Source organism: Peromyscus californicus, unplaced genomic scaffold, assembly GCF_007827085.1.
Source record: "Peromyscus californicus insignis strain IS unplaced genomic scaffold, ASM782708v3 Scaffold_19__1_contigs__length_69161282, whole genome shotgun sequence".
In the NCBI taxonomy this organism is placed as follows: domain Eukaryota; kingdom Metazoa; phylum Chordata; class Mammalia; order Rodentia; family Cricetidae; genus Peromyscus; species Peromyscus californicus.
This window is the reverse complement of record NW_026294491.1, coordinates 18,461,138-18,605,316: the sequence shown is the minus strand read 5'-3', so window position 1 is coordinate 18,605,316 and position 144,179 is coordinate 18,461,138. Positions and strand designations below refer to the sequence as shown.

General features: G+C 42.3%; 1 protein-coding gene and 1 long non-coding RNA gene across 10 annotated transcripts; one reads left to right on the top strand and one right to left on the bottom strand.

Moving 5' to 3' along the window:
- Positions 1 to 27,268: 27,268 nt before the first annotated feature.
- On the bottom strand, positions 27,269 to 132,463 carry Cabcoco1 (ciliary associated calcium binding coiled-coil 1). 8 transcript variants are annotated; one of them, XM_052744787.1, is made up of 8 exons: positions 132,332 to 132,463; positions 123,892 to 123,998; positions 115,277 to 115,446; positions 110,486 to 110,630; positions 104,591 to 104,663; positions 35,048 to 35,170; positions 34,496 to 34,636; positions 27,269 to 29,539 (listed from the first exon to the last, which is right to left on the bottom strand). In XM_052744787.1, the coding sequence occupies exons 1-8, from the start codon at positions 132,395 to 132,397 to the stop codon at positions 29,465 to 29,467; spliced, it is 900 nt and encodes a 299-aa protein (XP_052600747.1). In that variant the 5' UTR covers positions 132,398 to 132,463; the 3' UTR covers positions 27,269 to 29,464. The 8 variants fall into 8 exon arrangements, with proteins under 8 accessions (XP_052600747.1, XP_052600748.1, XP_052600749.1 ...); XM_052744788.1 differs by lacking the exon at positions 132,332 to 132,463 and adding an exon at positions 125,290 to 126,464; XM_052744789.1 differs by lacking the exon at positions 132,332 to 132,463 and adding an exon at positions 125,290 to 126,458 and having other exon boundaries at positions 123,675 to 123,998.
- Positions 61,881 to 109,656, top strand: LOC128114629 (uncharacterized). 2 transcript variants are annotated; one of them, XR_008219839.1, is made up of 7 exons: positions 61,881 to 62,255; positions 89,575 to 89,644; positions 90,583 to 95,220; positions 96,876 to 97,106; positions 97,698 to 97,821; positions 98,851 to 98,916; positions 106,231 to 109,656. It is a non-coding gene; the product is annotated as an uncharacterized LOC128114629 (long non-coding RNA). The 2 variants fall into 2 exon arrangements; XR_008219840.1 differs by lacking the exon at positions 96,876 to 97,106 and having other exon boundaries at positions 61,883 to 62,255; positions 90,583 to 94,501.
- Positions 132,464 to 144,179: the final 11,716 nt, after the last annotated feature.

The following is a 144,179-nucleotide window of genomic DNA, read 5'->3' as shown; positions in this document are numbered from 1 at the left end:
AGTACACAGAATTAAGAAGTAAGAGAAATCCAGGTTTTCCCACCCTAGCCTCTTTCTAGGTTCCCCCAGGGATGCAACTACTTATAGCTCCTTAGTTTTCCCATCTGGTAAGTGGGAAAAATAAACGTGGGGATTCATGGCTCCCCATGGGACACAATTACATGTTACTTTAGTGCAAAGACTTGTACAAATGCAGACTTAGTTAGTTCCCCCACCCCCACCCCAATAACGACAAAAAGCCTTTCTGTACAGGACCAACAAACTTGCATTTTCTAGGTATTAGAAAGCCATGGTTTTGGGTCTGAGATATTCACTCATTTATGATCTGAGATTATTCTAGAAAGGCTTGGCAGCTTTGTCTAATTGGGTAATTGGGATGTTGCCAGATGAAATTCAACTTGTATTTTTTTTTTTTTAAGGCTTTGAAGAACTGGTTGCCATGGTAGTGTGCTGCAGACAAGATCCCTCACTGGCTGCCACAAAGCAGCAATAATGGGCTTCTGTTATTGTGAGTTTCAGGTTACCCCACCTGAATACCCTTCAGGGAGGAAGCAGGGTGTGGGAACCCTTAGGAATTAACGAAGGCCTGCCTCAGCTGTCCAGGGGATTTGGCTTAGCCAATAGGGTGATTTATCACTGAAAGGGTGGGAGGGCTTAGGCCTTGCAGAAGCCCAGCTGCTCAGAGAGGACTTCCCAGAACACTTCACTCCTAGCAGCTCGGAGTTGAGGAAGAAATCAGTGCGTGCCCACGGCGATATAAACTTGGTAGCTGCTTGAGGATGTGAATATGAGTCTTTTTATATCTGTGGGAACATAGGTGTCGGACTGGGAGAACTGACTCTAGGAAGTAATGTGGTCCTAAAAGTTAATACTGAATGTGACAGTATTACTGTTGTACATTTGAGCTGGCCTTTGTTCTAAATTGATTTTCCAGTACACACGATCCTTCCCATCATCCTTCAACCTCATGTACTCGAGTGTTTATTATAAGAATATGAAACATCTCCCCCAGATTCAGTGTTTTGGCTTCATTAAAAGTTCTTCTGGTCGCTCTTCAGTCATGTCAATATTTACCTTGGACAATGCTTTGTATCCTTTTATTTATAATTCCAGAATTCTCCAAGACAAACTGATTATTCGTGACTTGCTGGCCTCAGTTACAATTTAAACATACCTCAGGTTGACTCTGAAGAGCACAGGCCTCTCAAACTACTTCCTCTGAGTCTCTTCACAGGTCTCCAGTCTGTATAGTTCTACAATTTTTTCACACCCCATGTTCTTTCTCATCCCTCATCTTCCAAGAAGGTCTTTTTCCCTCTAGAATCTTCTCTTGCAAACATTTTCTTTTAAAATCCCAGGATCCCTTTTTTTTCTCTCACTGAAGATGCTCCCCACCCCCCCACCCCCAGCTGAGGACCGAACCCAGGGCCTTGTGCTTGCTAGGCAAGCGCTCTACCACTGAGCTAATTCCCTGAGGATGCTTTTAACTCAGTGTGTTGTGCCCACACTCTGTACCCTTCTACTGGTTCCCTATTGTGCACAGTCTCTCTGTGATGGTTATCTTTAATGGTCAAATTGACACCACCTAGAGTCTCAGTGAGGGATTGTCTACACTGGGTTGGCCCATGGTCATGTTTGTGGGAGGTAGTCTTACTTGAGTTACTTGATGTGGGAAGACCGAGCCCCCTGTGGGCTGCCCTATTCCCTAGGCAGTGGTACCGAACTGCGTAAGAGCAGAGAGATTGAGCTGAGCAAGCAAGCATGTCTTCATTCTCACTCTCTGCTCTTGATTGTGGATGTGGTGTGACTAGCTGCCTTGAGTTTCTGCTCTAACTTCCCCTCAGGGATGGACTGTAACCTGAAATGATGATGTAAAATAGACCTTCTATCCTGTAATTTTTTTTTATCCAAATATTTTAATCACATCAACAGAAACAACACCGAGACACTCCCTCAGTGACAATCTCATCACTGGTTCAAAAGACAGGTGGCTCCTGTACCTGCTACTGGAAGACAGAGCTTAACCCTCCTGGCGAGTAGGAGGCCTTAGACGCCAAACAGACATGAGACATCAAGTGTGTCTCTCCTGAGTGGCCCATTCAGAGCCAGGCATCCTTCCTTAACCAGACAGGGTTTTACAAACTGGTGTCCCGATTTCCCTTCCCTCTCTGTGCCTCAAGGTTACAAATTGTTTGGCAATCTCTACATAATTCACATACATTATTACATTTGTTGTTTACAACAGCATTGTTTGGGAGACCCAGGGGATTCAAGTGACCACTTTAAGATCAAGAGGCGAGTTCCATAAGAAGGATTTATACCCCCGAGTTATTTATAATAGTAAATGACCAGGATTTGTGCAAGTCTTTCTGTTTCTCTAAGACTCTGTACTTCTCAATTTGAGGACACTGCCTGAGCTTTTTCCTTTGTGTAAACTGCTCAGCCTCCCCTTTGGACCAATCCATCTTTAAAACATCTCTTGTTCACTTAAAAACAAAGCAAGCAAACAAACAAAATTCCAGATTCAGTTTGACTTTTTGTAAAAATTGTCTGTGGTTTCCAGAACTCTGGATGAGGACTTCTTTCTTTCTGTTCTGTAATACCCTTAAAATGACATATTAAAAAAATAGGTTTATTACAGTGTCTATCTCTAATGGCACTTTGTTATGTGTTAGGAAATTTGTTATGTCATTCTTGATTTTATCTCTTCCTACCCTGCATGTCTATGTAATATATGATACATTATGATACTAATATATATGCTATATATCACATATCATGTCGTGCATTCTTGTGTGTGTGTGTGTGTGTGTGTGTGTGTGTGTGTGTTAGATTTCTGGCCTTGTATCCTTGGTATCTGACTCTGGAAAGATGTACCCACTGTGTGATACTCATTACATTTCCCAGTTTAAGAACTGAAGCACCCTTTGTGGTTATGACCGGTTTGAGTCACATTTCTATCAGTTACTAACTTCAACAGTGCTCTGAGGAGCTCAACAGGGAACTACAAGTGTGACGTTTTTATGATTGGCATTACGTTGTTTCTTTATGGCTTTGCTTTCCTTTCCAATTCTTCATACATGTTGGCATCCTTGCAATTAGTCATGGGTAGTTAATCAGGAGTGGAGTAAATAAGCATGTGTTTGATTTATTTTTCACAAGTTCAATGTCATACAACAGGCTCACTGATGTGTCCCACTTTGTATCTGGGGTGATCACATGTCTGGAACTCTTCTGTGAAGGCTGATGGGTTCCCTAGATTTTTCCATCCACATATCTGTCCCCTACCTGCTGGTCTCATAGGGTGAATTGTGATAGGAGAGATGTGCTGGGCTTGGGAAAGATCCCCATGATCTCATATAATTTAAAAAGTCTCCTCAACCTGTAAACTCAGACCTCAAGATGAACCTGATTGTGCTTGTGCTAAGACCTGTAAGTCGAGGCCTTCAGATTCTCATTGCAGACAGCTGTCTGTCCCAGTAGTGGACTGAGAAACCAAAAGAAGTCATATACATCTTTTATTTTTTTTTTTTTTTTGAGGTTAGTGGACCCTTGTCTGTAAGGGATGGTGACTCCATGTAGGCACATTTTTGCCCTGAACTATGAAAACCTGTCTTTCTTAGAAGTCCATACAAAGGGCCAATGAATCTCCCAATTGTGGTTGCTTATCAGTCTATAAAGACAAGCATTTTATGTACCTCCATTGATTAATTTATATGGGGAGACTGAAGCTTCTTTCATAGAGATTCTGCTCTGCTTTTGCCAAAATATATTTTGGGGAGGTTTCTGAGTGCATTTCTGCACAGGAGACAACACATTCCCACTCAGTGTTGTATTTGGGAGTTAAGTTCCCACACAAAACTACAGTTTCGGAATATCATAGATGGCCTTCACTGTCACCAAATCTAAGACACAAAGTTCAAAAATCTTAAGAGAATGTGATTAGTATCTAGTTACTATTAATTTACAAAAGTATAAATTGACAAGTTTAAATGCAAATATGTATCCCATACTCATTGCTTCCAAGTGCCTCAGTCATATATGGAGAATCTACATATCACACAATAGATAGGGCTATTACCATGTTAACAAAAAGAGCAATGTGCTGGGTATAAAAGACATTTTTTTTTTCAGAATTAAATTCCATTTGCCTTTGACAGTGAAGGTTTTTAGAATGGTTTTGATCTTGTGAAGCTGCCCCTGAATGAGTTTCTGTATCAGTTCTTCTCCTGTTGCTGTGATAAAACACTTGACAGCAGCACTTAAGGGAAACAGGGTTTATTTTTGGGCCTAGGGTGGAAGGTAGAGTCTATCATGGTGGGGTCATCATGGTGACAAAAGCATGATGCAAATGGTCCCAGTGCATCTAAGGTCAGGAAGTAGAGAGAGATGAAGGCCACTGCTAAGCCTGCTTTCCTCCTTTATATTCAGTCTGGGATGTTAGCCCAGGGAATCATGGGTCTTTCAACCTCAGGTCATCTAGATACTCTTCTACAGTCACGCCTAGAGGTTCATCTCCTAGGTGACACTGCATCTTGTAAAGTAGACCATCAATATTAACCATCACTCATTTGCTTTTCCATTCCTCTGTGTTGTGTGCTTACATGTTACACAACCAACCATACAGGAAAATACTTGTCCGTGATGATGCTCATCATGGTGATTGTGACATCCCTACTCCTGACACTTCATCAAGACATACAGGAGTGACAGACAAATTGCCGTTACCACCTAGAAAGATTTAGTTAATGAAGACATGAAACTACCTATGAAGTGACGCCCTACTTTTTCTGTAAATGATATTTCCAATTAGTAGATAAAATCTGGGCTGTGAATGCAGCTCAGTATCAAGTACCTGGCGAGAGCATCTGAGGCCGGAGATTTGATGTTGGGCACTGGGAGGAGACACGGAAGCAATCTACTCACCCCTCTCTGGGCTGAAGTAGGCTAACTCTCACATGAGACATTAAGTAAAGCTATCATTCTCTCTTGTCATGATTGAGGTCTGATGTTCTGTTCTCATGATGTGCTAATCATAAAACTTGAATTTAGTAGCCTGGCCTGGGCAGATAGAAAACCCAGAACTCCTTAACCAAGCCTGATGGAGAGGTCTACCTGAGAGTTCAGAACACAGGGGAAGCTGATAATGAGACAGCTTATTTTCTTAGTCAGAATTTGTTTTGCACATCAATTCCTAAGGAAGTACCCATACACGATGGTTGTATGGGCCACCACCAGGCCACCATCATTGTTATTCATCAGCACCTTGCACTGATTCCTACCACATCTGAAAAAAGACAGTTTTCTGTCTAGCTTCCAGCTAACCTGAAAATTCAATTATCTAGCATCCTCCCGACACCACAGTCCATTGATGTCCAACTATGCACGTTCTGGGAAAGGCCAACCTGGATGAAACTAATGTTTTGAGAGTCGTATTTTGCATAGAAATGGAAATTGAAATAGGAATGTCCCTTTTGGCTTGCCTGTTTTGATAGCACTTTCCTGATAGGGAAGTTGGGGAAGATGAAAGGGGACAATTAAGTTTATTATCAGTGAGAAGTCCCCCAACCTCCATTGCTCCATTCATAAACGTACTCCATGAAATTAGGGACTTGCCTTGACTTTTTGTGGCTACTTCCTGTCTTGTTTCTCAAATGATCTTCGGGTAGTTAAAGGTTAGAGCCACTGAGACTATGGTTGACTTTGGCATTCAAGGGTTTCTCTTAACTCAGTTGCCGAGTTAATGAGCACAGCAAACAGACGGATGTGCTGAGAGCCCCAGTCTGCTCGGCCACAACCTTAACAGTGTACCTGGAGGAGGGTAAGCCTTGCCCAGGGCTGTGGCGGGGTCAGAGAAAGACCCTTTGTTACACCGGCTTTCTTCCAGTGTTGTCCTCAAAATCTCAGGTGAGGCAGGATGCTACTCTCTGCCATTTTATGTTACTACTTGGACATGCATCTTCTATGCCAATATTTTACATTCTCGACACTTAAAGCATCACACACTCTACCGTTGCTGAGTCTCGGGGGGCTAGTAGTCCTTAGAAAACAAGTAAATAAACAAGCAAACAACAATAGCAACAACAAGACCCCACAGCTTGTTTCGGTCTCCTGATGAAATTACAACTAGAAAAAGATCAAACTAGATGAAAGAAGACAAGATACACTGAAGGGCAAATGTCACAGGAGTGTTGATCAAACCCACATTAGGCTAAACAGCTATAGCATACCTCTTTCAAGACTTGTGTGGTGTTGTCTTTGCTGTTTTTTTTCTTTGCTCCTTCTTGAGTGACATTACCTTCTGCATGTCTTACCTTTCTCTAGGAACACGTTCCCTTACGTTCCAGGTCTTGAGGGATATATATATATATAATGAACAATAGATTTGTGAGAGTCTAGAAAGGCAGATATTGGTTTTTGTTTGTTTCAAATGGTCTTGAAGGGAAGAAAAAGAAGTCTCCATTTGTTTTGGAGCTACAAAAGAATAGTTCTTTTCCCAAAGGTCTCCTGCCGTGCTCTGCTCTGAGCCCTAGAGACGGAGATGGGATGTGTGAGCACACTCTGTCCTTCCAGCTGGGAGCTATGTCCTTGAGGTGCTGAGCGTTCAGTGATAAGAGTTGTTTTGTGGATTTTAGCAGCTGTCCTTTTTAAAGTTTTGGATTTATTCAATGAAGAAGAGAGACAGAGAGAGATGGAGATAGAGAGAGACACACACAAAGAAGAGAGACAGAGACAGAGAGAGGCTTGTATGTGTGTAGTTGTTTGTATGTGTACGTGTGTGAGTGTACACATGCACGTGTGTAGAATGTTGTGGTGTCTAGCTCTCCATCTCGGGTGTGTCTTCTCAGATGTTGGGTCAATTACTCTTCAGTTGCTGTGATAAAACACCACGACCCGAAATGACTTACAGAAGGAGGCATTTATTTGGGTTTATGGTTCCAGAGGGATAAGAACCTACCATGGCAGGAAAGCATGGGAACAAGAAGCAAGAGCAGGAAGCTGAGGAGTTATGACTTTACCACCAGTGTGAAGCAGAGAGTGACCTAGAAATCAGATGCGTCTATGCAATCTAACCCCGCCCCCCTGCCCCCGGGGTGGACTTCCTCCAGTAAGGCCACACTTCCTAAACCTCCCCCATCCACAGGGACCAAGTGTGTGGGAGGCATTCCTCATTCAAACCACCATGCTATCTACTTGTTTTCTCTGGCTTGGGTCAGGTGGGTTGGCAGCCAGGTATGCCCAGGGATGTATTTGTCTCGACCTCCCCACTCTGAGTGTATACCACCACTCCCAGTGTTTTTATGTGGGCTGTGCAGACAGAATTCAGGTTATTATGCTCTGCCATGGCGCAAACGCTTTACCGACTGAACTGTCTTCCCAGCCTGCAAGAGAGGCTTTCTTAAATTGAGGTTGTTTTTGAAGGTTTCAGGATGGGAAAGGACTTTTTAATCAAGGGGCTCCTCGAAGATGTTGAAGCCAATTTTGTCTGTAGTTTCTGAAAATGTTGTTAGAAAGTCCTTACTTGCAGCAGAGGAGTTAGCTCTCAGCTTCCAGGCTGGGAATCCTGGGTTTTATGGACTTGGAGTATGTGATGCTACAGGTACCTTCCAGGTCCAACATTATGTAGAATCATTGATTCTACAACTCCCTTTTCATGTGTAAGGTATCCAATTTTGGCCTAAGATATTTCCATGTTAGGGAACTCACTACACTAGCAGCGTACATCATTTGGGATTTCTACTATTGTATATATTAACCTCCTGCCCCCAGGCAAATACCTCTCCCACCCTATAACTTCCCTGGAGCTCTTCTTCACATGATGGACATTTAATGTGTAATGTTTCTAGGTATATTTTTTTTACATTTATCATTTATTTGTGTGTATATATCTTGAAGCATACACATGTCATGCCACAGGGTGTGAGTGGAGGTCAGACTACAGCATGCATGGGTTATTTCTTTCCATCATATGAGTTCTGGATCATCAGGCCCAGTGGCTTTTTTGCCTGCTCATATGTTTTCCTCTCTGGGACTTCTTATCCTTAGGTGTTCAGTGCTATGAAGACTCTACCATCTTGACCATCTGTACAAGATGCTACTGGTGTGTGAGGGCATCTATATGTTAGAAGGCACCATGATAATCTGACAGTGCTCAGGTCCAGGCTCCGGGTGGGATGGTACCTTAGATGTTGTAACCAGGGCAGAGCAGACAAGGGCTAAAGAAATACTTCCTAGAACTTTCTCACGTTCATAGTTATTGGAGAAAATCCTCTCTATGAATACCAAAGTGACCTAAAGTCTGCGGCAATGTCTATGACTTCATAGTTTTACTTAGATATCCAAAGGCTCTTAGGAAGTTGGATTTCCAAAATCCAAGCCATGGTCTCTGATCTGATGCCATAATCGTGTCTTTGTTATTTTGAAGGTGAGATCTACCTCTTCCACCTCTGATGACATCTTTTCGTTGGCCTCCTTTTCCCAAGAGGTTCTCATTTCTCCTCCATTGGCTACCCTGCTCTTCTGTCCCAGTTCCTTTTCTCAGTTCCAAACTAGACCTCAGCTCATTCAACAGAGTATACATAATGAAGGCCTTTCCCTTAAAACCGTAGAAATCCGCATCTCTCCATAGGTCACGTCTAGGAGGGCTTGCTACCTACCAACTGGATCTTTGACAATATGAATCTTCCTGTTCCTAAAACATGTACACAGCTGGGAAAACGTTCACACAGCAGAGAGAAAACGGAAGATGGAGTTATCCGTTTCCTAAAGGGCTCAATGTTGAAAGGGCCGGGAGAGGAACATGTTCTCAAACTGAGCAGTATCTACATATGGTTAAAAGGAAAAAATGCTCCTGGGCCACAGGCCATGGTTGCACTAGGGGACTGAGGCAGAAGTTCTGATTGAGAACTTTGATTTCCCACAGACTGTTGGAGTCTTAAGTGAAATTTGGAAAGGGGCCCTGACATCAAAGGCTGTTCCTTTTGGCTAATCGATTGAATATGTTGTGCCCATCCTCCCTTGAGTCTTTCCCCCTCCCCAACTCGAACATATGTCAGATTCTTTCATTGCCAGTAATTTGGAAGCTTGGGACAATAAACGTCCTTTTTGTTTTTTTTCTAAGTACCAGGAAGGGTGGTCCTGGGGAATGTTAGTGTAGCAGAGAACAGCAATGATTTACTCTTCTCTGAAAAAATATACAAAGCCGAATCAGTCCTTCCCTATCTAAATATTATCTCCATAATTTGAAAATAACTGACAGAAAGGAACAGGCCCCACCTCATGCCTCTGCTCACATTCGTATCTGCAACAGCTGCCTGGGCCTCTCGGAGTGGATTTTGTTCCGTTCTGCAGGGCTGATTTGAAACCCAGGCAGAAAATGAAAGTGAGCAAATTTACCCCTGGCATTCAAAGAAATGCTTTTGGTCAAAGTGTTTCTGACCATGACTCATTTTCAAAAGAAGCATTGAATTCACTTTGTCATCTCTGCCTGGATCGGGCTCAATCGGCCCTTTTATGATTTTTAAAATATCCTATATAGCTAGGACGGCATTTATTAGGCTCTGGCTATTCAATATTGCATTTCAATGTATAAAAGTCAGTGTTCAATTGAATATTGAGTTTTCTAAGGAAATAAACCTACAGAAAAGAAATTTGCAAGAATCTAAAATAAATGAGTTTGAGGGAGATCAAACTGCCCCTTTGGCTGTTTCAAAGATCAAACGATCTCTCCTTTACAGAAATCAGGAGCAGTTTGAATAGCTTCTCTCCTCCATTGCAAAGCCCCATTTTTTTGTCCCTGTCATTGATAGCTTGGGATCTCACCATAATGGTATGAAAGGCCATGGAGTAGAGAGAAGTTGGTTTCATTCTCCAGGACTTTTGCACCTGAAATAACAAGCGTTTTAATTAATTTAGTCTGAATCTCAGCAGAAGGAGTGCTAATAATATGTCCTGGGCTCCTTCAGGAAGGAATCAGGATGGCCATGTAGGACTCCAGAGGATCTCTTGGGAATTATTTTTCAAAGGCTCCACCCACAGGGGAGGTTAGATTGTAAGTAAGAACACTGTCTTTGGTCACACCTCCCAGAACCCTGGGAAGGAAGTTACCCAGCCTCACCCCCATTGCATTGGGTAGCAATGGAGACAGCGGTAGGTACCTCCTGGGCTTAGTTCCTTCCAACTTGGGTCACTGTTTACTCCTAACATCACCTGTTTCTTCAACTGAGTGAGGAAATAGGAAACCAATGTTACACATCAGTGTCTTCCAGGGAAAACAAGAACAAAATGTTAAGTGACTGGCGCCCATCATATCCAGCACACTGTTAGTGATGAGGAAAGAGCAGTTCTTCCTCTCCCATTGTCCTGTGATCTCTCAGGAGTTGGGATGAGTTGATGTGTAGATAGGCCTTGCCAATCATCATTCTGTATCTGATGGCTCTCTCCCCCTGATTTTTTCATCTCCAAGGGCGTCAGGTAAACACTCTCACTTTCTGCCTGCTGAGGCTGTTCTCTTTTGGGGGAAGATTGTCGTGGTTCTGGAGAAGCCCTGGTTACAGGTTAGGAGATGTTAGGGAGCTGGAGTTAGCTGCCGAGCCTTGCACATTAGGATGGTTCTCTCCCGCCTTGAACATCAGCAATGTGGCTACCATTATGAACTGCAAACAGCTTCCTTAGGGTTGAAAAACCCAAACTGTTGTCTTCCCGTCTGAGAAGAAAGTCTCCATCAACATCAGAGGCCATTCTTGCCTGAATACCCACCATTGCAATCTGTCTGCTTGGAATTGGGCATTAGGAAGAAGTTCTTTGTAGCTACTAGAAACTTACGAAGTAGTTTAACAACCCATTATATCTGAGAAGATGGCGGCCCAGATATCAGGGCATCTGGTGGCTTAAGTGGAAGGAAGGATTTCGGCGAGTTTCATTTAGAATTTACCCAGGCTGTCTTTAGCAAAAGAAGCTTTCAAAAGTCTAGCCTGGAAAGGCTAGAACAGTGGGCTACAGGCAGACATTCCAGGAAGAACCCCTCCGACTTGGCTGGCTGACAGACGTCATGCCTCTGCCATTATTAAGCTAGAGAACAAGAGGTGGTCTTCAAACTGCTACTCTTGAACACTGTCCTAACCTGCAATGGTAAAACTCAGGCAGATGCAGGTAAGCAGGTGCCTTTTGCTCCTGTGGTGGGCTCTTAACCCTGGGCCCTCTCTCTGGTTAGCTCCTTCATCCCCACGCTGTGCTGGGGATGGGGAGGAGAGGAATGCTGCTGTGGAACCTAAGCTGCAGGGAATTCTGGGAAATGAGGCCATTTGTGTGTGTGTGTGTGTGTGTGTGTGTGTGTGTGTGTGTGTGTGTGTGTGTATGTGTGTGTGTGTGTGTGTGTGTTTTCCACTCTATGAGGAGCCTGGCATGGACCAGTAAGGATCACTTACAGATTCTGCCACATAAGCAGGGCAGTCAGGAGAACAGGCTTGTGGGAGAAATAGACAAGAAAAGGACTGATTGAAAGCTACCTTTACTAGCTTCTCAGTGTTGCTTAAAGCGGTTTCTTAAGGCAAAGCACTTCAGGAATTCCGCACGAGATAGACATTACAGTTTCTTTTTGGGTAGTTGATCGTGAGGTCTGCATGGCCACTGGCGTAAGAACTCTCCTCTGCCTCTTGTGTCTTGGCATCGGTGCTGGATGCTTTGGATGGGCCCTGGGTACACGCACCATTCTTATCCACTAGGTGACTATTTCCTTGATGCAGAGAACCCACGGGAGCCTGAAGTTGCTGGATTTCGGTGCATCCTGGGAGCCTCTGTGTGGTTTGGAAGCTGGGAGTCAGTGACGCTCTGCCTCCACCATCCTCGTCTTTTTAACATTCAGTTCAGCAAAACACCTTAAGCTTTAATAAACACCTTCTCCTTTAATAGTGTTGACTCCAAGCTAATAAGGCAATGGGCGAATCAACTGAAGGTAAATTTCTCATTAACAATTTATTTAACTTTGTTGGAGAGAGCAATTCCAACTTCTGCTAATTGAATTTGTAGCAAAAACGAGGATCCATTTTACTCCCACCCTCAGGACCTTAATCAAACACTAAGAAAGGTAAAGTCACTCTCATTAGCCGATGAAGAGCTAAAAATCCAGGATGGGACAGAAGGTACCAGAACATTGTTAAATTCCAGAAACTTTAAGAGGATTGTCAAGCTGAGACAGAGATGGGCAATCTGCGGTGTTTTGAATTTTATTTGATAATAGACGAAATCCTTAAGACATGGAGCTGAGGCTGGACACATGTCGGCCTTTGAAGATGCTGGCTGGAGTATTTGTGTGGTATGTTTAATTCCTCCCCCGATTCATTTAAGATCTCCCTGTGAAACCTGGAAGAGGCTGCTGGACAGACGGGTGAGAGGGCTTTTTCAGAAAGTCCAAAGCCTTGTCCTGAGCTCCAGAGGTGGCCATATTGGAGTTTGGTGAGGAAGTGCTGAACAGGACTGCCCAAAGTGACAACTGCTTGGGTAAAGGACGTGTGGCATGTCTGGTGTAGAGTGGGGATTGAATTCGAAGGGATTTAATAATTCTTCCAATTTTTTTTCTGTTTTTTTTTCCTTCAGACTTTCCTCTCTGGAAGCCTGGTTAAATGCGTATTATTTCTTCTTAAGTGATTTTTCAGGTCGTTTATTTTGGATTTATGAGCATCAACACATTTTAGAAGGTATTAGGGAGCTGTTCTGCTGGGAGCTTGGTCTCTAAATCATTTACTCTCTCAAATAACTCCCTTTCCATGCCACTTTTATATAGGAAACAAGAATTTGAAAGCACCGACTATGTGCTAAGCATGGTTCTAGAGTCTAGAAATACCCCTGGTAAATGAGTCAGGCTTTTTACCTGTCCCCCTCTGTGTTGTGGAAATGTAAAATAATTAGCTTGGTTTATTATCTGCATTATTATAAAGCTATGAGGAATGGATTAGAATTTGGATTAATCCTCCTTGACCATTCAAGTCTACCTGCTAAGTTAGAGAAGAGAGGCCTGGGAATAGCTCAGGTGTGGTGTGTATGTGCGTGCGTGCGTACGTGCATGCGTGCGTGCGTGCGTGCGTGCGTGCGTGCGTGTGTGTGTGTGTGTGTGTGTGTGTGTGTGTGTGTGTAGTATCCACACTCACATGTGCTCACATGGAAACCAGAGGATGAGTATTTTCCCTTAGGTACTGTCTACCTTTTTCTTTGAGTCAGGGTCTCTCCTTGGTTTGGAACTGGTTAAGTAAGCTAGGCTGGCTGCCAGTGAATCACAGGGATCCACCTCTTCCCATATAATTAGTATATTATATACCTAATGTACTTCCCAGTACTGGGAGTACAAGCATATGCCGCCATATGCTTTTTTAGAAATTTGGGTTCTGGAAGTTGAACTCAGGTCCTTGTGCCTGCAAAGCAAACACTTTATCAACTGAGGCATCTCTCCAGCCCCTCCTGAGTTTTTGACTGCTGCTGGTGTGTGGTACCATTTACGGTAAATGTGAAGGTGAGGGATGGCAAAAGTACCTTATCTTTTCCTATCCTTATCACCTTCTCCCAGGATAAATAGCTCATCAAATTAGGAATTTCTTAGTTGCTCCAGGTCTTTAGCTCCAAAAGAGAAAAGGGTCTCAGTGCTATGGAAGTCCTTTGATTGCTTGGTTGAGAGGCACATCTGTAGTTTTATTTTTTCTCTTACTGTGACAAAATACCATAGCAAAAGAAGCTGAAGGAAGGAACAACCGATTTGGACCTATAGTTTGAGCATATAGTTAATCATAGTGGGAAATCCCAGCAGTGGGAGCTTGAAGCAGCTGGCCACAGTGCCTCCATAGTCAAGTAGAGATCCTTGATTCTCTGTGCTCAGCTCACTTTCTCCTCACTGACACAATTTAGGTCCCAGCCTAGGGAATAGAGACACCCACAGCAGACAGGTCTCCCTACCTCAAATAACCTAACTAAGATAGTTCTCTGCATGAATGCCCAGGTGACCCTAGATCTCATCAAGTTGACAACTGAGATAAAGCAGTGTCCTTCTAAGTACATGTGAAGTGCTTTCTGTCTATGCTTCATTCTCAAGTCTGGGAAACAGGGAGAGGAAGCAAAGAAAGCATCGGTAAGTGAATCCTTTGACTCACGATGGAGATGATAACAAAAAAGTTTAAAATGGAGTCCTGGAACCACTTGTTAAGCCAGAAATGAACAAAAAGGATGGCCAAAATGTCAGGGTCCAGGTGGTCCAGGTGAGCTGTTCAGAAAGGAGGCTGTGGGGAATGCTGTGAGTAGGTAAGTGGGTATCTGTGCATTTGTCCAAGTGTAAGCACATCCAGTCTGTAATCCATGTAGGCTCCTATGGAGGAGTATAGTGTTGAACACACACACACACACACACACACACACACACACACACACACACATATATATATATATATATATATATATTTGTGACTTGATTGCACATTTCTCTGGCATCAACTTTGTAGATGACAGCACCATGCTGCAAAATCAAAACGTGGGCTATATGTGAGAGCCATGTCTCTAAGTGTGATGAGTCCTCAAATGTCAGCTGAAGACTTCTTGACAGGCTTCATATCTGAAGTGGTATGAACTACAGGTATGCCCCTTAGAACAACTTATCCACTCTACTCATGGCTCGGGGAAGCCCGGAATAAAATGTGTAGGAGGGGAGCCAAGGTGCCGTCTCCTCTCAGAGGGAGCTATAGTTAATCCAGCAGCTCAGCTGCAGCTGCAGCTATTAGGAAGTCCCTTCCACCCTTTGCATTGTCCCTTCATCAAGCCCCAGCATCCAGAGACTGTGATGATTCTTGTTGGCTAGTAACTTAGCAGAATCTAGAGTTGCCTGGGTGTCAAGCTTCTGGGCATTCCCCTGTGAGTGATGGTTAGGTTAATCGAGGTGGGAAAGCCCATCCTCAAGTTTGTAGTGCCATTCCCTCAGGTCCTGGACTGCGAAAGAGGGAGGAAAGGAGGGGAGCCCCAGAACTCTGCACTCTGCTTCTTGACTGTGGATTGTCATGTGACCGACTGCCTGAAGCCATGAGCCAAAATACACTCTTCTTTCCCTAAGATGACGTTGTCACAGTAACAGGAGAGATAAGACTGAGGGGAGCGAAAGAGTAAATAGTTCTTCCTCACCTGACAGGTTGAACTAGAAACCAGCACAGTAAGCAAGGTCATGTGACCAGGCAGACTCAGCCTTGAGGTTGAATCTAAGTCTTCTCATTGTATTTGTACCTCCTTTCCCATTACAACTTATTAATATTCTAATGATGTGCAAATATAAGCAAGTGATGAAACAGAGCACTGCAAAGACATGGACCCATTGTAGCCACCTCCCTGGGATTTCTTTGTAGGAGGTGGCAGCTTCCCCTGGCCATCTCTCCGTTTGCTTTCTGGCCCTTACGCCACACAGGCATCTCTTTGCACTCACCAACTTATTTTCTCTGCCCACAGTAAGATCTCACCATCATCAACGTAATTAAAATGGCAGGAATCAGGAAACACTCTCAGTGGTAGGATTTCACTCATCTGCTTAGGCAACTGGTGAACTGTCTTCCAGACATAAATCAGAAGGTCATATCCTTCTATTTACCTGTCTTAGTTGGGAAATTCGTTTAATTCACCACTCAATTCCTAATTAAAACTTGGTACCTATGGTGGTTTCAGTGAAAATGACCCCCACAGGCTAATATATTTGCATGTTTATTCCCCAGTTGATGAATTATTTGGGAAGGATTAGGAGGTGTGGCCTTGTAGGAGGAGGTGTGGCCTTGTAGGAGGAGGTGTGACCTTGTAGGAGGAGGTGTGGCTTTGTTGAGGAGATGTGCCACTGGGAGTGGGCTTTAAGGTTTCAAAAGCCTGTACCACACCCAGTGTCTCTCTGTCTGCCTGCTTCCTGTGGATCAGGATGTGAGACACTCAACCATTGCTCTAGATCCATGCCTGTCTGCTTCCTACCATGTTGATAATAAGCTAACCCTTTGCAACTGTAAGCAAGCCACCAATTAATTGCTTTCCTTTTCTTTTATATAAAAAAGTATGTGTGTGTGTGTGTGTGTGTGTGTGTGTGTGTGTGTGTGTGTGTGTGTCGCATTCTCAGCAATAGAATAGCAATTAAGACAGTACATTTCAAGATTTTCACACACACACACACACACACACACACATACACAGATGTTCTATGGAAGACAGCTTTAAGAAGATATGGTTCATATATGATTTACTTGAGAACAAGAAGGGCTAAAATACACACACACATACACACACACACACACACACACACACACACACACACACACACACACGCAAGGAGAGAGAGGGGAAGGGAGAGGGCCCTGTTCATTTTTGCTTACTTAACAAAGCAAAACAACAACAATAAAAACCAACTTGAAACATCTCAAACTGTAGATTAATGCATTTTCCAATGCTAGATGTTATGCATTAAGATTCTGTACAAGGGGAATTGGAGAAGGAGCATTTGCATCAGACCACTTCAGTGGATTAAATCTGCAACTCAGCACATTAACCTAAAAGTGGTCAAGACACTTTGAGGGCCTGGTCTCCTTTTGTACGCATGGCCACTATTTGAGGGAAATTTAAGGATGGTTGGATTCCAGCTACTGTCTTTAAGGAGAAAAAGAAATTAAGAAAGGATTTTGTCTTTCCACTTATCTTAGAAATGACCACAACTGTTGAAGAACATGGAGGATGGTCCATCTAAGCAGTTCTTCAGGGTCTAATGTCCTTTTAGGAAAAGCTGCCACCATCTGAGACAGAAGGACCCCGAGGAGACTTCCCTAAGGGAGCCCACCTACGCAGCTCCCTCCCACATCAAACTTACCCAGCTTCAGTTCAGCACTCCATTCCCACCACATAGAACATCTGGATGGAAAGCTCAGCACCTATAATCCAGATGTTGTCACAGAGGAGGGGAGGCCAGACAGCATGGACAGCACAACTGGATACTTGCAAGACCAAGACAATGTCACATGTCTTTTCTGGTACCTCACTACTGAATTCTTAGGGATCTTGCTAGCTTTTTCCTCACACACGAGAGTCCAGGTACCACTGGAGGAACTTGCCTTGGAGTAGTTGGGTTGGGTCTGATGCACGGAGAAAGCCCATGTTGTCAACTATTATATGTGGGGGTTGTGGATTGACAGGCAGAGTCTGACGCTTGAGGAGCCATGACTGCCATAAGCCACAGGGTATCCCAACAGTCTAGAGGACATCTGAAAGTGTGCATTGTAACTTCTAGCTTCTCAAATGCTGGAAAGTTCCTGGTGATGTGGCGGTTGTCGGGGCTACGGCCTTTGCGTTGACAGCTCTGGTCCTTTCCTGGCAGCTGGAGATCTGCACAGTGACCAATGAGAGAAGAGCATCCTGCTTTGAATTTCCCATTAGGCTGGTGATTCATTTGGAAACCCATATTTTATGGAGGCTGTGAATTCGATGCAGTGTGGTTGTTGAGGTGTCTACATTCAAATTGGATTCCATTAACTTTATGGTGTGATTAAGTGCCTGAATCATCAGACTAGGGACCAAATTTATGTGCTTTCTGAAAGCTCTTTTGAAGACTGGAAGCTTTGATGAGTATAATTTGATTCAGGAAATTGGGAGAGCAACCTAAAGAGATATCACCTCATATGTAACAAGGATCTGAGAACAGAGCTCTGGGAGTGGAGGTGGGTGGTCACTTGTATATACAGTGGAGCTGCTATTCTGTGCCCATATTTTTTCCCTCTAGAGTGTGTGATTTTTACAGAAAGATTTAGTGGTCTGCCATGACACTGGTTTTAAAACACTAAACCACCTAACTATTAATTTGGGTTCTTGTTTTAAATGCCAATTTAGGGTACTAGAGAGAGAGAGAGAGAGAGATCAATTGGTAAAATGCTTCCCTCGCAAGCACAAACCCTGAGTGTGACTCTTAGAACTCACGGTATAAAACGTCACCTGAGGTGGCATACACTTGTAATCCCCACAGTGGGAGGCAGGTGCCTGGAACTCACCCAGTTTTGCCTACTTGGAAAGTTCCAGGCCAGTGGGAGACTCTGTCCCCACAATAGAAAAGGTAAATGGTGCCTGAAGAACAACACTGGCCTCCATGTGAGTATGCACTCATAATGGAACATACACACACACACACACACACACACACACACACACACACACACACACCAATTTAATTGACTCCACCTTGTGCTTTCAAAAAGGGTGGGGTGCAGGCTTCACAGGTTTTGCTAGAAACAACTGCCATGCAGTTGCTATGTATGTAGAGAATGCATGGATGGGACCCAGATCTAGACCGCTGCATATTTTTGCTCAGCAATTGTCCCATCATCCACTTCATTTATGCTCATCCGGATGGATATTTATGACATGGAAATTATCAGTGGTGTGAAAGTCACACATGCCATGTTGGAAAAGAGGAATGTGGGCTGGCAGAAAGAATGAGTGGCATATTGCAATTTACCAAAAATGAGCCCTGACATCTCGCCTGAAATTTAAAACACTCTTTTAACACAGAGGGGTTAAATGGGAAAGACATAGTTCTTCCATGTCTGAGACAGTCTTAGGTCCTGGAGGGCAGTGGACACCTAATTTTTATCTCTGCTTCTCTTTTTTAAGGATTTCTTTGCATGTAAGTGATTTAAATTGTAGTGCATGTAGATTAAAAAAATTGTTAAAATGAAATACCATGCTGTTGTTGATAATTTAGACTTACTAATTTGTGAATTATTTAGTCATAGCCTTAGCAACTTTCTGTTGAGTTATTGACATCTTGTGTGTTGTTTTGAAAGAGTTGTTTCTATATTAAAAGCATTTTTTTTTGCCACAAGGTGTGTTTTATTTTCATCAATCACACAAATAATTTTCTATAATATCCCAAGGCAAATTGGTGAAATTTGGCAGTCTGATTAGTGTTGGGGCGGTCCCCCTTCAGAGACCCTCGGGCCAGTGGCATCAGCTTGGAGTGCTCAGGTTCACAGTGCAGCTTGTGAGTCCATCTTGTAGGTGGCTCTTCCTCCACATCAGGAGGGGCTCTCTGAGATAACAGGATAGGGTGGGCTGGGGAAATCCTCCAGTCTAGGCTTCTAGGGAATTTCACCCCTCTTTTCCTGTCCAATGGTCTCTTTGGCTGGCAGGTTCTTCTCCCGCACCTTGGATTTCTTCAGCTTGGCCTTATGGAAGCTGGTGATTTCACTCATGTCCCCAGCCTGTCCTCCTTTTTCTTACAACCTGTGGAGTCTCGTTCTGAGCTCGCCCTCCAGGTGCTCCCACTCACTTTGCTGTAGCAAGAGACCTAAAATCATTCATTTTAATGCTGGAGGTATCTCCTTCAGTCTTCTTCTTTTATGTTTACAGTGAATTTTCATCCTTTCCCTTGGAAAGGTTTAAAAGTCTTCCATACAGACATTGAAGTTTCTTTTCAGTGGCTGGAGAGATGTCTCAGAAGTTAAAGGTATATTTATTTATTTTTATTTTTGAGTGTGTGCTTAAGGCTCTGTGAATTTATGTGCATCACACACATGCAGAAGCCCGTGGAGGTCAGTAGAGGACATCAGATCTGGTGGAGCTACAATTACAGGCAATTGTGAACTGCCTGATGTGGGTGCTGGGAACCATCACATTTGGGACCTTGTTGCTCTTAACCTCCAGAGCCATGGTGGCTGGAGAGATGGTTTGGGAGTTATGAGAACTTCCTACTCTTGAAGAATACCTGGGTTCTGTTCCCAGCATGCATGGCTCAGCAGTTAAGAGCACAGAGGGCTGGAGTTGGATGGTTTCTAGCACCCATGTTCTGGAGTTCACAATGACCTGTAACTTTAGTTCTATGGGATCTGATGCCCTCCACTGGCCTCCTTGGGTACCTACACATATGTACACACACACACACACACACACACACACACACACACACACACACACACACACACTCTTAATAAAATAAAACAAATCTTAAGAAATTATCTTTTTTCTTGTTCTTTGTGATATTATTGCACTAGTTTTATTACAGAGGCACTTGGATTTTCTTATGGCTATTTTGTAGTTTTATAAATTCTGTAAATTTTCACACACGTAACACAAATGTAAACATTTTCCCCCAGATAATAAGGTGTTCTAATATCATTCCCTATGGGATATATTCCCATCGATTTGTCGTTAACTGTCATTAGATGGATTAAGTTGCGTGTTCGCTAATAGGCTGAGACGTTAGGTCAAATCTCTCCATGGAATGGCTCCAAAATTATAGACTTTTCTTCCCAAATAAACTCTATCACAAAATAAATCCTTAAGCCTTGGCCATTTCGAAGCCCTCCACTGTGACATGGTAACTTGGTTCCCATTTCTGTGCGATACGCTTCTAAGAATTTGAGTTTGATAATGTTCTCCGTACTGAAACAAAACCCCACCCCTTGTGGCTGGCGAGCTTTCTCATCTCTCCCTCCACTGCTTCATCCTTCACACCAACCTCACACCAGCGTCAGCAGAGACAAAAACACTGCCCTAGACTTTTCCATGCAACTGCCTTTAAAACTTGGCCTCTTTGCTATATTTAAACATTGTGCTTCGCAGAACGTCCCTCTGAAGAACGTTGTTATACTTACCTTCAGACAGGTTATTTTTCTTGTTGCCACCTCAGAATATCATTTGTAGGGGATTTTTTCCTACCCCACTATGTTCCTCGCCATTATTAATTTATATAAAAATGTAAAATATTTATGGTATCATCCTACGTCTTCTGATGTTGTTAGAGTAGTTTTCCTCACGGGTTTTCAGTTAAGTAATCTTATTATTTACACATAATAATGATTTCAGCTGTGGGTTAATTACAGTTCTAATCTCTACATGTTGTCTTATTGCAGTCGTAAGAAAAAGCAAAATAGTGGTGCTGGGAATAGACAACCAGCCAGCGAGTCTGTCTACCATCTGCTGCTGCTTCTACAAAATATTCATGAAGTACCAGCTCTACACCAGGCACTGTGCTCACCCTGGAGATAGGGCATCAAGCAAGAAGGGATCAGTGCCCAGTCTTCTAGAGCTGTGGTTCTCAACCTGTAGATCGAACCCCCTACGGAGGGGTTAAGCAAACCTTTCTCAGGGATCACATATCAGATATCCTGCATGTTAGATACTTACATGACAGTTGATAACAGTAACAAAATTACAGTTAGGAAGAAGCAATGGAAATAATTTTATAGTTGGGGGAGTTAACCACAACATGAGGACCTGTTTTAAGCGTCACATCACTAGGAAGGCTGAGAACCACTGAGTTAGAGCATAAGGTGTATTAGAAGCAGGCACTAAACATGATCATACAGTTAACTCATGCCACAGCCCTTATCTCAGTCTCTACTAGAATATACCTGCTGTTCAAATTTTAAGCCATTTTGAGATATTCTTTGTGGCATGCTTTTCTATGGCACTTCTCCATGATGCTCATGTGACATGCTTCTGGCTAATGGGGTACAGGAAGCTCTGGGAAATGTTATTTTTTGTTCTTAAAAAGATGCACAAGGGGCTGGAGAAATAGCTCAGCACTTAAGAGGATGTACTGTTCTTCTAGAGGACCAGAGTCTGGCTCCCAGCACCCAGGCCAGGTTCACAACCACCTGTAACTCCAGTACTAGGGGATCCACTGTCCTTTTCTGGATCCTCAGCATCCCCCCACCCCAGTGACACACTTGTGAATACACACATACACATACACACACACACACACACACACACACACACACACACACACACACACAAATAAAATAAGAGTTAAAAAAGAAAAGAGACATAGTTGGGGTAATTTTTTCATTTCCATTTTTGTTAACTATTAAATTTGCTCTTTAGAATTTTTACATGTATAAATGCATTATATATTAATATTATGGTTTTAACTTTGTACTATTGTCTCATAAGATATAATTAGATATAATTATAAGATATAATATTACTTTTTTTATAATTACATATGATTATAATTATTTCAAAATAAAAAATTATATTAAGGAGAGAGGCCAAAGAAATCATTTATTTGAGTATACAAGGATGTTATTGCCATCCTTGAATTACAAGAGAAAAGTCCTGATGATAAACACCAGGATGCTGAGCTGTGTGCACCAAAGCAAAGGGAATTGATGTTGCCAAGGGTACCCCTGGAGCTTCCTGTATTTGAGTTTCTTTCTTCTGGTTATGCAATATGGCATACATGGGTTGATGTTTATGCCATTTTGAGATTACATTTCAATTCTAGAAATACTCTATGTGGCTTCAGAACAATAGGTGGCAACTGGTTATTGGGTATGTTTGAGGGAGGAAACAGCAATTCTATTTCCAGCTCTGGACATGCTGCCCTTTCCTTTAAGCCACAGCTGCTGACTTGCAAGGAAGAATGATGCTCCAGAAGTGTGTGCCATTCTTCTGAGCTGGATATAATTAATATCCATGGCAGCCAATATATCCATGTTTACTTTAGTAAAAGCCTTACTCAGAGTCCCAGAGTAGCTCTTTAATACATAATTTTTAGTGAATTAACTGAAGAAATGTCCTTCTCCAGAGAGAAAGAATGTCCACAAAATGGGTAATTAAGGATCTTAGTTATATTTTTGTTATACTAGAGAAACACTCACTCAACTATAACATTGATAAACTTACTAGTGCTGTGGAATAATCCTCTTGTACACTGTAAAGATTTGTCAATTGGATTGGTTTAATAAAACACTGATTGGCCAGTATCCAGGCAGGAAGTATAGGTGGTGTGACCAAACTAAGGATGATGGGAAGGAGAAGGGCAGAGTCAGGAGGTGCCAGCCAGATGCAGAGGGAGCAGGAACTGAATGTGCCATGCTAATAAACGTACCACCACATAGCAGAGTGTAAATAAGGAATATGGGTTAACTTAAAATGTAAGAGCTAGTTAGTAATAAGCCTGAGCTATTGGCCTAGCATTTAAAATTCATATAAGCTTCTGTGTGTTTATTTGGGACTGGGCAGTCAGGACAGGAAACATCCATTTACATATGGCATCCAACATGGAGTGCCAGATGAAACATAAATCTAATTAATCTTATCAATAAAAACCAGGAGTCAGATATCAGGGTTAAAACCCCCCAAAAATTAGAAAAACAGCAGAGCAGCCACAGTCTCTTCCTACCTTTCCATTCCAATCAAAAGGGCCAAGATCCTGTCTCGGCCACACTTTACCACTTCCTGTTCCTTTCTCTAGAGTCCCCCAAACCTCTATGGTTAACTAGCGGCTAGCTCTGCCCTCTGACTCCAAGCAAGCTTTATTTGTCAGAATACAAACAAAATATCACAACAACATGCTAGCCTTGCTTGTAGGAGAATGGGGTAAAAGGTGGGTCCCAGTCAGAAAACCCCAGACGTGAAACCAGTCATGCTTGCGAGATTGCCGATTATGTCATAGACTGCCGTCTTAGGAGAGAAGCTCAGGCTTACATGAGTGAAGAGGCAGTTTAATCACTCAATACAAGGATGTACATGCCTCTAGTTAATGAGCTGGTCAGTTGTCACACCTCACTGACAGTGATCAGTAGGAGACACACTATGAAAGTATACACAGAGATGGGTACACTGAGCCAGTTCAGGCGGGTTAGACAGAGGCAACAATAACCCACAGGTAGGTACCTCTAGGAACAACCACACTACTCTGCATGGTGTGCATGGCAGTTTTGCTTTTCTGGACCTTGGTTTCTTCATCATGGCAGGGTGACATTTGGGACTATTTTGGACTGGGTTTCTAGAAGAACAAAATGGAAAGTGTGTGTGTGTGTGTGTGTGTGTGTGTGTGTGTGTGTGTGTGTGTGTGTATGAAGGGATTCCATTGAATGATTTACAACTGAGAGGGCCTGATAGGCCAATGGTCTGTGCAATGGAGAGCCTGAGATACTCATCCAGCTGCTCAGGGGACAAAGCTGGCTTCCTTAGCAGTTCCAATCTGGCGCTCAATGCCCGGAAGATTCTTGGAGAGTCTCAGGTCTTCAGTCTCTATTACATTGAAATGCCAAGAGGCTGGATACTGATGTCACTGACAGATTGCATCATCATCATCGTCATCAGCATCAGCAGCAGTAGCATCATCATCATCATCATCATCAGCAGCAGCAGCAACAGCAGCAGGAGGGAGAGACATACTCAACAGCACGGGCCAAGGTAGAAAGGCGATGAGTACGCCATTTTTCCTAGAAATGCCTTCCTAGACCCACCTAGAGGTATGTCTGAGTGAACCACAGATCTTGCCGAGTTGATGGTCAAGAATCAAGATCGGCCTCCACAAAGACTTAGCTCCCTGCAAACTCATGCTCCTTCTTGTTGCCCTGTGGACCACATTTATGGACTCATTGTAGCCAGCTCTGCTTCCTTAGCAGATAGAAGGAGCTCTGAGTCTGACAAAGTAGAGTGAGAACTCTTCCTCTTCATGAATCTTCAGTATTGTAAATTTACTGTGACCTATTTACTTTATCCTAACCCTAAGGTCTAATTACAGCTACAAAGGGGACTGAGGGGAGTTAAGGAAAAATAACAACACAAATTATAACATCAGAAAAGACAAGGAAAGGAGGTCATTGCTGTCACCAGGAGCAGTTGGGAGACTGGGACCACTTGATGGAAGGGTAGTCATTCAAGATCAGCTGATTGGCTGTATTAAGACACTATCTGTAGAAATTTCAGTTTGTTTCAATACTCATTATTTTTATTTATGTGTATTTGTGTGTGTTTGTATGTGTTTATGTACACCAAGTGTGTGCAGGAGCCTGCAGAGGCCAGAAGAGGGCATCAGATCTCCCGGAAGTGGAATTACAGGTGGGTTGTGAGGTGCCTGATGTGGATGCTGGAAACCAAGCTTGGGTCCTTGGCAAGAGTGTTAAATGCTCTTAACTACTGTGCCATTTCTCCAGCCCTGAGACTTCAGTTCTAAAATAACTCACTATAGTCTCTATTTATAAAGTGAGTATATTTCCAGAAAGTTTTGAGCTCTTCCACAGAACTGAGAAGGATGTGGGGAGATCCAGGAGCTAGACTTCTACCCACCACCCAAAGGTAGGCTACCTCATCACTGTCTCCCTCATGAGCATTTACTCTTTAGTTTGCAAGAGGAGTATCTTTGATTTTTTTTCTTGTGCCATTTAGAAGGCAGAGTCATTTTATTAATGACAAAATGTGGTCTGGATCATTTTTCTTCCTAATTACTTTGTTTTATTCTGTTCAATATTCCCTTTTAAATTAATTAATAGATCTTATTTTTGTAGAACCACTTTAGTTTGTAGACAAACTGGGCAGGTGTCACAGACTCACATGGTCTCCCCCATCCCTCCCTCCAAGTTACTACTAATTATTAGCATTGTCACTAACCTTACATTAGTATGATGCATTTGCCTAAATTAATTAACTGATATTGAAGGATTTTTGTGCAAATCCATTATTTATTCATAGCTTTTGCAGTTCCTCTGTGTTCTGTAATCCTATCCAGCTACCAAAGTACGTTAGGCCATCGTGTCTCCTCAAATTCTTTTTGGAGGTGATATTTTCTCATCCCCCCCATCCCATTTCTGATCACCTTTGAGAGCATTGGGCAGCATCATTGAGGCATAGCAGTTCTCCCCACTGGGATTTTCTTAGTATTTCCTCATGCTGTTTCCCCTTACTTGGGGAGGGAGATGATGGAGGTGGAAAACTATTTTCATGATTTGTGACGACTATAATGGACTGGACTACCCAGTGGAGACAGTATTGATTAGGGATGTCCACTGTGAGGGTCTGATTCCTACCTCTTCCTTTCCCGCATCTTATTCTCTGGAAGCAAGTCGCTCTGTTCTTCCTCACACAGGTGGGACTAATATGGCTCCATCTTTAGAGTAGCATGTCTACATAATTTATGTGTAATTCTTCTACATGGGAAATTTCCTCAAAGATTTTATAAGCAGAGGGGCTGATTTCACTTCCTGGGTCATAAAATTTGTGGCTACACATTTGGATTTTTTTTTTTTTTTTAAGTAGGGTCACCATGCAGACTAGATGTACTAGAAAGAGCACTGAATTAAGAGGGGTAAGGTTTGAGATTGAAAACCATCACAGTTATTTTCTCAGGGACATGACCCTGTAAATACCCCTTTCCCTCAGAGCTTCATTGTTGTAGAATAGTATTTTAAGGTGTGTTACCTTTGTTTATGCTCTGGAACATTTGTTTAATGATGCAAAGATGTGTTGCATTCTTTTATGCTGCATTTGTTTAACTCTGTGAAGCTGTGTTATTTTGCCTGTCTAAAACACCTGATGGTCTAATAAATAGCAGGAGAAAGGACAGGTGGGGCTGTCAAGCAGAGTGAATAAATAGAAGGAAGAATATGGGAGAAAAAGAAGAAAGAGAAAGAAAACAAGGAGAGGAGGATGCTAGGGGCCAGTCACCCAACCAGTGATGGAGTAAGAGTAAGATTTACAGAAGTAAGAAAAGGAAAAATTCCAGAGGCAAAAGATAGATGGGGATAATTTAAGTTAAGAAAAGCTGGCAAGAAATAAGCCAAGCTAAGGCCGGGCATTTATAATTAAGAATAAGCCTCCTTGTAATTTATTTGGAAGCTGGGTGGCAAGCCCCCCCCCAAAAAAAAAGCAAAACCAACCAACAACACTATATGGAATGACCAGAGTTTCTACTTGGCAATGCAAGAGAAAGGTCACTTCACTTGCATCCTTGATGCCTGGAACAAGTATTCCTAAGCATGGATTTTGTTTGACTTCTCTTTCTTTTCTTCCTCCTCTTAGCTCAGCTCTAAGATCACCTCTTCCAAACCATCCTCAGAGCATCCTAGGCTGAGCAGACTCAAATTTCTCTCCCCTTTCCCCGCACCTGGAGTGCATCTTCCTGTACCTTCCATCGAGTGACCCCTCATTCTCCCAGGTGCACTGCAAGTGCCTGTATGGTACTCTTGCATGGATAACCCCTCCCTGACCTCTCAGGCTACACCAGGATGCTTTGCTAAGTTTGCCCCTAACTCCTTGAAACTTATTTTTGCCATAGTGTCCACTGTGACAGATAGTTAAGATAGAGGCAAATTTTGTCTTTGGATAACCAGCCAATGTCCAGTCACATAGGCCATGCTCAGCTGAATATACCACTGAGGACTGGGTAGATGGATCTGAGTTAGACATCTGGTCCTATGATCCTCTTTTGAATTTCCTAAATGCTGGATGTGCTGGTCATGTAAGTAGGTATTCCATGATCACACACAGACAAAAAACATCAGTTTTTACTTTAGTTCATCTTCACTATGAGATGGATGAAGACAAAGATTGAGTATATCAGCTTTGATTATTTGACTCCAGGTTCAAAACCCAATTCTACCAATTACCAGATGTGCAATGATGGGAAAATTACTGTAAAATTTCTCTACATTCCACCTTTATCCTCTACAAATTATGTACAACTGGATTTAAAGCTGTGGTCCACTAATCCTTTTTTAAATATTTGTTTGATTTTTATTTTTGTCTGTGAGTGTTTTGCCTGCATCTATGTATTTGAACTGCCTGCCTGACTAGTGCCTATAGAGACCAGGAGAGTGTGCTGGGTCCCCTGGAAATGGAATTATGGGAAGTTATGAGCCATCATATGGGTGCTGAGAACCAAATCTGGGTCTCCTCCAGGAGCAGCATGTTCTCTTAACTTCTGAGCCAACTCTCTAGTCCCTGATCCATTAATTCTGAATTGTAATTTGCTTTAAATTATCTTCATGAATTAGGCTCCATCCAACACTATTAAATAAGGCTCATAGTACCTACCAGTTTCTCATGGTTACAAAGAAGATTACATGATGTGTCTATCGTCCATCTATCTGTCCTTCCGTCCATCCATCCATCCATCTATCCATCCATCCATCTTTCTATCTATCTATTATCTATCTATCTATCTATTATCTATCTATCTATCTATCTATCTATCTATCTATCTATCTATCTATCTATCTATCTATCTAACCATCTATCTTTCTATTATCTCCCTCAAGGACACTTTTTTTTAGGTCCACTATATGTCATTGATGGGTCATTCGGACTAAACTTTGCTTGATCATTTCTAGAAGCTTCTTTATTACCTGTCCTTGGTTTCTTCAGAGCCACTGCTGTCTCCCAAAAGACAGCTAAGGAAATGCAGACCAAGAGCCTTCCTGGTGGTCTCCTACAGCCTTTCACACTTCCTGCAGGAAGAGGATCTGGGGAAGGGGAGGCAGCCCCATATCTCTTGCATGAGAAGCAAGCATGCCTTAATCTTAAGAATTCCTCTGGAGTTGGGAGATGTAGCCATGCTTCACCTCTGTCCCAGAAGAACACATTCTGGATGGTTCCTTGGATCCTGACTGAAAGAGTAAGGCCATCACCCATATCCAACCAAGTGCCACCCAGAATCAAAAGTTCATGAGAGATTCCTCTCCCTTCAGCAATGTTATGTCCACATTCTAGAATATTCCTAAGTCAAGGAACATAGGAAAGGGCCTAGGTGCCCATTAATTAATCTTTCTAACTAGGGACAAACCGTTGTCACGTACCTATTTTCATCTTCAAATTGTATTTTCATGAGGGTATTTAAAGGCTTGAGGGTTTTTTTTTCCCCGTGAGTCTCTCCACACACCTTCCCCCCCCCCCATCATTCCTATGCAGTATAATGGTTAATTTTAGGAACTCTGAGTTTGATTTGTATTTAAGATTTTTACAATCTATATATAGGTTGGCCTTTAATAATCATTTATACATTGCTTCTTTTTATATAGGTCATGAGTTCTCCTGGGAGGGTAACAAGATTAGAAACAGCAAATACAGTGCAGAATAAATTAAAATGCTTCAGACTGCATTATATAATTTCAGAAAATTGGTTTCACATGGAAAGGTTTAAATAAGAAAACCAAAATGAGTTAAATAAGGAAACAACAACAACAACAACAAACAACACAAAAACAACAACCCTGTCGTTCATGCCAGGGTGGCTGTTGGGTTGGCAAGTTTGCCCTTGTAGTAAGGTATGGCGTCTCCTCACAGTGCTACGCCAGTGTGACAGCCCATCCAGCTCCCAGGGATAAAACTTAACTATTTTTCTACAATTTTTTTTGTTGATTATTTCAAAAGGCTGGTTTCATTCCCGACGACGAGGAGTAGTATTTATTAGTCAAAATGACATGGAGCCATCCTAACGGTCCTTGTATTTTCATACGGAACGCTCCAAACTCTTGCACACAAGTGCTGTTGTTGCCCTTGGCACGGCGAACTCAGAGGTGGGTGTGGGACAGGGGAGGCAGGACAAGGCGTGGCTCATCGGTCAGGATAAAGGAAAGAGGGCTTTCCTTTCACAGATGCATGGAGGCACCACAACACTCCAGAGAGTCTTATTATTCCGGCCGGGTTTGTCTGTTTCTCTGAAGTTCGGCATCCCTTCACTCGTACGGAGGAGTCCTCAGGCCTTTTTCAATTTCTCTATTCGTGCACTGAAGGCCTCTTCCTGTACTTGCAGTTTTTCGTTTATCTCCTTCTGTGGAGACAATCATAAAAAAAAAAAAAGTGGTTATGATGGAGCTATCTTTGACTGCACGTTGTCTTTGTGGTTTTAACATACTATAGTGCCGAAAGACAGACATTATCCTTCACACACCTTCCTGTTTTGCAGACAGAGCTGTGTTCCAGCCTGTGGTGATGCGATAACACTTTATCGTATTTCTCTGCACATTCCCAATGTATAGCATGCCTACCACGGACAGGAAGTGGTGTTTGGACAGCCATTTTTCACACAGCCTCGTGTTGGAACATAGGATAACTGACCTGCGTCTCCAGACAGATTTGCCAATAAGGGCTGAATCGGAATGACTACTTCGGGCTCTGTTGGTGCAGTTCCGTGGGCCCCTCCACCCTTCCTTTTGGGCTTTCCTCTAATGCATTCTAAATGGGATTCCTGGAAGCTTCCGTGTGTGAAATAATAACACAAATAATCTCATAATTAGGACAGCTCTCATAATTAAGAATATTCATCATACATTACAATTCTTGCTCGCATGCCACTTTGTAATATATTTTTGGTACACACAGAAGAAAGAGAGGGAACTCATAAGCAATTGGTGACAGGCTTTAGCGAGCATGGCAGCTGTGATGGCATTAAGCCTCTGATACTGACAGTCTGAACACTAACATTGCTACCTGTGCCATTCCAGAAATGCACCTCATTGTGTGTGCAAATCTCAACACTGTGGGAACGTAGGAAATGCCTTTCTTCCACCAGGATAGATAACACAGTTGCATACAGAGACAAGGGCAGTTGGGATGCTTGTTGTTTTTGTTTGTGTGGCCGGAGGACATCTACACATGTATAGAGAGTACCTTTTACTCCTGTGTGTTCATGAGTCAAAGTGTAGAGTATTTAATAGTTAACATAATTTGAAATCTTCGTGGTAACTGTATTTCTGAGGAACTTTTATTATTTCATTTAAATAGAAAAAAAATAAAAACCATCACTGTTTTGTGACCAGATATGATTAAAAATATTTTTATGTATTTATGTAATTTTTTAAGAAGGTAAATATAATGGGTGATTTTGAAATGTTTCCCCTTTTCCTCTGATTACCATTTTAATGAGATTTGGTTTTTACCATCATAGAAAGAGTTGATATTTCTGACAGGTCACATTGGCGTCAACAATTCTAGATTCACGATTTGTATGAGTAAGAAATGGTGCAGGGCTTTTAAGTTTTGTTTTTGTTTTTTTTTTCCCCTGAGATCAACTTTTGACTTCTGGTGTCTTCATTTTTTTCTCTTTGTTATTGGTGAGTGGATGAGGCAAGCGAAGGGATGAAATGGTCCTCTGGTTACCCTTTTCACTGATACCCCCATGCAGTACTTTTTAGCAGAACTAGAAGGAACATGGTTTATGTACTACCAACTAATCTATGGTCTAGTTAGGCTAGGCCACTTTAGACAAGTCACTTAATCACTTTGCCTAGTCTTTATCTGGAAAATGAAGTAGGGAATAGGGGTTAGTTAACATGGCACTTCAGCTTTGCATTCATAATCCCAACTCCTGATTTCACAATATACTTTACTAATGGCATAGTTCACTAATATATTATCATGAAATATTAAAAACAAATTGTTACACCTTATGAGTTAACATCCATTTATGATAGATTGCACCAGCTAGGTGTTGAAATGGTCTGAGAACATCATTTTGACACAGGCTTGAGAGGACTTGCTCTAGGCAGACGCTGGGTTTCTCCATTCACCAATGCTCTTCTGTGTCCACCTGTCACCTCACGTTTTCCAGAAAAGAATGGCCGGACTGTGTCGTCTACCGTTTCCTCTCTGGAGCCTCACTAGGGTTTTCACAAGAATCTGGGGGTTCTCCTTGTGTCTCCCAGAGACAGACTTTACTACACTGCATGTGGGCTTTGGAGAGGAGGTTCATGAAAGTAGCAAGAGCACAGTCCTGACAGGAGAGGAAACTTCCTGACCACCGGACCTCGGTGATTGGCACGTTAGTTTAGGTACAACCAGCGGAGACTGAGCGAAAGGACCCTGTGTCTACTCACTGGACCTGCTGGTTTGCTGTCATCCTTGTTACACCTCAGAATGCTGCTGAGAAGACACATTACCTTCAGCTTGGGCTGGGTCTGATTCTTATCTCTTTTAGGAACTATTCTAAAGTCCCTGCACTGTGTTCAGTAGCTGTCACCAACTGCTACCTCGGATGACTTTTCTAACCCGGACAATTCGAAGTTGACCTGAGACATCGAAAATGGCAGGATGGCAAATTCTGTTCACTTTTTCTGACATTATTTTATTCCTTTGCTGTGTCAAGGCCAACAGCCAACAATTAACGCAAGAGTCCGGCATTATCATTCCAATTTCTCTAGAATATCATTCTTTAAATACATTAAAGTTTGTTCCTTTGGGTGTTATTTTTATTATGCAACTCACAGCAGAACTAACTTCATTCTGAATGTATCTTTAAAATGAAAATACCTAAACTATATTGGCTTAAAATGTTTGGTCTATTTCCTGTGATTTGAATTGACGTCTGAGGGCCAAGGTAACTTCATTCTTAATAAATCTCTCAACTACAAAGTGAATCATGGAAAAATAAGTAGATGGACATAAAATATTAAGGGTTTACACTCCATTTCAGGAGGTTCTGTATTAGAGAAGTTGATATTGGCTTGGAATTACAATAGAGAAAAAACTCCTAGACAATGTGCTGAAATATGAACTCTCTATTGACAGTTTTTTTTGTTTTGTTTTTTGTTTTTTGCTTTTTGCAAAAACTCCAGTGACAGTGCGACTTTTAAAAAGAGGAAAAACCAAACAAACTAAGGAGCACTCACAAACACTGACAGCAAAATGCGTTAAGTGCATACGGCAGGTACGGGTATCCAGTGTCAAGTGCACACGGTTTTGAAAAGGGGTGTGGCAGTTTTTAGAACTAGGATCGTTTAGAAGTGGAAAGTAACTTAGCCTGTCTGACACCAAGGGAAAAACTGAAGCAAGGCTCAGGGCAGTGGCCCAGCTTGGAATTTGTCCAAGAGGAAGGTAGACACCGGAAAGTAGGAAGCCACAGGTGTATGAACAGTCAAAGGAGCCTGGGCCTCTTGTTAGATGTGTGGCTTCCTTGGCTGGTGCTGGAGTTGCAAGTGGGACCAGGCTCACAGCCCCTGCTGAGCCTGCTGAGCCTGGGAACCGTAGACAAACAGTAATCTGTCTGGGTCCTGCTTGTCACCAGAAAAGCCCTCTTCACTTGCATGGAGGTTAGTAGGATTACAGAGAGAAAATACACAGGGTGGTTGGCTATCTTCAGACACTGCAGAAAGCTACATCATCTTGCCATTTCGTTGAAAAGTCAGCAGTAATTTTGCTCAAGCTGATTAGATCCATCCAGTACAGAGACAATTACAGTACCTACAAAGTCTAGGTATCTCCACTCTGGTCCATGTTCTCTCTGTGCATAATTGCACTTAGGTATACAAGCTACTGAACTTCCAGATGGCTTCATGTTAATGGGAAGACAACAAGCCCATATATCAACCCTATTCTTTCTGTCAAAGAAGAGAGGTGCCAATGTTGCAGACTCTGGTCCTCTAAAAGAAAATCATCAGTGAATAGTTAGAAACATGCAGTTCCCTTCATGGAACACGGCCTTGGTAAAGATGTTTTCAATTGTGGGTCCCGCGAACAATTCTCTTGCTTGGCTAGTAGTTCCTCGGCAATAATTTCAGAGCTGTGGGATTGCAAAGGAGCCCTGGGCAATGATTATACATAAACTATATTTAGAGGAAATGTTATCAAATCTAAAAAGGAGGTATGTTCTGAACTCAGCTTAATTCACTACACTCTGCCCTTCTACACAGTAACCAGTTATTACATTCACAGGGCTGTTAACAATAGTCCTTTGTGTAAAACGTGTTCTTCCACTATTTCTGGTAAACACTAAACACCCCTTATTAAGCTGGGGGACTTTGCCTGACTCTGTTGGCACCGGATCATTAAATGTTTGTGTAAATATTGCAATAACATTTGATGATTAAACGGGCAGCAAGGTATGCTTAGGACAACCTAAGTTTATACTCTTCCCAAATTAGTTATTAATACAGTGCGCTTTTTATACATGGTCCCAAGTTCAGATAACAACGAAAGCTTCCCCTTAGATGCGTAAGTGTTGTGGTGATTTATGGTCATTTCTCAAAACAACAGTGCGCTTTTTATACATGGTCCCAAGTTCAGATAACAACGAAAGCTTCCCCTTAGATGCGTAAGTGTTGTGGTGATTTATGGTCATTTCTCAAAACATGCAATTCACTTTATGTAAGCATTTGGCTTAGAAAATCATGTGGATTCCTCTAAGTCTTTACGTGGAGGTAGTAGTAGTTGTTTCTTGGACAGAATGGGGAAGAAGTAGTAAACACAAGTAACCCTTTGAGACATGACGGGCAGCTGCCCAGAGGTGGTGCCTGCTACCCACTCTTTGGGCACTGTTGGTGCAAATGGCGTAGCAATTAGTGATTTGTGAAGATGAGGAAGTGCTTGAGAAGAATTTCATGCCTGAAACTGGGTGAGGTGACTTAGCTAAACATGATGGTCAATCGGCAGCGATCGGCAGCGATCGGCAGTGTTCGGTCTTCAGAAGCCTGTGTCATTTACTCTTGCATAAGGCCTGTTTACAGTGTAATGTGGCTCAAAGTCTTCCCCATGCTGCTTTTCTGGGGTTTCAGTGTTGAAAGATTTTGCAAGCTGATAACACACAGCACACGAGGCGCTGCTGGCAAATCTGGTTTGTGATCTTACTGAATTCAGAAGACTCAGCTGAGGATTATGTAGCCTTGTAAGATAAAGTGTGCAAACCGTAAACCTTGCTCTTGCTTGGCCAGAGCAGACAGTGTTTACAGATGTCGAGGCTGGCGCTGGCTAATGCACCAAGCATAAAGGGGAGTTCGTTGCCTGCGCTCAGTACCTGAATGTTCAACAAAACCTCATCCGTCACACGAGCCAATGTTGATTTTACGTCATCAATGGTGAAGCCAACTAAAGGATCCACCTCTGCCATTTCGGTCTCTGGCTGGGGCTCCTGAGGGCTCTGCTCATGATCCGGCACCTAAGACATGGGAAATAAACACATGTAGATATTGAAAGAAAACAACATTCAAGTGAGCACTGGAGTGCTCAGCGATTTCTAGGCAACCTCACACTTCTGCTCTGTATGGCCCTACCAGGAGCGGTGGTGAACTGGAAGGGGACTTGGATTTTATGTTACCACATATCTCGGGGATTACAAGAGACTTTGGGGACTGTGAAGGTAGAGCCTGGGTAGGACAGGGGATGGGGGAGAGGAGTTAAAAACTCCTGGCCACCATCAGCTGGCCTATGTGTGAATCAACTCTGAAGAGAATATTTTTACTGGCCAGGAAAAAAGTCAGCGGCAAAGACAATGGGAGAACGTGAGGTTCTTTCCACCTTGGGCCGGTGTAATGCTTAGCAGGGGGAGGAAAGGCAAACTCAAGCCTACCTTCTGTTCAGTCTCTGGTGTTGGCGATCGATCTATGAAGGCCGAATAGATGTCCAAAGAGATTCCTTCCTCCAGCGGGGCTGGGAAAGGGTAGTCTGCAGGCTTGACAGCTTCTATGGTTTGCTGGAAAAGAAGAGCTTTGGTTGAGTGGTACTGTCTCAGCCGGTTCCCTCACAGGACTGGGGCATTTCCACATCAGGTGTCTTCTTCAAGTACCATCTGCTTCAACTCTCTGATACCACTGCCCGCTTCGTTGCCCGGTGCTTTCCAAGTACCATCTCTCGCTCGTAGTTAACACTTTCATCTTACTGTTTCTGTACTCTGTGGTTGAAGGTTCATTCACTTGCATTGTTCCCTGCCCCATGCCCCATGCCCCTGTGTATCAGCTTGTTGTAGGGAGAGAGCCAAGCTTCAGACCCCTGGTGCATCTGTCTTCTCCATTTCTGGCAGAGGGTACGGTGCATTCTATACCCGATAACAGTCTGGTGCTGACTGACATGACTTAGCAGGATCCCAGGGTTCTTGTGGTGCAGTAGAGCAGCTATCAACAACCCAGTAGTGGGGTTGGTCTTGCCAAGGACCTGAGTTTAATCCCCAGGACCCACATTAAAAAAAAAAAAAGCCAAGCATGGCGGCATGCATTTGTAATCTCAGTGCTTCATAAGAGACGGGGGTGGGAGGTGGGGGTGGGTCCCTGAGGATCATTGGGAGGCTCCTTTGTCTCCCCCCTCCAAAAAAAAAAGTGGACAGTGCAACACGCAAAGGTGACCTGTGGCTTCCACATGCAGGTGGCTACACGTGTGTGTACACACACCACACACTCAGGCATACACACACACATACAAAGAACATGGCAGTGGAACACAATAGAATCTTTGAAGTATAATGTGTGTATAAAACCAGAGCAGTGTGAATCATCAGAGGGACTCACTGAAAACTCACAGCCGAGCAGGACTTCACTGTGAGCAGTCGACATGTCTTTGCCAAGAGGGTGTAAGTGCAGTGGAGGGAGACTGTCACCAATGACGGCAGCGAAGCACAAGGAGAGCCATGGGTGCCAATGTTGGCAGGGTCCATCCCGCCACCACCAGGTAGATTGAAAGAGGAGAAGAGAGCAAGCACTAACAGCATTAAACCTCTGAATCACTTAATTAGTTCCTCTTGTTCTAATTCCATGTTTAACAAGCAATGTTTTTGACTATAATTTAATTTCCCATCTCAGTTGATCTGTAAAGACATGCCTACTTGAGTGTTCTGGTTTTTATGTCTTTTACATACCCCACTATAAATCAATAACGTGTTCCAATTTACATAGTAAACTCTCATGGGCTTGTTAGCGGAGCTCTGAGATGAAGTCACTCACTGGTGTACTGACAGAGTTGGACCTGAGCATACAAATTGGAAGACAGAACTTTGGAAAAGCATACCCCACCCCTATTACCATCTTAGGATGCCTGTGGGGGAAAAAAAATCACGAAAGAATCATACAGTCATTTCTAAGTTCTCCGTGTTACATCCCATCTTTTATTTTATTTTGGTTTTGGTTTTTCCAAGACAGGGTTTCTCTGTGTAGTTTTGGTGCCTGTCCTGGATCTCGTTCTGTAGACCAGGTTGACCTTGAACTCACAGAGATCCGCCTGGCTCTGCCTCCTGAGTGCTGGGATTAAAGGCATGCGCCACCGCCGCCTGGCACATCCCATCCTTTAAATATTAATGGTTTTCATTTATAGGCTTTGGATAGTGCTGGAGGTAGATTTGTTCCCTGGTTTTACCAATGTGTATGCATTTGAGCTGAATTTATATTATTAATTTTTTTTGTTGTTGTTGACCATATAGGTAGTTGCTGTTTAGTTGTAGATATACGGTAGCAAGAATGTCTGGCAATGGAGTGGTGAAATGATTGGTCTGGGATCAAATAATTACGTAGTGACATCCATGGCATTAAAGCCTGGGGCAGTGAGGTCTTCACTTTTGCTATTTTCAGTAAACTGTAATATGTCATCAAGTGGCCATCCTGGGAAGTTATTGATATTGCTGAGCTTTGATTTTTATTCTGTTTGATGACATCATTCCTGCTGTTTATCTTGAGTAGATTCAGTGTTCATCAGAATATTGAGGAGACATCTTCCCGTCACATTCATAAGCTGTTGCCTTTTGGCGAGTGAGGGCAGAGAGAGTTATAAAGGAACCCCATCTTCTCGCGGTTATGTGCCACCCCACACCCACGCCGGGCTTACAAACTCCCATATTGCTCTTCATTTTCCCCGGGGCAAGAAAGGGGCTAACCAGGCCTCAGGGTCCTCCGAACCTTACAGGTTAAACGAAGAAGCTGCCCGTGGGAATCAGAGCCGTGGGGGAATGGGGCTGTTTGCGCGTAGGAAGTGTGTGTTTGGGAGCGACGGTGACGAGGGAGACTGTGAAGAGAAGAAAGAGTGCCAGCTGACTGGATTGGCTGCGGGCATCAAGCATGTGCTGAAGGGCGGGGGCTGGGGGACACACACACACTTTTCTTTTCAATCGGGTAGAATGTTGTGTCGTCCACTGTCACCCACACTGCTCTGGGCACACGGGCTGAGGCTCTCGGCCTGTTCATCTTCACGGCCTGACATTCTTTTCAGAGAGCCTCTCCACTTGGTGAAGCGGAGCCCACGATCGGATTGGCCCTCCGGTGCCCTAGTCCTCAGCAGATTCGACACTTAAATGCAAACCGATGTTCGTATTCAAGTCTTACGTTTTCTCCCCGCCCCATATACCTCTGGGGTCTGGATTGATTGACTGATTTCCTTTTAAAGGATATGTATGTATGTATGTATGTATGTATGTATGTATGTATGTATGTATGTATGTATTGGGGTGTCTGGGATGCCAGAAGAGTGCGTCAGATCCCCATAGAGCTGTAGTTACAGGGAATTTTGAGGTGCCTAACATGGGTGCTTGGAACTGAACTCAAGTCCTCTAGAGTCTTAACCACTTAGCCATCGGTCCCCTTCCCTCCCTTTTGTCTTCTTTTTTTTTTGCTTTCTTTTTCTCTCTGTATGTGTGTATGCATGTGAGAGTGTGTCTATGTGTATGAGTGTATGTATGTATGTATTCGTGCACATATGTGTCTCTGTAAATGTGTAACTGTATGTGTGTCTATGTGTATGTGTATACATGCACATGAGTGTATGTATGTGTGTACATATGTATGTATATCTGTGCATCTATGTGTATGTATATATGATGTGCATGTTTTTATGAATGTAGATGTGTATGTGAATGTATCTCGTATGTGTGTCTATGTATATGTATGTGAATGAATGTATTAATGTGCATGTATATGCACACGCATGCACACATGTGCCCTAACACACATGTGGAGACTTGGATCTCTCTGGCTCCCTACTTCCTTTCTTTGGTAGGCTGAAGTTTGCATTTCTTCCCAGAAGCTGAAATTATGGCTGACAGTTGAGGTTTTCTTTCTCTTGATTTTTTTTTTTTTTTGTAATGTGTGTAGTTCATATAACTATTAAATTGATTCAATTCATGCACAGGAGTGGGGGTGAGAGTTTCTTTTCTTTGCATGCTCTGCATACTGTTAATGAACCGAACCACAGCTGTTTCTGTCCTTCACGAAGAATTAAATTTAGCTGTGTTAGGCAGTAGACGAAGGTGCCGTTTTAAATACAGAGTTCGAAATAAACAAAAGGCTCCCAAGTAGCACAGTGAGTTCTCCTCCATGGAAAGTGATCGCCTTCCTTAAAAAACAAGTCCGAGGGAAATTAGAATCAATAATTGTGGTGAGCACGCGGAGCCAGCAAACACGCTTAAATGAAACCGTCTGATGCAATACTTTCTTTAAAAAATACAATTAGGCCTTTGTATTTTTTTTTTTAACAAAACCTCATGTTTTACAACATCACTGGCTCTGTAATAAAATCTATTTAAAACAGAGAGACATGGTCAGCTTTATTGAGTTAGATTTTCTGAGAGAACATTATAATTTCCTCAAGTCTACGAATAGTTGAAGCAAATTAAATAAAGCCAGTTTTATAACTATTTTTATACATTCCTGTAGGATGGCAATTGTCTCATATTTTTTTACCCCTCAAAAGTCTAATATGTTACCTTTTAAATCTGGAAAAATAAAAGCAGGAAAATGATAAAGAAGCATATTAAAAATATATATACAAATAACAAACAAAAAAACCCTAAACAACCTATTTGGTCTGAATTTAGTCACCCCCCGCCAGCAGAAGACTAGCACCCATGACATTCAGACCAAGAACCAAAGGGAAATGCTTGGAGTGACTTGCCTCAGGCCTAACGCTGAGCTTAAAAGGTGAGGTAGGGCTTTCTGATATATACACACATCCATTTGGCCAAATAACTGGTTTTGCCTGACTTTCAAATACCCCTAAGTATTACTTTGGATGTGCAGCAATCAGTGTGTTTCTCTTGCTGTTTCTGAATGCTTGCACACAAACGGATATAATAAAAACAGCCACGTTGCTGCTTCACATGAATGCCACTTATACTTTTTTTTTTTCTGATTATGAGCAGGCCATTGGATCCAAGGTGAGTACATTAAAAGCTCTAATAAAGAAGAGAAGAGAGTTCTAAACAGAATAATGGACTGTTAAGTGAACATGCAATAAATAACGTCCACAGATGTGGTCACTTGCAAATTAGTTTTGCATAACTTACTTTCTGCATTTCCCCCAGATGTTATCTGTTACATGGAAATTACCTGAAGCTGGCTACATTGTTCTTTGTGTGTGCATTGCAGTTGTGTTATTTAAGGTGGTTTGTAATCCATGCTTTACTTGACTTGTGCTACGGTATTTAAGGACTAGCAAACGACTGGCTTTTGGCATAACTTAATACTCATCAGTACAAAACTCCACCATCAAATACTATGTCTTTTTTTTTTTTTTTAATGTAAGCCCTTTACTTGCGAGCCAAATGAAATCACTAGAAATCTTTTGAAATGTGTGTTTCCAATATGAATTGGATATCTACCATGGGAATAAATGCTAGGAATTTTGACCTCTTCTGGAGGGTCAGTTTGGCTCTGAAAACATGCTTATAGGAAATCAGACTCCGTCTCCAGATCTTAGTGTGTCTGAGAAGTCATGTGAAGATGTCACGTGGTCCATGCTGTGGTACTTCACTCTGTCTTCCAGACTTTCTGAACTAACCTTTCCAAAAGCATTGATCTCCTACCCACCGCTTCTCTTTAGTCATCTTTGGAGAATGGGTAACCCACAAGTGGTTTGTGGGTTATGTTTGTACCATTAGAAAATCCTTAAGGTGGCAAATTTGCAGTTATTAAAATCTGTTATTAGATGATTTGTAACGTTAAAGAATCTACTGAGGTTACAACTTTCCACTCTTTTGAGTGGTCGAAAAGCAAAAAAAAAAAAAACAAAACAAAACTCTGCTCAGTTCTGTTGTGAGCCAAAGGCAGAAAGTAGGCTTGCTTTGAAAAGACATTTGTTTGGAATTGTTGGAGGATGACTTCATATGTAAATCAGAACTTTCTAAAATATGTCAAAGTTTCAAAAAGCGAACTTGATTGCCAACTTTCCCCACCATTAACTGAAGGGAAAAGGCACAAAACAATTCTTGTAAAGTTTTAACTGTCCTCTCCCTCCCCCCCTCCACCCCCCCCCCCCCCCGGAAAGTCATGACTCATTTGCAAGTCTAATGAAGAAGCTCTTGTGTGCTTCTGGAAAAAAAAAAATTTAACAACAACAACAAACAGTGCCCTGTTGCCCACAATCCACTGCATCTAAAGTAGTGGCATATGAATGGCACCTGCAAGGTCGCAAGGAAGCCATTAACTTAAATTGAAAAGAGGAAATTCAAAAGTGGAGATGATCAGAGAGACTAATCTACTTCTACAGTGCTTTTCTTTTTGTGTTCCGGCCCTTACAAACTTATTATACCCATTGCTGCAGATTCCAGTTCTGTTAGAAGTGCCCTTCTTTTCCTCCTCCTCCTCCTCCTCCTCCCCCTCCTCCATCTTCCTCCTCCTCCTCCTCTTCCTCCTCGTCCTTTGGATTTTTGACTTGGAAATGATTTTGCAGAAGCAGCACATTAATTTTTCTCTCCTATGCTTAATGTGCAGTATTTACATTTTGAAAAGGTTCAAAACGTTGCCAGGCTCCTGCAGGCTATGAATTGACATCTAATAACGAGTGCTATTTTTACCCACAGCACACTGGTAGTTTGAACATTTATAACTTAAGAGAGCTTCGGGACCAGCAGATCCACACACATACTAATCACCTAAACAGGGACCGGTAACACAGCACAACAAGTCAGGACAGGAAATGAAGACGCCCCACTCCAGCTGAAGCTGCAGGAAGAATTTAAATTGGCAAGCCCCAGAAAACCAATTTGCAATCTGGCTAGGGTACACCAGTTAACACTTTGGGCCCATTTTTATGAATGTATCTTGACTTGCTCTTGTTTGAAATGTGTGTGTGTGTGTGTGTGTGTGTGTGTGTGTGTGTGTGTGTGTGTGTAAAAAGTTGGATAATTAAACTGATTCTAGAGTCTTTTAGAGACTTGAGATTTGCAAGTGTTCTTCTGTCGGGGGCCAGTGATATCATTTGATAGAACCTGGGAGTGTCTCTCATCATGACTGCAGATAGCCAGACCCTTGCTAATGAATCAGAAAAGGTCTACCTTCTCTATTCTAAATGCAATTTAGAAGCAAAAGATGTTTTGGTCTGGCTCCAGTACAAACATTTTCTAAGGGACAGAACTGTTCTTCAGATGCCCAGATACTTTTTGAGGACACAATAATCTGGAAGATGGAGAGAGCTGAATTATAGACTCTGGGCTTGGCTCTGTTCCTAATTGTGTGATGTGAAGAAAATCCCTAGGCCTCAGTTTATTTATCTATAAAGCAAGGGTAATGATAATTGCTACCTGGCTACTACATTGAATTGTTTCAAGCACAAATTAGATAATGCGGATAAAAACGCTGGGCGTTCTTCAAAGGGGGGGGTATTATTAAACCGTATTATTATTTATAATTACTGTTATTATTCAAAGGATCATCTTGCTGATGGGGTCACTGGAAGACAGACTACAGCAGCCATATTTGATGACATGGGTCCACGCTATCTGTATTTGTTAATGTTGCGCAGGCAACCTGATGAGCTCGGCAGGATGCGCTACCACAGTGCTTCCTTCAGTGACAGTCTCCCAAATATCAAACACATCCAATGCCACCTCACTGGATGAGTTCCCCTGACCCAAGAACATTCTCTTTGGTGTTATTAGGCATTTCATGACTGTGCCACATTATTAGAACTTAAGCAAATCATTCACTTAGTAGATAAAGGGGATTTTACTCTTTTCCTTGCCTAATTTATCCGTCTATCTTTTGTTTTTCTGTGTCAAATGTGGCCTGTGGTGGCCTAGATCTCACTTGTTCCCTTTAACACATTTTTTTATCAAAAGTAAAGAATCAGGGCCTTACAGGGTGGGCATGTTGTTTCTTGTGAAAATGAAGTATCAGTGATCTTGAAAGTACTAAATTTGGCTTTGTACTTTTGATTCTTAGACTGACTATCTGGCAACTTCCTCAGGGGGAGAGTTGAAAACATGGTTATAAATAGCTGGGAAACACCGAATGATTTTTCAGAATATTTTTTTAGGCCACCTGCAGTATGGTTGTTTACCAGACAATGTTACCCTCGACGATAGGGACCTGAAGACAATCTGAAGTATTTCACAAACACTGTAGTCATCCATGCATTGTTGTTTGCTTTCATTTAGGCTGCTGTATTATTTCTGAGTATTTTAGTATTAAAAAAGGATGTCAGATAATCTCTTTTTGAAGGATTTGGAATTAAACAGCGCTGTCAGTTGGTGATTCAGAGAGATGAGCTAAGCGATTATCTTAGTAGAAGGCCTGCTTTGAATTGTCAGTTAGAAACTTAAAATCTAGATTTTTACACTCTTTTCTTTTGCATTTCCATTGGCCCTGCTGAGGGCTTAGATACAGATGAAGCGATTTCATGGTTTTCAAATTTTAGGCTATTCTCTCCTTTCTTGAACAGCCAACTACCTGTAATTTGTAGAAACTATTGCAGACAATAAATTATAATGGTTAGAAAAGAAACTGCAATGGAAAATACTAAATTTTTTTTGGTTCTAGTCTTTGTGGGGGTGGGGAGGGGGTTCGGAGTGCTCTCTGTTATTTTGACAGTTTAAAATCCCTGAGCAAGAGGAGGCTGAGTCTATTTGGATGAAGCGTTGACAGAGTTCACTAAACTTCAAAGGGTTTTGATTGAACTCCAGTCCTAGAGTTCTCGGGAAAATTGGGAAGAGGAGAAAAAAAAAAAAACCCAAACAAAAACAACTTCTTGAAACCACAGCAAAATGAATATCATTTAGAAATATAACGTTTGGGAGTGAAATGAATTTAATTTATAAATACAACGTTGGGGAGGCTCGGCGCTTAGGATGTTTTGCAAAGTGCTACAGAACTTTTAGAGAAGTCAATGGATGTTATTGTTCCTGACTGCGAAGACCCGACGCATCTATTTTAAGTAATCTGACATTAAAAAATGCGCTGACAAATATAGATTTGAAAAACAACACGGGAAGTTGTAAATCAGCCGGTAACCCTTCGCATCAAGGAAACAAGAGACCACGGAAATGCAGCCATTTGCTTTAGTCAACCTCCTTCATTTTTAACTAAAGAAAGTTTGCCGAGGGCATGATGTTTACATTTTGGATTTCTTTTTTAATGCGTAGATTGCGTGCTTCCCTCTTCTCCGATAGGCTCATAAATTATTATTAGGAAACATGTTGTCTTAGCTATAAATATTTCCCTCTCTGCTTAGGTCTCCTCGGTTCTCCTACTCCCTCTTTTAATTTCCGGCTAGCTGATTCTTTAATTGTATTGGGTGCTTGTCCCCAGGCTGGCAGAAAAAGGTCTTCCTGGGTTGGAGGTATCACTACGTGGGTCACCTTTTGAAGCCTGTTACTGTAAAGGTAGACTCGCTTAGGGGGAACCCTGACCCTCCCTCTTCCATGGTCAGCTCTTTATTCTATATAGAGGGTATGTCTGCATGGCAAGCATCTGGGGAAATCAGAGATTGCAGAGAACAGGCTTGAAGGAACTCTAAGGTTCTGGAGTTTTCCATCAGATGAGAAATCTTAGTAATTACATCTAAGGCTTTGTGGACAATGTTGTTCATACATAAAGTTCTCAAAAAAGACCTTTAGTAAATTATGCCAGTTTAGTCTTAATGCACCTGTGAAATATTTAGGTGATATCTTGATTCTAGGCTGGAATGTTCTAGAAATCTGGGCTCCCTCCCTCAATGTCTGTTGCTCCCATTGTGTCTGAGCTGTTTCTTTGTGAAGTCCTTCTGAGTCTCGTTAGGTCGTCTGTGTTCCAGTTACAGGAGTTACATGCCATGTTACTGAATTTCATGTGGCCTTTGCTCTGTTTACACAAGTCAGAAGTTGCCCAGACCCAGTGTTTTTCTGTAGTGATGTAGAGTATCTCAACTCTACATTCGCTGCTTACTGGAGCTTGACACAGGCCTGGGCTTGCTACGTTCTCTGTTTTCTTGTCTTCCCAAGCCTCCTCCTCCCATCCTCTCTATTTTAGTGATGTCGGTAGATGCACAATTACTGGCTGCGAAGCACAATGGTTATTCCCTCTGCCTTGCTAGACAGCAAATCAGCCACTAAACTCTTTGAGGGACACCTCCAGGATGTCCGTGATGTCTGCCATACTCCTTGTTTTCCTGGACCATGCTTATTTGCATCTTTGAAGTCTAAGTTCTTGCCTTCACAGACCTTGGGGCTCCAGCCGTAAGGGATTACTAACTTTTTCTAACTGTTTTCCAACGTGCGAAGTCCCTAAAACACGGTGGGTGCTCCACAAATATTTATTGGATAAAGGAAGTTTAAAGAAGGACAGAAGGACTGTGAGATGGCTCAGCAGATCATGGTGCCCATTATGAAAGCCTGGCCTCTCGACTTCAGTCCCCAGAACCCGTGTAAACAGAGACAACTACTGCCGCAGAGCTGTCCTCTGACCTCTGCATGTGTCCCATGGTGGGAGGGTCCACACACAAACACACACACTCACACACGAGCCATCACCACCACTACCAACAAAAGACTAAAGAAAGGAAGGAAGGAAGGAAAGAAAGAAAATGCAGAGATGTGTGTTTTTCACCTCCGTCTTCCCAGACTGCACCCTCTGAGGGATGCCTTTCCCCTGCATCCCACCAGCATCATTCCCTCTGGTCTTCTGAACCCATTCATTCCCTGCGGTTTGGTTTGATAAAGGTGTGATGAGAAATGGTCCCATTTGGAAGCTGGCTGCATCACAGGGAGGCAGTACCCGCATAGTACACAACTGAGTGACACAAGACAGACAATCTGATTCGCACTGATCTGTCTGCCCTCCATAGTGTTTTTAACTGACAGTTAAGCTTTCGTATGAATTGACTAATGGTGATGTTTTTGCTTGTTGCCCGTGTTATGCGTATAGGATATGAGCATATGTGTTTGCACGTGAGTGGACAGGCAGGTGTGTGTATGTGAATATGCATGTGTGTATATGTTAGTGAACATGCCTGCAGAGGCCTGAGACATTGGACATCTTCTTTGATCACAGTCTACCTGATGCAGGGTCTCTCTCTTGAACCCAGAGCTCACAGATTCTGTTATTCTAGATAGCTAGCCTGTTTCAGGGATTCCCTTGGCTCCATCCTCCAGGCACTGGAGTTAGAGGTGGGCCACCATGTCCACCAGGCTGCTAAACATCTGAATTCTGGTCCTCACATTTACATGGCAAGGGCTTTACTACTTAGCCATCTCCCAAGGCCGTGATGGACGTTAATCTAAACACAGTGTATTTTCACAGTCTGGAGAGCCCTCACTCCTTCATCTAGAGTTCAAGGGCGACACCATGGACCTTCCTCATGGCAGTGGAGATGCCGTACTCCAGGACCAAGATTCACAGATTTAGCATTGTGTTTCCATTTCTTATCTTGGGCTGCACCCGGCTCACAGGACCCTGAGGAAGGTGGGTGGTGGAGCGGTGGGTGGTGGAGCAGTGGGTGCAGTGGATGAGCCAGCCCCAAATCAGAAAAAGATATGCTGAGGAGGTTTATGTTTAGGAGACATGGGCTGGGGCAGGTTTACAAAGCACATTACAAGCATTTCTTGTACAATGACGTACGCTCCATTGTGAAGAGAGGTTTATTGACATCATGACATCTAAAACCCAAAGATGTTAAATGACTGAGCCAAGGTGACACAAAATGGTGAATTCCACTCAGAACTTGAATCCACCCCCACCCGTGGCTGACAGGAAACCCGGTATTACCTTATCCTGGGGGAGGGGGTAATTCCAACACTACAGCGGTTCTTGATTGGCTGAAATATTTATCTGTAGTTTATGGGTGAGAAAATGGAAGCTCAGAAGAATTAAAAAAAAAAGGACTGGGGATCTGAGAAGGAAAGTTCTCGATCAATTAAATTCAGAAAGAGAACTTGTCCCCAAATGAAGGCCTGCACTTAAGGTATGGGGGATTGAATTTTCTTTTAAACATGGCGCTCTATAAAAAGCATCACTCGGGGTGACAGTGAAGTGTGAGAACGTGACTCATTTGTGTTGTAGTAGAAGAGTGTCAGCGTCAGTGGTGACGGAAGTCCATGCTTTGCTCAGCGAGCTATTCGTTCCATTGGCTGTCAGTATAATTACTGTTTTCACCAGGATCACAGACTTCTCTAGGAAGAAGAACGTGGAAAACTAATAACCCAGACAGTTAAAAAAAAAAAAAAAAGTTTTTAGGGGTGGGCATTGTTGTGTGAGCCGACCTCTCACACCCTGCCCTGTGATATGCTTGAAATCCATTTCCATATTTTTAATTAACACTTAGTTTCAAAAAAAAAAACTTTCTGGAGGCCATTTAAATCACAAACTGTGGTGGGAGGGAGTAAATTTACTTTATCAGAAAATTGACTACGGACTATTTTTTTTGTGGCTTTTATTATTTTTACATATTAATGATTAAAATTAAATATGGCCCGATGACTCAGGACGGAAGACAGTGGGGAAATAATTTTTCATGGCTGATATGATTTTCAAGTCAAAGCTGGGTGAATGAGATATTAGTTCTGTTGTGGGTTAGGTTTCCTTGTCCACCTGGCCCCTAATTCCAGATCTGATTCATGACTTTTATGGAAGGAGTTCAGGATGGTACCACATGACCCTCCTGAGACCTTTGGGGTGTCTCAGCTGTCCCATGGGGACTGTGGTACTGATTCTGTCCTGTGTGTTTTCGACTCCCATTTTCACTTTTCAAATCATTCCTCTCTTTGAGTAGGAAAGAGAGGAGAGCAGTTAGTAATGCTCCGCAGACTGTATTTAACAATCCAACACTATAGACAATGTCACCTGCTGTGTTGACACAGGGTCACTGCCATGAGTAAGGGACAAACAGCAGCTGGAGTGCCTGCTCATCCCTGGTCCCAAGGTCAGGGCAGTCTCTAAGATGGAGACGCAATGGCTATCCAGCACATGGGTTTTAAGTGAGGTTTAAGTCAGTGTGTGGAAAGTACCTGTACTATGTCTGGTGTATAGAAATATTTTAAAGTATGCATGTGTTTGTGTGTACATGTGTGCACATGTGTATGTGTGGGTGGCTGGTAGTGGGACAGTAATGGTATGTATGCAATAATTAAAGGTAAGAACATAGTGTGTGGCCAATAAGTCTCCACTGCATGACTTCCCTGATAGCCATAAAAGACCAGAGTTTTAAGATTCTCCTCCTGTAAGGTGTTCACATACTGAACTCAGACTGCTCCTTATTGGAGTATTCAGTGGTGTGGTAACTCATTTTTAAAAATTCTTCTTCTCATGTTTAGATTCTTCTAAAGGATGTCTATGCTGTATGGAGTTATATAACATGAAGATAGGCTGGCAGGAGCCTGAGACTTCAGGATAATGGAGCCTGCTCCCCACTGAGGGACTTACAGGTCTGGAAGACCCTTGAAGGGTCTTTCTGGTTTTCACTCTTATGTGAGCACGATGGAGGTATGGAGGGTTGCTATCACAGCAGTGGAAACTGGTCCATGCTAATTTACTCCATTCAAGGAAACTGCTGGAACTGATAAATGAACTCTGTGCATTAGACACTTACGTAAGAACACCAGAAAACAGCGTATCTTGTAATATGATGCTGCCACGCATCGCCCTATCAATCTGGAAAAAGCTAACATTGCTGCAGTAATTAAAACCAAGCAAGGACAAAGCAACTGTTTCAAGATTCCCCTGCTAGAAATAAGAAACCGGGACGAAAAACCATTCAAATAATAAAGGTGCATTGTGAAACCGAGCTATCTCATTAATTGGGTTAATCTAATTATACAGTCTGCAATTAAGCCTTAACATATCTCTGATTGTGACTCTTGTTGTAAACACTAACCATCTGATCGTCGTCACTGCCTGGGGAGGAGAGGAAGGCTTTACCTTTGTTGGAGCTGGTGTTTAAGACGTGTTTGGGAGAGCAGGGAGACTATCAAAATGTTATGAAAAGATACACTCCATTTCTTTAGCTTCTGCGTGTAGTGGAAGTCTTTATTCTCATTGGGCTTGATGGTGATGTGTAAATACGGACGTCTGGGAAGATAATATTCCGCATTCCTAAATCACCACTGTTCTGACAGTCTATTTTGCAATAATTGGTTCATCCGGTTGCTTATTGGTGAATAATTTTCCTTTGGTCTCAGACACGAAAGTGTAACAGTGTAAACCGGCCCATTCTTTTAGCACAGCCGTTTTTCCATCGCTACGTAAGATGCTTTATTATTTTAACAAGAATTTTCTAAGGTGTCTGCTGGTGCGCCACGGAACGTCACCATTCCCCCAGCATCTGTCAGATTTAATCACCTCCGGAGGTACCTTGTACGGATTACCTTCTCTGAAGTGCCATCTTGCGAGTTTAGGTGTGAGATTACAAAGAAAAGCTGACTGCACCAACAAATGCCGTGATAATTTATTGTAAATTATGGTTTTTGTTGTTGTTGTTGTTGTTTGTAGAGAGATAAAACATGGGAAGTGTTTCTATTTAAATTCATTTCCTATTATTTCAACACAAATACCAAACAGCTACACACACACACACACACACACACACACACACACACACACACACATACAGACAATCCCTTAAATAGGTTCCAGTTACAGGGAAATTTATTTTTCAAGCCATGGGCCGCAGTAATGTCATACTGTTCTAGGGGCTGCACCATACAGCACAATTAATACAAAACCTAGGTGCTTTGTGTGCTTCGTGGAAGTTTCTGGTTGCTGGAGACCAAGGCTGATTTATAGGACATGAATGGGAAATAATTGTGTAGCAAGCTGGTCTACAACAAAGCTTTAATTCACCGGGCTGACATTTTACACTCGTAATCCATGGACCCGGTACCAGCCATGATAGATTACGGTTGTTCCCCACACAGAAAGCACATCCTTTTCACAGATAGTCTGGGAACTGGGAGTCCAGATGACCCCAGGAAGAAGCAGTGGCAAAGGTTTACCCAAGTTGCTTCTCTAAGAAATGTAAAACTCAGGAGTCATGTTATTAAAATCCAGAACTAGATGGCAATGAATCACACAAAGTTATCACTTTTAAACCACCCGAGAGAGTGCACGTCAAGCCCCTATCAGGCTTCACTGGCCTCAGTGCGCTAACAAGAGAAACCTCTCATACAAGCAAGGCTTTATGATTATGTTTGCTGTTATGGTTACTGAAGGAGAGTGAAATGTAGGGCTGACAAAAGTGAAGGGCTGATGCTGCAGGCTTGAACTGGGGAGCACAGGCCTGGACTCTGTAGACTTCTCCCTGCAGCTTTGCCAGGGTATTATGGCCGGTTTTTGTTCTCATGGCGCCTGAAATGGGACTTGAGTGGTCTTTAAGATATTCATTAATGGACAATGCTCACAGCTCTCTCGTTTTTATTTTTTAAGACTGATTTTTATTTATGTTTGTATATGTGAGCATCTCTCTGTGTGTATGAGCACATGTGAGTGCAATACCCAAAGAAGCCAGAAGAGGGTATCAGATCCCTGGCAGGTGGAGTTTCAGGAATTTATGAGTTGTGTACTGTGGGTTCTGAGATCCAAATTCAAGTCCTTATGATTGACCAGCAAGCACTCCTACCATTGAGCCATCTCTCCAGCCCCTGCTGTATCCCTTTAAACTATTTCCTACTTCTGCTTTATTTTTATTTTTATTTTTTTTTGGTTTTTTTTTTGAGACAGGGTTTCTCTGTGTAGCTTTGCGCCTTTCCTGGAACTCGCTTTGGAGACCAGGCTGGCCTCGAACTCACAGAGATCCACCTGGCTCTGCCTCCCGAGTGCTGGGATTAAAGGCGTGCGCCACCACCGCCCGGCTACTTCTTTATTATTATTTTTCTTTATTATATTTTTCTTTATTATTTTTTCTTTTGGTGTGTGTGTGTGTGTGTGTGTGTGTGTGTGTGTGTGTGTGTGTATGTGTGCAATGCACATGTGCATTCATGTCAAATGAAAACTGTTCCTTAGTCCCTTGTGACTCTGCTAGCAAATTCCATACTGCACCATATACAATTTTGCCTCTTGTGTACTTAGATTCACTCAATTGATCTGGGCATCTGTCATGTATTAGAGATGATATAAGCAAGATTTCTCTCCTCACAGGGGATGTAGTGGAGAGATTTAGAGATGTTAGAAAACTGGAGAAACAAACATGTGTACAATCAACTATAATACTGTGAAAAAAATGGCTGCAGTTGAGGGATACTGGGTTATTAACTCTTTATGTAGGTGACACGGGAGTAACACGCCAGTCAGGGACAGCCATAGAGAGGAATGAGGGAGGGCAGGGCATGATAGGGGCTGGGGGACACCTTTGTCAGCAAGATTTTATCACAATCTGACCCAAAGCCTAAGAAATGAATGGTAATAAACAACTTAGAAAGCAAAAACATGTCAAAATAGATTTGGCTCTTGGGGAATTTGTGTATAACTTAATTTTTGATATATATATTTCTTTGATATATATATATATAAATATTATACATATTTCTTTGCTTATAGGAGAAATACTGTGTTGGTCAATGGTTACTTTTATTTAAAATGTTTACACTTAGCGGGACCTGTGATAGATTATGGAAAGCACATTTGATAGCTAAATATAAAAATAATTCAAGCACTGCTAACTCCTGACACGTATGTAGAGAGCCCTTTCCAAAACAGCTCCTGACAACATTGCTGACTGTGTGTATACACACAAGAATAGCACTGAAAGGCTGCTACCCTTTCAAAGGACTGTGCATTAACCCCAGAAAGAGTCCCAAACAGGTAATCTACTTAAGATGTAAGTTCACGGAATGAAGGTAAGCAACTTGGATGAAAACTAACACCTGCTTCACCTCCTGCTCAAAGTACTTCTCGTGTTTTTTTGAGATATTCATCTCACCTGCCTCTGCTGTTGTCTTCCTGAGACTTATGCTGTGTGTACAAGTTTTTCTTTTTTTTTAAAATGAGCTCCAAGGTGATCAAGGGTTGCTGTCTAGGCCTGGTAAAGAAAGGTGATGGTGCCTCCTTTTGAAGACAGTGACTCTGGCTCCTTAGCACCTCCTAGTGTGAGAAAGGCTGATTTGCAGGTATAGCACAGGCCTACCATCTGCAGAAGACTCATTCTATCTAATTCAATTTCATCTTGGGTTTTATTTTTGTTAGTTTTTTTCCCTTTGTTTTTTTGAGACAGGGTTTCTCTGTGTAACAGCCCTGGTTATCCTGGAACTCTCTCTGTAGAACAGGCTGGCCTCAAACTCACAGATAGAGATCCTCCTGCCTCTGCCTCCAGACTACTGGTGTTAGGGTGTGCACCACTGTGCCTGGCTTCATCTTGAAGTAAGGATGCTTGTGGTTATCTGAGAAACAATAACTGTCTTGGACCAGTTTTGTTCATAAAATATTTGACCAATGAAATTGCTTCTGAGTGGCTTCATGACACTACAAAGGCGATGCTCTTTTTCTCAGGTTTGGTTAGACACTATGTAAATAATACGGCGACAATAATTTTTTTGTTTTGTTTTGTGTTTTCAAGACAGGGTTTCTCTGTGTAGTTTTGGTGTCTGTCCTGGATCTTGCTCTGTAGACCAGTCTGGCCTCGAACTCACAGTGATCTGCCTGGCTCTGCCTCCCGAGTGCTGGGATTAAAGGCATGTGCTACCATGGCCTGGCGACAATAATTTTTAAAGGCTGAAAAATAGAAAATGTTTAATGTATACACTTATGGTCCTTACTGTAAAATTTTTTATTGCATTCTCAAAATGTGGCTGTCAATGACAGAAATATATATAAAAAAAGATTTTAAAAAGTATTTCCTGTAATGATGTTAAAATTTGAGCATTTCAATTCAGTGCTTATTCCAAACAACTGGCTTTAAATTTTACCTTTTCCCTTGCCCACCTCTGTAAGTTCCATATGTCTTCAAAGGTCAAGTCTAACTCTTAGCATTTCCTTAAGCCTTTCATATATGTGTGTATATATATATATATATATATATATATATATATATATATATATATATATGTATGTATATTCTCCTTTTGCAAAAAAAAAGTGGTCCATATTTTTAAAATTCATTTATGGCCAGATGCATCAGCGTATACCTATAATGCCAGCATTGGGGAGTGAGTCTGAGACAGGAGGATTGTAAGTCAAAGGCTAGCTATATAGCAAGGTCATCTATCAAACCAACCAAGTTTCTCATTTATTCTGTTATTTCCCAGGTGTCTTTACTGGCCATGCCCTATCGGTCTGGGACTCGGCAATGAACAATCTCGTCCTTACTTCCAAACAGGTCATAGTTCAGTATGCAGTGAGGTAAGGAGGACAAGAGAAATACTTATTCAAAGTGTATGCAGAGTATTCTAGAAACACAGCTAACAGGCAGCCTATTCATTGGCAGGGGAGGGAGGAAAGCCGAAGAGTCAGGGATGCTTGGTGAGCAGATAATGCCCAAATTAAGTCAGGTGAGAAGCAGTGTCCAGTCAGGGTTGAGTAGGGTGGAAGACAGACAGACCAACACGGCAAGTCACAACACGTATTAAAGAACAGACACAGAAGAAGAACATTCCAGAGCGAAAGACTGACATGGAGTTTGCAAAGAGATGAAGCCAACAGGCCTGGGTCCAGGCCCAGCCTTGACATTTACTAATCACATGACCTTTGGGCAAACTCATTTGATCTCCCATAAGCCTTAGGTGTTTTTCACTCCTTACGTAGGTAAGCAGTCTTCTGGTTGATAGTCACGCAATCAGCAGAGCCGATTTTCTTGGAAATAGATAAAAAATTCCAAAATTGGAACAATGCAAAAAAAAAAAAGTGCTATTAAAGTTTAATGACAACAAAGTAATTTAGTCTAGTCAAGGCCTGCTAACATTTAAAAACATGAAAATGTAAATGTTTTAAATGTTTCGAATGTGACTTACAGTCATGTCTAGAAGTCAGTGTGTGTTCGTCTTTTGTTATGGCTACAACGAATAGATAAAGGCAAAAAAAAAAAAAAAACCAGAAGAAAAAATAAATCAAGGGGCCTATTTTCCATAGGTCTGAATAATATTCAGCAATTTTTAGAAATGAATTCAGCAAAAGTTCCAACAATGCCTTTCCCTCATCATTTGCTGAGAGGAAGCCTCTTGATTAATGTAATTAAAGGGTTGCTTGTAACTCAAGACTCAATTAAGAAAATAAATTTGGCCTTATTACTTTACTTCCAACGGGTGGTTTTCCTAGTGTGATTTTTGAGCTAAAATCTGCGGCTGCTTTGTTCCTGACACATGAATTGTTTTAGCGCATCCTTTCCCCTGCTGTGCATATGATTAAGGAAGCAGAGGTTAAACAGTGCAGTAAAGAATTGGGTAAATTTGTTCTATTTTTGCCCACAGTGCCTTTTAGTCCTCCCCCGTCTCCCCTTAGGACTGCAAGAGTGAAGAAACCTATTATCTTGTCCTGAAATTATTTAAGATATGTTCTTATGCTCAAAATATGACTTCTCTCGCTTCACATTTTCCACTACACTGATTTTGTGGTATCCGTGCTGAAGGTATTATCTGTACTAGAAAGAGAACCACAGGCAAGCACATCCTAACGTTTATTAAGTGTTGATGCATGCTGGACGCCATGATCAGAATTTTGCATACATTGTTTTACTTTTGACCTTGTTATAATCCTAGGCAGATATTCATTCTCATCTTTGGATGAGGAATGAGAGGCTGGAAGAAGTTATGCTGCTCTTCCAAGACTCCCAGACAACAAGGGACAGACCTGAAGTGCTAATTCTGACGTCTTTACCCTCAATCTTGGCTCTTACCCATTTTAATTATTTTATTAAAGAGATTTGAGTCTAGTTTTAGTAGAACATCTGGTATGGACACAATACATGGGTTAAATTTCAACTGGAAAGAAATCTTCCATTCAGTAAGGGCAAAGCAGTCAATTCCTGCCTTCATTGTGTTTGGAATCTAAGGCAGCAGGACTCTAGTAGATCATAGCCAAGAACTGTGGGAAGTGAGGCAAGGCAGAGGGGAAGACATGATACCCTTGACAAGCCCCAAATGAAACAAGTCACTTTGCTTCCCTTATGGCCCTGCCATTATTCCGGGTCACAGTGTTGATGTCCATCCAGCTGTCAAACTGAGCCCTGGGAGGTGTGCCCCAGCTGACCAATAAGCCCTTGTAGGACTGCTTTGGACTACATCCCCAGTAACTTCTTACGACCTTTCATGCCTCTACGCTGTTTCCAGACACCTAGATCACAGCTGTCACCTTCCACTTGTTCTTCCTCTTTACCTCACTCAACCATGGGCAAGAACACCCAGAGCAGACTGTGCCAGGCTCGCAACAAGATTGGCATCAAATTATACACCAAAGTGAGGGGTGTGTGTGTGTGTGTGTGTGTGTGTGTGTGTGTGTGTGTGTGCACGTGAACATACTAGCTTTGCATCATTCCAGCGAAGTCTCTGAGGTAACAGAGAAAAGGTTTATTTCAGCTCACAGCTGGGAAGGTTCTGGCCTGTGATTGAACAGTGGTGCCACCACTTCAGGCCTGAAATAAAGTGAGTAGGCACATCATGGTGGAGGAGATTTGTTCATCTCTTGGCAAACACGGAAAGACAAAGGAATCAGTCTTCTTCAAGAGAATCCTTCACTGACTGAAGGATCTCCCACAAGATCCCCTCTCTGCTCAAGAATCTTTTATAGACTCCTCTTCCTGAAGGCTTCACCAAATCCCAGTCACAGCATTCCAGGGACCGATACTTGGGCACTTAGACCCTTGGAGGACCCTTATGCAAGCCACAGTATGTAGAATTCACAAGTGTGAGTACACAGAATCATAAAAGGATTAATGAGTAACATTTGTTACAAAGCTAACACATTTTAAAATACAATGCTGTGACTATCCATATCCGGTACTAACTACATCTTTGTAGTTTTTGAGCTTCACTCTGACAAGCTCTTCAGAATCAGCAACATTGTAATATTTTCCACAGAAGAAATCTTCAATCTTTCCTTGGTTAATAGAAGTGCTTTTAATCACTGACAGTTTAGGACCATTTCACCCCCAGAACTCCTCATTGGTAATTATCAGTAAATTTTAGGATTGGCACAAAGTATCAGCAGACAGTAGTAAGTTTCTTTCAGATGTGGGCCACAGATGTAAAGTTCTGATCAGTTTCTTTTTATGTAAGGGATGATTTCAGATGCTCTTTATTCTTGAGTGAATGACAGTCATTATCCAATTTTGTGCTGATGCCCTCCTTGTAAAGGCACATCATGCATGTCAAGTGATCATAACCGATAGTCGGATTCTTTTCACTAAAATGTAAGAAATTTAAATGACTTCCCCAGCGCGGCCACGTGAGTTGCTCTTCTCGGTTAATGACATTGAACAGTCCAGGAGGCTGCCCAGTGCTTCTCTTCTGAGCATCTCCTACAGACTTGCTCCTTCTCCCATGATCTGAATTTTGGGGAGTCGCATTTTATTTTTCAATGTCAGAACAACTTTTGATGATTTATATTACTCTTGCTTCATCTTTCATTATATGTTGATTTTTCTTCTCATTTTTTTTTTTTAATAAATCAATTTTCGGATGACACAAAAGATGCCTTGCATGGAGATCCAAGTCAGAAGACATCATTTCTCACTTGTTGAACTAAAACATTCCAAAAGTCTGTCCAAATTACAGTTAAAATGGTATATTCAAAATGTATTGAATCAAATGTTTGCATTTCATTTGCACTTTGGTTTTTATTCCAAGGCTTCAAAAATATATTCTAGAGTTCTTAAAATGTCATTTAACTCATGACAAGACTTGACTAGCTTTTCACACAACCGATGCTTAGGAGAATTTTTCCATAGTCTAGCTTCTCGTTTCGTGTATTTTGAAGCTAGTTTCTCTTCCACTCTTCATGCCCATCCAGAGCCTGGCCACAAAGGATACATTCACACTGCAGTATGACCTTGAATCTGGCACCTTTGTACACCGATGTCACAGAGAATGATAGAAGCCTGCCCAGAGACGCCTGAACAGACTTGATTGTGCAGGTGTTCTGCCCAGTGGATCAATAGCCTTTCTACTATGTTTCTCTAGTCCTGTATCACTAATTGTTTGTAGGATACTATGTTGATGTGCTACAGTCTCCATATATTGATCTTAATGTAGCTAACACTAAACCCATAATTGCAACTTTTCTCAGAATTATGAGAAAAGTAGTTTTGCTAGTTATGCTGTTGCTACAATCACTCTTTCATGTAATTACTCTTTCGGACTCTTCCTCAGAACTCTGCTGATTTTGGTTCCTCCTAATGCCCTAGAGTTTCATATCCAAGTGGTCATTAACTTTGGCATCAAACTTTCTTTACAATATAATAGTTTCCCCCGTTTCCCATTGTTATCACCATACCCTAGCCATGTTTTGTAATTCCTAGTTTTCTTATCTTCCTAATTAGTCTCTCTGTCCCTAATCTCTTTCACTTCAAAATGTTGTGTGCACCAGAGCCAAGTTACTTTCCTCAAAAGTCTGCTTTTATCTTAACAGTCTCACGCTCAAAATCTAAATTGCTGTCAGTTACATGTAGATCAGTGCTCTTACCATCGACAGAATTTTAAAATGGAAGCTACTTCCATACTTACCAAACAGATTAATTTAGATGAATTGGCCGGAAAGCCAGTTGCAATTTGATGGCAGTCTGAACTGTAGGATATTTTCTAAACAGGCAACATACATTTTTAAGAAAGATGGTCCTCAGCCTCAAGCAAGATTTGCGAAACCAAAGGTACCCACTGCTTGTCATGAATTAACTTTTCTTACACCCATCTGCCATCTATTTATATATGCTATTCTTCAAAGAATTCAAAATTGTTATGGTTTTCTGTAGGACTCCATTTCTCCTGGAACCTCTGGCGAAAAAGATTGCTAGAGTAAATGTAATTACTAATAAAGTGTTACAAGTAGTGATTCTGGGGCTAGCGTAATGGCTGGAAAAAACAAAACGAGACAGACCAGAAACAAGCACCATTTATAATTAGCAGTGGCCATTTGCATATAAACAGCAAATGTTGCCAAATTCAAATTCCATCTTATGAAGAGAGTAAGAGCAATTATAAATGGGCAACCAGAACACAGAGGTCTTGGGGCATCTATGTGTATGCATGCATGCGTGTGTGTGTGTGTGTGTGTGTGTGTGTGTGTGTGTGTGTGTGTTACATATGATGCAGTTTGCTTTTCCATACCCCTGAAACTAAACTGCCTCTATGTAATGGTATCTAAATTGTGTCTTTATTGTTTTATAGACTAGAGTTGATTATCTTTGTAGTCAGACTGATTTCCTGAAATTGAAAATGATTTGGATTTAAATTAATAGAGTTTTGCTGTACATAACTTGTAAGGAGGTTTAAACTACTACATAATTTATTTTCCTATATAGCTGTTAAGATATAATATAGCATATATTAGAATAATTTTTTTGATAGGGTAATATAAAAACTTCTCTGGCCGGGCAGTGGTGGCGCATGCTTTTAATCTCAGTACTCAGGAAGCAGAGCCAGGCAGATCTCTGTGAGTTCCAGACCAGCCTGGTCTACAGAGTGAGATCCAGGACAGGCACCAAAACTACACAGAGAAACCCTGGCTCGAAAAACACCCCCCCCAAAAAAAAAACAAAAACCAAAAAACTTCTCCTTTTGGTGTATATGGGGGTAGGGGGCTGCTGGAGATCAGAGCCCTCTCTGCCATGGAGCTACACCAAAAATTCAGGAAAAAATATTTTGAGGGAGGAGAAAATATAATTGACGATTTAATTCTGACACTCTAACCAAAATTTAAAAATATTAAAATATCAAAAGCTATGGAGACAGGAGAAACAGCTCAGAAGGTAAGAACACTTACTGTGTCATCATGAGGATCTGAGTTCGGATCCTGCACTCCCTTAAATCCCAGGAAAGGCCTCATGTATCCGTAACCACAACAGTGTGAGTGTTGAGACAGGAGAGTTACTGGGGTTTGCTGGAGACTCTGTCTCAAGGGTATAAGGCCAGGAGTCATAGACCGGAACATATGATGTCCTTCTCTGGCCTCCATAAGCACACAGAACATCATCTGTGCACAGATATGCATATAGAACACACAAACACACATAGTGGGGGTGGCCGGTGGCGGTCTGTGTCTGTTAATGGCGTAGTGATATTGGTGTATTTAGATAGTATGCGGTTCCTAAAGTGTCAGAAAATCCTGATGTTCAGTAGACTTTAAGCAACCAACAAATTTATCTTGTCTTTAAAACTGCAGGAGGAAAATCATTCAAAGCCACCAATGTGGTTCAGCTTTGGGGGACCGAGTCTCCTTCAGGGTGCTCCTCTGCACTGCCAGCCTCCATTTCAAAGATCACCAGATGGTCCCAAACGACTGCTCTACTAGCAGGCATCTCTTTCACATTCTTGCCAGAAAAATAGACAAATAAAAATAAACCAATACAAAAGCTATTCCCACAAATCCCCCCCCCCCCCCCCCCCCCCCCCCGCAAACCACCAATAACAAGCCACATCAAAGTTTTACTGCCAAAACTATTAGGTCACGTGGCCTCTGTTTCATTCACTTTCTACCTGGTTAACAGTCTTTCATGACCAAGAAAGTAATAAACCATAGCTCCCATAGTCCCACATCACCCGAGAAGGAGATGTTAGGAGGACTTATTTTAGCCAATCATATCCAGTTACAGCAAGTTACAATTTAAATGCAGTTAATTGACTGTTGGTTTTTTAAAGCCAGAATCTAAAGATACTACACTAGCTAGTGCCGACCTGAGTGTTGCAATGTGTGTCAATATTTGTTTTCATCGTTTTCCACCTGGTTCATGACAATGCCCCCCCACCCCACCCCCACCCCCACCCCGTAGGACTTCAAACCCCAAAGCCCTTCAGGAGACAAGTCCGAGTCCTGCCTCCCCACACCTTCCCTCCTCCCTCTTGCTTTCCTAACTTGCTTTTGCGGTAGCTCATGTGACAGGAAAAGCAGAGAGGAAAAGTACTTTAGGAATAAACAAACTTAACCCCAAAGGGACTTTGGTGATAAACAACGTTAACATTCCCAGCTGAATCTTGTGCTGCGGAAGAAAGATCTTCAGGTTGTGAAGGGGACCTCTCTGGGACAGTGGGTTCCCCGGGAAGGTGGGAGTGGAGACTAAGCACTATTGGGGTCAGGTAGCTGCTGAGACTGGCTGGCTTAGGGTCTCTTGGTGCCAAAGGCAGACTCAGTATTTAAGGATCACAGTTACCCGCTCTTCGATAATCTTCACTTCTGCGACATTGTCCAAACTGATTGACAGAAGATTGCTTTATTATCTTGGGGTCTAGGAAGGTCACGTCTCTCTGGTGCTATTTCATTGTCTGGAGAGGGCATGTCCTGAAGTATGGGATGCCATGAGGTTCATCATGAATCCATTTGAGGGACATCATCTAGCCGTGGCCCAATTTTATCTTATTTGTTTTAGTCTGATCTGTTAAGTAAGGGCCTTGGATATCACCCTTGATTGTTGATGGAACTTCATATATTCCTGGCCTTGGCAACTCTCATTTTCCTAGAAATTTTTTTTAAACCCAGAATACAAAAGATGCCCAGCACTAAAATTACTTCACTTTAATTTTTGTTGTTATTTATTTATTTTAATTCTCATCATATATATTCAATATATACAGCACTGTGTTATACAACAATATTTTCATACAAGTGTGTATTCTACATTGAACATATCCACCCCCCTCCCCCATAACTTCCTAATGTCCTTTTTTCTGAGATTTTTAGATGACTCTTTGGGCAGGTTGAATTTCTCAGTTATGCTTCTAATCTAATCTGGTCCTGCTAATGAAGCCATTTTTACTAAAGGAAATTGACACCGTCTCCCGCTCCACTGTGCATTTTCTCATGCTATTTCTGTTTTGAAGATTGTGTCCTCCACTTCTAGTGCAGAAATGCTTACTCATAATCTCTTGATCGCAGCTTCGGCTTCAGACAGAGCTGAGTTCTTTTCTCAAGTTATGAGCTCTGCAGTTACCTAATAGTCTGTAATTACAGACATTTAGACTTTGAAAATCCAGTGTTTTCCCATTTCCATTTGAAGGAGGCAGATTTAAAGAGATTTACATGAAGAGACAAAAAAAAAAATCCGTTGTATTTTTAAGTCAAAACCTGCAGAAAGCAGCCTCGTTTTCTTCTGAGATCTCTGGTCGCCCCCTCTACTTCCTGAAGAGAGTCTTCATTAGGGGCCAGTGCACTAGTTCTTAACCTATGGGTCACGACCCCTTTGTGGGTCGAAGGACCCTTTCACAGGGGTCGCCTAAGACTGTCAGAAAGCACAGATGTCTACATTATGATTCATAACAGTAGCAAAATGACAGTTATAAAGTAGCAATGAAAATAATTGTATGGTTGGGGGTCACCACAGCATGAGGAACTGTATTAAAGGGTCCCAGCATTAGGAAGGGTAAGAACCACTCACTGGTCTAGTGGTTCTTAACACCCATTTAATTTGCCACTAGAGGAGAAGGGTGGGCTTCGAGTTTTGAGTAGTTCGTAGGGGGTCTTCAGCATTTAATGAATTCAAAAGGCTGCATAGGGAAGCCATGTGTTGGGGCAGGAAAAGAGGAAACATAACAGGAAATATAGGGCATCTGAGTCCACCAATTGGAGGACTTTGGATATGTTGCAATCTACTTAGAAATTCTGATGAAGAGGAAAAGATACTGGGTATATGTGAGTGTGTGTCTATGTGTGTGTGTATCTGTCTCATATAGCAGAGACCATATTTCCATTTCCAGAAAACCGAGCATAAAAGGAGGGTCAGTGCTGGGAGAGAAACATAAACAAACCATTTTTTTGGGGACACACACCAAATAAGTGAATGGATTGATCCTAGGTGAAAAAGGTATCTCTTCAAGTGGGACTAAAAGTTTAGCGGTTTGAAAAAGTCACCTTTTCCATACATCTAATGAGTGTAAATGAGTACATCGTCTAATTAAATTAAACTTGGTTGCAATTTGTTTTTGTCGTCGTTACAGATCTATAATCTTCATGTTTCTAACATGAAAACGGTTTTCACTGAACAAATCTGAAAAATGTCTTCACTGAAGAATTTATTTTCCTTCTCCAGGGTCAGAGTTTTCTGTTTTCCCTTTTAATACTTAATTATTTAAGTTAAAAATCAAGGGAAAAGCTACTTCAATGAAATAATTAAGATATAAAGAGGCAAAGCTGGTCTTCCTTTCATGCATGTTGATCTGCAAATCCTATGAACTGTAAATGCCTTTTGGATTTGAAAAGTAGCCTTATGTCTAGTTACAAATTGAAGAAGTGGACTCAACTGGATAGAATTTCCATAATTCTGAATGCCTTGATTTTTTTTTACCACTGCCGGTGGAAAAATCTTCCTTAAGGGCAGGCAAAGGAAGCTGTTAGCAAACCTCCACAGGAGGGCACTCTAGTGTGATTGGTTCAAGCTGCGGCAGCTGAGGCCCATTCTGTCCTTATCCGGGTTTTAATGAAGTATCTCAAATAGACTGTGCGTTTCCTGAACTGGAAAAATTCGATGTTGCCCAAACTCGGGATGGTAGGTTTCACGTGAGTTTGTGTTTCTCTTTGGGTTCAAAACGACTGTAAGTAATTGAATCTTCCTTTGGAGGCATGTAGTCGCTGTAAACTTTATCTTAAAACACGGTAAAATGGGTAGGATGCATGCTTTGAATGAAGCAAAAGCTAAGCAGGTCAAAATTACAGCCGGCTTTAAAAATGGCTGGGATATTTTAGAACTGGCAAGCTAATCAATCGGAACTGAAGGCATTACCACAGAGGGCACTTATTACTTGTAATTGGGATGTGTTTGTAAGTTGTTTGCATAGACCACATTATTTTCAAATGATATATATTACTTATAATGACATGTTTAGCTAACTAGACGGGAGATAGATAAATCAATCTTAGCAAACAGAAACAGAATCAAAATATAAATTCTAGAGTGGATCTTTTTATTGTCATAAAGTCTAGGGAACATCGTCCTCTACAGTGTTTATGGTGAATATTTGGTCCAAATGTAGATTTTTTTTTTAAAAAAAGTCCCTTTTCCTAACTCACGATTTCAGTAGTATGTTTTCAAACCATTCTCCGAGAGATAAGAAATGTTAACATTTTACTAGATTTAAATCAATATAAAAGTAATTATGATCTTGGCAGTTGCCATGCGTCTTTGTGAGCCTGGCCTTGTTATTCTGAAGACTAACAGACCCTTGTAAGATCAAGCCAGCTGCACTGAATGGACAGTTTCATTAAATTTGAAAAGTAACAGGCCTGGTGGATATCGATATAGATTATGTGGTTCCAATAACTGTTTATATAACATACATATTTCCAGTAAGAAAGCTATTCATCTCATTATAGTTTTTACTCAAAAATGTCATGTGGGCTAATCCTAACAATGGAAGGGGGGGAGGGCTTGGGTATTTTGAGAACCCCTGTAGAGGGACAAACTGACTTATAGTAACATGTTGGTAGCTTTGATAGTCTAGGAATTTGTAGTTGAAACAAAATAATGTAAGTGCAGTATAAATCCGACAGCTTTTGAGCCTGCATTCCAAATTAGAAACTGATGATATCAAGATTTCATACAAATGAGCCTGGAGAAATGTCTCAGTGAGTAAAAGCACTTACCATCTACAACCTGAGTTCAACCCTAAAACACATGGTAGACAGAACTGGCCAAAAATTGTCCTCTGCCCTGCGTGCACGTGCACACACACACACACACACACACACACACACACACACACACACACACACAAACAGACATCACACATACAATAAATAATTTTTTTAAATTAAAATACCGTACAAATGAAAACACTTGCTTAAGTAGAGGTGTTGGTTAAGTTTTGATGGTTCACACCTGGTTTGGATAATTGGTTAGTAATTAAAATGTTAGTTCATTGCTTTCCCAGGGAATCTAGACACACTGTCTAAATTTAAATATCTTTTTTTTAGCTCCCACTGGCAGAACTTTCTGTCAATAAATAATTCAGAAGGTGGATTTAAAAATACAAAAAGACTTGGATATATGCTTATACATAATATTATTTAAAAATATTGTCATGTAAATTGGCAACTTTTATATAGTCAGATACATAAACAATAGAATCACACTTAACATGTTTTCTTTGGTTTTTTATTTATTTTAGAGGCTGATTCTATTTTATATCTTGTAATATTTTATTATTATGCAATGATAAGGATTTAACCCAGGCTGATTTATGCCTTCAATCTCTTCATCCAGAATCCAATTAAGTAGAACCTTTATGTTATGAGACACTTTATTGCTTCAAAATCTTAAGAGATTCATTGTTATGAAATGCCTTGATATCAGGAAGTTAAACTAACCAAACTTTTGATACAGATTCTTCTAGATTTTATAGCACTGTGAGATAACAAAATATTGCTTGCACACAAAAATGCTTTATTGATGAAGCTTTATTTTGCTTTGCTTTTTCCTCTCTTTTATCCTTTTTAAAATTTTTATCATTGTTTTGTGTGTGTGTGTGTGTGTGTGTGTGTGTGTGTGTGTGTGTGTGTGTTGAGAGTAGCACTAAGCCAGAGAGCGACACTAACCTATGAATATAAGCATAAATACTTAGAAGGCAGTTTGACAACACATCCATTTGACACACAGAGAGAAATAGCATCCTTCCTTCCTAGGCCTGTGATCTTCTAAACATGGAGTTTAGATTATGCTTACAGGACCAGGTGTGAATTCTCTTCTGTCAAGCAGAGCTCAAAGCCAACCCCATAGTGGTAGGTTACCCACTAACATCCATGCCACTATCGAACACATCTTGCTTGGCACATCTTGCTTGGCAGGTCAGTGTTGTAGCATTCAGGGTTCACTGCTAGCAATGCCATCAATAATTTTTCTCTCCTGTATTTTCCTTATTTTAAAACTTGCATATATTCATTATACATAGTAATGCCCTTCATAAGGACATTTCACACAAATATATGATATAGTGTGACCATATCCCTTATCTCCTTCATTCCCCCAACCTATGGGCCGTGACTTCTTTGTGGGGGGGGGGGTCGAACGACTCTTTCACAGGGGCCACCTAAGACCATTGAAAAACACAGATATTTATATTGCAATTCATAACAGTAGCAAAATTACAGTTATGAAGTAGCAACAAAAATAACTTTATGGTTGGGGGGTCACCACAACATGAAGAACTGTATTAAGGGTCACAGCATTAGGAAGGTTGACCTAAACAGTTTCCCATCTCTTGTTATCTCATATATACATATATTATTTATGAATCAATGTAAAATCTAGGACCCATAAAGAGAAAACATATTTGTCTTCTTGAGTCTGACTTAACTCCCTCAATAGGACAATGCTAAGTCCATCTCCACTCCATCCATCTTTCTGCAACAGATACAATTCTATTTTTTCTTACGGTGAATGAAGTTCCATGGTGTATACACAGCTCAGCTTCTTTATCCCCTTTACTGAGCACCTGAGTTGGTTCCACACCTTAGCAACTGTGACCATTGCTTGATTGAACAGCCCTGTGCAGATATTTGTGACACACAGACAAACAGTCCTCTGGGCTTTCTTCCTCCTTTTTTCCAAAGTAAGGGAGATTTTTTTTTCCGGAAAAAAAAAATGTCAGAATGAAGCAAATTGTGGTGAAAGCCAACGTTCCATTTCTTGAGCACTAATTAGAACTTTGCTGGGAAAAAACATTTAATTTCTAAGTTTGACTTATCATCTAAAACAATCAGTATTTCTGAGGGTCAGTTATTATTTTTCCCTTAAGATGAGAAAAATCAGAAAATCAGATACGAGGTTAGGCGAGTCTTCAGACTCTCCACGATGCAGGGTAGGATGAAGGGGTCAGGAAGTTCATAGTCCTGGCTTGTACCTTGGCTCCCTCCTCAGGGTAAGGAAATGGTGCCATCATGCCTTTGTAGCTAGGATGCACCACCCGATGCCCTCAATGGTTGATGTGAACTACCCCACGTAACCATGATGCTGACCTTTTGGTCAACATTTTGCATTCCTTTTACTTTTTTCTTTCTGGGTAATTTTAACTTGCCAAAATAATAGATAGTGTTCCTGAACAACCACTGAGGAGGAACTTCCTTGCTGTCCCTCTGGGTTCAAGTCTCAAAGGGCAGTGTTATTTGTATCGTTTGTTTTTGTCAATTGGAGAAGAGGTGATACTGGTTGCCTTCTTCTGGCATTTAGAAATCAAGAGCTAGGTGCTAAACACGCTTATGTTACTGTGGCAATGTCTTAGTTACTCTCCCGTCCTTGCGATTAAAAAAAAGAAGAAAAGAGGAAGGAAACGGAACTCAGCATCTCAGACTCCGGCCTTGGGAGTCCCAGGACTACCGCTGAGGGTTCAGATGGCTGAGTGCTGGCCAGGGCTGGGCAAGCCATGGTGCTCCAAGGCCCCTGACAGCTGTGAAGATGAAACAGTCTGGGAAACCCACTTTCTAAAGCACACTTCTTGGATCTTTTAAAAGTAATTGACATCATAAGGTTAACTGTATAAACACAAAATACGAACCCGGCAGTGACCCAATCCATCCCTCTCCATATAATCTTTAGGGCTCAAAACTTGTTTGTTTTTTTTCTTTAAAAAATGTGATATGAATATGGAGATATTATTTGCTTTCATGAGTTGGCAAGGGCATTGCAAATGGCCTTCCTTATGCTATGGCTATGGCTTCCTATTGCTATGGCTTTCCCCAGAGACCTGCCATTGCCTGGTGACACGTGACTCTACTTTGTAACTCTGACAGGGCAACTGTGGCACTGTCCATTTGTCCATGTTCAGGAAAGAGATTTTTATTGTCAAACATCTGAAAATTGACATGCCAAGTATTAAAGACATGTACAAAAACACAGGTAAGAACGAACATTGTATAAGACCAACAAGAAAAATAGAAAAGACAATAACAGCCTAAAAGCCTTCTAGTGCATAAAGGAGCTAAGGATGCCACAAGGAAAGACTTTCAAGTAATCAGAAAGGTAAACCCATGCCCCCCATATTTTTAGAGATACACAAAATGGTCTTGAAACCAAGGGAGATTCAAAACTGTGTTTAGTCCTAGGACTATAGACTCTAAAAACACTGATGATGGTGATTTTCAGGCTTTAGCAATAAAATTTGGAAGTGTCTGTAACAGATACCAATGTAAATGATGCATACAGACATTGATAAAACACTCTGCCGACCTGCTATTAATGTTTTCCATGATTACACAGTGACTTAAAATACAGAGAGACGAATGTAGAGCAGAGAGAACTGTTCCTGCATCAGCACCCAGAGTTCAGACACAGAATTGTTTCATCCCTGAGGGTGTTTTAAAATACCACTGGTTAGGAACTCAAAATTATTTTAGATTTTCTTTCCTTTAAATTAAGTCATTCTGAGCATCTGAAAAAAATCAGAAAATGTTCTTGTTTAACAAAGAGGCATGTTGCAGAAGACAGACAACGAAGACAGAATGGAAATGACCAAGAAGAAATTCTTATTTGGCTTGCATTTTAGACCCATGGAACAAAATCATTTTAAAAACAACCACTGCTGTTTGAAGAGAGTCATGGAAGCACACATATCTAATTACTATTATTTTGACTGGAGAGATGCTCTGTGCAAGGGTTTAGACTGTACCTTCCCTGAGCTCTAGAACTTTCTGAGCTATGTGGTAATTAACCTGAAACAATTTAAATAGCTTTCTTCAGTATTCCGAGAACATCACTGAAAATCTCACTATTGTAAAAATTGTTCTCGAGATTTATGTAGCAGAAAATTTATGACTCTTCTTCACTGCAACTGAAGAGCTTTGAAATTTTAAAGTGTTTATAAATTCCAGTTGCATTCACGTAGATATTAAAATGATGATATTGCCGTCAGTTTCACAAATGCAATTGGTTTGCCTCAATAAATGTTTAATGAGTATTTTCCTATGTTTAGATCTGCAGAAGTGTCAAATAAATAATAAATAGGCCTACCTTTAGGAAGCTTATCATCTAATTGAAGGCAATGAGTCAAAGATCATGCTTTGTTATTTATGTAAGTGCTGTTCTCTGTGCATAGATTGCTTTTCTCTGGTGGTGTTTGTTTAGATCCACTCTTTGGCTACAGAGTGGCCCCAGAGAACCCAAATGCTTTCAAGCTGCTCCTGTTGTGTTGATTCTGTACACATGTTTTTCATTCCTAATTGTAATCAGTGTTGTCAGATGGTATTTTATGTACTATGGATTATATAGAAATTTCTTGGGGATCATTTTGTGAACAAGAAATAGAACATTTAAAGAACTCCTACAACTATTGCAATAATGTCTTTTCTTTAGGCCAGTAGATAAACATAAAGGTGGTTTATGTATGTGTGTGTCTCCCACATAAAGGCCACCAGAGACCATTCACTGCCAAAGAACAGCAAAGTGGACAAAATGGCCCCACCAGTTGACACTAATGAGCCTTCTCAATCAGCTTTCTTGTGGCTTGTGTGGTGGGCACACGAGTGACCATTTGTGCCCTATGTGGTCACTCTGAGGATAACTATTCCTCCAATGATGCTCTGCGGACAGATTTCAGTTTGTAGTTCATCGTCATTATGTGTCAGGTGTTTTTCCTCTGTCCAATCCAGCTTCTTCCCCTTTCCCTCCAGAGTTATCGATTCCAAACTCCATCTTGACATCTGGTTATGGGAAACCAAGCTCGCGACATGGAATATTGGTTGGATTTTGTCAACAAGAAGGGGATTTGTTATCGACAATTCAGGGATAAGCAAGAGAAAGGCTTCTTCAGATTTTGAAGTTGCTTCCTGTTGTCTGAACAGCTGGATACCAACTTAACTATGACATTCTAGAGACAAATCTGTTCTAGAATTTGCTTGATATTTTCCTACCAATTTATTACATTCGAAGATGCTACTTAAAATTCTGACGCCATTGGATTCCCCCTGCATTCTCCCTCGCTCTCACCTCTCTCCTTTCTTCCCTTCCCCCCTCCTCTTCCTCCTTCTGTCCTCTTCTTTTGGCTGTGGATCCTTTCGCAATGGGTGCTTTCCCACTGAAACCCAGTATCTTTACTAGACTATGTCTTGGACTTGGTCATTCTTTGCCCTTTTCTGGAATGAGCGTTCCCTTTGCTCTTTAAAGGTTATCTCCTGGCACTTTGTGAACAGGATTTCAAGATCATGTTTGGGTGGATTGTCACGGTCCTCCCTTCCCAGCTTCTGGAGATAGTGGGCCTCTGTGTGTTATACCTCCATAAAAGACCTGGGACCCTTGTCTGTCTTACCCTTCTCATTTATTGTGTGGTTTTCTGGAACTTGTTCTGTGCATCACAGGTTGGTTTCCCTGTACTGTTGTTTTAAACTCTGTATTATTTTAGATATTTTTAAATCTTTTAATGTCACCATTTACCCTTCTCTTTGTGACACGGTTTCCCTTTCCACTACATTGTGTTTTTATGTCATATATGTTCCCCTTAATTTATTTGGGTGTTCAAATCACATACATGTTAAAATTCTTCCTTTAGAGTAAAGCTTCATCTATCTCTGCTGACTCTGTTTTTCCCCTCTCTTCTCCCTCTGCCCTCTGCCCCTACCCACCTCTCCCTCCACTTCCTCTTCCTTTGTTCCTTTCTCTCTTCTTGTCCATTTTACATTTATCTTTTATTCCTTTCTCCCTTCAATCATTTCTTTCTTTCTGACTTTGATTCTGCTATTACATCTAATTTAGCAACCACTACTTATTTTTAATGAAGTTACCCCACCTACTGCTCTGTGGCCACCACTTACATCCTACATGAAGAAACTCAGGGCCATGCCATGAACAAGAACACATTCTTTAGCCTCTACCTTTTGGAGTTTTGCAAGAGCTGGAGAAAAAGGCAGAAGGAAGGCTCTCTCACCTAAGTTACTGTGATCTTGATGGGACGCTGCTCTCAGTGGAAAGGCCTGGCCAGAAAAAGCAGGCCCTATTTAGAGAAGTCACACCCAACTACCTGCCAGTCTTGTTATTAGGAGTAGAAGAGTGACCTTTTCCAAGTTCGTCCAGGAGAGGCACCCCATGGATTTTCTGTTGTGTTCCTTGTGACCTCATGCTGTATTCACATCTGGAGAGTTTAAGCTTGGTTCTTAGCTCCCTCCCTCAACATTGTCTAAACAGCTTGGTGTCTGGTACCCGTTCTTTGGAATTACATCATAGGCTTTACCTTCCTCAGTGTAAGTTGGGAATCAAACACTGTCATTGTGTAAACACACCCTCACATCATTACTATCCCAAGAAGATGACTGTAACTGTCAGAAGTCATCATTCTGAGATGCGGGAAAGCAATGATGAAATTCGGTGTCTGGTCCCTTTTGCAGAAAATCAGAGTGACGGTGATGCTTCCTCAGACTATGTACTGGAATAATTTCTTCCATCAGTGAGTGTTCCAAAAGGGGGCTTCTTTATCCTGGTGGCTTGCTCTAAAACTGTTTCTGAAACACTTCAGTGAAATGGAAATTCATCCCTGAGCCTTTTGCCTGCCTGTTGTGCTCAACTTTGTGTTAGGATTTGGAAATCAATTGCTAAGCACCTAAGAGGCCTGGGCAGAAGTGAACACGTGTTCGTGACAACTATGTCCCAGAAGTTTAATCAAACATAGTTGTGTGTGACAAAGTTCCCACTTGATGAATGTGGAGAAAGAGTCTTGAGACTTTGATGAGAGGCATTATGACTTTTCATAATTAGTTGGTAAGTGTTTCATCTTAAACACAGTTGCCTGAACTTTTTCTAGTGACTTTTCCTTGAGAACTGGAATAACTATTGGGTGATTGTCTTGACTCTGTTGTCAGAATCTGCCTTCTGACCTCCATTTGTTGAAGTAACACACACACACACACACACACACACACACACACACACACACACACACATACACACACACACACACACACACACACTTACATAAGCCTAGCCTCTGTTTCTTTCTTTTAAAAAATATTGTGTTTAATTATGCATATGGGTATGTGTCTAAGTGGTGCTATGTGCACGTGAGTGCAGTTGCCTGCAGAGGCCAGAAGAGGACATCAGATCCCCTGGAGGGGTAGTTAGAGGTGGTTGTGAGCCACCTGATCTGAGTGCTGAGAATAGAACTCTGGTCCCCCCACCCAGCAGTAAATGATCTTAATTGCTGAATCATCCCCCGCCAAGCTCCTGACCATTGATTCTATTTAAAGAATAGTTTCTTCATGGAAAACTATTTACTTTTCACAAATAATTCATAACTTACTTTAAATGTAGTTGAGCAAACATTTTCCCAGTGAACTATGTATTTTTACTTTTGTACTGAAGTGGGCAGCTTGACTGGTTGCCATACTTGTATATTGCTATAACCTGCCTTCTGACCCTGACCTTGGAAATTAAAACACATACGCAAATCATCATGTTGTGGATGCAAACACACACCCAGATTCTAACCTTTGCTTCATGTCAAAAATAATACTCTCTTTATGGAAAATCATGCTGATTTCATGGAAACCAAATAGGGAGATTTTATTCAGCCACACTTTGGGAAGAACTTTCCGATGCTGAAACTTAGGAAAAAGAGGCCATGAATTTGAAGCGGGTGGAGGGTCGTATGTGGGAGGGCTTGGAGCGAGGAAAGAGAAGGGAGAAATGTAATTAAAATACAATCTCAAAAATAAACAACAACAACAGAGATCACTCAAAATATTAGCTGGGCAGTGGTGGCACACACCTTTAATCCCAGCACTCGGGAGGCAGAGGTAGGTGGATCTCTGTGAGTTTGAGGCCAGCCTGGTTTACAGAGCGAGTTCCAGGACAGCCAAGGCTACACAGAGAAACCCTGCCTTGAGAAACCAAGAAACAAAACAAAATATTGAAACAAATAAACCTCAGTAGAGTTCCCTTAGCATCATCTCTGTTCTCACAGTCAAGTGTGAAAGGGCTTTGGGCTGTTCACTGTGCTCAGCTGAGCCTTGCTGAGGAGCACAGCTAGCTTGCCCTGCCTGGTGGGTCCTAGACTGGAATTTCCAGTTTCTCAAAGACAGACGTGATGAACATGCTGGATCTCTTCCCTATGCCGAGGTGAAAGGTCACCGCTCCCTTCTGGCCTCCAGCTCTTTGCTTATGATGTCACAGATCTCCACTGTCTCCAAACTGAATCTGAAAAGTTCTGGGGTGACCTGTCTAAATGCTGTCCTTGAAAGGCTGCCTCCACTCCCAACTCCTGTAACAAAATTTTACTGTGCCGTGGTGCATGGATTCATCCCTTTCCTAACCTTTTAGCTTTGTTTTATGGACTTAAGTTAGGCTGTTAATCCCCTAAATATTTGAGTTTATTTTTTTTCAAACAAGTCAGAGTTCTCTCATGCCAAGTTCCACGGAATGTCATTCACCTCCCTCCAACCCCTTTTTACCGTTTCAACAGTCATGAGGTATGGCAGGGAACACACGATAGCATAGGTTTAGTTGCTAAGTGAAAGCATCAGAAATTGGATTCATTTTCTCTAATAATAGTGTACAATCGCCTCTATATAGAACACATTTTTTTTTTTTCAAGTCAAGTTACCATTTGGCTTTCTTTCCCTGAATGGGTGTTTAAAGATTTTAACATTATGAAAATGAAAGTAAATTGAATCCTGCAAAGTTCTAATAGGCATAAAATTGATGTGTTTTTCAAAAAAATTGAATCCATGATCTAGATGGTTCCGTGGGTAATGTGGAAAGGGTCGATTCTAGCTCAGAGGGAAGGCAGCGCTGTCTTCTGAAGCCCTACCTGTGTGTGGTCCTGGGGCCTGGGTTTCCTCCCCATGGAGCCGGCACACATCAAAATGTCCTGTCTTGGGGCTGTTCAGAGTCTACAGGACATTTTTTTTTTTTCTTGCTCTTTTGTTGTCTTTGGCTTTGATTCCTTGGTTATTTTCTTTCCCTTCCAAACCTCACAGGCAGGTAAGTGCTCTAACTGAGCCTGGCCATAGTTAAGAGTTCAGCAAGTGGCTGCATTGTGCTCTTTTCCTTATTAAGTATGGCTTTTTTCCTCCAGTATGTACCGGGAAAATACTTAGCATTGTTTTGTGTATCAATAGCTAACAAATATGGTTGAGGGTAAAGGAGATGCCAGTGAGCTAAATAACCTCGAGAGAAGCCATGTTTTGACCTATTAGAAAGTTTGGGTTTTGGTAAACATCCTGTGTGCAGAGCTGCCATGTACCAGCCCTAAACTAATTCCTCTTGAGTCTGCAACTGGAACTTAGGTGGCTAACTTGAAGTTGAGGTTGCTTAAAAATAGAGGAGATGATGAACACACATAATTTAAGGTTGAAAGTCATAAGGGTCCCAAAAAACATAGAGACAAACTGAATGTCCCAGGGTTGCAGTGGGGGTGTGGGGTGTCGGGGAAGAGCTCTTCTCAGGTGAGGGGATTGACAGCTTAGGAAAGAGAGGATTTGAAATGGCCTTTGGTGGTCCAGCTAGCATTGGAAAAGCACTGAGGGAGGTGGGAAAACAGGATAGCCTGGTGATGGCTGCAGATTCTCTGGAACCTTCCCACTGAGAAGTGGGCTTTGTTTGTGTTCCCAGGGGGTTCTACCTAGTTGAGGGGCCTCTCTAGCCTCAGCCATGCAACCAGTGCAGGTCTGGGACTAATCTCTCTCCAAGAGGATTAGTGGCTTCTGCTTCCTCCCAGGGTAGCCCTCATTTGGGGAAGCTTTGTGGTATTGCCCGGTGAGTTTCAGGTATGGACACAGGGAGACTCTTGATGGAGACCACAGTGAGAGTGAAGACCCAACTCAGTTCATTTGTGTTTTCTTGATTTCTAATAAATCCATTAAAGACTTTCATTTGAATATTTTCACTCATGAAGTACATATACACATTCAAGTTCTTGCCCATTTCTGGGTGGGGATTTGTTTTGTTCATCTTACTGGTATTTCCTTATTTATTTATGTTACTTTATCTTTTGTTACACATATTTTATCTTCCAGTTTCTTCAACATCTGTCCTCTTCGTGGGGCCTTTCGTTGAAAAGAATTTCTTTGTATCAAGTGCAGCTTAACAACTTAAAAATGTTTATTTTTAATTACGCCTATGTGTGTGTATGTGTGTGTCTGTGTGCATGTATGTGCATGTGAGTGCAGGTTCCCAAGGCAGCCAGAAGAGGGTGTTGGATCACCCGGAGTCATTGTGAGCTGCCCAGTGTAGGGGTGGGAACTGAACTTGGGTTGTCTGCAAGAACAGTATGGGTTCTTAACCAACTGAGCCTTTCTCCTGCCCCAGTTTATCCATTTTTCTTTCACAGTTAGTGCTGGTGTGTGTGTGTGTGTGTGTGTGTGTGTGTGTGTGTGTGTGTGTGTGTGTGTGTGAGAGAGAGAGAGAGAGAGAGAGAGAGAGAGAGAGAGAGAGAGAGAGAGAGACCTGTTGAAGGCTGTGATGCCATCTTCTAGAAGCTTAAGTAGTTTGTCTCCATGTTGAGATTTATAATTTACATGGAAAGAATATTTCCTCATATTGTGAGCTAAAGGTTCAAATTCATTATTTTCCTTGTGAAATATTCTCTAGACCCTTAATCATTTATTGAAAATAATTGAAATTAAAATTGAAAATAATTACTTATTTCTCTCTACAATACAATGTCCTATAGTAAATGACTATGTAAGTATGGGCATATTTTCCCCCCTTTTATTTCCTTCCAATGCTCTGCCTATATTTATGCCAGTATGAATTAATCAGTGTTCTGAAATGACTATAAATTTCTAACTCCTGGAACAGTAATACAAAGCCCTTAATTTAAATCTTCAGCATTGCTTTATCTATTCTTTGCCTTTCTTAAATTATTTTTATTTACTTATTTTTAAAGATTTATTTTTAATTACGTGCATGTGGGGGTTGCGGGGAGGTGTGTGTGCACCTGAGTACAGTTGCCTGTGGAGGTCAGAAGAGGACAGTGGAGTCCCTGGCACTGGAGTTACAGGACAAATGTGGGTGCTGGAAACTGAGCTAGGATCCTCTGCAAGAGTAGCGCTCGCTCTTAAGCACTGATCTGCTTCTCAAGCCCTCCTCCCGTTTCTCCATACACTTCAAAATCCAAATGCCAGGCACAGGTTCAGGTTTGCTCGCCGTATTCTGTAGTCTGCGTGCATATATGACTCAGACATTGGCCATTAGACATTTTTTGCTTTTTATGCTATTCCAATGCCATTTTATTGTTTTATTTTCTAGTTGCTTCCGTCTGACATATAGAAAAGTTATTCTGTATGTTTGCCATGTGATCAATTATCTGACAAATTATTTTACAGGTTTATAATTTTCCTGCAAATTCCATTCTATATATACAGTAGTGTCACATATGACAGACACTTCTGATCCCACGTTTCCATTTTATACTCCCAGGCTTATTTCTTCTGTTCCTCCAGGCTGGATGGAGCTGCCAGCGTATAGAAAACAGAAAGACTATTGACAGACAGCTTCTCTCCATCTCTCAGGAGGCTAGGCTTCAGTAATGGACCATTGATGACAATGCTTGATGTGGCGTTTGTAGTAACTTCTAAAGTCTAGTCACATAGTAAGACATTTCCCCCTCATTCTGGGTTTGTTAATAGATTTTTATAATGAATGGGTGTTGGATTTATGGGACAACTGCTCTGCATCTCGTGAGAAAAATGACACAATCCTTCATTATTATCAGTGTGTACAGCTGCCTTCACTGGTCCTCCTTACATTCCAGAAAGACACTTACCATAGTCACGGGTACCATCAGGTTCTACATTCTTGGGTTTGATATGTTAATATTCTGTTTCTGGCCGGGCGGTGGTGGCGCACGCCTTTAATCCCAGCACTCGGGAGGCAGAGGCAGGCGGATCTCTGTGAGTTCGAGGCCAGCCTGGTCTCCAAAGCGAGTACCAGGAAAGGCGCAAAGCTACACAGAGAAACCCTGTCTCGAAAAACCAAAAAAAAAAAAAAAAAAAAAAAAAAAAAAATATTCTGTTTCTGATTTTTTTCATGCATGTTCATAAAGGAGGGAGCTTAGAGAATTTTTCTTTCTTATATTGTCCTGGTCAGGTTTGACCAGAAGTCATTTTGATCTCTTTTTATATAACCTGAAGGTACACCCAAAATTGACTTCATTTCTTTCCTAATTATTAAGTAATATGGTCTTGGGAGGTTTCTTTATAAGCAAAAATTTAGTTCAGTTTTTTGATATACAGCTATTAAAACTTTCCAGATTTTACCACTTTTACCTAGTATGAAAACCAGCGGTAATATTTATCTTGGAGTGTTCACTGATCCATAGACACCTGGATTTATTACCAATGTTGTGGTCTTTAAAAACTTCACTAGGAGCTTTTCACTGTCATTGGTTTTTCTGAAGATCCATCCCACAGCTTACTACTGTGATTATTGTATATTTTTTGTTTAATTTCTGCTCTTAAGGCTTTCATGCCTCCTCCTTCAAGTTCAATCTGATATTTTTCCATTTTAAAAACGATTTATTTAGTGGATATGAGTATTTTGTATCTGAGTATATTTTATGTGTATGAGTATCTCTCTGGATCTATGTATGTACACCACATATGTGCAGGTGCCTAATGGAGCCATTGGAGGGCCCTGGATCTCCTAAAGCTGAGGTTACAGATGGTTGTGAGCAGCCATGTGGGTGCTGCTGAGAAACGAACCTTGGTCCTCTGCAAGAGCAGCCAGTGCTGTGAACCACTGAGCTCCTGCCTCAGCTCCTGAGAGTTTCCAGTTTAAAGTCAGGAATTTTGGTTTTGTTTTTTGTTGGTTTGTTTGTTTGTTTTTGCCAGAGTCTACAAGTCAGTGACCACCAAGTCAGACAGGAGGTAAAATCTCCGAGCTGGCCATGTTCCTTCCAGGCCCTTCTCACTAGACTCCCTCCATCTGTGGAAGGTTTTTAGCTGGGGCCAGTCTCTTCTTTCAGATGCTGCTGGCTTGTCCTTCTCCTGCTCAGCCGTAATAGAGATACTAGGTTTAATGAGTTTTTAAAAAGCGTCTTATTATTTGAAAATTGATCTCTGTTCTTTATTATTTCTCTGCTTGGTTGTAGTTAATCTTCTCTTACGTGCTAGAATTTCAAGTTGAAAGTGGAGGCCCGAGAGCTACTACCATTTTTTTTAATATAATATAATTCTTTAAGAATTTCCTACATGTATACAATGTATTTTGATCATATTCATTCATATTCATTTCCCAACTCTTCCCAGATCCCTGGATTTTCCTACTGAGCTCTCCTCTCAGCTTCCTGCCCCCCTCCTCCTTCCTTCCCTTCTTTTCTTCTCTCCCTAACCCACTGAATTTAATCAGTGCTGTCTACACTCACGGAGGCCCGGGGCCATCCACTGCGGCACGGTCAACTTCCTGGTCGCACACCCGTGACAAAAACTGACCTGTCCCCTCCATGCGCTGATTTAGCTTTCTCGCACAAGCTTTGCTTTTGTTTTCAGACAGTTTACGTTTCTCTTAACATCTCTTCTGCCCGCACGTTATTTTGACTGTTGGTTGGACACATGTGAGATCACTATTACTGACTTTTAACTTAATGCAGTTGTGGTTAGTAATATACTTTGTATATATCAATCATTTGATATTAACTCAGGGTCTGTGTTATGGTCCAGGACATGGGCTCCTTTCTCAGGATCTTTCGTTTGCCTAGTTGATTATGTTTTCTCTGTTGTTGTCCTGTGAATGTCAGTTATACAGAATCGTCTCCTAGCATTAGTCAAATTGTTTACATATTTGATAATTCTATATCCTTAAGTCTATCAATTCTTGAGAGGAGGTGTTCAAATCTGTTCTGATGGATTTACCCACTTCTCACAGTTCTGTTGAATCTTACTTCATGTATTTTGAGTGTCTGTTATGCACTTGAATGTACACGACTGTTACGAGTTCTTTTTTTTTTTTTTTTTTTCATTTTTCGAGACAGGGTTTCTCTGTGCAGCTTTGCGCCTTTCCTGGGACTCGCTTAGTAGCCCAGGCTGGCCTCGAACTCACAGAGATCCACCTGGCTCTGCCTCCCGAGTGCTGGGATTAAAGGCGTGCGCCACCACCGCCCGGCCACGAGTTCTTATTGAACTGGATTCTTCGCCACTATGGAATAACTTTCTCACTGGTAATGTCCTAGGCCTGACATCAACAGATGATTATAAAATCATTACTACTTTGTTTTTATTACTGTTAACTGGGTGTTATAGTCAGTGCTAAATGTCAACTTGACAGAATCTAGAATCGTCAAGAGCTTGGCTTCTGGGCAAAGTTCTGTTGTGGCGGGGAGTGGATTATCTAGATTAAAGTTAGCCTCTGGTAGTGTCTATGAGAGATTATCTTGATTATATGAATTAAACTGGGAAGACCTGCCCACTGTGGGTGGCATCATTCCCCGGCAGGGATCGTGAGTTTCACAAATGGAGAGAGGGAGTTGAACAGCAGCAAGTGTCCGTTGCTCTTCTTCCTGCCTGGGGATATGATGTGACCGGCTGCTGAGAGAGCCGGTGGCCTTGACTTCCCACCCCACCATGATGGACTGTACCCTTGAATTTAGAGTCAGAATAAACGTTCCGTTCTTCAATAAGCTGTTTTTGTCAGGGTGTTTTATCACAACAGTAGGAAGAGAGACTGAGATGTTTGATATCCACTCTCATCCACGTTTAGCGTGTCTGCGCCTTTGTACTTGAAGTGCGTGTCATGAAAGGCTGGTATGGTTGGGTCACCTGCTTGGCGCTGTTATACGGGTTGGGATATTTAATGTGACCGTTGATTAAGTTGGGTTTAAATCCACCCTTGTTACCACTTGTATCTATTTGTTCCTGGTCCCCCATTGTCTCTTTTTCTGCCTTCTTTAGGATTGAGAATGATTATACTTCATCTCTACTTCTCTGTTTGCTTCTTGGCTCTAAGTTTTGGGTGATTATTTAGGTGGGGACGCTGTATGTCCTCAACTTAATCCAATCTTCTTAAAACGCGATAGTCTACCGGTTTGTGCAAAGCCACTTGCCACAGCGTTTTTTCTTATCTCTTTCCTGTCGGTGCACGTACCGACGCTCTCTTCCGTCTTGGTTTCTGTATGACACCAATCCAACAACACACTTGCTTTCATTTTCACTTCCTGCCACGCCTTATCTTAGTAGTCAAGATTTGCTTCACGGTTTTCCGTGTAACTGCAGACTTCTATCGTGTTCCCCTTTCCCCTGCCTCGGGAACACCCCGAAACATTTCCTGCCATGTGAGTCTGCCCATGGCGAACTTGTAAGCTTTTGTACGCCTGTCAAGTATTTCACTTGCACGCCACAAAAGCCTTCGTGGCACACACAGTGGTGGGTTGGCAGTTCGCTTCCCTTTTGTGATCCACTGTCTTCAGCAACAGCTTTGCTCCCGTGCCTGTCTTCAGTCCGGTCCTCCATGTGGGCACAGCATGACCTTATTTTCTGGGGGCTTTTAAGGCTTCTCTTTATTGGCGGTTTTTAGCGTTAGGTCTTGCGTCTTGGTTTCTTCTAAGTGTCTCAAGCTTGGAGTTTATTGGTCTCCTTGGATTTGTGAGTTAATGGTTCTTGTAAACTTGGCTACAAACTGGCCACTGTCTCTTCAAATATTTTTTCTCTGCCCTCCTCTTCTTCTCTTCCTTGAGTCCAGTCACAGACATTTCTTCAGTGGCCGTTGTCTAGGGCTCGGTGACTTGTTATCTCTCTCAGACAGGCGGGAATAGGGGCAGACCATGTCCATTCAGCCATGGACTGAGCTGACTTGGCTTGTGTGTTCCAAACTTCCTGAGGTGAGATGCTGACCACTGACCCCTGACTCTCAAAGCTGTGCTCCAGGGTCATGCCAACTGGCCTGCTTTCCTCTGGCTTCTGAGCTTTTAACTATCTTGTGGCCTGGCTCCTACCAGAGCTTCCACTCTGCTGCAGAGACGTTCCTCCCAAGAAAAGCGAGCTGCTGGTCACAGCCCAGGCCAGCCAATGCCTGGAAGAGATCACTTCTGCAATGCCAATCTCATTTCTGTACATGCAGCCTTTCCCTGCCACGTCGTTACCTTGATCCAGGCTGTTATGGCAAGCCCCACTGCTTCAGAGTATACTGTGAAGAGACACCATGTCCACGGCAACTCTCATAAAGAAAACACTTAATTGGGGTGCCTTGCTTACAGTTTCAGAGGTCCAGTCCATTATCTCCCAGAGGCATTTTCTCCTGCCTGGTAGGCAGGCAGATGTGGTGCTGGAGTAGTAGCTGAGAGTCTTACATCTTGCAAGAAGTTGACTGAGATACTGGGCAGTATCCTGAGCATAGGAAACCTCAAAGCCTGGTCTCACTGTGACACACTTCCTGCAACAAGGCCATACCCACCCCTAAAAAGCCACACCTCCTAACAGTGCCACTCTCCTATGAGATTATGGGGGCCAATTACATTCAAATTACCACATTCCACTCCCTGTGCTAGATAGTTTTAAGTCAACTTGACACAAGCTAAAGTCATCTGAATGGAGGGACCCTCAATTGAGAAAATGACTCCATAAGGTTGGGTTATATGCAGCCTGTAGGGCATTTTCTTAATTAGTGATTGATGGGGGAGGGCCCAGCCCACTGTGGGTGGTACTACACTGGGCTAGTGGTCTTGGCTTCTATAAGAAAGCAGGCTGAGCAAGCCACATGGAGCGAGCCGGTAAGCAGCACCCTTCCATGGCCTCTGTACCAGCTCCTGTCTCCAGGTTCCTGCCCTGTTTGTGTTCCTGTCCTGACTTCCTTTGATGATGAACAATGATGTGGAAGTGTAAGCTGAATAAACCCTTTCCTCCCTAACTTGCTTTTTGGTCACGGTTTTTCAGCACAGCAATAGAAACCCAAACTAAGACAGCATCTCAGGTCCTGACAGTCCTGGAAGATCCAAGGCCTTGTGATGGACCTTGGGAATCATCCCTTTCTGCTTTCCCTGATTATAGAGTGTTCTGGACTAGCTACAGTTTCAGAGTGAGACACACAAGCCAAAATAATTGAGTTTTGAATACAGTATTTTTTTACCCTTGAAAAATATGGAATTATTTGTAAACTTTTATGCTTTATTGTTAATGTATTCCTACTGTTGGGGAGAGTGAGCACATTTCTGCATTGACTGCATATTCAAGGAGGATAAGTAGCACCTCAACCACAGGAGGCTCAGACTGTTCAACAGACATGGATGGTCTCTCCAGTGAGATCTGAGGGCTCCTTAAAGTGCCATCCCAAGGTTACTACTACTGTCTCAGTGTGATGTCTGCACAGACATGGACATAGTCAGACAACATACACACACAGACATGCACACGGTCAGGCAACATACACACACAGACATGCACACAGCCCAACAGCATACACACACAGACATACACATAGGCGGACAGCACACACATAAACATACATATATGCAGACAGCAAACACAAACACAGACACACACATTGGCAGACAGCTCACACACAGAGACATACAGCATTCAGACATAGACACACATATGGACAGATTGCACACAGATAGCATACTTGTGTACACACACACACACACACACACACAAACAGCATACAGACATAGATAGTACACAGGCACACACATAGCACATATACACACACACGCACATGGGCAGAAAATGCACACATACACATTCATATAGGCATACAAACATAGACACACATACCTTAGGCATATAGCATACGGGCAAATACACACATAGCGAGGCCTCCACCTATCCTGAGGGCACCTTAAGGAGGCTGTCATCTCAAGGTGGTCATCTCTGTCTCTGTGTCAATGTCTACACAGACACACAGACACAAATAATATACACAGACATAGACATAAGCAGACATTGACACACAGGCACCCACAAACAAACTTGATCATGCACCTACACACAGCATACAGATGCATGCACACAGACAAACAGGCATGCAGACACATACACACAAACACACAAATAAACATGGACACACATAGACACATACACAGATGGCATATAGACACACATACAGATGCACACGCAGGAACATACACGTACATGCACACACACACACACACACACACACACACACACACACACACACACACTGATTCAGCATCTCAGCTTTCCAATAATAATACTGTATTAGAATTAGGAATTTGTAGCATAGAACAAAGTTTATAACAACCACCCACAGAGTTCAGTGGAAAAACTGCCATCAGGCAAATTTCTTCTCATTTTTGGCAAATAAGAAAACTATGTACTTAAACCTCCCTGCCTGTGTTTGGGGTGCAGAAGCCTGCCTTTCTAAACCATGGGGTGCTCATCGAGTCTCATAGACTGTGACGCATGCCCGCCCCCGCTGAACTTACTTCCTCATTTTGGAATGATGAGGTGAGTTTTTGGTTTTTGGTTTGCTTGTTTTTGTTGTTGTTGTTGTGACTGAAAATATTTCCTTTCATCTGAAAGGAAAATGTGGGTTTTTGCAAAGCTGCCAAACACATAAATCTATAAATAAAGTGTCCCCCATCAGTTGTTACATATCAGGCCCCGGTGTGCTGCTGGGGTCCCAGGGAAAAGTTGTGACTGAGGGGATGTCACTGAACTGACCTTGAGACGTGGATTCGTGGACTTTTGGATTGTTTTGTTTTGAAAGGAGAAGTCAGGGCACTAGTGGTTTTAATGACCTTTAGAACCTCTGAGGCTTTGTTGTTAATGGTTCAGGGGGTATTTGTGTTGACTGTTGTTTATTCAATAGATTCCTTTGAAGGCTCTGGTTTTCAGAATTTGTGTAAAAGTGCCATGCACCTACTGTGTGCACCTACTGTGGATTTTTTTTTTAACTGAGTTTTTATGACCGGGGCATAAAGCTCAAAATCAATGCAGATACTGTAGCCATGATTTAATGTAAGGTGACTCTCTTAAATGGACTTAATTCCAAATGTCTGGCCTTATATTAGTTTAATGGCTCTGTGTCTAAGCAATAATCTAATTTAAGCTTTTTGTTTATTCCAAGTGAAGTCAGACAATATGTGCATTTTTTAAGAATAATCCTTGGGTGACATGAGTTGATGTCTCCCATTAGGGATGATTAGGTGAGCCTCTTTGGGGTAAATGCTTTAAACTGTCTCTTACGATTTGCAGAATCACAAGAGGTAGAAGAAACTGTGTCTCTCGTTTCTTCAAAGTTTTAACTGCTGAATGTTAACTATTTTCTGTGTCTGTTCATTTTGGATTTATTGCAATAACTTTCACAAGTGGGATCGAGTCCAAATTCTTGGAGCATTTTAACCATAAAAGGCATAGAAATATTTTGCAACCCCATGGGCAGTAATCTGATATTTAGGAGTTTCATAAAAGGAATGACTAGCGTGTGGGCTCTCAAATGAGAACTTCATCCAGCGGCACATCACGAATGTTTATTTCAGCGCCTGTAACGCATTCAGCATTAGAAATACTAAAGGAACGAGAGGAAAGGAAACAAAATTTATGGAGTAGTCTGTATTTCTACATATTTCAATCTCTATGTAATTTACTTCTTGTAGCACTCCTTCCAGGATAGGACTTGCTTTGGTCTCAATGTGTCTTCCCCCAAAACATGTATATTGAAGGACATGTGTGCGTATTACTGGGGTGAGGCATTTCCAGGTGAATGAGGCCTGAGGGGAGAACCCCTGCCCCAGATAGATTAGTGGCTTAGTAAAGGAAGCTTTGTTCTTCCAAGTGAAGACACAGGAAGCTGCCACCTATGAAGAAGAAAGTGAGCATCTCAAGACACCAAGTGGGCTACTTCTTTGATCTTGGACTTCCCAATCTCTGTGACTGAAGGAAATATTTCTATTGGTTCAAAGCCACCAACTGACGTCATATTTGTCACAGCAGCACCCATGCGCTGAGATGGAGGGCCCATCCCAAAGAGGAGTGTATTTCTGATTGTAAAGACGACCCATGAGGAGGTGGGATTGAGTTCAGGTGGATGAAAAGAAAAGATGATAATGTGACCATTCTCATGTAGCCTCCTCAAACGCAGTCACACATTCATTCAAGTCATATAGTAGGGTGCTGGTCTGGGTCAGGAACCAGGGTATAAAATGAGATTAACAGACAGCTCTCCACATCCCCAGGTCCGCTGTTCTGGCTTTCAGGTGCTGCAGGAGCAAGCTTGACTTACTGGGTTAACTGAGTCACTCTGCCCCGTCAGACCCTGTCTTGTTTCCTTGTGATGATGGGAGGTAGATAATATTCCTCCTGCTTTGTAGATGACATAGAGGAATTGCGGTTGTTAGGAAAATGGTCCCCAAAGATGTGTGAGGAGTACTGATCTTTGACCCAAGCTTTCCTACCAGCTCTGTGTTTGCCTTGTACCCGATTTACAGACTACGCCTTGATTTTCACATCACGTGTAATCGGGTACAACTCATTAGTGACTGGTATAGATTTTACTGGAAATTTCCCTTAAAACTATTTAATTGTGAGTTGGTAAGAGAGATCAGTTGATAAAGGGCTTGCCATGCAAGCATGACAATCTGAGTTTGGTCCCCAAGATCCACATAAAAAGCTAGGCAATGAGACAAGTGATTGAAATCCTAGCACAGGGGAGGTGGAGACAGGGGGCTTTGCTGGTCTAGGACCTAGCCTAATCAGCAAGTTCCAACCTCGTGACAGACACTCTGTCAATAAAGTCTCTGAGGACGGTACCTGAGGGATGACATTAGATGCTGACCTCTAGTGTGTGTATGTACCTGCTGCATACAAGTGCACACCCATATACACACAGGGAAGTATTCCATCCCAGTATCTCTTCCTCATTAATAGTATAAAATTTCATTTAAGGATTAGAAAAATACAAATATGTCAATAGACTGGTGAGTCGGGAATGCGGTCCTCAGCATGGTCTCCGTTGCAAACATGGTTCCAAGCATCCTATACTCATCCTATTACAGTGCATAGCCAGGACCATAGTGACCAGTGATGGTGAAGACCCTCTTCCGGGCATTATTAACATCTTGGTGAGGGCATGGCTAGGAGTGATGGTCAGGAAATAGCAAACAGTTTATACGTGAATTCAACTTCTCAGCTGCCAGGATTTTCCCTTCAATATTGAGGCTCGTCAACTTGATTGTCTGTCGGATGACAGTGAGTTCAGCTGTCAGTCAACTCACTGAGCAGACTAGGGACTCCCTTTCTGGGTGATGTAGCCACATTCTCAAGTCCCACCTGAACACCAGCTCCTCCACCCTGGCCAAACTCCTACTCATTTCTCTCCCATCACAGGTCCTAAATCCACCCCAGCTTTTCCTCCACTCCTTCAACACACACACACACACACACACACACACACACACACACACACACACACACACACACAGAGAGAGAGAGAGAGAGAGAGAGAGAGAGAGAGAGAGAGAGAGAGAGAGAGAGAGAGAGAAAGAGAGAGAGAAATATCCAGATACATAACCCAATTCAGGATTCTACTTTGAAGGTCAATTTCTGGGCCACTCTCCTGGTATCAATTATTACCATGAAATTTCTAAGAAAGAAAGAAAGCAAAAAAAAAAAAAAAAACCCTAACACAGTGAAAAGCAGTAATTGAGGTGGATTGAGTAAAGGTGCCGTTTGCAAAAGGGTGGCTTGTGTGTCGGGGGAAGAATAGTATGGTGCGCATCTGCTAACTCCTGGTGTTATCAGAGTCAGGGATGGACCAGGTTCCATTATCCAGAGAGAAGAGGTCAGGATAGGGGTTGTAGTCATTGGTGGAGGATTCTCAAAAGACGGTGACCCAGCAGCGAGGCAGCTGAGAGTAAAACCACTTCTCACTCACTTCTCTGGTTCCTGTCCCCAGTGACCCAGCTAGAGCTCTGAGGAGGAGGAAGCCTATTTAATGAGGGTTCCCATACAGTGGAACTGGGGAGCAGGGCAGGGTTGGAGAGGGTAGAGATGAGTCTAGAAGAATAAACCGAAGACACTAGCTATGTTCTGTTATACATTTTTTTTTTTTAATCTAGGCAGCTCATCATGTTGAATTGCTGGTTTGCCCTTTGTTTGGTGAAAACAGAACAATTAAATATTCAGAACTTTAGCCAAAGAGTTTATCTGAAGGAAATGTTCAACTTTTGAACAAATTCGCATTTCTAGCAGTTATGCTAATTTGTACTTAATGATCATATTATTTCAAATATACTCATTATTTAGCGGGGACTAATGAACCACATTCCCCTTTCCCTCCCCAGCTTTGGCTGTGTCCATTTTCACACACTGAGTGTTAATGGAAGCACACGTAATAGATTAGCATTATTAACTGCGTGAACGAGACCATCAGAAGGCTCTTGGGTAGAAAGCATAAAGAAGTTGAAAGGGTTGTAAAAGTGATGAATATTTAAAATAACTTTGTTACGATGTTATTTATGCCATACTTAATTTTTAAGGAGTGTGTGTTTGGAAGGTAATAAAGTTAAACTAGGTCCTATTTTGTGTTTTAGCTGTTGAAACTTCTGAGGGTTATCATCATGTCATATATGGCTCAACCCCATAAGTGGGCGCCACAATCCTTCATTTCAGAATGACATCATCGCTTCTCCAGGGGCATCTGGGACAGAGGTCAGCATGCAGCTATGTCCCTGAGTCCCATAATCTTTACAGTGGTACCTACCTCCTGTGGCTGCGGGGAAGGATGCATGGATTGAGAGTTAACAAGTTTGCACGTACCAGGCGTATGGTAGATGCTCAGTTAACTTGACTTCCCTTGTATTATTGCTCAATTTTTGCACTTTATCCTGTGATCTCTGCCCAGCAGTACAGGGTTCAGAGTAGATCCCTCCATCCACTGATCCTAGACGAGAAAGCTCTCTGATCCAGTTTGTTCTGCTAACGGGAACCTTTTCTTTGTTTGTGAGTTCTGTTCTCATGGGTTCATGTTCTCATGGATGTCAGTTTCTGTTGCTGGCATTCTCATCATAAGCAACCAGGGCTGTTGCACGAGCTGACACAGGAGAATCACAGTAGAAGTATGGTCTGTACAGGAAGTTGATGAGCGCAGACACTAAACCCTAAGGCACGTAAAAGGATGGCAGGTCTACGCATTTGCTCAGTAGATGTGATAACCACACAGCAAAGGGTTGTGTACGACACCCAGACTTGGAAATGCTTGAGTAGGTCAACCTGAGACTTTTGCTTACATCAAAGCCCTTGCTTCACTTTCAGTACAGCACAGCTCTGCCTCCGTGGGAACAGAGGTGTGTGCCTGCTCCCATGGCAGAAGCAAAGGAGTGCGTGAGCAAGTCCGGCATCTGACAGGCTCAGATGTGAGGGGAAGTGCTTTGACTGTCAGGCCAGAGTCTTGTTTATAGGAGGATTAGCTCCGAACACTTCAATACATCTCTTTGGACTTTAGTGTGAGGCATTAAGATATCTCTCAAGAGACAGGTGTCTTCACATAAGGCAAAACAAAACAGTGGTCAAGTTGTGCATAGATGTTTCCTGAGCATCCAGTATGTGCAGTAGTGTCCAGTGGAATGTCTGAACTGGAAGTCTAGCAGCAGTTTTAAGAGTGATGGGCAGCAGAGCATCCAAGGCAGGCTGGACAGGAATAGACGAGGATAGAGAGACGAGGCTGAACATTTGTGGGTGGATGCTTCACACACACTGTGAAGGGAGCAGACATATGTTTTCTGGGGCTTTGTAACTAATTATCCCAAACCCGACAGCTTAAATAGATGTTTAGAGATATGCGGTCCTGTGGCTCAGGCACCACAGGACAGGTCTGCCAGGGGCATTGCCTCAAGGTCCCTGGAGGTTGCTATCAAGTGATCAATAAGACTTACAGCCTTCACTAGGCTCAGCCAGGAGGGATCACTTCCAAGCCCATGCACATGACACTGTGGGGTGCCATGGGACCTCTGCAGAGGCTCCTGAGAGCTCCATGTCACAAGGCAGGCAGCAATGCACAGATGTAAAGAAAGATACCATGTACATCTGTTGTACAGCAGCTTCCTCTAAGACCAAACCATTTCATCTCCTAAGGAAGCTCCTTACGGCAGATCGTAAACAACTCAAAACAGCTACAGGAAGTCCCTAAAACTGACCCGGTTCACTAGGGCTCTCCTTCCCAGAGTGAGCAATAAAGATGGCTGAGGGTCATTTTCAGACAAGCCAAGCTGTGGAGAAGACCTGAGACCAGAGCAGCTGCCTGGAAGACACAGAAACCAGCCAGTCTGCCTAGAGAGTGTTTTATCAACTGAGCCACCTGGAAATAACACCCCCCAACCTACTGAGCTATTTGCAGGCTGTCAGTGTGCACCAGCTTTGGTGTGCCATCTCTCATGCCGGAGTAGGATTTGGGGATGCCGCTGTCCCTGAGTTGTTTCTGCTCTTATAAGTAACCCCTCACCCTCACCCACATTCCTGTAAGTAACTCCAATAAAACCCATTGGCTCACCAAGCCGGACTTTGGTGGTAGCTATACTTTGGTCTGCCATGGGCTTCCTGTCTGTGGTGAGTAGATATGTATATTGCATCTCCAGGAAAAGTCTTCTCCCATAATGAGACGACCGAGTCCTGTTCAGCCACTGCAAAGAATGGAATCATACATTTTCTAGAAAGGGCCTGGGTCAGGAGACCATCATGTTAAGGGGGAAAAGCCAGGCTCAGAGAGGCAAAATGTATGCTTTCTCTTAGACATGTAATTTAGGTTTGAAAAAAAAAAGACATGAAAGTATAAGACTACTATTTGAGGAAATGAAGAGGACCATCATAAGGGAGGGCTGAGCGTGACTATGATGAAATTATACTATTTATTGCATAAAATGTCATCATGAAAACTGTAACTTTCATAATTAATATACACTAATGAATAAGTAGGGACAAAGGGAGAATACTCAAGAGGGCATAGTGGTTTCTTTATAGACTAATTTAGGAAGAGGCATCCCCTCTGTGGTTGTTTGAATGTAATTGGTCCCTCTAACCTCATAGGGAGTGGCACTATTAGGAGGTATAGCTATGTTGAAGGGGGTATGGCCTTGTTGGAGGAAGTGTGTCACTGTGGGGGCAGGCTTTGAGGTTTCCTATGCTCAGGATACCACCCAGTGTCTCAGTCGACCTCCTGTTGCCTGAAAGATGTAGGGCTCTCAGCTATTCCCTTCAGCACCATGTCTGCCTGCTTGCTGCCATGCTCCCTGCCATGATGATAATGGACTGAACTTCTGAAACTGTAAGTGAGCCCCCTCAATTAAATGTTTTCCTTATAAGAGTTGTTGTGATCATGGTGTCTCTTCACAGCAATAGAAACCTAACTAAGACACCATCCTTTCTCCCACCGTGACCACTAGAAGCCAGAAACCAAGTCCATTACTCTTTCAAGGCAGGGGTGTGAGCTCTGCCTCCTGGGGGCAGTCTCTCCCCCTATCTTTTGTGTGTGTGTGTGTGTGTGTGTGTGTGTAGCAGAGCTAGGCCTAAGGGTAGCCAGCTATGGTCAAATTACATATTGACTAATAATGTAAGGGACAACACCCTGATCACATATCAACGGTGGTCTGCAGGGGTCATGTGGCCTCAGTGAGGAGGGAGTTGAGAAGACAGAGAAGACACATGAATTACCAAGCTGTGAATATAAGGAAGTTTGATTTTTATTCAGAAATTCTATTCTACTTTTCAATTCTTAAAACATCAGCATGTATGAATTTTCCATCAAAATTCTCCATCTCTTCAGTTGAAAGTCCTTAACCCTTTAAGTTATCAGTACTTAATAAGGGCTAAAAAAAAATCTGCTTAAGTAGTAAATGGGTACTGTTTAGAGATATATAGATAGATAGATGATAGATAGATAGATAGATAGATAGATAGATAGATAGATAGATAGACAGATAGAATGAATATGAATGAAACCCTCTCTTTTCGTGTGTCCCAGGCATGCACATCTTGAAACAAGGGCACGTGACTGCTTCTGCCTTTGGAGGCATCATCACACCAAAGCTGGGGTAAGGGAACTTGTGATATTCCACATCTGTTGGCTAATACTGCCTATTCTGCTGCAGTTATTAGAGTTTCAACCAGAAGAAAGAGGAACGCCACTTTCAAAACTCAAGCCCTCATCCATTTCCTCTGCCCTTGCATTATTTCTACCATTGGGCACAGCAGAGACTTGGCCACAGAGAACTTTGCTGTGTGCTCCCTCTTCATTTTGATCCAATCGTAATCTGCATAGGAAGTTGCTGGAGCTCACAGTAAGAATACCAACAAGGCAGCCCGATGTGGGATGTCCTGTATGTTGTGAATAAATAAAACGCTGATTGGCCAGTAGCCAGGCAGGAAGTATGGTATAGGTGGGACAAACAGAGAGGAGAGGCTGGGAGGTGGAATTCTGGAGGATACGCCAGCCTGCCATCCAGGAAGTATCATGTAAAGGCAGCAGGTAAGGCCACGGAACACGTGGCGACATATAGATTAACAGAAATGGGCTGAGTATAAGAGTAAGAGCTAGACAATGGTAGGCCTGAACTAATGGCTGAACAGTTTAAATATTATAAGCATTGTATGTTTATTTTATAAGTGGGCTACGGAACTGCCAGGGCTTGGCGGGGACCGGAGAGAAAAACTCTAGCTACAGCAGCCAGCCTCCTTCTTTGTGTTTATTGTCTCCTCCCACACCCGTTGCGTAACGCAGTCATTATTGCCTATTCTCAGCCACTGGTGCAGTACCCACCAAACATGAAGGGTGGTGGTCAGCAAATGTGGACACCTAGAAACATAGCAGAAATGTATGACTGAACTCTTCCTGAAGAAAACAATCAATAAAAATGTATCATTCCAGGTCCTAGGATCTTGCATCTGGCTCAATTTGTTGATATGCACTCCCAACTTAGAGCTGGCTGTGTGATATCCGTGTTGTAAGCAGCCTTGTCTCTCTGTTCCCCAGCTCCAGAGCCCACATGGCCTCCAGACCATCCTATCAGTCATGCTACCCTGACTAGAATTCTGGACCGTACTAACAAGACAAACATCGGGAGATCGACTCATGAGGAGAAGAGGACAAACTAGCTTAAACTGTCTAGAAAACACCTCATACTTGTAGATAACCTCATACTTGTATGCTCCCATACTTGTAGATAAATCAACTAACTCAATTGCCAGCCAAGTCTTTGAACAGTTTTACAGAATATTGCAGCAAGAATAGCATTGTGAAGCTTCAGATCTGGTCAATAGACAATCGATTATCACCTGCCAAGGCCTTCTGTGTGCCAGGCCCTGTGCCAAGAGGTGGTACTATAAGAGGAATGTGGGCCTGAGCTCGGATCATCTCTGCCTTGTCCCCTCCGGTTTCGGACAGTTATATCATTTACAGAGATAGCATTTACTTCATTCAAATCCTCCCCCTAGATGACCCACTGTTGTTGATCTGTCCTCAGGAGTTCTGAAGACAAGATTAGTCCCTTTTTGAGTTACCAGTCTTTCAGATTTGAAGGCAGTTACTACGTTGACTGAGAACCTCCTATTCTTCAGAGGCTTCTGGCTCATAGAAAATCCAGGTTGCTTTCCCTCAAGCATTTGGAAATGTTCCCTTTAACACTTGGGCTGCTCAACAGCATGCGGCCTACCTTGGGCATGTCTGGACACCCCAGATGATGTCAAAAAGGCTGCTTTATCTGGAAACTGAATCTGGGATTGCTAATGAATTCTGTAGGCATGTGATCATAGAACAGAAACATGTTGGCTTTTTCTGAACTGCATCCGTTCCTCTACAGCCTGCCATCTATTGGCCAGATAATATTTTAAACAGCAGAACCCTGTGGCTAGAGTCCATGTTTTCCAGATCTTACTGTCACTCCTCTGGACATTCTTTATTGTGGAATATTCCTTTATACTGTGTGAATACATATCACTGTGATTGGAATAATGAAGAAGCTGACTGGCATATAGCTGGGCAGGATAAGGTTAGGTGGGAGAACCAGACTAAGAGGAGGCTGGGAAGAAGGAGGGAGAAGTCTGAGGGTCTCAAGGAGACTCAGGAGAAGCAGGAGATGAACATTCCATGCTGAAAGAAGGTACCACCATGTGGCAGAGGGTGGATAAGAAATATGGGTTAATTTAAGATGTAAGAGCTAGTTAGCAACAAGTCTAAGCTATCAGCTGAGCATTTATAATTAATAAGTCTCCTTGTGATTATTTGGGAACTGACTAGTGGGACAGAAAAGTCCACCTACACTTTGTGTTGCATGATTTAGACATCTTGAAAATAATAAGATGCTTCTCCTACTCAAATAACTATGAAATCATCGTCTGTGATAGAACCTTTGGCTTCAGGGAAAAGCACACTACCTAATCACATGATCATGAAATGCAGCTCTTCAAAAGAATACAGGCACTTTCATAATGTGCAAGCCTCTGAAGTCAGAAAGAAAAGCAAGGGAGACATAATGCTGAATAGTGAAAATAAAGAGGACGAAAAAAAACTTTGATATTGACGCCTGCACTCTTAAAATCAAACAGCTTCACTCTGACTGTTGAAAATGTTTTCAAGATACAGAGACAAGAGCCAAGGAGAAGCCAGGCTGACCTGGAACATGGTCAACATAGAGTGACTGCTATCAGCATTCTGATATATCCTCTGGGTATGATTTGAAACACTTTCCTGGGATTTTGGAGCATTCCATCTTACAGGGAAGCTCCTTAAGCAGGAAGGTAAACAACTCAAAATAACTATGGGAAGTCCCTGAAACTGACCAGATTCACTAGGCCCCTCCCAGCCAGAGTCAATTATAAAAGCTAAGAGTCCACCTCAGAAGTGAGACTAGCCAAGCTCCAAAGAAGACTGAGTTCAGACCAGCTGCCCAGAAAAAGCAGAAACCATCTGAGCTGCTGGGAGAGGTTTAGACCAGAGTCTCTTGTAAAGGACACTCTCCAACCTGTTGAGCTGCCTGCAGGCTGTGCAGTGTGCTCCAGGTCCCCAGCTTTATGAGTTGTCACCCCTGTGGGGTAGGTGTTGGTGGTGCAGTTGTCTTTGAGTCATTTCTGCTCCTGTAAGTGACCCCTCACCCACACTCCTGTAAGTAACCTCAATAAAACTCATCGGTTCACCAAGTTAGACTTTTGTGGTATCAGTACTTTGGTCTGTTGTGGGCTCCCTGTCTGGGGTAAGTAGACATGTGTGTTGTGTCTCCCCAGAAAGAGTTTTGTCACACAACATAATGGATGCCCAAACAGGGGCATGATAGAACCAAAGATGAGTTGGGGAGGAGTGAGCGCGTGGTCCTGGCTATGGACAGCAAAGTGTGGAACTGAGACTGAGGAGCCGGAGAGGGGAGCATCCATGGAGGAAATACTGATGGAGTTGTTCTTTCTTGTATGGGGTGTGTTAGTGTGCCTTTGTGCTATGACAGTAGTCACACAGTTCTTGCTGTGAGTAACGAGACATGCAGCTAAGGCTGAGCCATCAAGACTAGGAGTGTCTGTGGGAGGAATCCCAAGATGACAGTCTTCATCCTTGTGGTGTAGGGTGGCGCCCTTTCTTGATGAGTAGGGTCCACCACACTAATATAGAGATGCCCTGAAAACAGTTAAGAGAGTTGGAGGAAATTTCACAGTATTGGAGATTAGTGCCCAAGGGTTGAGACTGTCAGCAAGCAGCAACAGAGGTTGTCTGGCCTTTGTTGTGTTTAGTTAGAAATGCATCTGAGGCAAAGATGGTAGACAAGAGGGTTTCGTTTGTGCAAAGCAGAAACTTGTTTATGTAAAGGAGTAATTGGAACAAGAAAGGGAGATGTAATTAGCATCCTCTGTGTGAGCCTGGGGTTTGCAAGTAAACTAGGAAAATGAGAGGTTGAGATGGAGGTGTTGGCTTCTTAAGGCTTAGGGGCCAGAAGGAAAAGAGAGCGCAAGTAAGATCCGTGCTCAGAAACCCTTCCTGTGATCTGACAGCTTGGAACCCATGGGAAGGTTCAGAAAGTAAGAAGGAGAACATGGCAAAAGCAGTAGGTGATACCTTGAGGGGCTGACCTTTAATAAAAAAGAAAAGAAAAAAATCTGTGATCCAACATAAAGATGGCGGCCTTAACACCGGTCTGGGACCAGAAACTAGGGTGGTCAGAAAATCATTAGCACTTAAATTTATGAAGTTGGGGAGACTTTTAAGCAAGCAGTGAAAGATCCTATTACAGCCTGGCTCGTGAACATGGGAATAGATGGGATCAACCTGACTGCTGTGGGGGCGGAAAAACTGAGTCATGTAGCTACTTTAAGGCAAAGTAGCCTGAGACAGTACAGGGGAAGTCAGGCCCTGATGGACTGGCTTATCAGAGCCATTAGGAACACTTGGTCATCTTCCTCTGAGGTTCCTATGAATACAAAGGATCTGGAGGACCATAGAGGAGGGGCTGGTGCTACTAAGGGGAGCAGAAACAGGAGAAGTTGTGTTAGAACCTTCGCTCACTGGGCCAGATAGAAGTGTGTTCATAGAGGAGTTAAGGAGAAGGTTGATCCAGCAGGGACTTCAAGGCTGGTATGGACTTTAAACAGCTTTGCTGAGCCCTTCAGTGGGGCAAGATTTTTCTAAGTAGGAAAGTCTTTGGCAGATCTAAATGGCTTAGACCATGTAGAGAGTGTTTATATAGTGAAGAGAGCCATGTAGAGGTTGAGGAAATGGTAAAGCAGAGTAAATGTTCTGTCTGGGTTACTCAAGACAAAGGTGGCAAGATTTGTGTCAAGTCAGTGTTCCTAAGGAGAGCCAAATTGTGTTCTAAGCAGCTTCCTGAAGGCTGGACAGTCTTGTCCCACAACCCGGTCATTGCAGAGACACACAGAGGTGAGGTGAACCCGGACCTGCAATTCAATTCTAGTAGGTATGTTTCACTGGTTAGATGATTAGATGACTAACATGATGTGAACAATGTTCCATATTCCATTGTAATGAGCTACCTCACTTCGAGAATATTTCTTAATGACCACAGAATTCTTTGGAGTACCACTTAAGAGGTGGAGATAGGAAAAATAGGAGTCCAAGGTCATCCACAACTAGAGAGTGAGTTCGTGGCCAGCCTGGGCTACATAAGACCCTGTTCCAAATATTTAAAACATGACAGTTGAGATGATTCAGAAGGTAAAGATTCCTGCTGCCAAGCTTGAGGACCCAGGTTCAGCTCTTGCAATTTGTCCTCTGACCTTTACAAGGGTGCACACAGTAGCACATATCCTTGCCTATAGGCACACAAAATAAAATAAATAAAAATGTTGTTCCCTCCTTCCCTCCCTCCCTCCCTCTCTCCTTCCTTCCTTCCTTCCTTCCTTCCTTCCTCCCTTTCTCCCTCCCTGCCTGCTTTTCTTTTCCTTCCTTTCTATCTCTGCCCCTCTCTGTCTTTCTCTCTCCCTTTCTCCCTCCCTCACTCTCTCTCTCTTCTTTCTTTTCAAGTCTGGGTGCTGGAGAGATGGCTCTGTATTTCAGAATAATTGCTGCTCTTCCAGAGAATCTTAGCACACATGATGGACAACTTATAACTGCCTATAACTCCAGATCCAGGGCATCCAACACCCTCTTCTGGCCTCCATTGGTACCTGCAGACAGGTATGCACATCCACACATAGACCCACCTACCCCTGGTGCGTACACACACATGCACACACACACACACACACACACACACACACACACAGCCTTTCTGATGAAAGGCATTTAGGTATGGCACAATTTATGCCGCATTATTTTTCCATACTGCAGACTACAAACACACACACTCATATTTCCACCCCTTGTCTGCTTGAGACAAACTAGGGGAAGTATAGACTTGGATGAAAAGTGACCACGTTTCAAAATTTCCCAGTTGTCACTGGAATGCTACAGCGTTTCTGCTCTTGCCAGCCCAGCGGGGGAGTGCTTGTTGTCACATTCTCACAAGAAAGGGTGCTGCAGTTTAAACCATTCAGAATGGAAGGGTTTTGATTGGCATTTCTTTCTTTTCTGGAGTGGGAGATTTGAGATAGGGTGTCTCTAGAGCTCTGACCCACCGTGAACTCACCATGTAGACCAGGCTTGCTTCCAAATTGTGGCAATCCTACATACTCACAGTACCTCTCCCACCACATGGGGTGTTTAATTTGCGTTTCCTGGAGAACTGAGAATGGCGGAAATCTTTGCATGAGCTTATTGACCATTTATGTATCTTCTTGTGTAAATATGCTTTTTCCAACATTATCATATTTTAAATTATGTGTATGCCTGAGTTTGTATAAGAGTTTGTGCACATGCATGCAAGGGCCTATAGAGGTCAGAGGGCATCAGATACCCTGAGGCTGGTGTGACAGGTGGGTGAGCTGCTTGGCATGGATGCTGTGAGCCAAACTCAAATCCTCTGCAAGAACAGCAAAGGCTCTGAACCGCAGGGTTACCTCTGCAGCCCCATACACGTGCTTTTGATGTCTCCTTCAGCACACGTCTTTTGTAGTAATTTGCAAAATGGAATTATGGAGAATATCAGGAGTATTATTCCCTTTCTGTCACTTATTTATATCACAGATTTTGTTTTAGAAGTTCGATTTTTAAATTTGTCTCGAGTAACCTCCTACTGCCAGATATAAGTTAAAATTCTGGCATAGGCAAAGACATCTGATATCTGAATGTCTTGACTTACAATGAGGTGTATTTTGACATTTCACAAAGTGTTTCATATAAAAGATTTTTTTTCATAATTAAACATGAATAGTAGAAACGCTTTCTTTTAAGGACACCTTCTCTATTTCTTGGTAAAGGGCTTAGTGGATGATCATTGATAATTTAAAGATTGACTTAGGTTTTCTTCACCGGACACACAAAATTATATTTTGCAAATGTGCCATTTTTAAATCAGGCAATGAAATACTGCTCCCATTATTTTCCATCACTTAATTTGGTAAAATTTTGGGCACTGGTTGAATGCAGATAGTGCCTACATGGAGCAAACCAAGAGAAGTAGTAATGGCTGCTGCTCTGGCCACGTAGTGGTCTATAATTAGCTCCATGGTGGAGAGCTAGAGTTTCAGAAGTCAGCTTCTAAGGTATAACATGGCGATAGTGCTCTCCAGCAAGGGAGGGACATTGAAGACAGAAACGTAGCATTGGTAAAAATTCCTAGTCTGTCTTTCCTTCCTTCCTTCCCTCCGTCCCTCCCTTCGTCCCTCCGTCCCTCCCTCCCTCCCTCCCTCCCTCCCTCCCTCCCTCCCTCCCTCCCTTCCTCCTTTCTTCAGTTAAAAACATCTCTTAAGTTGCACAATGAAGGAATAATCACTTTGGATTGGCAAAGAAATGTTGGACAGCAAGTGAGGCTTTATACATCCAGGCAGAGGGGAACGGGGAGATCTAATTACCAAAAGCCCAGCCTTATTCAACGCCCTGCCGCAGAGGTGCTGAGATGGATGCCGCAGTGGTCCAGGAGGGCAGAAACACTCCAGTGACAGGCTCAGGAGCAGAAGCGCCAGGTGAGCTGCTATGGAAACCATCTTTAAATTATGCGCCTGCCATTTATCAATTGTTTGGCCAGAGACAAATTCCCCCCAAATTTCTCTGAAAAGATTGATATTTAAGGGAGGATGATGATTTTTCAGAGCTTGGAGGAAAAAAAAGGGTGAGAGTGAAGTTTGATGAATTGTAGGCTGGCGCATCGACCACTCTCTTTAAGTGATAGATTCTCCAGTCACTTTGTCACACATGCCAGCCAGAGCAGATAAAGTTATTTCAACACAACAATTTCTGATGGATTTTTCTCAGCACACCCCCATTCCACTGGGTCAAACGACAAATTGCATGCTGTGCGATATTCTCTTCCAGCAGCTTGCTAATGGGCTAATTCAAGACAGAAATCGCTTCCAAGAATAAAAACATCATTTGTGTTAGTTTAGATATTATTTTAAACATATTTATTTCAGTTTTTACTGTGTATATATTTATGTGTCTATGTGTGGGTAGAAGTATGTGAGTGTAAGTGCCAGAGGTGGCCAGAAGGGGGCGTTGGATCCCCTGGAGCTGGAGTTACGAGGTATTGTGAATTAATAGGTGCCTTTCATTTTCAGAAGGGGAAAGCAAAGACATTTGTAGCTGCCCTTCAATTCCTCTTCCTCTCCCAAATCTGTCCAGACGTGAATGCTGTTTACACTGCTCTCTTTTCCTCAAGACAGTGGATACAGTGGTTGTTACGTAAGTTTCCTGTTTTGTTTATTGAACTTTATACTTTACAGAAATAAAAGAAAATTTATGTTTCTGTCTTGTTATTTTCTCCCTCAAATTACAATGTCATTAATACCCATAATTTGAGTGACTTTCGAAATAAGAGAGAAAAAAAATGTTTCCTTTATTTTGTTTTTTCTGACGAGTATGTGCTCAGAACATGAAATTATATCCCATTGACATCCGCTGAGTTGGAAGAGCTCTGAATTCCTGTATTTGCTGACCTTAAGTGGTATTATTTTGGGATTTGAAAGTCTGCCAAAGTATAACTCCAGGCAAGGTAGACACTTAGGTGTATTTATGATTCTCTTTAAATGTCTCTGTACATCTATCACATGTATAATAGTCATATCCAGGCACAGTACTGCTTGTAAAAGCAGGGTTTCTGCCAATGGCTTCGTGGGATATGCTATGGCCTGCACTGCAACCACACATGCTACAGTGTGAACAGTTTCCATGGAGCTACACCAGAGGCCCTGGGAAGCATCTGAGTGTCAGAGCACCCCCTGCAGAGTAGTAAGCCTGCTGGCTCCTGGGGTTAACCCTCAAGCTGTGCACCCATCTCAGTTCAGAAGTTGGGAGAATGACTGAAATGTACTAGATCTTGTGAAAATTTTCACCTCCCAAATGCCCATGTGTATATGTAGTATCAATGCGCGTGTGTTTAAGCCCACATGTGTGCATGTACACATGTGTGTGCAAGCACACATGAACGACAACCTTCGAGAGTGCCTGTGATTCAAGATCTGCTGCGTCATCACTCTGCTGAACTTGAACTGCGTAAATATTTTAAGACCTGATACAGAGCTCATGATTCAGGAAGCCAAATTTATTTTTGTGGGGGAAAATTTGGGATGTTACAGGAGAATGCCAGCCTTTTCACTCTATAAGTGACTCTTCAGCTAGACCCAGTTTGTAGTTAAAAGTTAAATATGGCAGAATGGTTGTAAAGCATTTAAATTTATGGGCTGAGAATGTACCAATTATTTTCCTGTTCAGCTTTTCTCTTGTAAAACTCCGGGTAATGTCTCTCTGACCGACTGCCTCTCTGCCAGGATGTTGACGGTGAGTATGAACGTATACCTGCTCTTAACTTATGAAATGTGCCCTCTCAGAAATCAGCAAGGAAATATTTTCTTCTTGTACAAGTGGTACACAAAGGCATCATGGGGTTAAGTACCAGCATCAATCTGGAACGGAGAGGGCAAAATGCCCCTTTCTACTTCCCAGCCGATTCCTACTGATGCCCTGCTACCCGGAGGCAAGCTATCGCAGTGCTTGTTCACAGTGACGTCTGTCTGTCCTTTTGCTGTCGCACATGTCTGCACATCTTCATGTCTGCCTGCCTTTAAAACAAGTCCCGGACACTGTCCATGTGGTTCTTCAATCCAATATTCACAGTTCCCTCCTAGAGCGACTCACATACACGCGCCTAGCTAAAGGTATTCCTTCTAAAGATGTCTTGGCTTTCTATGGCATTTTTGTCTAGCCATTTCCCCTTTTGATTGGGCAATTTAAAAATAAATTTTAATTTTATGTTTTTGGGTGTTTTGCCTGCATGGGTCTGTGATCCAAGTACATGCCTGGTGCCTGTAGAGGCCAGGGAAGGTTGTTGGGGACCCTGGGGTTGTAACTGATGGTTATAAGCCTCCATGTGGGAGCTGGGAGTTGAACCCAGGTACTCTGCAGGAGCAGTAAGCCTTTTTTAATGGCTGAGCCATCTCTCTAGCCCCCGATGTGGCAATATTTTTTTTAAATCTTTTATCTTTTATTATTTGTGTATGTGTGTCTGTATGTGCATATGGGTACAGTGCCCAAGGAGTCCAGAATAGGTCATCCTATACTGGAGCCGGAGTTAGAAGTGGTTGTGAGCCGCTGAAATGGGTGCCGGAATCTGATCTTTGGTCCTCTGCAGGAGAAGTAGGTACTCATAACTGAGCCACCTCTACAGGACCTAATTTGACAAAATTTAGCTGCTACAAACTCTGTGTTTTCTTTTCCCATATTTCTCTTGTCTGGCTTTCTTTTACATATTTTATTATACGAACTATTTGTAAAATATTTTTGTCATTAGTAATTTCCAAGTGTTTTTTTTTCCTCCAAGAGACTTAAAAAAATCCGATTTATTTCATCAAACAGTCAAACAGCCTGACATGGTGGCTCACACCTGGAATCACATTTGGGAGCATGAGGCAGGGAACGGTGAGTGTGTTTGAAGCCAGCCAGGATTACAGAGTGAAAGGCATTCTATTTCAATAAACCAACTCCCCTAAAAAAAAAAAAGCATTTTCTAAAAAAAAAAATTAAACACCTGTGTGTAAACATAGCAGTTAGAAGTCTGAGGCAGGAGGATCTCAAGTTCTAGGCTAGCCTGGGCTACAGAGTGTTACCTTGTCTCAAACAACAATTTAAAAAATCAGGTGTCTCATTCCACATTAAAGACAAAAAACATGTTTCCTTCCTTATGTTTCTCACATTTTAACAGTTTTATAATTTAAACTCAGCACTTTAGATGGATTTCATTGTTCTCTTCCCTCTTTCATATTTATGCACTGCTCTCCCTAGACATGTATTTTTAAAACTAGTGAGAATAAATTCCCCAATCCAAGTAAATCTAGACCTAAGTATAGTGAACCTTAGCCCGGGAGAGGGTGGTGCAATCAATGAGAATGGGAAAAGACCTTCCCTTCAGAGATGCAACCGGAAATTGATGGACAGATGACTTCTCAACAGGAACTATGAGAGCCAGAAGACAATCCAGTAACTTTCCATCATGCTAAGCAAACAACTGCCAATAGAATACCACAGGGAATAAAATTTTTTTTCAAGATCGAACCTTTTAGGGGCTAAGGAGACAGGTAGGTCAGTGGAGAAAGGCTTGCTGCCCAGACTCAGGACCTGAATTGGATCCTCGGACGCACATGAAAAGCTGGGCATGGTGGCACATACTTCCGGTGCTTGAGGCAGATGTGCAGAGACCCAAGGCTTGCTGGTCACCCAGTCTACTCAGCGAGATCTAGGCCAATAAGTGATCCTGTCTCAAAGATACCGCTGTGCTCTCTGCCAAAAGCCAGTGTGCTGTAGTTTTTGAAGAACATCTTTTCTTTTAGTATAATTGTTTGAATGTGAGTACTCCATCCATAAAGACATCCTGCAGTCTGTTTATGTTTTCTGTGCTTGGGGACTTCAATGTGTGGTGGGTACTAGTTATGGGAACTTTGTTGCTATCATCTGGAGTGCAGCACAATTTTGGTTTAGAGGAGATAGCATTACATATAGTTGATTTAAATACTCCGGAGAATCATAAACTGGAATTTGGTACACATAAGGACTGATTTTTTTCAAAGGTGATCCTTTGGAGTCTGGCACACAACTAACTTGTGGGGGTATCTCACTTTTGTTTCTTGTTCCAAGTATCCACCAAAGACCCATTTCTTATTTTCTAAGTCTCTTTAGCCTCCTGTAAAAATAGACAGATGCTTGGGTAGAAAGCATCACCAAATGCCAGGTTTATCTCTGAGAGTCATGCCTTTAAAAAAGATATATTAATTATTTTTAATTATGTATATGTGTTTGGGCATGTGCATTTGAGATGAGTATGGGTGTCTGTGGAGACCAGAAGAGGGCACCAGCTATCTCCTGGAGCTGAAGTTACGGAGAATTGGGAACAATCTGATATGGGTGCTGTGGACCTGAACTAATGTCCTCTGCAGAAACAATACGCTCTCAACTGCTGAGCCATCTTTCCCACCCCCAGTTCATAACGTTTTGACCTATGGCAGCGGAGAGCTCAAATACTTAAGTTAAAAACATATCTTGTCCTGTTTTTCTACTTGTTTTCAGTGGAAAGGTTAGGGCAAGGTAAATTATAGTCTGCTGATACTGCATGTGTCTGCCACTGGGGAAGGGGCCTTTAGTGAGCCGAACTCACTGTAGAATTTTGTACAAGGTGGAAATCTAGCCTATAGACAGTTATCCCAGTTGATATTAAATGATGTTTTTCTAAATACTCATATATGACATGTGCTAGAAATCTACACATATACTAAGTTTCTATCTAAATTTCATAATAAGGATAATGAACAATAATGCTCAATCTAATGCTGAGAAATCAACACAATCGCAGGCCTTCTCATAATAGATGCCAGGGTATCTGACTGAGCTTGGGCCTCTTTTTTCAAGACCACATGTGCATCATCTACCTTCCCTTTAATTTCCCCCCTGCCCTGTTCTCTTTGGAGGTAATTAATGATACTTTTTGAGACCGCCTGAGCAATCCAGAGTAATTCTGCCCCCTCTCAAATTCCTCCAGTTAATCGAGTTTTCAAACCTTTAAACATTGACGACATTTTTACAAGTTACACGAATTAGCACATACTCATTGCCAAATGCACAGCCAGCTTGTGCTCAAATGCCTGATGCTCTCTCCACTAAGCCCTGCTTATGCGCTGGGTTATTTCCCTGGTTGTTGGAACTCCAGCATGTGGGTCTGTTTTTTTCATTACCGTAACAAAATATTCGAGGTAGACTAACTTATAGAGAAGAGAAGTTATTTCATATTCCTAGAGATTTAATTGCAAGTTGCTCATTGCTTGCTTTGGTGTGGCTATGGTGAGTTCCTCCTGGGGCATGGTAGACAGTGGCCCAGTGACAAGGACTTTTGGGTGGCATCCAGACATCAGTGAGAGACTAGGTTCCACAACCCCTTCTGAGGACACTCCTCTCCCTAGGCACTGCCCCATTAAGGATGCCATCAGCCTCACTGTGTCACGCTGGGGATCAAGAAGCCAGTATGGATCTTGGATGGACACTCTTAAACCATAGTCACACCACACCAGTGTGCTCCACACAAGGTGTTCAGAGTGCACTTGGCATCGAGTCGTTTTTATCTATTGTTTCCTCCTTTTCTCATTTTTATTCCCTTCTATTTTAATGCTTTGAGATTCCACATCTTCCATCCAACACACTCTCACATAGCCAGGTTGACTCACTGCATGACCGTGACACTCATCAGAACCTCCCGTGTTCCCAGCAAGTGAGTCGGTAGTGTGAGAAGAGTCAGAACTCAGAGCGGTTCAAAGATCCAGCAGGAACAACTCGCACAGATTTCTATGACTTTATTGGGGAGCCAGTAATACTTGACTTCTCTCTTTTTGTTTGGCAGCTGCTGATCAGTATTTCCTGGGGCAACTACTTAATTAGTGATTGAAAACTGGGGGCATTCTGTGTCATTTTTTTTTTCATTTTCATTATGATCTGGATAGGTCTATGAATAGAGGCATGGGTGTTTTGTTATAATCCTCTATCTATGGTTAAGAGAGAAACTCGAGTTTTTCAGAGTGGTCTCTCATTTGAGCCTAGAGCTTTGAGACCAGCACAAGCAGTCATGCAGTAGTGGGCCAGACACCTGCCTTTTTCCATGAATTAAAAACCATATATTTGCACCAAAAGTCATCAGCGACTTCCAAGATGCCACTAAGTCCTCTAACATGATACCTGCTTTTGTCCGTCCTTTAAAATTCTATGAATGTGCAGCTCTGGAAGACCCAACATCCTTCCCTGAAGTACGTTTTTGTCACTCTGACCATGTGGCAAAAACACAACAGATAATGAAGAAGCTGGTCTATCTACTTCATCTGTGGTACCTTTCCATGCTCACGGACGTCATCTGATCTTTCCTCGTAGTGCAGAGGAACAGAGAGGAGACAAACTCTGAGACATGCTCTCCATGGATCTAAACATCTGTCTCTGCTAATGTTGGAGGACTGTCGCCACACAAGGTTTCCTAAGTAGACCAGATAGGGTTAGATTCATCCCATCTGGTGCCTAATCTGAGGAAACGTGGGTAGATGGTGGGATCTCCTCTCTACTTTTCTGGCCAAGACTGTGCCTGTCCCTTAACCTTCTAGGAGGCAGTGAGCTGCTTCAGGAGATGGAGAACTGTCAGGAGCACCTTCCACAGCATCTTCATCTCACTGAGCTTCTTCCCCACTCGGGATTCATTTCCAGCAACTGCACTTGTCTGACTTATCCGAGAAGGGTCCCTCGTCTCCGGGGAGACCATTTACTGCAAAACCTCTCTTCTTCCATCTGTCACCTAATTGGTTAGTTAGGACTAATTTCAGGAGGACTGTGTCCTGTGTGATGCTACAGGCTGTCACATGATAGAGAAGAGTAGCAGATGACCCTCTCCTCGGGGAACATTCCTGTTGGGTTGCTTGGCTATACGAACCCACAGGAAACACGGAGGAATCTGCAGGATGATGGATGTTTGTGTAACTGGAGCCAAAATTTAGCAAGAGGAGTTCAGTTGAAAATAAGGGGTGGGGGGAACCCTTCGAGGCTGCATTTAGTGAATGAGCCCAAATCCTTTGGTGGAAACACAATGCGATGAGTGCAAGCATGCTTCAGTGGAGAAGTGAGGTTTGATGCTGGAGCAGAGGGAAAAAAATGCAAAATCAGAAGAGACAAGCTGGGCTGATCCACCTGAGGGTTTCCTGATTTTATTTGGAGAACCCTACTCAAGGGAGCTTTGTCAAACAATCCATAGATTCCTAAATATGTGATGAATGGCGCTGCCATCACCCAAAGATCCTATTTTCTTGTGTGGAAGCTCACCTGGCATAATTATTCTTTTTCATAATTATTTTACTGAGTCTATCATGACTGGGAGTTGCTTTGAGCAGTTCCGGATTCAGAGGGGCTGAGTGGTTCAGCCGCTCCGCCCCATGTTACTCACCTCGGTTCCGATGACAATTTCTTCCCTGGTCGAGTAGAACATAAACTCATAGAGCCTGTAGTGCTGGAATAAGCTGAAACACAAAACAAACATGGAACTAGAGTGACAGAAGAGAAAAATATCTGAAGGATGTGACTCAAAGGAGTTGGGGATTGGCCAAGCCAGAGGTAGTCCACAGAGATACAGAAATCCATCTCCTTCATTCTGAAGTAAGCTGCCTGGGAATGCTGGGAGGTTCAAGGTTTGCTTTCTGAGACACTGACAGGACAACACAGAATGTAGGAAAGTGTCAGCAGGTCCGTCTGTGACATGAGGGATTGTGGTGGTGGTGGTGGGGGGGTGCTCTAGGGTAGAGAAGCAAGAGTGTGTTTCCTAGTTTGAAATGTAGCTACCACCCTCCCCGAACATACACACACACACACACACACACACACACACACACACACACACACACACACACACATCCAGCCAGCTGCACAGTCTTCACGTCAGTTGTGCTTTGCTCTAGATCTTACTCAATCCTGGTATGAATGAGGCTGGATTTCTATATCCATTATGCCACACATTGCCAAAATGTTTCGAAATTAAATCGATCTCTAGAAACCCCAGAAAAATGACTTGGCAAGGTCTAAAATTTGTTTTTAAAATGTCTGACTTTCCTGCAGAATGTGTGGTCACACATCAAAGGCTGGCGTACGTTTATTCGGATCATTTCTTTTCTTCTCACCTGAAAACTAGGTGGTCAGTGACCATGGACTACAAGAGCTCCAAGCCACAAGCTCTTGCAAATAAATATTTCTAGTAAGTTAAGAGCTTGGCGATGTATCTTTGAGAGTTAAAAATGTTACTGAAGGGCTGACTTCTAATATCCTGTTTGTGATAATATTTGAATTTTTCTAATTCTCTTCCTGCTGGTTGGGAAAATTAATAGACTCATAATACAGCAAAACGCCTAAGAACAAAAAAAAAATGTCTTCGTGGTTCTCTTTCACTCTGGTGCCTTCTGCTATTTAAGAAAATTGATTTTAATATAACTGAGAAATTAACATTTGCAAGAATGTAGCTACAGAGCATGTGTAATAATGGCTTCTCCTGGATGCTGTAATGGATCAAAGTTTCAATTCATTTGAAATCAATGAAGAAATCCTCAGGCAGCTGGGCTCCTCCGAGTTACATTAGCAGTGGGGCTCCGTAGGAGCTCAATCCATTAAAGAGTGGTGGCTGTGTGGGCCCAGTCAAGTTTCCTTTCTTCTCTGCAGCCATTGAATACTTGATTTACTCATCAACATTCACAAGACTAACTTAGCTTTTGACATTGCTTTGATCTGTTGGCTAGAAAAACACACGAAGATTAGTGAAGTCTGATAAGTCACCGAAGCAAAAATAAAGTCAGCTTCCCCCTCCTTTATATTGGTGACCTAGAGAGAACTGTAGGGTCAAAAACATCACACTGACATTAACTGATTTTGGCGTATAAAAAAAATCAAAGGCCATATTTGGGAACCAGCTTGCCATCCTGTAAATGAACTAGAAAAAAAAAATCCTACTTTGTCCATCTTGTGCTTGACACGGAACATAGGGTAAAACGTTTCCACTCTGCAACGTCATAATCTTTCAGTCTCTTTGTCCTTGTTATATAGAGGATGGGGCTGTCCTATGTCCGCCAAGAGGGAACTGAAGCAGTGAAGACAGTATCCATGACTTGGATATGATGGTCAACTGGACCAGGACCAGGATGTGTACCCAGGGGAAGATGCCTAAGGGGATGCTTCCTGAGGGACAGGCCAAGTTCCCTCCCTGTCTCTCTGCACCCTCCAGCTTCTCCAGGGGGCTAGTTGGTGCCTCGCCTGGACATCAAGTGACAGTTCAGTCATGGGAATGCATTTGCTGTCTCTTCCATTGGACTTCTGTCTGACTCAAGCTTCTAACTTTTGGGTTAGACCTCGAAGCAAGATGGAACAAAATTGGTCTGAGCTTTCTGGCTGGTGTCACACATTGTTTGACACAAAATGGGGGTGGGGCTAATTTTCTTACAGTGGGATATGTGTGGTTCTCAGGGAAGAAGAATACTCAATGAAAAGAGGTAAACAACATTTGCATTTATAAGAGTATGCAATATTTATGTATATATATATGTATATATATATTTAGATTGCATAAGCACATAGCTCTCCCCTGCTCACCCCTGTGTGTGTGTGTGTGTGTGTGTGTGTGTGTGTGTGTGTGTGTGTGTGTCTGCTTGTTCAGATTGCATCAGCAGAGAGCAGTAGCACCCCATACTCGTGTGGAGAAGAAATTTGGTAGTAGTGTTTCCGGAGATATACCATTTAGGCTAAAGTGAAAGTATTTGAAGAAATGTAATTTTATTGACAAGTTAAGTTTTCTATTGTATGACAGTTTCCTCCTTTTAATGGCCAATCTCCTCCTAGAAGGAGAGTTTTACAAGACCTAGACTGACAATAAGACTTACAAGGCTGAGGAGATCTTGAAACCAAGGGCTGAAGAACCCCAGAAAATGATGAGATTCAGAGCCCCCCCCCCCCTCCAGGGTTGTATAAGCAACAAGCAGTCACTGGAGAGGATAGCATCGCTGATAAAACTACCTGTCACATTCTGCAGGGAGCTCAAAGGATGTGGCTTCCATAATGTCATCTGTGCTGGGGGTGGGGGTGGGGGTGGGAGTTCATCTGTCTTCAAGTCTCCCATGCTCCCAGAAGTAATTCTAATAGACTCATTATTTCACTAAGCTAGACTGGGCAGAATTATTTCTTTGGTCTGTCTGTCTGTCCTCTGGGGGGTGAACAGGCATTTGTTCATGTCTCTCCAGGAATAGTCATGAAATGTACATGCCATGGGCCTTAGGTGAAAAACTTGGTCTCTTAAGTTGAGTATGACTTTCAGTGGTTGGATCAACAGACTATCAGGGCTAAAGTGAAACATACCTCTTTTGATAGTTTGGTTATTCTTCATATTTATAAAACTTAATAATCATTGGAATGAATATATTGTGTAATTTCACTGCTACTAAATTTCTACTTGTGAACCCATGAGGGATTCTGAACAGTTGTGGAAAGGCTCACACTGTTTCATACAACCTCATTATCAGTTCCAGATATCCTAATCACTGGTACTTTATCCTTTGTGTAATAACTATATTTAAATGCATAGCTATTCTGTAATCACAATGTGGAGATTTAACAGCATTACATCTGGATTTTCTGTATTTAACTAATCTCTTTAAGTATTCTTTTTATTAGGAGATCTAAAATTGGGCATGAGGAGCTGTTAAGATGTACACTGATGAACATTGCCTGGAGAGATGAGTTGAGGCAGGGAAGGGAGCTTGTCCCTCACAGTCAGGAAAGGGACTTGGTGGCATGTGTGGAGGCTTTGATGCTGTGCTTAGCTATGGGACCCCATTTGCATTATAAACCTGGGCTTAGGGCTCAGCTGTAAAATTCTGCCCTGCCGGAGCAGACCAGCATGAGTAGATAAAGAAGGAAGCCAGAGCAAGCATACATGGTTGACTTGCCCTGCCCGGGGAATCTCAGGCCCTAAGGGGCAGAAGGATCTTAGGGCACAGATTCTCATGTGCTTGCTCGTGCATGCATGCATGTGTGTGTGTATGTGTGTGTGTGCATGTGTGGTGTATGTGTATGTGTGTGTGTGCGTGTGCGTGTATGTGCGTGAGTGTGTGTGTGTGTGTGTGTGTGTGTGTGTGTGTGTGTGTGTGTGTGTGTAAGAGCAGGTGCACGCATTCCATGGTGAGTGGAAGAGCTGAGAGGACAACCTCAGGCATTGAGCTTCATTTTCCCTTTCCCTGTTTTCGGGAATATGGTCTTTCTTGTTCACTATTTCACAGGCCAGGCCCGCTGGTCCAGGAGATTCTCCCCCCACCTCCTATCTCCTTATGTGTCTGTCCAGGCTTACAGACACTCCTGGCTTTTCGTGGGCTCAAAGAATCTGAACTTGGGTCCTCTGGCTTCCGCAGCAAGTGTTTTACCCACAGAGCCATCATCTACCCAGCCCCAGGGGCAGGTTTCTGTCCATTTCCTCCTCTTCCCCCAGTGGAGGAATTTCTCTTGCTCTAAAAGCTATGGAGACTTGTACGGCTTTCAGTGAGACTCACAAAATAGGAAGCATGTTTTGAACTAAATAAAAAATCACATTGTGTTAGATGCTATCTTATAAAAAGTACTGGATCCTATGCCATTATTAAGCCATCACAGAAATCAGTATATAAGCTTTATCGTATTAAACACACTAACATTTATAAAGCTCCCAGACAACAACCGGGATCTTTGCCAAGTGAGTCTCGAACCTGTGTAGGACATTGGTGGCCCTCTGTGTGGAAGGATGCTAAATGTAATGTTGGGAAGTAGTGGAGACACAGTTGAAAGCAAGAACAAAGAGACTGTGCAGAGAAACGTAGTTGGGAAGAGGCTGATTTTCACCTACTGGTGTCTCAGGATTTGTGACATCTCAAAATATCTCTTTGGAGACAGGCATGCCTCTCACACACACTTTGTGACAGGCTCCATAAAGCAGATTTTAGGCTGGGAGATGGCTCAGCACTTGGTGTGCATATCTGAAGACCCAAATTCAGGTCCCTGGCACCCATATAAATGATGGGTAGGCATGGTGGACCACCACTAATCCCATTGCTCAGGAGGTGGAGACAGTGTTTCCTAGGGATGGGCTGGCTGGTGGAATATGCTGAATCAGAGGGCTCTGGGTTCAAGTGAGAGATTCTGTCTCAATAAATGGAGTGGGGAGCAATTGAGGAAAATAGTTGAGGTCAACTTTGAGCCTCCAAATACATTTGCACACATGTGTGTCCTCATACACATGTGTGTCCCTGTATAAGCAAACGTGTGCACACTACACATATACAGGCAAGAAATGAGACAGATTTCTTCCTAAGTGGTGAAGAGTCACTGATATAAACATACTTCCACTCCATCCACAGTCACTTTCTGAGTAGAAAGTAAGACTTAATAATGAGTTAAACTGGTTATTAGTTCAAAATATCTTAGGGTATTTAATAAACTCGATGAAGTATGTGACTCTCTTCATTTTTTTTTTTTTTTCTGTACCAGGCTTGAGCATATAATCTCATGATTGGTAGGGATAAACACCTTACCAAGGAGCTACAGTCCCAATCCTTTTTGCAAATACTTTTAGACAAGGTCTCACTAATTTGCTTAGCCTGACCTTGAACTCATGCTGTTGTGCCTTAGCTTCCTCTCCTAGGGATTACAGGCCTCTGCCATAAGGATTTATAGCTCTTTCATTGCAAACACAAATCATGTAAAATCAACTTTTGAGTGGGAAACGAATATTACTCTTTAAAATGTAAATGTGGCTCCTTGGATGAACCAGCTACCTAAAATATAGATCCATTATAACCAGTTTCAATTCTGTTAATACAAGGCTGTTGGTTGCAGACTCAGGGAAGAAAGGCAGTCCCCAGTAGTGATTACAGGCCAGATGAAATCACAGTGTCACTCAGGAATCATCTTTACAAATGCAGAGCAAGACAAGAGTCCTCGCTTTCCTTTGTTAGGTGGAAAAGCTGAGTATTCTCTACTTTGAAAAAAGTTAATTTTGTGCTCATGTAGGTGTGTGGGTACATCTGTGCTACTACCATGAGTAGCACAGCTTGGAGGAGTCAGTTGATGATTTCTGTCTACTGTGTGGGTCCCGGGGCTAGAACTCAGATCATCAGAGCTTGGCGGCAAGCGCCTTACCCACTGAGCCATTTCCACAGCAACTGCTCATTGAGTAGTTGTTGGGCAAATTCCATAGCCGTCTGAATTTACTAAAATCTAAGTTATCTTTAATAGGGGTTTTCTAGAAGACACGAAATGGAGGATAAATGAACACAAGTCCTACCTGATTTTCAGGTAATCGGTGATGGCGTTGGCTTCTTTGACGTCAAAGACGTGCAGCTCCTCATTCTTCCGTGAACCGTTAGGTCCGATCTCTGCCATCACTTCCCCAAGCCACTTGATACTGTCCTCTAAGGACATGTGGAGTGCTGAAAACAAAGCCGGGAAGCCTTTCTGTCATCTTGATAGCTGTTGTGGGGGGGGGGGGGGACAACGGTCCAAGATGTCCTAAATCTGCCCAAATTTCCCTTGCCCAGCATTTGTGGAGAGAGAAGGTGAAGCCCTTGTTTCTTTACAGCTAATTAACAATTGCTTTTTGCATGAATTAGCAGTGGTTGGTCTACCCATCGTTATGACCATTTACGTGCATGGTTGGCTGGACAGTTTTTGTTTCCATTTTCAAGAGCAAAACCACAAATATCTATTTAAGCACCACTTTTAAATGGAAAAGAAAATGTTAAAGCAGTTTTTAAGGGAAAAAAGAAGGGAATATAAAAATTAGAGACGAGGTGGTGAGGAGACCCAGATCATGGGTTCAGCCACTATTGACATCAGTACTGAACTTGGGTGGGGGAGGCCAGTGAGTAGAGTCCCCCTGTTTCTTGGCTATAACTGGGTGTTATCATGTGAAAATTTGGCTGGAAGATTTTTGATAGGAGTCAAATATATGGATATTTTCAAATTCTCTGTATTTATTTTTTACATTTTATTTATTTCATCTCTCTCTCTCTCTCTGGGGTCACATGGTTTCTATGTAGGTAAAAGTAAGATTTCAGAGAATTGGTTCTCTCCTTCCAAGGTTGCCAAGGACTGAACTCCGGTCATCAGGCTTGGTGGCAGGTGTCTTTATCTGCTGGGTCATCTCATTAACCCTTTAAATATCTATATTGAAAATAGGAATTTTTGTATAAAATATCATCATCACTAAAGACTTCAAAGCTATGTGACCTGTTTGTCAAACATTTGCCTTTGAGAGACTGTCCAACCTGGATAGAAATGACACAACTTCCTCACCACGACCCACAATGAGCAGCTTGGTAGTTCTAGAAGATTCTCAGAAAGCTGCATATAGACAACAACAAAACACACGTGCACACAACAAAGCACCATTTCTCCACAGGCTATTTCCTATGACACTTGTCCAGTTGAAAATGAAACTTAAATATTCATAACTTCAGACTTAATTCTATGGTGTCTTTGGTGAAAATATAAACGTCTATTGTCCTTTTTGATTGGTTGATTGTGTTTGGTTTTTCTTGTGGCAGGTAGAATACCATCTCTGTGCTCTCTCCCCTCCTGCCTTGGAGACTGGAGACAGGCAACTGGAGTATCCAGAAAGTCTTTCCTGACACTGGTGGGTAGGCATGCACATGGGACAGAGGTGGCTGAAGGCAGAGTTGAAAAGTCTTGGACAAATGTGTCTGGGTCGGGTGTCAGGAGAGGTGACGCTCAGCTGCGGTGCCTGGCTGAGGGCTTGAGGGGATTCTTCACAAAGGCTGCAGCACAGAGCTGAAGACCTCTTAGGAAGCCATCAGTAAAGATCCTACTTTCTGTACTAGCATGGGGTGTTGTAGGATGGGGATGGGGACAAAGATAAACTATGAGAATACAGACGGATAGTTGGTCCGGCTACATCTAGAGCAGTGGAGTCAGGCACCTACCCCCCCCCCCCAACTTCTCAGGAATGCACAGGATGTCAAAATCACTAATATAATTTTTAGGAAGACATTACAATCATCAGCTTATAATTACTTTGTTCAAATTTTCTATCTGTAGCAATTAGAAAGCAATGGAAAGTAATTGAACCCCACTGAGCACTGCAGTGCATGTGCCTGGTGCTGGGTGGAGCAATTTAAAATGCAGTACCCGGAAAGGACTAGGGGTAGTTCTTATGCAATCATGCCCTCCTACGGGTCTTGATTATCACGTGAGTCACACAGAACTGCAGGTCAAGGGCTTTTCGTTGGTCATCTCAGGTAAAACACATTCTTACTGTACATTTCTCTTTTCACAATAAACCTTCAAAATAACCCCACAATTGGAGGGAATTTGGGAAGAAAACATGAGTATGATGAGAACAGCTCATAGTAAATCGAAAAATCAAACTCATTCATTTGAGATACTGAAAAAAAAGTTTACTTAGATGATTGATTTGAATTCTGGATGGAACTATGGCTATCAAACACAGAATGCATCTGCTTAGAAGACTGTGGCTTGGGCTGACCGGTGGCTGACTCCTTAGCACTGTGTTTGGGGAGCCTCCTGCCTTACTAGAGATGACTGCTTTGGAAGTTACAGGTGTTACCCTTTCTCTCAGTTAACTGAAGTCCCGCAGGTGGCGTGACCAGACTGAGAGGGACTAAACCAGATTCACTCTGGGAAACTGAGGTGAGGAAGGAGACTCTAGACTTGTAACTAGTTAGAAAACTTGGGGTGGGATCAGGTAAAGGCACTTGCTGTCTAGGTCACCGGTCTCATCATTTTGCCTTTGGAAGAGAACTCCTGCATCCAAGATGCTGGTGCTAGTGTGGCAGGCAAATAGGAAATGCACAGGAGCCCCTGGACAGCCAGTCTCTGTGTGTGTTCTTTTTAGTTGATGATTCCTGCACCATTTCAGCGTGTATCAGTTTGTATTCTACTATGAATGTGCTGTTTCCAAGGTATACCACATTTTTCATCTAGTCTGCCTGTACGATTTCTACTGAGAACCAGCTTCAAGCGTATTCCACATGGGCTGTTCATAGTGTGTGGTGCTTTCTGGCCCTTTACATATGTGCCCTTCCTAGCACGTACCCATTTCTGGTCCTTAACATATGTGGCTTCCTAGTGTTTACCCGTATCCCTTTACACATGCGCCTTTCCTTTCATGGACCTGTTTCTAGTCCACTGTACATGAACGGCTCTATATATGTGCCGTTCTTGGCCTGCATCATTTCTCATCTACCACGTGTGCGCTGGTTTCTAGCCTTCTACTGTGTGTCTATTGTATTGTGTTTCTATTGTATTTTCTTTGTTGTTTACTCTAAGTTTTGCCCTGTGCCAGCCATGTGGGATGTGGCATCAGGACAGACCCTTGTTTGCTGAAGTTGACCTCATGTCAACTTCAGGAATTAACCAAATCTCTCAGAATCTTATTCATCTCTCTCTCTCTCTCTCTCTCTCTCTCTCTCTCTCTCTCTCTCTCTCTCTCTCTGAATAATAACGCATAAATTATTTGCTGTGGTCTATTTTTCGGGGAATGCTGACACAAAAAAATCTAACTTGTTGAATAAACGTGACTTTGTTTTTTGCAGAAATATTTTCTGCCTTCAGCGGGTACAAACCACAAAAGCAAAAGCATGCTCTTTAGATAAGTCTCCGAACTGTACTTTATATCTTTGAGATGATCCAGTGTGATTTGAGGTGGGCTCTCAGCAGAAAGGCTTGTAGACACGCAACACAGGTTTGGGGCCAGGATCAAGTCAGAAACCCAGATGTCCAAAAGTGGGTGTCCCGTGGGCTGGGCTGCTTGACAACCATGAACCTGGGCTGTGCTCCGTGGCTGGAGCTGTGGTGTAGTGTGGCATGATGACTTCATGTTCAGGACCCCATGGTCCCCTGGTTTAACTGCAAACATCCTTTACCTCCTTGCTGTGTAAACCGGCTGAAGCTGTGCTCTTGGTTCACAATCTAATTCCATCGAGCGGTCTGAGAGGGTAGTTTTCTTACCAGATGCATACATCAGCTTGTCTGCTTTCCCCCACATACACGTTCACTCTCTCCTGACTTAGCCTCATGGAGCCCGCCCACGGATCAGAAGTACGGGTTCGAACTGATACCAACCATACAAGGCTCCACTGGAGGCTGGGAGGTGTGGGAAAAGGTGGAAAACGGAAATGTTCTCTCAAATTCGGACTGTGAAACTCTTGAAAATGCTCACCTTTGGCTCTCCACGGTGAACACTCTGCTCAGAAGTTGCGAGGCTTAGGACAGCCACATCAAACATCCTTTGAAACTTTAATTTTCATAGGACTGATGTATTCAAGTTTTGCCTTATATGCAGATCTGGCCTGAAAAGGCTTCCTCCAGCTCCTGCTGCTCACACCCCAGTTTCCACATCCTCCCCAGAAGGTTTTGTTTTTATTTTATTTTATTTTTTAAAATTAAGACCCATTCTTACTGTGTGTTAGGTTCACCTTAGACTCCCCCACCCCCGTCCCCCCACCTCCCAGAGCCCTAGCACTAAAATTCTAGTGTGTGCCTCCATGCCTGGCTTCACAGACCATTCATATTTTTTTTCCTGTATTCTTCTGCTTTCCTGTATGCATATAAATAAAAACATACATTCTAGTTTTTATCTTTTATAAACAAAAGTCCATAGTTCTTCATGTTCTTTTACTCTGCTAATATGGAGTCTTGTCTCACAATATGCAGAAAGATTTCTCATTTCTGCTTTAGAATACGATGTATTCTACTTTTAAGATAGATTAACTAATATTTGGGTTTCAGCATAGTTTCAGATATACAGAAAATTGCAAATATATCAGAGTATCCTAAGATATTTGGAGTGTGATTGGTGCAGGGAATACTAATTAGAATAACTTTGGCGAATCAACAAAGAGAACCTTAGTCTTACTAAGAATTCTTTGAGGATTTACCATTCAGTGCGAAATGAGCTGTCTCTGTTGTATCCAGGAAACAAATCTCCAGTTCTTATTAAAGGAATCACAATGAGGCCAGCATCTTGGCTTTTGAATATTAATTTACACAGACTACGTTTCTTCCCCTTAAAACAGTAGAGAGGGACTGGACTTACTTTGAAGATTGTGCAGTAACATGTCCAGCAAAGTCATGAATTTTGAATATTGGTCAATAGAAAAGTCCATTCCTTTGGCCCAAAAGAACCCGGACACGTAGTAGTCTAGGAGAATGGCATCTCTTAAACAAGTCTGGAGATTTTTAAAATTCAGAATTACACTCATTTTTCTGTAACGAAAAGGAAAAATGCAGACATTAGATGGGGTTAAGTACTGAACAGTTCTGAGGAGTTTTGAAAGCAACTAGTTTAATGAAAATTCTAGACTGCTTCTCACCTTAAAGTATTCAGTCACATCAGAATCCACAAGGTGAAAAGGGAAGGGGAGGAGTGGAGGCAGGAGAAGAAGGGCAGGGGGTGGCTGGGAGGGTGCTCTTCCCTGGCCCCCATTCTCTTTTTTCTCTGTCTCCACTTCTTTTTTTTTTTTTTTTCTGAGACAGGGTTTCTCTGTGTAGTTTTGCACCTTTCCTGGAACTCCCTCTGTAGTCCAGGTTGGTCTCGAACTCACAGAGATCAGCCTGCCTCTGCCTCCTGAGTGCTGGGATTAAAGGCGTGCGCCACCACCGCCCGGCTGTCTCCACTTCTTATACCTTCAACACCTGATATAAAAATTTCCTCCCGAAATTCTAAATGCAATACCCCTTTCTTTTTTGTGTGGCAGTACCTCATGCTCAGGCTAGTCTGGAACTTGTTATGCAGCAAAAATGACCTTGAGCTCCTGATCCCCCTGCCTCAGTCCCATTGCTATTACTGGGATTAGAGACAGGCATGCCAAGTGGGTGCCCTTCCTACCAGTTTGGTCGCCTCATCTCCAGCCAGGACCTCGCTGCTACCAATCAACCTACTGATTAAGTTTGATCCATTTCTGAAAACAGATGGCTAAATATTCCGTCCTTTTCTCCCTGCAAAGACGACAACCTGGGTATGTTTCATTGGCTTTCTGTCAGGCACATTTAATTTTTTTTCAAACATTCTTCCTTTCCCTGAGTCTGTTTCTTATTCTTTCTCTCTCAGGATGGGGTAAGCAGTGACTCCTTCCCTGAGCTGCTGTTAGACCTTTCTTTTTCTACACTTTTCTTCTGATGCTTCTCGCCCTTTCTTTCCCATCATCCCTTCCTCCAGCTCTTCTAAGTCCATTCTGTGCTGTTGCTGTGGCTCTGTAAGTTTTGGAAAATCTGTGAGACAACATTCGCCTGTATCTTCTGTGTGTCCCTGCTCACATCTTTCTGGTGGTGCCTTTGTCCTGTTCCTGTCCTGTTCTCTGTCACTGCCTCTGCAGGCATAGTCCTCACATGTTAGTTATCTTTGAACAGCTGCTTGCGGGAAATGAACTGGGTGTGGAGACCTGCCTATGACACACCCTATTAGATGCTTCCTAGGTCCTTAGATCAACTAGTAGATACTTCCTGTGCCGTGATGAAAAACTGGTTGGTGCTTCCTGGGTCCCGATAACCAACTCATAGGCATTTCCTGTGTGGAGTTACTTTCTGTCAATTCTTTTAACATTCATTTCTGTTTTGATTAGTGAGATTAGAAAAAGGAAAAATACTCATTTTACTGGGACATCAATGGTCTGTAATACAGGTATGTGCACCCCGTTCCTGCACACCCAGGTCCTACACTACAAATGGGGACTCATGGCACAGCATCTAGGGTTTTCTCCTCCAGGAAGTGTCCTGTACCTTTCCTTCCTCCTAAAACCTGTAGCTGTGTGTGTATCTCCCTCAAACTGTCTCCTGTGTATCAGTCGTTCTGTGATAATTGTGGGGATCACCTCCAAAGCTCATGCTTTGGGCCTTCAGCATTCTCTGGTTTTGACAAGGGTTTGACTGATTTTCCCTGTTGCTTATATGTGATTTCTGGGAGATGGTATGTGTGGCAAACTCACTCCACCATCTTCAAAAGGGGAGCCCTTGTCCTTCACCACATTCAAACGAGTGATAATGAAAACCAGTTCAGATGTTCAAGTGTTTTCTGACATGTGTCCAACAATCAACGTCCACTTCAAAGGTGTAACAATCAACATCCACCTCAAAGGTATAACAATCAACATCTACCTCAAAGGCAACCCTATCAGGAGAAACCACAAACCCTACATGAGGGCTGATGATTTTTTTTGGTTTTTCGAGACAGGGTTTCTCTGTATAGTTTTGGTGCCTGTTCTGGATCTCGCTCTGTAGACCAGGCTGGCCTTGAACTTACAGAGATCCGCCTGCCTCTGCCTCCTGAGCGCTGGGATTAAAGGCGTGCGCCACCACTGCCTGGCTGGTCTGATAATTTTAAGCAACCATTTCATCTCCCTTCCCTTCTCATCATGGCGCACGATGCTGTCGAGACTATGAAATCGGTCTAAGAGACGGGCTTTTCTTAGGTGCCTTATTACTTTATTAATTCACAAGGACAAGTTAGCGTTTCCTCCGTTGTACAAAAGCCATACAGGGTAAACAAGTAGCTTTGATTGCTATTGGCAGCCATCTTGTAGTCTTTATCTAAAATGTCACATACCAGGAGACTTACAGGCAGGTTGGCTTCATAATATTGAGTTTGATACTGACATTATATATACTATATACCTGTTTATATATATTTATGCATGTGCATACACACAGTATTTATGTATCTGCATCCCTTTGAAAAATTTTAACGTGTTAGTGTGTATGTGTGTAGAGGCCAGAGGACAACTTGCCGTTTTGCCCTGGGATCCACCGTCTGCCTCTGAGTGCTGGGATTACAGGCAGTCGCCACGACTGCCCAGCTTTAACATGGTTGTTGGGGCTCCTAATTCCAGTCACCATGCCTGCACGGTAAGGACTTGGTCCACTTAGCCATCTCCCCAACCCTACCGGCTGCTTTTATAAACGATTTTCTAAAAACTTTTTGTGTAACGAGAACTATTGACCCTTTTTATTTGGGATACAGTTTTCCTGCCTTCCGAAATTCAATTTTATTTTTGTGAAAGGAAGAAATTGGGTTACTCCCCCCACATGCACACACTTTTTTTTTTTTTACCAGAATGTTCTAGAATAGTTGTTCTAGTTTATAATTATCCTGTTTGCCTTTGTTTTAATTTCAAATGAATCTTGTGCTTACTGCCAGGGTTTTTTTTAAATTTTATTATTTTTGTTTTCTAGATCACAGTTCTCTTTGGCAGTTTTCTTGTTATTGTTACATTAGATGCATCAATGAATTGATTAATCTTTCCTGAGGTAATGGGTCAATTTTTCAATTAAACCACAGGACACTGAGGGGTTTTTTTTCTTTTTTTTGAGTTCTTTATATAAAAATGTCCTAAACAATTCCAGCTAGAATTTGATCCTGAAACTACATTCTTTCTATGAACCAGATTTTAATGGCTTGGCTGTTCCTCAGAGAGCTGCTGTCCATTCCTGACAGGGAACTGTGAGAGGCCTGCCTGCTCATTGTCCCTGGGTCACTCACTTTACACTGGACATAATGAAATGCTTGAGGTTTCAGGCCACTGAAACAGGAAAATCCAAGCATGTGTTACATGAAGTTTCGTTCTTTTCTGGTTCATTATGTTAGATGTGAAACCCAATACCCTCTCATCCTGTTACTACATATGCACTGCTATGAGTCTCCTCACATTTATCTTCTGTTGTCACTGACTCCATTTTCAGCAAAGCAGATTCCACATTAACTTAATTCTTTATGCTTAGAATCTTCTTTTAGCTCAAAGAGTTCCTTTATGTACATATCTTACCAGCTCTTTAATCCCTTGGTTTGCGGAGTTGATTTAGCCTTTAATCATGAGCTTTGGGGTAACGTTTCTCTCACTTCTGTTGATTTTTCTTTAAACTTTCTCTTACTCTGCCATCTGCACTCTGTGTATTCTTAAGTAAATATTTGACCTGAATACCTGTACATGGTACTTGTTTTCTATTTTTGTTTTTTTCAACACTTGTGTTTGAATGAACTCAACAACTTTTTCAAACATATTTTGGTGAGGGCTCCCCAACCTCCCTGCACCCTAGCTTTGATGGGCACCTTCCCTCCCTCCCTTCCCCTGGGACTAGTGGACTCTCACCCTTGACTTAGTATTGATGGTTTCTGTTCTTCCCCAGTCATTTTACTCCAAAGGAGGTAATACAGGTAATACAGGGAATCATTCAGAGCAAGACAGGGCCCCAGCTGGAACACAGTTTCTGTGTCTTCTACTGGTCAGTTTGGTCATAAAGAAGGATGGCACAAGACAGAGGCAGAGAGGAGAGAGAGAGCGCCACAGCTGTAGCATGGGCTGATGCATGAAAGGAACTCAGTGGCATCTCAGGACATTGTGACATGGCGAGGAGAGGTGATGGAACTGTTGACTCCCCAGGGGAGGCCTTACCCTTTCTGAGGAGTGGATGGGAGTGAGTTGGGGAGCAGGAGGATGGGAGGGAGGGGGAACTGTGGTTGGTAGATAAAATGAACTAAAAAATTAACTAATAAAAAATTAACTAATAAAAAAGAGCGTCAGCAAAACTGTCTCATCACTCCCTTCATGCTCTAGAACTTGGAATGCCTTCCCCTTCTGAAGTGCATCAGCATACAGAAATGAACTCTGCAGACCAGCTGAAGAGCTCGGAGAGGTTTGCCTGCAGAAGGTTATTATAAGGCATCTTGACAGACCTGGTGTGGGGCACAACTCAAAGTCCAGTACTTGAGAAGCTGAGGCAGGGGTGTTCCCTTGAGCTTGAGGCCAGCTTGAATAACAAGAGTCAGACTCAGTTTCCAAAAGCACAATCAAACAAAACCAAGGCTCGGTGTTGATGTCTGTGTTTATAAAGTTCTTTGTAGCTAGCCTCTACCATTTTTCAAGATTTTAAAAATTTAAAAAAAATTTTACTTTATTTGTATGGGTGCTTGCTTTTGCATGTATGTCTGGTGCCTGAGGGAGGCTGGAAGATGGCGTCCGATCCCCTGGAGCTAGAGTTACAGATGGTTATTGGCTGCCATGTGGGTGATGGGATTCAAACCCAGGTCCTCTGCAAAAGCAGCCAGTGCTTGTAACCACTGAGCCATTTCTGCAGACTTCTCTTTCTCTTTAAAAAGAAATTCTGGGGTAGATTTGTAAGTACTGCTGAGTTGCATATACATAAAATATTATTGATAGCATACATTGGAAAGTCATAAAAAGAACACCAGCCATGGGGAATCTATTTCAAAATGTATTTTGAATAATCCGTCATGTTTCTTAGATTGCCTGTTGGTCTAGAGAAAAAAAATCATAATTGTGAGATGTAGGGAAATATGATGATTTGTTGTAATTTATTTAAGTAGGTTTATAGCTCTTCAAACTGCATGATCTGGGACTATTTTGGTCACTCGGGAGAGGATAATTAAATTATACTACTGTCTTTTTGAAAAATATATAACCATCACTTACAATAATGCTGTTTTAAATTGAAAATGATTGCAAATACATGTAGATTATTGTTACAGGAATTATATTTTAAAACACAGGAAAACTTCAAGAAGATGGCTCCTAAAATAATAACGCTGTCCTACTGTCCTAAAATTCGGCATGGGATCCCTTCATGTGGTCATTTGGATCGCTGAAGACGTCAACCCGCTTTTCATTTTGGTTTTTCAAGACAGGGTTTCTCTGTGTAGCTTTGCACCTTTCCTGGAACTCACTTGGTAGCCCAGGCTGGCCTCGAACTCACAGAGATCCGCCTGGCTCTGCCTCCCGAGTGCTGGGATTAAAGGCGTGTGCCGCCGCCGCCAGCATTTCAACCCACTTTTGACACAGCTGTTTTACATATTTCCTCTGTGGCTGTGTTTTGTGTCGTGCTCTGTTGGTTCTTTTTGTGTCTTTGTGTGTGGCCAGGTAGCCCTGGCTCCTCTGGATGTGCTTGGGAAACCAGGCTGGCTGTGAACTGGTGGCGAGCCTACGCTCATGTCCCCTGACTGTGGTGCTTTGCCCCAGCCCGTCTCTGACTGCTGTGACGCCAGCTGTGTCCTGTGCTTTGGTCCACGTATGCCCTCCGGACGCTTAGAAGTATTTTCTGAATTTGAATATTTAACAACGAAGGACAGTCAGTAATTGAAAAAAAAATGTGTTCTATAAGGTAAGGTACATAACCACAGCACAACTAATAATATAGTAAAAATGCACGATTCTAGAAACTAACGTTTTATTTGATATTAATGACTATTAAATACTAGATGTTTGGTATTTTTAATGTTGACATTTTACTTACTAGTCATTACAAGTCAATTGGAAGCTGGATTAAGTATCTGTCACTTCCACTATATTACTCTCACTTAGTCCTGACTATTGCTTTGCATGACAAAGATCATTTTCATATAGGGACCTGCAAATGGGAAAAGCATTTTACATAAAATCACTATGTATATTATTAATACCATGAGTGATTATTTTAAATTATTAAAATTGTGTAGATTTATTACTCTTTGTGTGTATGGTTGTGTGTGGGGGTGCCTGTACACCGTAGCATGTGTACAGAGGACAGAAAACAACTTACCGGGGTTCATTCTACTATGGAGGTCAGGGCTCGAACTCAGGCATTGGGATCCATCTGTGACACACCTATTTTTTTTCCTTCAACCCATACACTAAGAATCAGAACTCCCCCAAAATATTTATTTCTGTAGAGACGGTAAAAAGCATTCTGAGAAATCATTTAAAATGTGTGGGAATTTTTAGTTCTCTGACTCTCAGGAAGCTGCAGACAGCGGACCGTTGGGCCCAGTCACTGCTGTCACTTCCTAGCAGACTCTGCAAGCACTGGAGGTGAAGTGCATCTTGGGAAAAAGCTGTCAGTGTTACTGGTGGGCTCCTGGTGAGCCTTCTCAGATTCCTCTCCCATCCAGGACATCTGTCATAGCTCTTTCTCGGGAGTTAGTCACTTCAATGCCATAGCACTTGTAAGCTTTGTCTGTGGTCACCACTGACAGAGTCATTGTCTGTATGGTCATTATGGTCTGTGCCATCTTGCTTGTGTCCTGAGTGCTGGCTTGCAAAGACCAGACATCATGGCTCGGGTCCTCAAATCACACCAGCCCAGTGCTACTCTCCATAGCCAAGCAGGTTTCCACTTCAAGGTGGGATAGCTTGTTTTAAATTTTGGGTGATGGCTAAAACTTCTTTAAAGGATTCATTTTTTGTTAACTCTGTGTGTGTGTGTCTGTCTGTCTGTCTGTCTGTCTGTGGGGGGGTTATGTGCAAGTGAGTCAGGTGCTCACAGGGGCCAGAAAGAACGTTGTATCCTCTGGAGCTAGAGTTGTAGGCAGTTAGCTGTAAACTTCTCCATGGGGGTGCAGGGAACAGAACTCCAGGCCTCCATGAGAACAGTATGTGTTCTTAGCCACTAGGCCGCATTTGTAGCCACTAGTAGACATCTTTAAGGAAACCATGTTGACTGACCCAGCTGGCTAGTATTCTAAATAAATGACATGCCCTAGTACTGTATATCCATGACAGCACAATGTTAGTATTATTGTGACAAATTCAGTCCTACCTACATTTTAAAACAACACATGCCATAAGAGTCTAGAGTTTAGCATCATCTTTTTTAAAAATAAGTATCACTGGCAAATGGCTCTCATGCAGAATTTTCAAAATCATAACTGTGCTGAACAGTTTTATGTCAACTTGACACAAGCTAAAGTCATCTTAGAAGAAGGAACCTTACTTAAGAAAATGCTTCCATAAGATTGGGCTGCAGGCATATCTATGGGGAATATTCTTAAAATTATTGATGGGGGAGGGCCCAGTCCATGGTAGGTGGGGCCACCCCTGGGCTGGTGGTCCTAGGTTCTATAAGAAAGCAGGCTGAGCAAGCCATGGTGAGCAAGGCAGTGAACAGCACTCCTCATGGCTCTGCGTCAGCTCCTGCCTCCAGGTTCCTGCCCTGCGTGAGTTCCTGTCCTGACCTCCTTTAATGATGAACGGTGATGTGGAAGTGTGAGCCAAATAAACCCTTGCCTCCCCAACTTGCTTTCAGCTTGTCGTCATGGTGGTTTTTTTTTCTTTTTTCTTTGGTTTTTAGAGACAAAGTTTCTCTGTGTAACAGCCCTGGCTGTCCTGCAACTCGATTTGTAGACCAGGCTGGCCTCGAAATCACAAAGATTCACCTGTCTCTGCCTCTGAGCGTTGGGATTAAAGGTGTGTGCCACCACCACCTGGCTTCATCATGGGGTTTGATCACAGCCATAGTAACCCAAACGAAGACAAGAACCTAATTGACTATGAATGTTATTAACATATTTGTTATATTAATATAATTAATGTTACACAAGGTTGTCTTTTGGATTACTGGACATGCTGACAGCTTCATGAATGGAAGAGAAGAGACACAGAAGAGGACACAGGGTAGACACAGGTGGCTCTTGGTCAACATTAACAGCTAGATTCCCAATGCATGTCACTCACCAGGAAAGGCTGCTGAGCTGTGCAAAGAGTCAATTCTCTTTGCATTTGTGCTTATGTGCGTGCATGTGTATTCCCAATACTTGACATATTTTAGTGAACACTATACTAACACATAGTTTGACATAAAAGCTTAAAATGTGTAAATAATGCACCATGATCACTTTGCAATAAAAGCCTAGAACTGATCGCGACTTGGCTGAGATTGTGGAGTCCTTACTCTTGAATTCCATCCACATCCGGTTCTTCCAGCAGGTCAGTGATCTGGTCAACTGAGAGAAAATCCGGAGACAGAATCTTTTCATTCTCCTGAAATTCAGTATTTTTCTGTTAAAAACAAAACAAAACAGAATGAGTTATCTGCATCTTATATTTTGCATATTAACTCTAATGATACAAAACCCTTGGTCATTTTTTCTTTTCTGTTGTTATGTGGTGGTGGCTGAGAAGTCACACAGTTAGACGGTCTATCTTTGGGCATATGCAGAACCCAGGGCTGCTTTACAACTCAGCAAACCCTGACTGTCTACACAATGCCCCTCGAATGGCAGGCTCAAGAGAAGGTAAATGCAAGGAGAGACTCGCTTGCCCCATGGAGCTGAACATCGAGTCCTTAATTTACTCATCCTAAATTAAAAGTGCAGCATTAGTATAACAATCTAATACTACGTTATAAACACCGAACTGATAATGATTGTGTTAGCTTTGAAATTCTCCATTAGAAAGCAGCAGGGCTGGGGTGGGGCTCAGTGGGTGAGGTGCTTGTGTGGTAAAGGTGAGTACAACATGAGCAAACGTGGTTGAGACAGGAGCGGCGGTGGAGGTGATCAGAGCACATTGCATGCATTATGAAATTCTCAAACAACAAAAAGGAATACTTCAAAGACAAAAAGCGTATGACACATGAGCGGGAATAAATGGGGCATTCAATCTCTAAGCAAAGACAAGGACAGGGATGTGAATGGAAGGGGTCCGTGAGTGGTCTTTCAGGACCAGCCTAACCAGAGCCCTGGGTGAACAATTCCCAGCAGTGCCCAGGACGGGTGCCAGGAATGAGATGGAGTCAGGCAGGCTGTGTGCACTGCGGCATGTCGTGGGAGGTCCCCAATTTAAGAAGACAATAAATAATCTCCTGAAAGCTCACAAAGTAGAACTACTGTGTGTGGAATCACAGACATTTTAGAGCCTGGCCAGTGGAGGAAGAGCGAGCTATGGAGTTATCTGTTACCAGTACAGGTGATGGGGATGCATGAAGTTTCTGAGTAGCTAAGAGGCAGGACACATTTGTAAACTGTGGCAGACAAGGGAAAATGGGGGACATAAAGTGATGTGGAGGAAGGGACTAAAGAAAACAGACTCCTAAAACACAGTTTTGATGAAGAGTTGGGAGTCTCAGAAACAGATGATGCAGGGCCTTTTACAGTGATACACTCCCTTTTTCAACAGTAGACTTGACAGAGGAGTGTGCAGAGCAAGGTGCAAATATTTAGAAGTTAGAAACGGCAGAGTCAGGAAGGTCAAGTTTCAAGATGTTGGTTAATGGACGAGACGGTCCCAGTCCACAGTTGGAAGAGAAAGTTTGTGACTCAAGATGGAAGAGGGGATGAGACGGAGGTACCTGCAGAAACCGAAGCCTGTCGGGAGTCGGGGGCACAGGTGAATGCATTTCCATTCACCAAACTGGGATTGAGCTATTCCCATGATGAGATCTGAAAAGTAAGAGGACTACGGCCAATATCCAAGCTACATCACAATTACCATGCCCTTTCCTCCTCTCTCAAGATATCCTGGAGCCCACTATAGAGCAGAGGATGACCTTGAATCTCTGACCCTCTGTTTCTGTTGCCTGATGCTGGGATTACAAGGGTGCACCACCAATGGCTAGTTTATAGGGTGCTGATCAAGTCCAGGCCTTCCTGCCTGCTACACAGCATCTCACTCACTGAGCTACAGCACCAGCCCACTGCCTCCTAATGGCAAATGTCAAAGCTAACACACTCGCCATTGGTTCATATAACCTAACATTAGATTGGCTGGTGCTGCACTGTTAATATAGGAGTTAATATAGGATGAGTAAATTAAACTCAACTAGGTCATATGATTGATTGGATCTGATAGTTTAGCCTCTAGTATGATATACTTTGCACATGCTGACCTCTCAGATACTTCTAAACTCATTCACATGGATGAGTTTATGTAGAAGACAGTATTTTAGTCAGACACATGGTGTTATGTTTGCTTATGTGTGTTTTGACTACACACATCCTTTATTAGCACTAAATTATCTTAGGTTCTGAGACACACTCCTGTCTTCCTTTCTGTTTGGAATCTGCAAACCCTGCTGAGTCCACGTGGGTTACTAAGGGACTGCTGAGTTTCATCTTCATCCCACGATGGTATGGTTGCTCGAAGAGTGTTGAAGAGCTGAGAATTTAGGGGAATTGCTGATAAAGGTCATGGTTGGACTGCTGATTAATTTTATGACTTAGGCCAACTTGTTTGGTCTCAAATTTGGATTCAGATTTTAAAAAACCATTTTCTGTGTTTGAATACTCACAGGACTGCCACGATGAGTCAGAGCGAGAAAGAAGTACGTGAAAAGTGAGTGATACTGACATATAGATCAATTTACTTGACGAGAAAAATTCTGGATAGGAAAAAATTAGGTCACACAGAACTATGTGAAAGTGAATCCAATAATATCAATGCTTTGACAGTCAGAGCTCTAGCAATGATGCCCAATATCAGTGCCATCGTTTTGAGTAAAATTTGGGGGTTTAAGATAGTCAACACTCAGCAGAGTTTGCCTCTTTTATTGGTATTAGTGTTAGGAATAGCAGCATTAAAAAATACTTATTTCTGCACCTATTTTAAATGAAGCCTCTTTTTTTTCCTCTGTGCTGCCTTGCACTAGAAAGAGTATTAGGTGAGTAAAAATCTTTTGGTCTTTCAGTGCATACATTCTGATCTCTACAGCCTACAGATCCAACGGCCACTCATCAACAGGCTAAAATTGCTCACTTGTTTCTGTGGCTTTCTGTGTCGTCCTGTCTCCAGCTTGGCAGCTCCACAATGCTACGCTGCGCTGTGAGCTCACTCTATCCCACCTCCTGCTGGATTTTAGTGTCTATTCCACAAACAGCATTGTAAGCCTCCTACTATTTACCGGATAACCTGTTGTCTGATTTCTCTTCCCCCAATGTCATCTGAACACTCCACACTTGTAAACATGTCTTTTTCCTAGAACACGGGCTTTTAGGAACATGTCTGAACCAATCCTGGTAGTACTTCGTAAAGGAGAGCCTCTAAAAAGCTTCATTAAAGGAAAGACAACCCGTTTACTGGATTAGGAAAGAGGGCTTTCCCAGTCAGAAGAAACAGGAGCTTGTCTACAAAAGCCAGATTTTGAAAGTTTTCCCCCTCAAGCCTAAAAATAAATGAACTAAGGAGCAGTGTTGTATTAAACCATATCGGAGTCTGAGGCAAAAGGAAAATCAGGAATATTGATGCTCTCTTTATTTTAGAATCTGACCCATCCCGGCATTTCTTGCACCAGCTTTGATTTTATCAGCGTGGTCCATTGAAGCATCACCTGCGTGGATGAACAAGGTAGTGGCACATTTTAGATGCTGAGCTGGACGGGGGCCTCCCAACCCCTCATCGCGATCTTCCTACGGGGCTCAGAAACCAATTATTTTTAAAAGAAAGTAAGTAATTAAAGGAACAAAAAACAAGTGAAATAAAGAGGTAGCTATTTAAAAATATGGGTAAAAAGGCAACTCTCTGGTAAGTATGAATAAAGAATAAAGGAAGTGAATGGCTGCCACAGCAGGTGGCAGAACGTTAGAAAATACAAGGAAACGGGTGATTTCCTAGGAAAATATAAATTGTTAGAACTTAGCAGGGATAAAGGGGAAAATTGATCTGAACAAACATGTGGTATTATCCTTGAAATTCTACATATAATCAAAATCTGGGTTAAAAATTTTAGGCTATTTAGAGTTCAGGATTTTTTTTTTTTTTTTTTTTTTTTTTGGGCTGGACACTGGTGGCACACACCTTTAATCCTAGCACTTTCGTGGCAGAGGCAGGTGGATCTCTATGAGTTCTAGACCAGACTGGACTACAGAATGTGCTTCAGGACAGCCAGAGGTGCTACCCAGAGAAACCCTGTCTTGAAAAACCACCCCCCCAAAAAAAAAGAAAGAAAGAAAAAAAAAGAGTTTAGTTGTTTTTTTTTTTTTTAAAGCTGCACATCTAAAATGTACATAGAAGAACACAAAGAGAATAAGAGAATGTAGAAACCCAAATCACTAATGAACTCAGACTGTGGCCAGAGTTAAAAATAGATCTCTAAAACACGAATCCCACTGTGATTAAAGGATAATAGCTCGTCACCCAGACAGAACCATCGCTAGGAGAGGGAACTTAAGTTTATGTTGAATTCAACACGCGTTCTGTGACTGTTATGTAAATGCCGAGCAGGTACTTTCTAAACTCAGCAGCAAAACACTTGGTAAGTATAAATGGAGAAAGAAAACTGAGCTAGACTATCTCTCCAAGACTAACAGACGCCATCGTAACAAACGGTGGGGTAGTGGTCAATGGTATAGAAACAAGAGGAGATGCGGCCCCGACCAGCAACCTTACTGTAATTCAATGTTAGAGTTACTCTCCTCTATTACGGTTAGAAGATAAGAAAATGAAATATGCAGCTTATGCAGGAGACACAAAAGAACCAAAAGGCCTTTATTTGAAGATTACATCATAGTGTCCTTAAGAAGGCGGACATTGTACTAACGCTCAGCTAAGAAACCGGCTAAAACGGTTATACATCACATAAATACACAAAGCTAGTTTCTTTTCTCTATTTGAGAAACTAATTAGAAATGGAAATGTCCCAAAACTTGATTACATTATACTTTGTTCCGACTATAATAAAGGCATAAGAATCCTAACAAAATTTCTAAAACTTTGTTGGAACTTGAAGGATACGAATTGATAAATTAGAAACTCCTTCAAATTCAAGAAATGACATTCCTGTCACACAATAAATGTAATGCAGAGACAATTTCTGAACCCCAGTGAGATTTTCCTAGAACGTTGTAGGTTTTAAATTCTTAGGGGAAGATACTGACATTTGGAAGAAGTTAAGATGGTGAACGGGCCTTTCCAAACTAGATGTAAAAGCAGAATATAAAAATGGTATAACATCGATGAAAATTTGGACAGACAAAGGGCTGGGGAGACGGGTAAAGTGCCCGCCATGTAGTCACAAGGACCTGAGGTTAGGTGCCCAAAGCTCACATGAAAAGTCAGGTGGTATGCTTTAATAATCCCAGTGGCTGAGACAGACAGACAGATTCCTGGAGCTCCACAGCCAGTTAGTCTAGAGCAGCAGTTCTCAGCCGGGGGGGCGTGACCCCTTTGCCAAACCTCTATCTCCAAAATTATTTATGTTACGATTCGTAACAGTAGCAAAATTACAGTGATGAAGTAGCAACGGAAATAATTTTATGGTTGGGGGTCAGCACAGCATGAGGAACTGTATGTATTAAAAGGGTCGCAGTGTTAGGAAGGTTGAGAACCACTGGTCTTGAGGAATTGGTAAGATCCACATCCTAATAAGAGACCCTGTCTTACAAATTAACTTATGGAATGATACTGAAAATGCAGAAACTTGAAAGTTTGCTATGTAAGTTGAGTCCAAGTTTTCTAACATTTTAGAATCTGTTTACAGATTCCCACTGGACATGTTGATGGCCTCTAAGACCAGCATCTTCCCTTGTGAGATGTCTGTATTCTAGTGAATTCTCAGAGGCAACGGGTTCACAGCCCATTTGGAACACTTCAAGAATCATGTTCAGAGCTGGCCTTAGTGGTGCACGCCTTTAATCCCAGCACTCAGGAGGCAGAGCCAGGCGGATCTCTGTGAGTTTGAGGTCAGCCTCGTCTACAGAGCTAGTTCCAGGACAGGCAGGATTATTACACAGGGAAACCCAGTCTCGAAAAGTTAAAAAAAAAAAAAAAAAGGAGAATCATATTCAGCAATGGTGATTGGGACAGAAGCATTTTCATTCTCTTTAGCTCTCTAATGTGACCTAAACCATATTACTTTTAAGAATACCAATTAATCAACCTTTTCGAAGATACTAAGAAAGTCAAATTATGAACTAACTGGCCAGGAGGCTGCAGAATTTGAATTAGATATTTATTTATAAACTATTTTCACATAGGTCTATACATAGAGAATCTTTATTTTTAATTTTTGTTATTTTTTTCCCTTTTGTCCTCATACATTCATACAGATAAAGGCTGAAAGTTTAGGCTTGCATTTCAAAAGGAGGTCTTCTGTCTAATGTTACTGCAGAAATTGGACTTTATAGTTAAGACACTGGCAAGCAGAGCTCATGGGATGCCACACACAGAATCTACTTTCCAGATTCTGTGGGCCTTGCCCTCTGCTCAGAGCATCTCAGCATGGATTATAGTCTCTGGTGACCACCTCATGTGGCACACGGCAGGCTGCCTGTGGTTTTAATGTGCTATCCTAATTGCTTGAGCACCTACTATGTGACTAGGACAACAGTTTTTATTCTAGACGTTGTCCATCGCCAACACACAGGGAACCACAGGTGAGCGAAGCTTGTGCTTTATTTCTGATTATATATATATATAAAATATATTTAATAAATATTTATATTTATATATATTTATGTTTAATAAACCATATTACTTTTAAGAATACCAATTAATCAATTTTTATATATTTATATTAAATATAAACATATATTTATATATATATATATATTTCATTCTTGCATGCCTCTTGGATGACTAGATGGTCTTCTGGCTAATTCAATTTAGATACAGAGTTTACTAGAAAAGAAACCCTAACGTGGATAACTGTAAGGGGGTCAACTCTGCAAGGCATCTGACCCAAGGGTCTTTCCCTCAGCAGCCATGGGAATGGACTACAAGGCTGTCTTTTGCTGTGTTTTTCTTCTAATCTCAAAGTCCCTAGACAGCCCAGTTGGGAGGTCCTGATGGTGGACCATCTCGCTGTGGTCTTCAAGAACTCAGTTTTACAGGGGTGAAATATGGAAACTCTACCACTCTGTATATGAACTGCTATTCTTAGTCAAGGAGTACTGCTAAGTGAGCCCATGTTACAACTGGATTTCTTCAGTTACTTACTAATAAAAAGATTGAGCTAGCAAAACTTGAAACATACGTGTGTGTGTGTGTGTGTGTGTGTGTGTGTGTATATATATATATATATATATATATATAATGTGTGTGTGTACATGCACACACACACACATTCTTAAACACCAATTCATTAAACTTGAAATCACTAAATAGTCTTAGAGAAGGCATTACATCCACTGGTAAGTTAGTGTGTGGGTGCAAGGACACTATACAGTCTTAGAAGTTCTTGTATATGTTTAAACGACACAAAATTTAATATGAAAGTTTCCTGTGCTGGTTTTAAAATTATGTTAACTTTCATTAGCGATCGCAAAGGAGGAATGGTCTGGGAATTCAGTTTATCATGTTAAAATGTGCATTTAACGTATGCTAACTTTATTTCGAAAGGCTCATAGGAGAGCCTGAATGCTTAGGGGGTTCACCTGCAGTATTGGGGGCCCTGGAGGAGGGACTGGCTTGCTTGCCAGAAAGGAAGGCATGAAATTCTTGGCTTTGTGCTTCCTAACTGCTGAGACTGCAAGAGTTCTTATCTTCTGCACAAAGACTGTTGTTTAGACAAATATGGAGGCTGAACAAAGCCCCGTTAATGAACACTTTATTATTCACTTTTCAGAGTCTTTAAAATGCAAGGAAAAATAGCAACCTAGAAACAGGATTTGACGCACCCAGGAGATTTAAACATCAAAAAAACTTCCTAGATGGCTTAGCTGATCTGCTTGTGGTTAAAGTCTCGGCACAGGACAGTGGCACCCGCTGCCAAGGCTTCATCAGGACCTACAGGGACACCATCAAGTGGTCGTGTGACCTCCACACTCAGCCATGGCACTCAGGCTTTTACCCACCCACTCACCCACCCCAAATAAGTAAAAATAGACCTTCAAAACATTAAGTCTCTGGGCAAAATGACTCAGTGCCTCCTGCACCCCTTATTGAAACTTGGTGCTAGGAGGGGGTCTTAACATGCCAAACCTTGTGTTACACAAGAGGTCTCCCTGGGGTACCGAGGCCAAGTTCATGATGAACCAGGAAGCCAGGGGTAGAAAACAGACTCTCAGTTCAGGTTCTTTTGGTCCCATCTCCTGGCCACAGAAGCTAAAACGGACCCACTCAGATCGAAGCAGCCGTTCCCACCTTTCCATCACATATGATTGATTGATCATCACAGTCAACCAGTGGCACTTAGAAAAAGAGACTGGTCCCTTTAAGAGCAGAGATCACTTTCTTTCTTTTTTCATTTTAATATTTGCATGGTAGTAAGGCTGTGTGAGCATGGAACTTTCCAGAGTAACCTCACAGGGTTTGTGATGAGTTACAGGGGACCCCCGACCGACTGACTGGAAGTTTGCAGACCATTATGGGCTGCGTTCCTGGTGACTCTGGCCTTGACGTTGTTGAGTGACCTTGGCGTGAGCCAAGGACGCAGTCCCAGACAGGAAGGGGGTGCATACCTCAGAATCACCTGTGCTGCCTGCTGGAGTCACCGCCCCTGGGGTCGCTCCCGAGGACCCTGCCATTTTACCGCTAGAGGAAGCAGCCCTCGTCGCCTAGGCAACCGGGGTGGGACCCAGTGTCGCTGACGGAACCCGAGCCCAGGCCCCGCCCACCTATGGGGCTCCGGATGAGGCCACCTGCTGCTCGAATTACAGTGGGAACTGAGAAATTTACTTAAGCAATTCCAGTATTGACGCGGAAGGCTAACTATAAACGGAAAGTGATAAATGATTGGGGGCTTTGGCTATTGATTATCGATCTTAAGCAATTTTTGTAACATTTAAAAGTCTTACCAAGGCATTGTGGCCTTTAGAAGGAAAAACTGACCCGAATTTTAGAGATGCAGATTTAGCTAGTGATGGAGATGAGGGTCTGCAACTTATTTCAAAATATTGAGGGAGACAGATGGAACTGGGATTGCTGTAGAGATGAAATTAATACACTATCTCTTCTTGCACATGTTTGAAATTCCATAATAAAAATCCTGGAAACAACAAGGTTTTATATATATTACAATATGTATTATGTATAGTATAATACATATACACATATACATATTATTACTACATATATATATAGATAGATAGATATCTATATCTATATCTATATCTATATCTATATCTATATCTATCTAGCTATCTATCTATCTATCTATCTATCTATCTATCTATCTATATATATATATATATATATATATATATCTTGTTTGTTTTGAAAGGGTCTCTAGTAGCCCAGGCTGAAAGTGACCTTGAATTCTTTATCTTCCTACCTCCACCTCCCAAGTGCTTACAATCAAGGCCAAGGGCATCATATCACTTTAAGCAATGTGTAGATTGACCCCAGGTCGCCCGAGTGCTCAGCAAGGACTCTAACCACTGAGCTACAAGCCGGACTGCATAGTTTGATTCTTTGGTTGTTCAAAAGTTCCTTTGGCTGTGGAATGTACTACACCACGAATTTACCTGCTTGGAGGTTGATAAGCAACATGCTTACTGTCAAATCTAGACACTAAGGACTCAGTTCCCCCATGCATAAAATAAAATTAAAATCACTGCTGGCCTCAAAGCTTTCCAAAGATATTGAACAATGCACTGACTGATTTTAAGTGTCAACTTGACACTTGCTAGAATCATCAGAGAGGAAGGAGCCTCAGTTGAGGAAATGCCTCTATGAGATCCAGCTGTAAGGCATTTTCTCAATTAGTGATCACTGGGGGAGGGACCAGCCCATCGTGGGTGGGGTTACCCCTGGGCTGGTGGTCCTGGGCTCTCTAAGAAGGCATGCTGAGCAAGCCATAGGAAGCAACCCAGCTAGCAGTACTCCCCCATGGCCTGTGCATCAGCTCCTGCCTCCAGGTTCCAGCCCTGTTTGAGTTCCTGTCCTGACTTCCTTCAATATGAACAGCAATGTGGAAGTATAAGCCAAATAAACCCTTTCATCCCCAATTTGCTTTTTGGCCATGGTGTTCTGTTGTATCAATAGAAACCCTAACAAAGACAAATTGATCATTGAATTAGAAAAGTTCAGGGGGTCTTGGCACCTCCTAGTGTTCTTAGTGATAGCATTTGTATTGTACTTTCCTTGACCGGATCCATCTGATACAAAGCTATCAGCTGGCCAAGTATGTATCTTTCTGTTGCCTTTCAGAGACAATTTAACATGTCGCTTTCTGTAGCTCCGTCACTGCATCTCTCCTTCACGTGTTCTCACAGTTTAAACAACCCAAGTCTTGTCCTAGCCCACGTGTGTTCAGAAGTCCTCTCTAGTTTAGTTCACATATGGTCCATCTCTTCCGGCTGGTTGTAATGTGGTCTTTTCCTGGAATTTTTACTTTTCAAGGGGCTGGCTGAGTTCTCAATACAAAGTACAAACTCAAAAACATTGTTATGACTTTCAACCCCATTTTAAAAGGACTACATTAGAATGTGTTCAATTAGTGAGAATATAGTCAGTTCATAGTTATTGCCAGACTTAATATGAGCCACTAACTTTCAAACTCATTACAGTGTTTAATTTTTTTTCCTTTTGATCTTTACTCCAAAGAAACAGAATGCAGCTAGTCACCTTCTGTGAGGTTAGAATGGCCCACATTCCTGCAATTTAGTGCTTGCAAACTGCAAACACATTTATTTCTCCTAAGAGTAGTTTGTGGTTTCCTCGGCTGATGAGATGTATTTAGCTATCCCTTAGTTGTTTTGCCCTTTTCTTTGGCAGTTTTACAGTTTTATTCATCACGTTTCTAGTTTGGGACCCTAGAAGTAGATGGATTATTACATTAAAGATGGAATCTGTAGCAGGAGGACTACCTCAGGAAACACGAAATTCCAATTTCACCTTAATACATTTAATGGTATAATTTATAGGGAAGTGAGTTTGGAGGCAGTCATTTAATTTTATGGGGCAGAATGTTTTCCCCCAGAATAGAATAGTGTTGAAAACCTGTCGGTCCAAAGGTTTCTTTAACTTGCAGAAGTTTTGGCTGACATTAGCCTCCCACTTCTTTGGGAAAGGCATGCCGATGAGGAAGACTTCTCATCAGGCATGGTTCAGCTAAGGCTTCCTGCTCAGGTTTCTCTTGAACGTAAAGGCTTCTAAGTGAAGCCTGCAGACTGCCACTTCTTAGCTTTACATTGCTGCTTTAGTATTGGAAGGGAAAAGAAAACACCGATTTTGGTGTTTACAGTGATTTCTTTGTTTTCTTTTTAATTCTCTGACTTTTGGCATGTTTATAAAATGTGGGATGATTTGGTGTAATTTGATCATTTAGCTAGACCCTTGTAATGAAAGTGCTCCAGTCTCCATACCCTTGGCGATGAGAATTTTCAGAATTTTTCCAATTCAAATCTAGGTTGCATGTTCAAGGAAAAGTGTGCTTTTAAACATGAGAGAAACACACAAGAGCGGAGGAAGAGACTAATTTGATGATGAACATTGGTATGTGTTCATTATGTGTTGAACAGTAATATGTGACCAATCTCAGTGGTCCTGAGATCTCAAGGTTTTTCCAACAGCTGAACATTTCAGCTTCACCCTTCATGATTCTACCATCCCTGATTCATGCTAAATATCAGTCAGGCTCTTCAACAATAGATGAAATAATGTCACAAATGAGATTCACAGTATCTTAGGAGCTTAAACACTATCATTCCTAGAATTTTCAACTGTGTAATTGATAGCCATGAAATTCTTTAGAGGATCAGGCCAGAACATTCAAATTTATCCTTTAAGTGGTAGTGAGAGAATCCAGAATTCTGGAGATGGAATTCAGACAACACACTTTAGCTAGCCTTGAAATAACATAGGATTGTTTGATATAAAAAGGAAAACATAAAGCAATTAATTGGCAAGTAATTTCACTTACCCATATATTTAATTTTTTTTTTTTAAGCAAATTCTCGTTTGCATCCTGTTGCTCTGACAAAACACTCTGAACAAAGCATCTTAAGGGAGGAAAGGGTCCATGTGGTTTACACTTCTAGGTCACAATCCATCACTGAAGTGAGACAGGGTGGGAACTGAAGCAAAGAACATGGAAGACTCCTGGCTGGCTGTCTTTCTCTCTGGCTTTTGCTTTCTTCCTTCTTATACATCTCCAGACCACCTGCCTTGGGATGGCGCCACCCACAGTGGGCTGGTCCCTCCCACATCAACCATCCGTTGTGACAGTTCTTCACAGACAAGACCACAGGCCATTCTAGTCTGGGCAGTTCTTCAGCTGAGGTTCCTTCTTCCCAGGTAACTCTAGACTGTAAAGAGTTAGCAGTGAAGGCTAACTAGTACAGAAAGCAGTTAACTAATCATAAAACATATTTAAAAATTTCATAACCTCTACCTAATCCTTGAAGCTCCTCTTATTTCATTCAAGTGTCTTATGTAGGTGGATATAGGGACTTGGTGAGGTCTTATCTTGATAAAACATGCTTAGGAGATAAGAAAAAAAACCTGATGAGCACTGTCAACATTGATTATCAGTGAACTTAATAGCTCTCTGTTGCCCCATATTCCCTCTGCTATGATGTGTAGATGGATTTTTCTTTGGGCTACTAGCTCACAAATAATGACATGGAGATTTATTATAAATTATGAAAGCTTGGCCTTAGCTTAGGATTTTTTCTGATTAGCTCTCATAACTTAATTAACCTATTTCTATTAATCTATGTTCTATCACTTTGCTTGGCTACCTTTCCTCCGTCCTGTATGTCCAACTTGTTCTGTGTCCAGTTGGTGTCTCTTGTGCCTAGATTTATCCCTCTTACTCCCTCCCCCTCTCTCTGCCAGGATATCCCACCTGTTCTCTTCCTGCCTAGCTATTGGCCATTTTGCTCTTTATTAAACCAATCAGAAGGTGCCTTGGCAGAGACCTATCTTCACAGCGTAAACAAATATTCTGCAACAATGATGTTCCACCTAAGCACAAGGAAGCATGTGTCCCTGGAGAGAGCTCTCTGAAATCATGAGCTGAAATAAGTAATTTGTCCCTTAAGTTGCTTGACTCGGACATCGTGTTCACAGCAACAGTAAAAGTAACTAATGAAGCAAATAGTTTCTAGAGAAGAGGCGACACTTCCTTGACTAAACCTTCCTGACTGTGTAGTCCTTAGGCTTCTGAACTGGTCACTGTAATCTGGTAGGAACTGGACGAGAGGCCATTCATGGTATATTCCAGAAAACAATGTGTTTGCAGTTTATCTTTGACCTGAAATTTTGTGGGAGGCTGGATTCAGAGTTGACAGACAAGTTACTTGGGTGGAAAAAACTTCAAAACAGCCCAGCGTTCAGGCTGTAGCATGGTCATTGGTGGCCCCTTGGAGCCGTATTTACCTGGAGAATCAGGAGCAAAGAGCCAAGTCTGAGGATTTAAATAACAGAATTTGGGCCGGAAAGGAGTGGATGAGAAAGGTGTGGACAAGTGAGAGATCAGCACCATAACAGAGAAGCAAAGTGCTTTGCTGTGGCTCAGTAGGAAGATGCCAGACCCCACCCATCACGTGCTTCAGGGTGTGAAATGTAAACTTGTTTAAAATGCTTTTCCCTGGCGACCATCTCTTTACTCCTGAAGAGAAGTGTTTTCTAAGGTTTATTTTCCCAGGCACTCAGAACCTTCAGTAGGAAATCTGGCTACTGGTTTGAGCTCGTAACAGACCTTGGCATTGTACACAGTGGTGATTTTGTAGGTACTGATAATGCAAATGTTTTAGAGTCATGGGTTCATCTACTAAGATTTAAGGAATGCCTGTAAACCCAGGCAATATCTCATAGCATCAGAGCCTTTCAGGGAGTCCGTGTATGAGGCTGTCAAGCTGAAGTCTAAACTGTGATGGACACTTCAAGATATTGTCAGCTCCAAGAACATAGACCCTGAGCTGTGGACATCCCCATGAAGTGAGTGGAGCCAGACTACAGAGGCAGAGCATCTCAAGTCACTCGGAGTTCACCTGCCCGGTGTGCCAGATGTGGAGCTATAGGATTTAATGCTTTCCCTGATGGATGTGCAGGGCATGTGATGTGATGTGACTCTTTTCTCCCTTTTGGATGGAATGTCCACTTTGCCCCATTGCTTATTAGAATTGTGTAAATTGTTTCTTGGCTTTTTATAAGGCCTTGGATCTAAGGCCTTGAGTTTGGCTTGAGTCTCAAAGGAGACTTCAGACTTGGAGTTTTGAACAACATTAGAACAGCTAAGACCACCAGGACTTCTAGAGAAGGATGGAATATACAATTTGTATTGGGAGATATAAGGACTGCTTTGGGAACTAGAAGTGAAACGTACCTTAGAGGAATGTGTTTGAGTGTTTGAGTGTGCTGAAAAGGGGTGACCTGTGATAGTTTACCACCATTATTAACTTGACTGGGTCTAAATCGCTTAGGAGATTGGTGAGGCACATTTCCAGGTGTATATGTTTGAGGGTGTGTCTGGAGAGGGGTAACTGTGGGGGGAAAACCCATTTGAATATGAGAGGTACCATCCCTTAGGCTGAGGGTCCAGATGAAATAAAAGGGAAGAGAGAGAAAACACCAGTTGAGGATTAGTGTTTCCTTTACTCTGTACCCCTGTCTGCCATGATCTGACCAGCACATGTTACCATGCCCTCCATGCCACGATGGACAGGACCCTTTGAAGCTGTGATCCACAACAGCCTTTCCTCCCAGTAGGCTGTTCTGCCAGTGTGTTGCCACTGTGACAATGAGGTGACTAACTAATCCAGAGAGTAACCCTACTGTAGTGATTCACATTCTATGAGTTAAAATTAAGGGTGGTGGTGGGGGACAGCGATGTCCCATAGACAGCTCCTCTTCGAAATGCTCTACTTTCCCAGGTGGGGTTAATCTGTTCATCTTCGTTCTCTTTATGCTGAATTCTTCTGCTCCTCAGGTAAATATTCTTTTTATTTTTTTAATCTAAATCAGGAATCATTGTCTTTTCCTGTCCCTAGGATATTTAAAGGAGAGTTCTGTCAGTGTTCCATGTATTGAAAGAGTTGTTCCTCATTTGTCTCTTCCCTCTAGCCACCCCAAGTCCTGCAATCCTTTCTTCCTTTGCTCCCCCGAAGCTGTGCCCTAAAGGATTGCCACTGGGTCCTGCCCTTCATGGTGCGGATATCGCACCCTTCCTTGCCTCTCATCCCCCCTCTAGCTTTTTTCAATTAGGCTAGTGTATCAGAGCTGTCACTGCCCCAGGCTCCCTCAGGTGAGGCTACCATTCATTCCTCTTGCCTTCTGCCTCCTTATTGTTGGGATTGGCCAATGAGAGCCCAACCAATTGGACGTTAGAGGGTAGAGATATGAGGTCAAAGTATTCTCCCAGGTCCCACCCTACTGGACAAGAGAGAGCAGTAGTTGGGCTCTTATACCAAAGATCTTGAGGTATTGTCCTCAATAGCCTATGCCTCAGTGCTACCATGGTTACAGCTCTCTCAGAGTGTGGATAACCCTTTCCCATTGATCATTTTACACCTAAGAATGGCGACTCCTTCTTGCAGCTAGCCTAGCCCTTCTTGACATCCTTCACAAATAGTGACATAGTTATAGATTGTGTCTTTAGTAAACATGCCTCAGTTACCACATTTATGTGTTGTGGTTCTTTTGGGACCTTGGCTCAGATGAGCTGCTAATAGCTCCTAAAGTTTTAATGAGGAAGATGGAAAATTTGTTTCAAATGTGAAATGCCCTATATAGCCTCATGTATGTGGTCCCTAACTGAGGGTAACTGTTTTGGAAGGTGGTTGTATCTTTCAGTAGTAGGGTCTTGCTAGCGTAGGTGGGGCAACTGGGGGGAGACCTTGATGTTGGACAGCCAAGCGTCATTTATACCTGCTTCCTGTGGGTGCAATGTGACCAGACACTTTACATTTCTGCCACTGTGGCTTTGCCATGATGGATTGTACTCTCAGACTGTAAGCCAAAAGAAACCCTTTCTTCCCTAAATTGGTTTTGTCAGTCATTTTCTCATAGCAACAGGAAAAGTAACCAACACAACTGTGCCTGCCTTGTTTAGCTCTATTGTTGCTGTCACTGATCAGTGTGCAGTTGATGGGACTGACTTGAAGTGACCCTGAGAACTCATTGTGAGCTTCAGAAAACTCACCCAGGCAGGGCTGTGCCCATTCCATTCCATTCTTCAGCGAAAGAAGCTGTCCCCAAATTCAATTACTCTCGTGATTAATGGCAGTCGTGGAGAGTGTAATGACCCACAAGAGTTGGCTATTCCTGTCCTGGAAAACTGGCTTAGATTTAGAGTGCTAAAGAGACTTTCTAGTTCCCCAGCTGACAAGCTCTCTTTTAAACTTTCCCATGAAAAGACGAAAGAACAGCTCTCTGGTCCTCCCATGCATCTCCATGACAGGAAGGTAGAGGAGGCTCCATGCCTTGGTCTTCTCATCCTGGCCTTTGAAGCGCTGACCTCCTCAATAAAATCTTCTCCCATGTTCTGAGATAGAGAATTCCACAGGATCCAAGAGGGCTGAGCCTGGTAGGGGTGGCTGTTTCCAGAACCCTTGTCGTTTACAGATTAACGTGTCCCAGTTTGTTTAGGCTTAAAATCCATGTTTTTAAGCAAGTCCTGTCAATGGTTTCCATCTGTAAATCATTCTTCAGTTCAGTGTCATCACTGCTTTCATGCTGCTGTGGACTGTCTTGCGGTCACTCATCTATGTTTACAAAGTGATAACTCAGTACAAAGACGAGTTAACAAAGCTAAGCTACATGTATGTGATGTGAAAATGCCTCAGCAGAGAAAAAACATTCCTGCATCTTCTTGCTAGAAGGGTCACCAAATTTTCAAAGCAGAAGCTGAGGCTTTAAGTCCATGGTTTGGGCTAGCTAGAAAGAGCTAACTTTACCCTTTCAATTAGCGAGCTGTGTATGACTTGATGGTTTCAGGGGCTGGAGAGATGGCTCAGCAGATAAGAGCACTTGCTGCTCTTGCAAAGGACCAGAGTTCAGTTACCAGAACCCAGCACTTCACAACCTCCTGTAACTCCTGTTCCAAAGGATCAGATGCCCTCTTCTGGCCTCTTCAGGTACTGCACTCATTTGCACACAACCATACATAGATAGGCACGTATACACATAGATGAAAATAAAAATTAAAAAAATTTCATTGCTTTCCCCCTCCTCTAAAACCCTCTAAAAGTGACTTTGTGTCACTTAATTAATGGCAGGAGACTCTTCTGCTCTTAAAATACATTTTTGAGCACCTGTCCCCTTGGGAATTCTGTGAGTGCCTTGACTGAGCAAAAATTGTCCCCCTTTTCCATGGAACCTCTCAATTCATCCCATTTTATATATATATAGGCATTCTTGTTTTATCTCTTTTACATAATAGCTTTCATGCAAATTCTGTGAGGAAGGATTTTGAGCTTTAAAAAGTTTCAAAAACCACCAGATAATCTCTGAGGAAGCCTCATCTCCGAAAATTCTATTACCATATAATTTCCCCAAGCGTCCATTGCCTGAGCCGTTCTCCGCAGCAAATACACAATGTGACTGTTATTAAACACTGCTTGTGTGCACACGTGTTTATGAATCCGGGGAAGGGAAGTCACCTCACCGGCTCAGCTGCTCACCAGAATCACTGGAGGATATGAAGGCGATGAATCTTCCAGAGCTTGGACAAACGGACCTTGTGTCTCGTGGCTATGAATGGGACAGGCAGATGGGGCTGTGAATGAGCTCCTGAGATTCTGTAGCCCTCTCACTGCCTCACCCCATCTCAATGGTGTGAAACACCCTGGAGCTGAGATGGGTCCATGAAATTTTTATCTGGAACCTTCCATTTCACCTTTTATACCTTTCTCCTCATCTCCCCACCTTCCCTGGTGCTCTTTATAATAAACGCTAACTCATCTAGCATTTTTCTCTTGGTAGGTTAGCAACCCTAGTATACAGTAATAATGAAAGTAGGAGATGATGTAGCCCAACACATACTGGGAGTGGGTATTTGTATTTTACTAGGAGGCCTTTGAAGAGGGAAAATCCTTTTGTAGCTGAAAAGAGTTCGCCTCTAGCAGAGGACTGCCAAACTGGAGTTTACACCATGGAAATAGGAAGTGCCTTCTGACGCCTTCTTAGACCTTACTTGATATATTTCGTTCCATGGACTTGAGTCTGGGGCTGAAAGTGTGATTTCTGTTACTGTCTGCAGTATGTCCCAATAAATATTTGAAGAGCAGAGATGAGGAATTTAATCAATCAATAGAAAATATTCTTGCATATGGGCTTACACCCGTCTCAGTATGATAGCAACCTTTGCCTATTGTTTTTATTTAACACTTGTGTGAATCCTTTCCAGATGAGATGTATTTTTAAATGTCTTCAAGGTGGGCTGCTCATCTGCACTGCAGATGTTGAAGATGTCTTTGTGCCTCTTTTTGAAGATTTCAGCTATCACTGAGCTTACAGTGTTAATTTTACATTTTATCTTTTAACAATGGGGATCTCTAATTAGGGTGGTGGTTGATCGTTTCTGTTTGCCGAGAGACCAGATCCATAAATAAGATAGGGCTTTGGCTGATGTTTCACAAGCCCCAGATCAGAGTCAGTGAATGATTGATAGCTATTTTCCAACTTGAAATTTTACAGAGACCAAAATCATGCCCTTTTATGCTGCTACCCTGTGGGTACCAGGATCCAGAAATGGCTGAGGTACAATGTAATATAGTAACTTTTATCAAGTGAGGTTTTTGACCAGGTAAGTAACCTTTGGGGAAAAAAATCTTTCTTTTCATGTAATAAAGATGTTATTCTTAGAAAGATCTTTAAATAATTCATTTTGCTAGACTAAGCATATAAATTTAGATTGTTTGCAAAGGAAAAAAACCCAAAAGTTAAAGATTAGGAGGAAAATAAATGAAGAAAAAGATAGATGATTGAAGAGAACGATGTTCAGAATTCAGTGGAAAGTTGACCTTGGATCATCCTGACCTTCCGCAACACTTCTGCCATAGTTTGATGCATTGGGCTAGAGTGTTCTGGTAAGTTCCGTTTTGTTCCGAACTGACCCCAGTGGTTAGTTGGAAGTTGCTGAGACCGTGTGTGAGCGTCATCCTTTTTCTGAACTGTAGTAAGATGGTGTCTTTTGTCTCTTTCATCCATTAGGCTCTCTGACAATAATGGGTGTCACCGCCACAGCCACAGAGCTGAACGATGCAGCTTGATTGTATTTCAGCAGCTGGATAAGGCCGCTAAAGCAGAGAGATATTTAAATGACTGGTGGGTGGCCCTTGCCTGACCAGCCCAGTCCTGATGTGTGACAACTCAGGATGTGATAGTCTTCTTCCCTGTCTGAGGAGAGCCATGGCTCATGGACACTCTGGTCTTAGGTCTGGAAGTCAGGGACAACCTACAATAAAGCCTGGTATGCTCTGGCTTCATACTGTTGGTGTATTCTCTGAAACCATTGGCAGAGCTGCTGTCCCTGCTTTGAATAGGCAAAGTCTATTTTTCTTGTGGTCGCACAGTTGTTGGGCAATTCTTATTTTCAGGGACGAGACTGCGGGACTCTTCATGGACTAAACAAGCATTTCCTTCACTCTGTGCCCAAGGAGCTTCCTGTTTCCTCCCTGCTGAAGTCCAACTCAGGAGGACTTCAAAGACAACTGATTTTTGAGTCACTTCTGTATATGGAGAGATAAACTCGATATTAAGGCTCAATTTTAACTCAATATCCACTAGCGAATGCTCAGTAATACTATTATCCTGAATCTAGGAACAAAACACCAGTAAAAGAAGTGTCCTTCACAATTTGAGACAATCTAAAATGGCCAACTATGTGTAGCAAGGCATTTCCTTAATTTGCCCAGGCTAACCTTGACCTTGAACTTGCTTTGTTGACCAGGCAGTCTTTGAATATGCAATCTTCCTGTGCCAGGATTACAGTCCTACATAAATGTCCAACAAACCTCATGCCTTAGTAGCTACATGACCTTGTCACAAATACTTAACCAACAAACTAGACCAAAACAAAACAAAACAAAACAACAACAACAAAACCCCTCTGCCCTCCTAGAAATTTCAAGATGGAAGCAAATCACTATTATTTTGGAAAGCGTTTTGTCTGTACATGAGAAGTTAAGACCCACAAAGAGCTGAGTATTGTACGCTGTGTTTAAAAACTGGAAACTGTGTTCACTGACTGATAACTAATTCAGTTTTCTTTAGACAGTGAGGAGTGCTGTGGGGGAAAAGAAATAAGAGCACACTGAGGGAGTCAGAGGTGCAGGGCTTGGGGAACTCAGCCATGCTGTAGTTTTCAGTCAGATACGGCAAGCCTGAGAGGAAAAAAGAATGTCAGTCAAATAAAGCTTA

Coding starts and splice junctions, on each gene's coding strand:
- Cabcoco1 (XM_052744787.1), bottom strand. CDS start 132,397: ATGGCAGGGTCCTCGGGAGCGACCCCAGGGGCGGTGACTCCAGCAGGC. Junction 115,447..123,891: donor GATGTGGATGGAATTCAAGA/GTAAGGACTCCA, acceptor TTTTCGTTACAG/AAAAATGAGTGTAATTCTGA. Junction 29,540..34,495: donor AGGTTTTGTTGAACATTCAG/GTACTGAGCGCA, acceptor TTGTCTCCACAG/AAGGAGATAAACGAAAAACT.